The 144,179-nt window shown below is 42.1% G+C and overlaps 1 protein-coding gene across 1 annotated transcript; it reads left to right on the top strand.

The window, feature by feature from the left end:
- The first annotated feature begins 53,924 nt into the window (after positions 1–53,924).
- Positions 53,925–129,842, top strand: ST6GAL2 (ST6 beta-galactoside alpha-2,6-sialyltransferase 2). The gene is made up of 6 exons (XM_006278027.4): positions 53,925–54,124; positions 85,058–86,060; positions 90,530–90,627; positions 96,007–96,108; positions 97,283–97,457; positions 124,746–129,842. The coding sequence occupies exons 2-6, from the start codon at positions 85,115–85,117 to the stop codon at positions 125,012–125,014; spliced, it is 1,590 nt and encodes a 529-aa protein (XP_006278089.1). The 5' UTR covers positions 53,925–54,124; positions 85,058–85,114; the 3' UTR covers positions 125,015–129,842.
- The last annotated feature ends 14,337 nt before the right edge of the window (positions 129,843–144,179 follow it).

Genomic DNA, 144,179 nt, shown 5'->3' with positions numbered 1-144,179 from the left:
AATGAAGCATCTAGAAGGCACAGTTAATGTCAGAAAAATCAGGGTGTGCAAAATGTAAGGCTATAATAGAAATGTTAACACTGCTGAGCTGCATATGATGTGTGTTGTAAAGCATACATAATTCTGAAGGATTCCTAAACATTTCACCATGTTAACTCCTATTTATCCTGCCTTCCTTTCACTTACACTCATGCAACTGCATAGGATCAGGTCCCCTGTTCAACTCCAGAGTATTAATTCTTCCATAAAACACAAAGTACCATAATGCTGGCTTGACTTGGCTAGTTGAGCATTTCCTGGCATGGCAAAAATCCCTGAGCATGAGCTCGTTGCTAGCGAAGGGGTACTGCTGTGCTCCAGCAATTCCAGTTTGGTGCAAAAAATCCTTGGGGAATATGATGCTAGGCCCAAATTAAAACATCATTTAGGCTGCTCTAAATTATTCTGGGAGTGATCTCATCAAAACATGGAAGCAAAAACATGGCCTAAAACCTGACCTGCCCTTGTCCATTGAACCCTCTGTCAAACAGCTTGGCTGGATTCAAGAATGAGGAATGCTGGCTTCAATAGAGTTGTCCTGATTTACAGCAGTTCCAGAGACAGGATAATTAGTAGGGCTGTGTGAAACGACACCATTCCTTTTCGCCTTGAGTTTTGAGGTTTCCACAGAACAGTGTTCCATTTTGAATTTCATGTTGATTCAAAACAGTTGTTCCATTTTGCTTCATCGAAACAGTGAGGCTGTTTCAATGCTGCTTCGACATTTTTGCTAGATCAGGCTGGGGGCAGGGAGTTAGCCCAGCTGGGTTGACTTCTCATCCCTGGCACTAGATCGGACCAGGGGCGGGGAGTTGGCCTGATCTAGCACAGGGGATAGGGAGTCACCCCGGCTGGGCTGACTTCCCACCCCCAACCTGATCTAGCACCAGGGATGGGAAATCAGCCCAGCTAGATTGACTTCCCATCCCCAGCGTTATGGTTGAAACATTTCAACTTTCAAAATGTTTTGACTAGCCTCATTTTGTTTTGAGGCTGTTTTGGCACCCTTTGTTTTGCTTCAATTTTGCTGTTTTGACCTCGAAATGAGTCAAAACAGTGTCAAAACAAAATGGCTGGTGAAATTTCATACAACCCTAGTAGTTAGATCAAAAGCAAAGGTCCAGCTTAGAATATCAGTTCATTTGGTATACTCCTGTAATATATCTATAGAAGATGTATTACTTGGCTTGACACCATGCATGTCTGACCAATAGAAATTATTCCAATCCCACCATTGTTTAGTGAATTATAGTATGGCTATATATGCTCTGTGGGCTCCTGCTTGTGCAATATAATCACCAGGGCTGCATACAGGCAGCCAGAAAGCCTGAGGCAGAATCAATTCAGTCTTTGCAGTTTAGGCTAAACTGCAGAGATTAAATTGACTAACAAGTGTACAGACATTTACTTTTGATTCAGGCAATGCAGCCACATGCCTGCAGTGACACAGGCCAGAACCTGGGGGGGCACTAGAGCATGGCTCTCTGGCATGTAGCAAGCATGGGCTGTGTGTTCACTTCCTCTTCTTGCTGCCCATGAGGTGTCTTGGATTTGCAGTCCAGAATCACAGTAGCAGGACTCTGCAGGGTTGCTAATCACTTCATCTTCCTGCTTCCAGGTGTCTCTGGGATTTGTAGTTGACAGTCACAGCCAACACTAAGTTTAGCAGAGGAGGGCAGCTCTGTACTCAGGGGAAGTGGGGTTTAACCCCCACTCCCTAGCCACAGACCCCAGCTGGGGTTTGCCTGAGGGGGGCAGTCCCTGCCTCCCTCCCATCTCCCCCCAACCCTTCTCTGCTGGAGCAGGCAGCACAGCCCAGCCCAGGGCTGCAAAGCATTCTGGGGGCCTCTGACATACCCTGAACAAGGAAGTGACCTGGGACAGAAGTTTCATAAACCATTTTGACCCAAATCAGTTAAGTCTGATACTATATTCAACCAGGTTTATTTTAAATCAGTTTCAACCATTTTGAATCTTCTTTATGTGCACTGAGCTTTTGTTCTGTTACAGGTTTAAACCAGTGTCTGATGACTTAAACCGGTTTATGTGTAACTTCTGTCCCTAGCCCAGGTGATATAGAATTGGTGTAGCAGCTTCATCCTTTTCCTTCTTCTAGATCTCAGTGTAGCAGCCATAGTTAGTCTGAGAGGAACAGCTCCTTAGCTGCTGCAACACAATGTTAAGATGGTTCTGGGTTGGAACAATGCAATGTCACATGGTCTTCCGTTTCCTTTCTGTAATCAATCAATCTCATCTAGAGTTGTTCTTCTAATCTTAAAACTAGGAGTAATAAGTGACTGCAATTAACATTGGAAGGGGTTAAGAAAAGTGTTTATGTTTTGGGATAACATAGATTAGTTTATCCTGAAGGTGAATACAAGAAACTTTTATGCCATGTTTCCAAAAGGAAAGCCATTGGAGAATTGTAAAGGCAGGAGTGCAGAGAAAAGCTGGCACTGCCAATGAACAAGAAAGAAAAGCTCGGTAACAGTGACTTCTCAAATAGACTGGGAGGAGCAGCACAGGTAAATGCAGTCTGTGTGTAGAAACATAGGAAACATTAATCTGTGTTTTTTCCTCTGCTTCTAAATTTCTGTTCATAGGAATAAACTTGCTGCTTCTGACATGCATGTAATACTTCTGTGCTACCTCAAACATAGGCAACTTTTGTCTTTCTTTCTTTGTCATTAAAACCAACAAGTTGTGCTATTTTCTGCTGATGTACAGACAGTCACAAAGCCCAAGGCTTAATTGATTCAGCCCTTTTGGGGGTAGTTTAAATTGCAGAGCTTAAATTGAAACAGAAGTGAATAGACATTTACCTTTGATTCAGGAAATGCAGCCCCAGGCCTGCACTGGCTGAGGCCAGAAGTGGGGTGGAGGCCAGGGGGCACTAAAGCATGGTTCTCTGGCACTCAGCCAGCATGTTCTATGTGTTTACTTCCTCTTCCTGCTGGCCCTGAGGTCTCTGGGATTTGCAGTCCGCAATCACAGCAGAAGGAGTCTGCAGTGTTGCTCATCACTCTCTCTTCCTGCTTCCAGGTGTCTCTGGAATTTGTAGTCTACAGTCACAGCTAGCACTAAGTTTGAGTGGGGGAAGGGGTGTTTAACCCCCCTCCTGGCCCCAGACCCCAGCTAGGGTTTGTCTGGGGAGGCAGTTCTCCCTCCTCCCCCCTGCAGACTGGGCTGCATCCCCAGCTGGGCTTGACCCCCACACCTCCTTGTCAGCCAGCCCTCACTGCTTCAACTAAGGTTCAGAGGGGTGGTACTAGCCCTGTTTGCTGGAGCAGACAGCACATCCCAGCCCAGCTCAGGGGTGCAAAATGTTGGGTTGCTGGGGGACTGTGATTTAACTTGAACCAGGAAAGGGTCTGGGGCAGAAGTTTCAGAAAAAAGTTTGACACAAATCAGTTCAGTCTGATACTGCATTCAACCAGGATTATCTTACAACAGTTTTAGCTATTTTGAAACTGGTTTATGTGCACTGAGCTTCTGTCCTGTTACAGATTTAAACCAGTTTCTGATCACTTAAATCAGTTTGTGTGTAATTTCTGTCCCTAGCTGGGGAGAACACTGCCTCATTTAAGTAGGATCCAGAGAGTCTTTTGGAGGAAGATGGAGAATCACCATCAGTTGATGGTGCAAGTATGTCTAAAGTGATTTGCTTTCCCCTTTTCAAGTATTGTTAACCTCTACTCGCTGACAAGAAGTCTGTAGGGCTCAGCCCTGCAGATGGACATATCTTTACAAAACTCCATTGATTTTCATGGGGCTTTGAATGGGATAAAAAGGTTTGACCTGTGCTAATCTTCTCCTAGGATTCAGTCCTATGCTTCTGATAAAACCAGAAAGGAGGTGTCATTGCCCTTAGGAAGTTTGACAGCCATTGTGTATTCTGTTGCTTCATGGACACTGAAAACTGTCGCATGTTGGGAAAGCATGGAAAGAGTTAAGAAGTCTGCCTCATCTTATATATGTCCTATATACCTTCAATGGCTAAATTGTTACTTGCTTCTCTTGTTTTCCAGCCGCCTTCTAAGTTCTTTACTGGCTGACTCTAAGTACTGTAAGAAGAGGAGTATGTCAGCAACAACAATAAAATATAAATTACCTCTGCATATGTCTATTTTGGAAAACTAACAAGCAAAAATACATGGAGTTTGGGCCTGATTCTGATTTCTGTATTGCCAGTCTTTTAACACCATAACATCAATTACTTTAGTAGGCTTACTCTATGGCAAATAAAATAAAACTCAGCCCCTGTGTCACATCTCCTTCCATTTCCCTAACTCTCAGAGGTAGTATCTGGATTGCAGGATTTACTTCTAGATGAAAGGCAAAAGAATTTGCAAGTTCTCTCTAACTTGTAATAATACATGAATCTTAAGTTGGAAGAGAGAGTTCCCTTTCCACTAAGGAAAGGGATTAAGAAACTCAGATTTGGCAAAGTAATGGAAACAGATTAAAGAATTCAAATCACTGGTACTGGGGTCAGGGCTAAGCTCTTGTAGCCCATAGAAGCACTATAGAAAGGAATCAAAGGAATAAAACATTAAATTACTTTTCACCATGTTCATAGTTCCCCCTTGCTGCCACAGAAGAGCACTCTAGAGAATCATTTCCCCCTCTACTTTCAACAACATCGTTCCTGTCATTACTAAATGACCTCATAGAAGTTTATAGTGTATTGGACTTGATACTGGTCTCTTTCACATCCCTAGTGATAAATCACTGACCTCAGTGGAATTATTCTTGTGCTACATCATATGGTGTCCTACAGCAGTGTAGTGATCACATGTGTCTACACGTGATCACTAGCTATGTCAATAATTGTGTTAAGGCCACTCCACCTGTGAAATTACTCTGCACTGAGAATCAAGGGCCACATGTTTGCAAGCAAGCTTATAATGGTAACGTACTGGAGTTCTTTAATCACAAATAAAATGCTATTGACCCTTTAACACATTAGAGTCAAAAATAACATTCTTTGTACTGCTTTTAAATAATCATAATTAGTCAAGCTTAAAAAAATCCATACTAAAACACACTTGCATTGCAGTGATTTTTTTCCACCATCTTTCTGCATAAGGAGTTCTTTCTATATTTCCACACCACTCTTTACAATTACTGCAAAATGCAGTAAAATAAAATAAACTTTAATGTTTGTCTAAAGACTGAAGAAGAGCTTTTTAACAACTGCGCTGTGTGCCGTTAAATTCCACATAAATATAATTTCAGAAAATTGGTGCTATGTAAAAAGACTGCCTTCAAAGCAAACTAATTTCCACAGCCCCTAATAGCTTGCTATAATTCCCTGCTCTGTATGGGCTATGAGAATCCATGCTTGAGTCCTATTTGCAATAACACGCAAGATTTATATATACACACACACAGGCCTGATTCTTCTTTCTCACCAGCACAGCTCCTCTGAATTTTGTAAGCTCAAGAGACCATCTTGTAAGTGGGCAAAGATTCAGACTGTGGGTCGTTTAGGCCTGATGTGAAGACCATAGCAGAGGAAGCCATTTTCTGTGTGCAACAGGTTTTTATGGGTCCAACAAAAACCAAGAACAATACTAAATATTTTCTAATGTCACCTACTGGCACTAGACCTTACATAATACATTAATATAGATATTTTTCATTTTATAGAGCAAATGAAGGACTTCAAAGCCTGGATAAATCTGATCATTTGGCTGGTTAGAGATTATAACACTAATATAGCATTCTACATTTGGCTAACTCAAAGTGCTACAATATGAATTAAATTTGTGCAAATCCAGGTGAGGTGAAGGCAGTAAGTGAAGTATTTGCCTCATGTTATAGACAGGAAACTGAGGTCCAATGCAACAATATTTACCAGCTCATGCTATATGGCATGGGGTTTTTTCCCCTTTAAGTCCAAGTTCCTAGAGACAGGATATGATTCCATGAGTCTCAGCTTTCATTTTAATATAAAAAGTATACATTTCCAGATCTTGTGGTTATGAAAAGAAAAGCTAGAATATGTGACTCAAGTGAACTTTAAAAGCTCAAAAGCTAGCTGAAATAAAAAGGCAAAACTCTTTTTTTTTATTAATTTGGGTAGGAGGTGCCTAATAAAATGAGAATTCTCATGTTTGGCCATACTGCAAGGGTTAAATGACTGAACCATGATGTCACGAGAAGTTTATGGAAGACCTGGAAATACAGGCTACACATCCTGATGCTCAGCCTGTCACCTTTATGTTTTTATCACCAGAACACATCTTTTCCTAATTATATGTACTTCTTTTCATAACACTGTCACCAATCAGGAGCACAGCCTGCTTTGCGGGGATTTTTGGATCAAGGTTCTCAAATGATGTGTTGTTAACGTTGTAAGAAATCCCTTTTTGCAACTAATAGAATAGTGATTCTCAACTAGTGTGTTGCAGCACCCTTTTGAAGGGTGCCTTGAGGTGTGAGGTGATAAGGGAGGTATGAGGAGATAAGCAGAAAAAGTAGGCTCAATTTTTGTCCCTATCGGCCAATCCCCCACCATCACTGCCTAACCCTTCTGCAAGGAGGTAAGCACCAGGGCTGTGCGAAGCTTCAGTTGCTGATTCAATTCGGAGGAGATTTGGCCTGATTCAGTGGCCAACTCTCCGAATCTGAATCAAATCAGGAGATCCATTAATCTCTCCGAATCAAATCGGAAGCCTTGGAGATTCAATGATTCAGCCATAGACACAGCTTTATATGTTTTTTCTACATACCTTGAGGTACCAGGTGTGGCTTGTGAACGCTGAGATGGTGGGGTGGATGGAGTGTCCCATGGGAGCACAGGGAGGTCCCCCATGTGCTCAGCAGCAGACTCAGAAGTGGACCAGAAGTACTTCTGGTCCACTTCTGGGTCCACCGCAGAGTACGTGGGGCACCCCCATGCCCCCTGGCTTGGCAATTGGTGCCTCCTGTGTCTGGGAAGGGTACCTGGGATTCCCCTGCAGCCGATCACTGAGCTGGGGGGGGCCAGGCAGGGCCCCCCCACATGCTCGGCGACGGACCCCCCGCACTCCCATGGGACACTCCATCCACCCCACCATCTCAGCATTCATGAGCTATGCCTGGTATGTTGACATATGTAGAAAAAACATATAAAGCTGTGTCTGGCTGAACTGCTGATTCTCCAAATTAGCATCAAATCTTCAGATTCAGGTTCGGCTGAATTGAATCAGGACAGTGATCCGAATCAGCGAATCAAATCACTGTCCCCCAAATGGGGCGAATCCAAATCCACATTCGAATTGAATACTTCGCACATCCCCAGGAAGCACTATAATATATAAATTAGTTTTTGAATTTGGGTGCCACTCAATTCACAAAAGTTATGGAGTTGAATGAGGGAAGGCTCAAGTTGAATGAGGGTTGCTGCCTCAAGTCCAAAAAGGTTCAGAACCACTGCATAAGAATGAATATCCTTCTATGTAAAGCTATAGAAGCTTAGAGCTTTGGAAGCATGCCTTTTTAAATGCATAGGTCAATAATTTAATGACCTCAAGGGGCAATTTGACATAGCTTTGAATATTTACAACAAATTATTAGTGTCCTGCAGAACCTTTAGCCCAGATTTACATTGCCCACAAACTAGTTAACCCTACTACAAGGTCTTATGAAAACCATTTTAAAAAACTATAATTCTAGTGCTAAATACATGCATATGAACATGAGCAATACCATTTTCTCAAACTAAACCAAAGTTTACCAATATTGTTATGAAACAGTGGAAGCCATTCTGTGTTACATAATCCTATTTACAACCACATAGTTCAATCTGAGTTATTCTGCTTATTCAAAATGCCAGTTTTCAAAGTTTTAAAATAGCCATTTTAATACTCTCCAGGCTGAAACTTGACATTCACTGCTGAGGAGCAATTTTTCTTCTAAAATTTTGTTGAAATGAGCTCAGTCATTTTTCAAAGGAGAAAAAAAGCAGGTTTTCATTAAACTACTGGAAGACGTGTTGACCATGTCCATTCATTTTAAAAATGACTTAACTTTACAATCTAAGACTTTACACATCTAAGCCCTTAAGGTGCCTTAATTTTACAATCTAAGCCCTTAAGGTGAACTGGTTCTTTATCTATAGTATTATTGTTTATATATAAAAGGCTGAAAAACTTTGCTGTGGAAGGTAGCTACTTCACATTTATAACATGAGTAGGAACGAGTATTTTGCCAGTGGAAGAAAAAGCATTTAAATCAAAATATTTTCAAATTTTTTCACTGAAAATATAGTCATGTCCACTGAATGAAGAGTTCTGCAGAGACTGGCTCACAAGCTGTGAGGTTAGAGCAAGTGATCTTATATAGCTGAAGGCTGTGTTCAACTCTGCCTTCCACTGTTTGATCCTACCAGTTTAGTCCTATTTTGCAGAACTGAGCCTATCCATGTATGACATGTAGTTGTAATAGCTATGGCTAAAGTATCCTTTTGTCCAGGCATGGCCAGACTTTGTTAGCGTGGAAATCTGTAATCAGAGCCTTAGTTGATCAGAAGCAACCTAAAATTCTAAAGATTATGCACCTACCTTGATTTTCACAATCTGAATATCTTCAGCTATGCATATTATGACATTTCTATGCAGGCTATACAGCCAGCACAACATGGGTCTAAAGACTACTTTGGTAAACCAGAGAAGACGGGGTATACGAGCAACTTAGAGGCCTTAGAATTTCAGCTCTGAGGGAAAATTTTAAATTGTGGGAGAAAGTGCTAAATTTTCCAATGAAAAGTAAAACATTTTGACATTTTCTGAAGAAAGGGCATTCTGACAAATAGTGCTTTGAAGCAATCAAAACATTTGGCTTGGATTATATGTAAATACAACTGAGCCTAGCTCCCATATTCTGAGACTCTCCGCTCAGCCAGGCTACAAGCTCCAGAGCAGCCTGTAGCGGGCTTTAACATGATGGAAGGGAATGGTACTGCACAAAGCTACAGCAGTATTGGGTAAATGAAAAGGAAGCTTTAAATCACAGGGTGCACGTTCAGTCCTTTACAATCCCACCTAAGTGTGAAACCTGAACTCCTACCTCATCCTTTTTCATATACAATAAAAAGATCCTCTGTCATATATCAGACTCTATCCAACATTGCTAATGGGGCTATGTGGTTTGTAAGAATCGGGGATATGTGGTATGAGAAGCTGGTATGTAAAAGGAGCTGCAAAGTTGGTATCTGGGTGGCAAATGAGTTGCATGTGGATGTTAATATTCCTATAGTTGGTAACTTCTTTTTCTAATGATTGCATCCTTCTCATATAAGGAAATGATTAACAAGTAATTATTCTGACACCCAATCAAACTATGTGCAGTTGCCATGTTGTTCAATTTTGAATGCCTGGCATTTAGTTTAAATCTTTTTGCTTAAGCTGTTGAATATATATCTTTAGGAAAACACTTTGTCACCAGTAGCCTGATTCTCAGCTAGATTAAATTGACATAGCTCTGTGGAAGTCAATAGAATTGGGAATTATAATGGTTTTTACTAGGTTATAATTGGTCTGATCTCTGCCCAGGTCATCTATCACAAATGAAAGAATGAGAGACATAGCTTAAAGTCCGAAGACTTCCTGTTATTTCTTGCTTTTGTTTGCTCTATGCTACTGTAAACAAAAACAGTGAGGAGGAAGAAGGTGGTAGATCACTGGTCTGCTGCCTTAAAAATATAAAAATAAATTACTGGGCTACCTTTTCATCTGATGAGATTGGCATAAATCCATGATCTTCATTGACCTACTGTTTTGTTTCTTAATCTGGCATTAAATTCATTTTTTTAACACTTGATTTTTGAAAATATAAATTACACTTTTCTGTGCATATAAGGCTCTTTGCATCCACAGTTAAAAACATTTAACCTGAAATCTAGGTGTGAGCCCCCCAACATTTATTCTTGAAAAGACCATAACTTAGTTTCCTTTAGAAAGGAATTACATCCCAATGAAAGACATGTTAGTTGCAAATTGCAACAACTGCTTATGCCTTCTACACAAAAGCACCAGTTGCTTAGCAGCTCCTATGAGGCATAACAGTGTTTGGCATTTTTTAAGAAACTCATTACTTAACAATGCATTATTGTGTCTGAGTGACCAAGCAGGGATGCTCTTGGCAAAGCTGCAAGAAGAATCAGTATTGTTGGGCCAAATGTTTTTCAGTACGTGTGTGGTGGTGTTCAGGTCTGATAAGGTTATCCACAAAGCAGATGTTTCTTATTAGAAGGTTACGTTTTTGTGCTGCCCATATATACGTTAGGGAAGTTTCATTAGAACCTGAAAAATCCATCTTGATAACATACTATTGGAAGAGAAACTAAAGAAAGCCCTTTAATTTACAAAGTATTGGGCCATTTTCAAAGTATTGATCAAATTAATTTTTTTTTGAGTTTGGCTTTAAGTAATCCATGTCTTTTTTTCCTCACCAGAACAATCTGATTTATAGTTTTGTCATCTTCATCTCTATAGACAAGGCAGCACTGGTAGATCAGGGCCTGCCTATTGTGGTCTTTGGTTGACTGACCTAACAATGTCTATTTTTTTCATATGTCAGCAGATAAGTGCAAGTTTTCTGATTTCCTTAAGGAAAATGTAATTTTCAGCATGGTCTCTCTTCAGCATGCTTGGAACTCAAGTGATCAGCATGCCGCTATGTCTGTCAGCTGGTAGGGAAACATGACATGTAAATTTAACAAGTTAACCAGTTGTCATCTGTTCAACAGATAAGCCTGCAAAGCAGATACAGTAAGGTGTGGACATACCCATGGCAGCTTCAGATGAACTAGCTTTGACTGGTGTAACAGTGGCAGCAAAAAGCTCATCTTAGGCTGCAAAGTTTGCAGAGTAGACTAACCCGTGCTGAGCTCTGCACTGCTTCAACTAAACTGTTACCAGTATCCAAGCTGCCTAGTTTAAGCTTGAGAGAGTCCAAAGAAGAGCCACCCATATGATCAGAGTTTTCAAAGGCAAGCCATATGAGGAAAGGCTGAGGGATCTGAGACTCTTCAGCCTGAGGAAAAGAAGGCTGAGAGGGAACCTGGTAGCAGCTTACTGCTACATCAGGGGGAGAACATCAAGGGCTTGGTGAGCAAAACTGTTCACCAGAGCACCCAAGGGGAAAACCAGGAGTAATGACCACAAACTCCTGGAAGATCGATTTAGGCTCAAAATTAGGAAAAACTTCTTCACAGTCAGGGTGTCCAGACTGTGGAATAAGCTCCCTCCAGAGGTGGTGTAATCGCTTACCCTGGAAATCTTCAAGAGGAGACTAGACAGCCACCTTGCTGGGGTCACCTGACCCCAGTTATCTTTCCTGCTTGGTTCAGGGGGCAGGACCCAATGATCTTCCGAGGTCCCTTGCAGCCTTACAGTCTATAAATCTATGAAAAGCTAGCCTGGAGATGTCTACACTATTGTGACTGCAGTGCAGACATACCCATAGTGTTATGAGCTAAGCTGGAATGTAATAATAGCTAAAAACAGGTCTCTTGGAAATCCCAGCAAGGCCTTATCTAAGCAGTTACTGTCCTAGTTTAACCAGGTTGGTTAGGAATGAGGAAGTTTTTTCTTACCAAGGCAGTTATATCAACAAAACCCCTAATGTGGACACAGTTATGCTGAAATGAAGGTGCCTTTTTGTGCTTCTTTTTGTGTCTATTTGTGTAGCTTACTCCAGTATAGGAAGAGTTTAACTATTCCTATATTGGAAGAGTCCACATTAGGCTACTGTACCACTTAAACCATGCCTATATGGGTAAAGCAATGCAACACTTTTGTAGACCTCAAAGTTACAATTTCTCCAGGCCTTCCTTGCCGCTCCTCTAATGCTGTTTGTGGTACATTTCTCCAGTCTGAGCACATGCCTCTGTCCCTGCAAAGATCTCGCTGGTTGGCTAAGCAAGTGTGCTATTTGCTTTTTCTTGACCAGTGGCAAAGCATGTTCTTCTTTCTTCCTGCTTAATGGTATGGACAAACGGACAAATTACTTCAAGTTAAAAGGGCTTACCTGTGCATCAGCTGCTCCACAGTAACTACTCATATGTCTGCTCTTATCCATGGAAAGTGAAAACTAAACAGAGCAACTTAGCCCTCAATGAAACAGACCGTATTTGTTATCTCTTCTCCATTCCATTTTAATTCCTTTTAGCCCAGAAGACTTTCTGTTACCATCCAGTCTTCTGTATATGGGACTGAAAGGGGTCTCCTTTCCTTCATTTCCTTCTCCTATTTTCTGTTTCTTTTTCTCTTAGCTAGCTCCCTACAATACTGCCCTAAGTAGGAAGCCTACCAGCAGTTTTTCAAAATCTCATATCTGTTTAATATCCCCTTCCCCAAATATCTTCCCTTGACCACAATACACTTTCCCTATTGCTCTGTTTTTAATCGTCTTTCTCAACAAAGTTGTATCTTCTGATCTCCGGCAGAAAATACGGTATCACATTATCGCATATCACTTCCTACCTGGCAGGTTTTATCCACAAGTGTGAAGACTAGAAATTATTTTTTTTTAAGTCTTAAGTCCTGCAGAAAATGATTGTTAAAGAAACAGCTGGATGTTTCAGAACAGCTGCTCTTCTTATGCAATAATAGGTGTCTTCTATTGCAAGAAAACCCCTTCAGCAGAAAGTGTGGTAGTATGCTGACTCAAAAAGACAAGCACCAGTCTACTTCTTACTAGACACATCTACGTGAGATACTATGTTGTCATAACAATGAGCTACAGCAATGTATCTCATCACTATGGTGATGTAGCATCAGTGGGCACAAACCTTGATGCCAATGCTACTGCGCAGTTGGGTTGGAAACAACCTATGTGCCGCCGCAACTGTGTAGTAACGACAGTTACTAAGCAGTCATTTAGTACTTGCTCTAGCACTTTAGCAAGTGCTAAATAACTGCGCAGCTGGGCACAGTTGTATACGCACCCACTGAGTTTCAAACTCCTTATATTCAAAATGAGTTTCATTGTTGGTTATTAGCAGTTACAACAGGCCATGTAAACAGAGTAACTCCAGATCTTTGGGCTTAATGCATAAAGAGGTCACGATGCCAACCTTTGGCCATTATAAATAAACCTTAATGATCACAAAATGTCTTGAAATGTGCCTATATGCAGATCTGCTCACTGACAATCTGTTTGACCATGGAGATGATTGATTCTTGTCGAATTACCAGTGCCCCTGTAAGTGTTAGTAGCAAAAAACTGGCAACTTACAGCCAGAAGATGATTGATAGACTGAGTCTAGAACAAGTGATACAGTAGTTACTTTAATAGCCCCTGTCAGCTGGTTATCATTTTGTGTCAGGAGGGTGCCAGGAGGCTTCCTGTGTCCCTTTGTAGGGCCAGGCACAATTGTGTTCAGGCCTCCCCACTTTCACAGGTCATAAGGACTGAAAGAGGTGCTCTGTTTTCAGAGTGGATAGAGAGCAGGGCCACTACTGGGTATCATATGGAGTGTGTGCTGCATGCTATAAAAGACTATAGCAGCAATTGCAGCTTTTTGTGCTCCCACAGGCACTGTGCCTGCCATATTCAGAATGCCTGCAGGAGCTGCCACCTCCACACCTCCTCTCTACTGCTGGATGTGGCTCAAAGCCACAATCTAACCCTTAGTTGGTAAATTGCTTGGAGCGGGATTATGATTTCTTTTATCTTAAACAGTGCAACCCACACTCAGTCTGCTCATTAAAAATCAAGTTGTTCAACAGAGATCCCTTGGGCTATTGTTAGTGCTCTGCACTACCACATGAGAGAGTATACTTAGATGTTCCAGACCAGCCTCACTGCCTAAGTTAGCAACAGCTGGAAGCACTGCAGATGAGTATGCCAGGGTTGTGGTATAAGAATCAATCCCCTTCTTTGTCCCCTGCCCCCCTCCTCACTCCAACTGACCTACTGCAAGAGTGATCTAAGGAAACCCTGTTGCTTGGGTAAAGGGGCTTGAAGGGGGAAGGGAAGAACAGAGGAAACCTTCTGTAGAAGATCTCCTAAAAATTGTGACCACTAGTGAGTCTGATGGGGTTCACAGACAGCCAGACCATTTCACCCGAGTTAGAATGAGGGATGATGACTAGGGCAGAGAAAATTGAGGGATGTTTCTATATATGGAAAAATAAGGGCATCCTTAGAGTTCTAGCAGATGTTATTGACCTCTTTCCATACCAAGTGTCATGCTAATGCATGTAGGAGGACCTAAATATAAAATACTACATAGTAGGCAGTCTACACAAGATGTTTACTCAGGAGTTGCCCAATTAGCTCCACAGTAAATATTTTGGTGTCTATACATGTGGCCTTATTAGGCCACAGGAAACTAATATACTCCACAGCAGGATAGTACAAATACTATCATGCTGCTGAGTTTTTTACTCCACAGCACCACATGTGTAAATGCTGATACAGCTGGCTGTGGCACACGGGTACTTCAGTGTGTGGGCTGCCTGCCAGCTAGCCCTGCATTTGAGCACTTTATGCCCCAGCCAGCCCCTCCTCAGCATGTTGAGCTGGGTCAGAGCAGCCCTGGGCTGGTAGGCTGACCCCCACAGACCTTCTGCCAGCTGGGGCTTCTTTTACCTAACTCAGCATGCTGTGGTCCCAGGCGCACGTGTAAACGCAGCACCTGGGAACAATACACTCTTGAACAGTAGGCACTGGGGTTTATTGTGTCACATTAATACATGTGTCACATTAATAACACATGTAGACATGCCCAGTGTGTGACATTTTTCCTAGCATCTGGCACTACAGTTCCCTGCCCAGAAAGTTTGCAATGTAGACAGACAAAATGCAAAAGGAAGCAGGTAAGGGGCACAACATAAAAGCAAAAAGATGAATCAGTTCAGCCTGAAATTCAGGCTGTTTGCTTCAAGAAATATTTTTAATGATTATATTATGAGTTAATTACAGGAGGCAAGGGATCAGAGATGAATGATGATGGAGAGATTAAGGACGCAAGGGAATCCTAAAGTAAAAGATAATGTCAGTAATTTGGCTTTACATCCAAAGCAAGAGGGAAAAATGTTGAAATATCAAAAAATGGCCATGGTACGTGCAGCTGGTCCCACCATCCCTGAGCACACAGCAGAGTAGGGGTGAAACGACAGCCAGACTTCACTTTCTAGCAGTCCCCAAGTGAGCTTCTTCTGGTTGCCACTGCCAGTGTTGCCACTGCCACTGGACCTGGTCCCTCTGGCTGGGCACCCTGGCCCATCCACCCCACACCCACTGTCAAGGGTGCCAGATGGTATGGGTAGGGTCTCCATGGAGTCTGTCCTGGGACCCCTACAGGCAGGGCGTGCTTGGCTGGGTGGGTGGGATAGGGCCACAGGCAGATGAGGAGCCTTGTTTGGGAGCAGAGTGGGTGGGCGGAGGCAGGGCTGGGGCTGGGATCATGTGGCAGTGACAATGCAGGGCTGGAGCTGCACTTCGCTTCCCACATGTTCCTGCCTGTGGAAAAATCTTGCAATGGGTGTAGAGGGTCGACCTCAATCTTGCTGTTCTAGGCTCTCAAAAATTTTTGCTATTCGTTCTGAAAAGCGTAGAAACCGCAGAAAGTAAGAAAGTTTTCCAGCAGAAGGAAATTTTCACTTAATAGAAATGTTGATTAAATGAAAGTTTCCCTTTCTTCTGTGCAGACACTGCAGTCATAACACAAACAGATGTGCTGCTGACCTGTTAAACTAGCCTTGAAGAAAGCAATCTCCAACCAAACATCAACATAAGCCTTCTTCCATCCTATTAACCTCCATAATGTGTGGATCCCACAAGAAAATTGGGATTATTTAATTGCTAACACCTATTTAGAGGCACATTCTTCTTTTAAAAAAGAAGAAAATTAGCTGCAAAATGGGCTGCATTATTCCTGCACTGTTTCTGTCTCTCTTGTTAAGTGTGTAGCTTAATAATATCTGTTTAAAAGTTTAGGCCAAAAAACATACCAGAGATTCAATGCCATGTAGTTAATGCCACTCTAGGAACCTTAAAGCATGTTTCTACTCTGAAAAATTATTAAATAAAATTACTTCTTGTTGTTCAGGATATCTGTCCTTCTCCCACTCTGCCGTATGGCTACTGTGCTATTGACAAATAAGTCTCCACATCCCTGGACTGCTCTGCATTGCTTGGAGAGAGTAAATTGGATAATATTCCTTGATGTGCAATTGCATCATCCACAGAACTATTGCTATGTCTGTTGTTCTGAAACCAAACCATTAACAGGTACTGGTGTTCACACAAGGGCTTGTGATAGCAGAATCTGAACTGGTAGGGTTTCATTAGTGTCAGTCGGGGCATAATAGGTCTTGCTGAACAAACTTTACTGAACAAAGATGATGGGTTTAGTACTTCAGTCTCTCTCATCCTCTTCACCTTGGAAACCTGGCACTTTACCAACATATTACCCTGATGCCTGGACAATTTTGACAGCTGGGGCACATAAGCCATATTGTCCTTAAAAAACAGACTGTGAAAGCTAAGTGCTCACTGCCTCAGTGTCAATGATACTGTCAGTGATATGACTTTAGAAGCTGAATGTAAGACAACCTTCTCATGACCCTTAATCCACATGGAGCAAGGAGAGAGAGAGCCCCTGGGAAGCTGCAGACATATTTGAAACACTCTCTCACTTGTGACTTGGAAGATAAGCATTTGGACCTGAAAAAACACCATCAATTTGGCCTGCCATGGTTCCATATGGAGATCGTTTGTAATTACTGTAGTTCTTGTGTCTGCAGACACTCCTTCAAACAAGCTGGAGGAGTACTAGTGATAAATACCACAAAATGGCATCTTTATTTATAGCAATGCTAAGAAAGTGCTTAATTGGTTAAAATGCTGTAAAATTGCTTTTCTTAATATAGACTCTAGTTCAGCAACAAATGCATTGGAAAAAATTACACGTAATCCATTAAAAGAGATACCAGTTTATACAGCTGGATAGAAGCAAAGAATATGTTGAGCAATGAAAGCTGGGAGGGGCATAGTATCCTTTTAACTGAATTCCATTTTTAGGTGTAATTTTATGCCACAAATTATAAATGACAGTTTACTGCTGTACAATGGGAGAAAGCAAGCTTGTAGTTCAGGATATGCAGGCACAATTGAACCAGTTCCTTCCAGCTGGAACTAGGTTGTTCCTATAGCAACATCCAAATGATAGACAGATTTTTTGAATGTGCAGTGGTCTACTGTGATAACACAGCTTCCAGGATTTCTACAAAATAGCTTCAAACTTACTAGAGTGCAATGGTACCAAGTACTATATCTTAAAAAATCAGTTTTCAGGTTAAAACAAAAAGCCTCACTTCAACTGTGACATTTATGATCAAAGACAATACCTTTATGCCAATATCTGTTTAGTTCACTAACATTCCAACTGGCAGACCACACTAAGTTTGTCATTGTCTACATATAGGTCCAATCCTACAAAGAGTCTCCTACAACACTAGGTGTCAACCTTTTTTGAGAGGTATACTACAAATCAGCCTGCATCATCCCCAAGTGCCACTCTGATGCCCTTCCCCTGCCCAACCCATGCTCTGCTTTGGCTGTGCTGCCTGTCCCCTCCCTGATCTGCCATATCCCACACACAAAAACTACCTGTGCCCCCTATAGTACATAGGCCACAAGTTGGCCCTCGTGACCGTAGGATGGAAACACCTCACTGTCACTAATGTCTTCATCCTCATAACACTCTTGGAAAGTGGGGATGCTTTACTGGGGGATGCTTTACATAAAGATAACCCAACTACTTGGCAACATGGAGACTTCGGTCAAGGTCAAATAAGAAGTCTGGTAGCGGGAACTAGATCTGTTGAGTTCTGATTCTATGCCTTGACCACTTTTACTTTTCTCCAAACACTTTCCAAATAATAAAATTAAGTGATTTGCCTTGTTCCTATCTCCTAAGTTCTCATTCCCCATAAGAGGAGTTACATGTGGAAAAGAGGTACAGGACTTTCAATTTGTATGCGAGTGCCCTGCACTTCTGCTTAAGGTCTTAAGTTGGGTACACAATGGGGATGTTTACACATTGCCCTTTGGCAACATAGAGATGCGCTACATTACTGCGTGGCACGCTACGACGAAGTAGCAATCATGTGAGTCTACATCGCCGTAGTGGTGTGCTCCCCGGGTATAGTGTGCCACTACAGTGACATAGCAGCAAAATGTAACTGTGCACCGCATGCACGCTGCAGTAACCACTGGTACTGCACCGTGCTTTAGAACTTCCAAAACAAAGTACTAAAGCACAGCACTGTAGCAACATTACTATATGGCAATGTGCCCAACCAGTAATTACCTGTGAAAAGCTTGGTGTAAGTCTATGTCTTCACCAGAAAGGTTGGGGTATGAGGATAGATCTGAATGGATGAGCATGTCTATACAAGACACGTTCATGTGCATTAGTATAATTTAATGCACATGTGTGCGCCCTTAATGCACATTAAAAATGGCAAAATTAGGCTAATCATGCCTAAATTTGATGCCTGCAAATGCAGGTGTCAAAAATAGGTGTGATTACTTAAAGTGCATTGACATATGTGTAGTTGTAACCCAGCACTAATTTTAGTGCTGGCTCTGCCCAGCCACTAGCGGCGTATGGCAGGGCTGCAGGGACTTGGCACTAATGTTAATGCCAAGTCTCTGCACATGTAGACACCTGCCAAAAACTGCTTAATGCGCATTAAATTTAGTCACACTTAAATGCATGTATAGATGCAACCAATGAGGAATATAAATTCTGATTAGCTGCTATACTTGGATCATTTTAAACCAGCTAACAGATTTTTTAAATCACTATAAACCTCAACGTTTCATTTGGAGGTATTTTGTTAGTAGCTTAATAGGCTTCCACAAGTTTGAGAGCATCCTGCAGTTGGGCTAAACTGAAGTAAAAGGTGGATAGCCCTTATGATTCACAAGGCATTCTGGAAAAGAAATTACTCAACATTTATGGTCTGGCATGAGGTCATCAATTGTTCAGAACGTTCATGTTTGCAAATGTAGCCTCTGTGCCCGTCTTCTTCTGTCAGAATTTAAAGTGAATAGTGGGGATATGAGAGAGAGCTAGAAATGTTTTTCCTCACAATTTTAATGGTTGCACTCTGGTTTATTTCTTGTTTTGAAAATTAAGTGACAGATGTGACAGAATATGAGTGCTAAGAAGCAGGCAGAACTTGCAAAGTATCTTTCATGGTTTGGGGACTGACTTTTCCCCTTATTACTAGTATGTTTTGGAATCTTTATACTCTTTTTGCTTTGGTGTACGCATTCATTTGTTTTCATGGGGTGGCCCATAACTAGAGGTAATCAGGAATCAGTCAGAAGAAGGATTTAAACATGAGTTTCCCACATGCTAGATAAGTGTTCTCAATTTTTTTAGTAATTAAATTTTTAAAGGTCTTGGCCTTGTCCATATGCAGACTGGGAACATTTTTTGTTGAATTCGTCTATCCAGTACTGCAATGCTGGAATTTATTTGGTTTCTATTTTTTTTATCTCTCTCCCTCTTTTTTTAATACAAAAAAGCAATACAATAAAAATACAAATAAAATAAAATTAGCTTGTTTCTTTACAGATATGGCTGAAAACATCACCATCTATTATGTATGACCAACCCTTTCCATTAAAAGGCTGTTTTCAGTTTCCTATTACATTGCAAAATGTTAACCATTTCAGCTGTATTTTGTCTAGCTGTCTCAGACTGAACTTTCTGTAAAATTTCAATCAACAATGGTTGAGCTGTTTCTAAGCATAAAGTTAAGGAACAAGATCTTGTTTTGCTTATGTTGAAACAGAGGCAATATCCTCATATTTTGGAGCTTGTGAAATTTGACAAGAGGGACTTTTTGCCTGGAATGTGTCTTTTCCTTCCCTGTGTAATTTGCCCAAATTTGGCCAACTGCCATTGAATAATTCCAGTTTATACATGCCTAGTAGAGGCATATATATTAGCCTATATATTCCCTGTATATTCTATTTATCCAGTATATTATGCTTACTTAATGATGAACTATTTACTTTTTTTTCTCCTCCTCATTCAGTGTGTGGTGCCAAGCCTTATGTACTGCCTACTATTCAAACCTGCCTCTGAAGACAGATTATTGTGAGTTATTCTGCTGTGTTTGTCACTATAGTTTCTGGGTGTTTACAGATTATATATTTACCTCACAACACACATCTTTGAGATAAGGGAAATGGTGTCATCCCATTTTACAAGAAGGGAAATGAAGCAAAGAGAGATTCAGATCAAAAGCCGCTAATTTGATATCCAATCTGAGCAGCCTAGGCCCTGATTTTTCCAAAGAACTTAGCATTAGGTAGCACTTTATAATGTTCAAAGCACACACTGACTCCAGCAGCAGCTGTGTGCCCTGAACTTCTGCCTAAGGCTTTAAATTGGGTTCACAGCTAGTGACCACCTAAGAAAAAAAGTCTAAGGCCGTGTCTTCACTAGAAAGCTGTGCTGCTATAAACTTGGTTGGCTTACAATGGCTAATGATGCCATATTGCCAGAGCACATGTGCATCTGGGCAGGGGCAACATGTAGGGGGTGCATGCTGGTGCATGTGCACCCCCTGAACATGGCAGTGCATCCCTGCAAAAAGGTGCCGCCAACACTGTCGGCAGCACCTGTGGGCGCTTACCGCTTGCCACCCCGCCGTCAACACCCTGGTCAGCGTTTGCCACCCCTGCCCCACTGCTGACAGTGCAGGCAGTGTCTCCGGGAGCTCTGCACTTACCGCCGCCAGGCTCCCGCTGCTGCTATGCTCCCACTGCCACCAGTGCTGCCATGCCCTCACAGCCACTGGGGGCACGCACTATTCATGCATCTGGGCACTTATGCCAATGCTGTGCATCCTCTACGTAAGTTGGCTGATGCTGACATTCTCTGGAGTTAGGTGTCCTCCCAACACCATCTTTCATACAATACTGTGGGGCATTCTTTCAATGCATGGTGGGTTGTTGGTGCAGTACCAAAGTAATTACAGGTGCTCAAGGTCATTGTCTCACAATTTCCTTTTCTCCATCTAAAAAATTTTAATCATTTTTAAAATAGCCTAGTTTCTCATGTTTTCCTCTTTGCTGCAAACATGGTCATCAGAATTCTCATGTCAGTTATACAGAAAAAGCTGGTGACAATTGTGCTGTGGAACCTGCAACACCAGACAGTTATCATTCAACCGGAAATCATCTCAAGTTTGGAAAAAATACTCCCTGGGGACAGTCTGCATGGAGGGCTTCCTGCGTATCCTGCAAGATTGTGACTCTCAGCAACACAAAGGAAATAATAGTAGGGATTTGAAACAATGGGTCTCCTAGCATATGGTGGGTAATAGGGGCATATCTTCATTCTGGCTCTCCATACCTTGCCTCTGAGTGAATAAAATTTTTTTTTCTATGGTTTTTCAAGAGCTGGTGGGTCATTGGGAATGCTTCCCTCACATTAACATTAGGGAGAAGGTGTGTGGTGCCTTTTAGAACCAGAAACATTGAATTTTTCCCAAAGCTAGAAGCAGGGATGTTCCTTCTTATTTGGTACATTCATAATGATGGCACTGAAATGCCAATAAATCTGGTGGGCCTGTCCTACCTTTTTCTGCCTTGGTTCATGAAGCCAGACATCTGACACACGGATAGCAGCAAAGAAAGGTTCAATTAATATCTAAGCAGGTTGAGAATGACTTATTGAATGTATTCTGGGTCATTTGAAAAATTCTGGCAATTTCTTGTGCATAGACTGCACCTCAGCAAGTCAGATATCCTGTTGTTATTGCTACACATTGTGTATCACACAATATTTATGAAGCTAATGAGGAAACCTTAGCTCCAGCCGTGTTGGCAGATGGAAGTGAACAGACTGTCTGCACAATCTGAACAGCTTGGCACAAGGGCAGTTTTTGGAGCCCGTCATGAAGTTGTTCAGCTGAGGAAGACCTTAAGAGAACACTTTAGTGCTGGGTCTTGAAGTGTGCTCTGGTTTTACCTTCTTTGTAATGGAAGGATGGATAGTCCGTTCACAATAAATTAATTTTTTATCAACATTTTATTGCCTAAGAGGAGAAATAAAATGCATCCAGATTGGCCAGGCTTCCACCCTCCTTATTATCCTCTTATTTTCAGTGCACTTAAGAGATTGCACTTTTCAGTTCATACAAGGTGGCTGTGTCTACGTGTGTACTTAACTGTGGAGTAGACTAATTAGCTGCAGGGTAAGATGTCAACATCTACACATGAGACTCTATCAGGCCACAGTAAACTAGTTAACACCAGTGTAAGATGGTACTGTCTCTGGGTAATTACTACTGGTGTCGGGGACAGTACAATCTTATGGTGGGGTAATTCATTATGATTAAATTTAAATGTAGATGCTGACTGCAGGCATAAACTGTGCTTGGTCAGCTCAGCCAGCTGGGGGCCAGAATCCTGCCTGCCACCTAGCCACAAGGCTCTGCACTTTCAGCACCTTCATGCCCCAGCCAGTCCCTCCACCACCCAACGCTGCCACCCAGAACAGCATTGCCCCCTGCTAGCCTGGGCCAGGCAGGGCAGGAGTGGTCCTGGCATAAACTGCTCCGCTCCAGCTCAAATTACTGCTACTGGGCACATGTGTAGACACTGCAACTGGGAGTAGTTTACTCTGGCTCAAACTGCTCCAGAGTTTGCTTTGAATTATTTGCATGTGTAAATGTAAAGACAGAGATGGAGCACTCATAAAGTGCTTTTCATGCATCTTTTCTTAGAAAGTCCCTAGGGTGACTTCAGATTTTCTGTGGTATAATTGCTTTATGGTGGGCTCGCCACTGATCCATTGCCTTTGCCTGATATTGCATCCTGTCTCTATTGTAGTTCTTGGTTTTTGCCTCCTCTGCAAAGCAATCATAAACATTCCTGTTTCTGTGGCTGACCAATATCTGGGCTTTCACAGCCACTCCTGTCTCCAAAGAGATCCAGAGTTCCTCTTCTTCTCCAAGCCACAACATGCGGCTTAAGTGGTGTTCTGTCTCTTTTTGTGAAGCTGCACCTGTCCGCTCATGAACCTTAGCCAGTAGGAAAAGAGACATTACCTGGGGATTTTAGTGGGGGGGGGGGGGGGAGGGGGGGGCAGTTTTGGGTCACCCTGACTCCTGGGCAATATCGTTTGAAATTGTGACCAGAGAACTTGCTCTCATAGAAACAGGGGCATTGTACAGCTGTGCTTGGAAGGTAGTTGCCTAACCCAAGTTATGCTATGTCTTTACTGGCATTGTGCTAATGGCTGGATGTCAGCTGGAGTCTTCTTCCTTTGCGAAGTGCTGTTACTGAGCTCACAGAAAGGCTGACTTGACTAGTTTCCCATTCTCTGTGGCAGGGGATGGAGTGGAATCCAATTATCACATGCAGATTTCAACAGCCTTAACCATGACCAGACACTTCTTCCTGCTCTTCCAGACCCCTGATGCATTTAGTACCCACCTTCCAACTTTGGCAACAAATGAGGCAGGTCCTACAGACAAAACTGTACACAACCCTGTTTCATCTCCAGAGTAGGTCTGTCCTCTGCACTAAATGATAAAGGGATCCTGTGCAAAATGTTGCCTGAGGTGATGTCATTAAGAAAATGCATCATAATGCATACATATAATTCTAAGGGTCAGCTTGAAGGCAAATTCATTTCTGTCATGTTTAAACTTCTGAGCTCTTGTCTTAGCAACCTGAAGGTTCTTTCTCATTTTGTCTGTGTATATGAAACAGGGATGCAATTCATATTCATATGTGCACAGATGAATGACATCTATTTTTAAACCAGTATAGGAAAAGGTAAATCAAATGTCAGACCTAATGAATTATGATGTCTTTTTACAAGAGAATGTATTTTTGTTTTTGATATTAAGTACAAGTTACCGCAGGCTGGATATCTGATCTGCTTTAAATGCCAGCTTCCTCTATTAAGGTGCACATTCTGTTACAAGAAAAATCTCTTTACTGGGAAAAAATGTGCTAATAGTTTCCTACCTTCCTACTGTAAGTTGAAATGGTAACTACTGTAAGGAAATGGAAATTGACTGGAATCAGCCTCTCTTGAAAGGTTGATTTCAGCCTATGGGCGCAAAAATAGCTTTAGTTCCCAAAGGTCTGACAACCTTAAGTTAAAGCTCGTCATTGTGCCAAGAGATTCAATCTGCATTGTGGGTTGCTGAGCACATATCTTCAGACTTCTTCTATGGTTTGTCCTGCGGGGTTGGGAGAGAATCTGACAGAGTATGGTTAGTCCCTCAGCACTGCCAGGTGCCTACCTTCAGAAAAGGTTCATCAATGAGGTACAGGTCAATTTCACTGCATGCTGCTCAAATACCACTTGCCCCACCATTTGTGAGTGTGGGAAACCCTTCTGGAGACAGAAACATTGGCCATAAGAGCATTACCATAGGAGAGTCAGGTTATGGGGGTCCTGCAGTGGGGTTCACAGGTGTCTAAATTTGGCACATGCAGAAGTAATATGCCTGTGGGAAATATTGTGTTTTCTGAGAAACAATTATGCAGGACTGTATGGTGAGGAAAGCACTCCAATATGTTTATCAAAACTCACCTGAATTAATGTAGAAAAAATTCTGCCACTGAGCCTAAAACCATCATTGCTTTAAGCTGCACAAGTCAGGAGAAGGCTTCAGGACTGCCGGACATGTAGGCATGGTAACACATGCAGAGGAAACATTGTATAATGCCTTGTAGAGAGGAGCTTTAATCAGTCCCTCTGTTCAGAATAGTGATTGTTATACCTGGATTACCTGATGCAGATCTTGGTAATTTCTTCTGGAGTCAGATGCAATTCTTGGCAATGTGCTTTGGTAACTGAGACCTAGTTGACATAGGAAAGGCTTTTAATTATTGCTCTTCGTTGATTAGGTCTGTGTGATTTTTAATTTTGGTTGTATTTTCTTTTGTTTTCCAATACCAGTACTAGCCCTAGTTTGGACACATTTATGCCAGTAGAAATTGGTATTATATAGAGCTTATTTTGCTTCCTACTTCAAAAGAATCAATTCAAATACAAGCATTTCTAACCATTATTTCACTGGCAACAGGCTTAATGAGAGTGCCACTTTAACTACACCGGGATAATGGCAAAACTAGCTATTATTGAAAAGTCCTTGGATGCATTTTTTTTTCTTTCCTAATTTATTTCAAACCAAATATGTCTACCATCCCAACTTCCTCAGGCTGTTAGTTACAGCTGTAAACACAGTGGGAGAAACTGGGCCTAAAATCAAAGGCCCACATCTCACCTAACCTGAATTTGATTAAATCTCATTGAAATCAGAACAGCCATAACTAAATAAACTAGGTACACAGGTTCAAAATCAGAGACCAATTTGATACAAAGCTTGTCAGGAAACTTCAGCAATAGCTGCAAGACACCCTTCATTTGATTGCTCTTTGAATACCAGATTAAGAGAGTAGTTACTGTCAGGCTATTAACAATGGTCCTATTTTTGCTGCCTTGAGTATAGTGTAGTTCTGCTGAAACTGATGGGGTTATTTGTGTTCATAATTCATAACCAAGATAATCAGAATCTGGCCTTGAATAAGTTAATGTAACTTGATCCCTTCATATAATAAGAGAGGACTAAATCATGCTAGCTTTACTCAGGCTAGCACTGGCACTGAAGTCTGAGATCGCTACATATAAAGGAAACAATTTAGCATTGTTCTGAAAGATAGTATTTGGTTCTTGCCCAGCACTCCCTCTCTGAGAAAGAGGAGAATAGACAAGATGGGATTTTAATTTAAATTGAGTAAATTTAATTACACAGGCAGAAAGAGGACATTTCTAAAGAAGAGAGAAGCCTTTCTCCTGGGTTTCGTTTGTTTGTTTTGGTTTGGGGTTTTTTGGGGGGTTTTTTAATTTTTACATTCCTTCCAAGTGAATTTGTAGGAGTTGAAGAACCAGCCCTGGAAGGTCATTGTTTTTCTCAAGTACATTTTCACATTTTTTCTTATTTTGTCAAAAAACTGTAACTAGCTACAAACATCTGATGTGATGTGTAAATATTACGGTATTTAAATGAACAGTATTTTTGCAAAAGTGTGCAAGAAAAATATGCTGTAAGTTTTGACACAAACTAAATTCAAAACTGAGGTTAGCTTTACTCTGGACCCATCCCATTATTCTGAAGTATCCCTGTTTAAACAGTTCTATTTTCTGGAAGGTTGGGGCCAGGGGAAGCCCTGACAGTAGAAGTACATTGGTTTGACTCATCCAGAAAAGAGAACAGAATTTCATAAACTAATGTATATATTATAGTACTTACCTCCTTGCAAAGAGGTTGGGCAGTGGAATTGTAGGATCAGACAGGGAGAGACAAGGCTGATCCTGCATTTATCTGTTTCTCTCTTCACGCATCGCTTATCTCCACACACTTCAGGGCACCCTTCAAAGGGTATGGCAGCACCCCAGAGTGCTGTGGCACCCTGGTTGAGAATCACTGCTGTAGGGTCTGTGATGTGGGGAAAGCTTTTTGTAAGGCAGTGGGGAGGAACTTTGTAAGTTCCTCCCCACTTTATAAGGAGGGGATAACCCCTTCTGCTGGAATCACATGACTGTGTGGGATGTCATTATACAGAAATTCCCCCTCTGCTTCTCTTTTGTGGGAGGCGGGAGGAGGCTGGCACTACACTCTTGGGTTAGTCAAGTTGACTTAGGTATTATGTAGTATTCTAGACTTAGTTCAGTGTGTTGTGGGCTGCATCATCAATAGTCACACCATTCCTGAATTAAGATACATTTGTAAGTACATATTCACTGTAGGGCTGTGCAAAACAACACCGTTTCATTTTGACTTCTGTTTTGCTGTTTCAAAGGTATAGTGTTTTGTTTCATTATTTCATTTCATTTTGAAGCACTGTTCCATTTCCTTTTGTCAAAACTGTTTCATGGTTTCGACACGTTTCAATGTTTCATCCATAGGCTATAATGGGAAATCATGAAAAACTTTGTCATATGTAAAACTCTGTCATTTCTTGCCTGATTCAGATGAAAATTGCAAGGATGGTAGCCACTTCTGAGGCATGAAGCCTGCCAAGTTTCAAGGAGATAGGTTTAGAGATTTTTGGGAAACTGCACCTCAAATTGTTCAAAGCAAAACCCATGACACTTGCCGGCAGCCTCCTCTCATCTGGGTACACACACCCCTGGGAGGGCTGTTGGGCTGTGTTGGACTCCTCCCAGGGGTGCAGGCTGCTGGATCTGTGCATGGGATAAGAGGAGGCTGCCACTGCCACTTGGGACCAGCGCTGGGTGCAGCCCGCGCCCAGCACCAGGAAGATTGCTGCTGCCACTGGCCCCAAGCAGCAGTGGCAGCCTCCTCTCATCCGGTGCGCAGATCCAGGGACCTGTACCCCCCAGGAGGAGTCTGGTACAGTCCTGCAACTCTCCTGCAACTGCTACCTGGGACCGGTGTTGAAGCCAAGTAAGCCTGGCTTCAAAACTTGAAATATTTTGTAACTTTCAAAATGTTTCAAGTGCTCTCATTTTGTTTCCAAGCTGTTTTGAAGCCTTTTGTTTCTTTTCAGTTTCACTGTTTCGATCTCGAAACATGTCAAAACAACTTCAAAATGAAACACCTGGAGAAATTTTGCACAGCCTTAATATTCAGTATCTAAAATGATTAACTATTTTGTTTCTCTACGCATTAAAAATGTTAAATCTCAAAATGAAATCTATTAGATTGACTAAGCCCACAAACTGTACCATGCTAATGTTGCCTCATTCTTTCCTTACTAGCAGTTGATGCTGCAGCATGTAGCATGTGATAATTTTAAAAGGTGTTGAATATATGCAACAGCTTCAGCTGAGAAAAGTGTTCATCTGCTTGTTTGGGAGAGGTACGCAAATAAATAATCTAAAACAATGCATGCGGAACAGAAAGCAAGAACATAAGTGTAATTTGATAGCTCCTCATATGAGATCCTGTGACCATGCTCTAAATAATTTGCCTTCAAGTTTGAAACATGCTCTCTCTTTTGGAAACAAAATTACACTATTTTGATATAGGCAAAGAATAAGCTTCTTTAAAAAACAAACAAATCAAAGCACCCTTCCTACAATCTCATTTTAATTATGTTGGGGGATACAGACTAGGACTTTGATGCTCTCCCAACAAACCAGCTGCTCTGTGGTACTAAACAGCAATGGTAAATCTGATTTATACAACTAGTGTAACCTCTCTATGATGTAGGAAAGCAATCTAAATCCCTCCATGCTGTAACCAAGGGTGTGGTCTGAGTACAAATGCTCTCTAGCAATGCTTGATTACATGCATTTCCTCCTAAAGCCATAGGAAACAGCACGTAATTGAAGCTGACCTGAAACTGCTCTGTATTGTGCAGGGACCCGAATTTGTACATGATCACTCACGGGATCAGACAACTGCAGAATTGGTTTGAAGCAATCTTTTTTTTCCCTACCCCATATTCCTCTTGTAAACATTTTTCAGCCACACCAGATCACCTGGATCAAGATGTGCTTTCCTACACTGTATTCTTTTATTCCCTTTTGACACAAAGCCACTTTGGGGTATCCTTCAGCACCCTTGGTTTGCATTTTCCCTGTGAATATTGCTTTCACTATTGCATATCATTGCTTGTAATCTCACTTATTCCCGTCAGGACTCATGAATATGCATTAATTAGTAATTTGCCTGGAATTGCTTGACCATGAAAACCTGGTAGCTGCAGGAAGCCCCAGGTGGAAAGACCTCCCTATACCTTCCCACCCCAAGTTAGAGATCTCACTGCAAGAACCAAGGGAGAGTAGAATCTTCCCTAATTCTCCTGGGTATCCTCCTGAAATTAGGATGTTGACATTTTCCTAGGACTAGCAATACAAGCTGTCTTGTATTTCATTATTTAAGTCAAACAAAATGCTTTGGGCTCAACTCTGACACCATGATTACAATTGATTGTGGAGCTGACAGCAGTCTCTGTACCAAACAGGTTATTGCTCTGTGTCTGAAAAGCTGCCAATTACCATTTCTGCCAGTTCTCTGCATTTGTGCGGTGAGATCCCAAAGATGGGATGTGGAGGAGCGATTAGTGAAGCCACACATAGGCTACACCTAACAATTGTAAGCCCATCTGCATCAGAAACACTTCAGCAAACTGGAGGAATTTCAGAAAAGGGCAACAAAAATGATTAAAGGACTTGAGGAATTAATTTGTCAAAAGATTAAAAAAATAAATACGCTTAGCTCAGTTACTTTAACTGATTCAGAGGGAATAGGATAACTCTATACAAGCATTTGAAGGGTGTAGACTTCTTGAAGTGAGAGAAAAATTTAAGGTGATTTAAGGAAATAGCTAGTAGTAAAGGAATTAAACTGATCAAAGGAACATTTAGTCTGAACAGTAGGAAAATTTTCCTAGCACTGATTGTTACTAAATGGTAAAATGCTTTACTAAAGAAACTGATGGAAGCCCCATTGCTTGAGTCATTGAAATCTAGAGTGGACAAATTCTCCATAATTAGCAGGGGATACACAAACTGAATAAATAACAGTGTCACTGGGAAAATGATGCATCTTAAGCAGAACTGTACCAGGGGCAGGAGGGTGGAGGGGTACAGCTCAACTGTGAGGCAGCATTATGTCCCATGAGTCATAATGCCTTTTTAGTGCAGTCTTACCCTGGTCATAAAGGAGTTAGTCCAGGTGGAAGGTGGGCCACTTGGGTTATGGGGCTGTGTGGTCTAATCTCCTTTGTTTCCAGTAGTGATCAGATCTCCCTTAACTGTTGTGAGAAAATGAGGGAGCAGCCCTCCCAACACTGGGACTTCTAGCTAGTAGCAGCTTTTTACACTCTGTGCTGGAAATGGTCAGGGAAAATATTCCAACTTAGTGAAGTAGTTACTTGGGGTTTCTTCCGTCTTCTTCTTCCTGTATTGCTAGCAAGAGTTGGAGGTTATAAGGATCATCTTGAATATTTAGATGAAAAAATGAAGGCCCCCGCAGCAGTTGTCACTTTCATGTCAATAATGACTGAAATCCAAAGGCTCAAACAAGCAGAGATGGTCTGTTGTAAAACATTCTATAACCTTCCCCCTATGTGATATCACTGACTTCCGTCCATGATCACTTTAGCATTCAGCACAGAGCTGGCCTCAGGACTTTTGGGAAGGGTAGGAGAATGATTCTGCAGATAGGGTCCAAACTCAACTGACCTCTCTTATACATATACACGTGTACAAGGGGTCCCTTAATGCATCCTCCTGGTTCAGGTGTCAAGTCCATCTGTATATTCCTTGTTGTTAGCAGTTGGTTAATTCAAGCTTTGTTTTAAAGGCCATTTCTGGAAGGAAGAAGTGTTTGCAATTTTATTAATTTTTTTAATGGTGGTATAAGTTCATTACCTAAGATTAAAAGGTCAGCTCTCCAGTAGAAGATTCATGAGAACTCATTTGAGTTTCTTTATCTCACCTGTTTGCTTCCAGTGATGCAGTAGGCCAGCAATAGGTTTTTTTTTCCATGCTGCAAGAGTTTTGCATATTTCAAGCCTTATCCCAAATGTCAAATGTGAACATTTTCAAACCAATAATATGAAAAAGAAATCATGTCCAGTCAACCAAAATATTTTATTGTGATTTTTGACATTTTATTGTTTTACCTCATTTTATAAAGTATGGATTAACTAAGATTTCAAAACATCATTTTCAACTGAAAAGCATTTTTTATTTTGAAAATATCAAAACCAGGTGTTTAAACCATTTCAAAACATTTTTCAAACCCATTTTGAATGTGGAGACTTGACACAATTGACCTTTTCTCAGGAACTCTAGGTTTCAACAGACCTAGCCTTTTCTAATGAAGAAAAGTATTTGTTGAAAAATTCCCTACCAGTCCTACTCCTGGGCACTGATAGAGAACAAGAATTATTACTCATGTAAAAAAAGTTATAACCACTTCTCCCCTAAATGCTCTTCTCTTCCTCTACTCCCACCCCCGATCCCTCACCAGCCCCTCTTTGAGGTTGTGGATTCTTTACCCCACATTTCTGGTTGCCCGCACTTGCCATTTCTCATAGATCTGTTAGAAGAATGTATAGTCTCCTGGCAGAGAAATAAAACTGTTAGATGCAAAAAGGGCCAAGCTGAACAGTAGAGGTTAAACACTAATAAAAATTACTTTGTCAGCTCAAAAGGAGCCGAGCGGATGCTTCATCTTACTCTGTCAAGCTGGAGTTTCTATGGGCTTTTAAATTCTAACTAACTGCTGATATGAACCCTTGTAAAAGTGTTATTTCCTTTCCGAGTCCAGCCTATTTTTCAGCCCCATGACTTGCATGTTAAAGAGTTGAATGTTTTAAGAAAACCAATACATTTTAGGGGATTTCTGGATAGACCCACAGCCATAATCTGCCCTTGCTTATAAACTTCAGTGGTGGGATTACATCTTTATAAAGAAGAGCAGAATTTGGTCTGTGTTTTCTAATAACTCGTTACTCAGATGTGTTTTCAGAACATTCCATCCAGACAGTGGGAGTGATTGGTAGTACAAAAGACAACTGCAAATTATGAAGATTTTCTGAGCTGCAGACAGTCACCTCAGCTGCTGTTCACCTTGTCTAGAAAAACTGCTTCAAACATAGCAGGTTAATTGGCATTTTTTTAAAAGAAAGGACTAATGGCAATCTAAAGGAATAAATCCCCAATTTAGAAAAAATGAAAGTCATGAATCGTACGAACCCAATTTCCATAGGCTTATAAATACACAAGCATCGTTGGGATTAGTGAGAAACTTAATTGTCAGTGTACTGCCTTTGAGAGTATTGCCAGATCCCATATCTTTGATTGTTCTGATTTTGTTCTAGTTGATGTCTCTGCCTGGGTTTCTCATATAGCTAATTCCTAGGATAAATCAAAAGAAGAAAGCTTAATATTAATGCCCTAGACACCTAAAGAGTGACTTTCACACTGGAACAAACTTGAAATTATTTTAATATGGAAAGCAATTTACTTTGTCAGTAATTTTCTCATATGCATTCAACATTATTTCAGCTGTGATTTTAAATGAGTTCTCTGCACCCAGCTTCACTTTATTCTTGATTTTCCAATGAAATCTGATCTCTGTATTAGTGACATCACAGTGACTTGCTAAGGAAATAATTTGAGGTCAGACTCTGTTTCTAGCTGAACCAATTTAAGGCTGGTGGATCATGATGGAGGAGCAGTGTGCGGCTAATAAACATGCTGGCAGGCTCAATACACTGGACTCTTCCACATGACTAAGCATAACTGGGATGTTCTGAAAAAAAAATCCTTGGGTTTAAAGATACCATTTACTTTGTGCAAAATAAAGCACATGGGTCCAGTAACAAAGGACTTTATTGGGCTTTTAATCAAGTGAACTTAGTCTAGGAGTCAGCACAGAGCCAATGTTGTTATTTCAGTGGTTGTCACACCCAAAAAAGGATTCCAAACAGGGCCTAGGGCCCCATCCTCCCTCACTGTCTAGTGTCAAGCTTTCCAGGTAAGTCTGGTCTGTGTTCACAAGCCTTGTGGTAGGTCCTCAGTGCATGCACTCACTGCTAACATGTAGCAGGATTCTTTATGGGGGTTTGCAGAAAGGAAGGTGTGCAAATCCTCCAACTACAAGACTTAAAGAGTTACAGTAAAAGGTAGCAAGCAGTTCTTCACTCATATCCTAGGCACGCTTCAGTAAAGAGGGAAATTACAAAATTTTAAAAGTATGAGTCATGTCGCTGGAAAATTACAGTTGGCTTAAAAATAGAGATTTTCCCCCCAGTGTTTTGTAGGGTTTTTTTATTTGCCTTCTGCTTTTGGAGCCTTTGAGGAATGTTTGCACCATACTTCAAGTTTTTCTCTAGTGCCACCAGGGCTAGAAACATACTTTTTGAATAACAGAGATATTCCCTGGATTTCAGCAGCTGTAGCCTGAAGAAAACACAAATTGGGAAGAGACTCTCAAAATCTTGAGAGTTGGGATGCTGTACCTAGGGAAAATGCCCCATAAATACATGCTGTCCAGAGCACTGGGGCTACTCCTATAGTCTAATCTCTGCAATTAGATATTGGCCTGCAGATCCCACTGGCCAGAGTTCATTCAGTCCTTGTTCTATCTGAAGTTACTTTAGGGGCTCTATGTGTTATCATCTTGCCATCCAGCTCCAGCAAGTGGCTCTCTCTCATCCTCCTTGCCCTGCCCTAGTCTTAGCTGTTCATCATGCTTCCTCAGTCTAGCTCTGGAGCTGCTGCTGCTGCTACTTTGCTCCTCGTTCTCTTGTATAGCCCTCTACCTCTTTCCCTGGGCCTGAAGCCCTGTACCTTCTGGTTGTCACTTCTTTTTCCAGTTCACTAAGCCTCTTCAGTCACTCTACTAAGTAGAAGCTGAACGAGTCCTCTGCCTTTTCCAGAATGACCTGCAACCCATTTTCTTTCCTACCTGGGGAAGGGGATTTAAAGAAGTATTTTTGTAAACAGAGAACAGGGATATGCTTGTCTTCCTTTAATGGAGTAAGAGCTAACCAAATCAGAGGCTAGTGGTGCGGCCTAGTGGCAAAACGGTAGCCTCCCGTCTTAACAGGCTTAACCTGGGTGTGTTCAAGAGGGCTAAATATAAGTATTTGATAACGCATGCATGGAAAAGTTTTAGGATTTTTGAAGGGTGTGTTTGAAGGTGTTTGTAGACATAGAATCACAGGCTGAGCAGAGGCATAAGTGAAAATGTTACTAAAAAAATACAAGTTTAAAAAAAAAAAGAAGGAAAAATGATTGAGGCCCCAGAAGCTTCTGTCTGGGGAAAACACTGGAGGGGAAAAAAAGAGACATTTTAGAATCTAAGAAAAAAAAAGATAAGGGATAATATTTTCAAAAGCTCTGAAACTACACTTAGGTGCCCAAATGTCATAGGTTTTGTTTGCTTATTTGTTTTCCTGCTTTGGCTCTGAATCACTTAGGTTGTTAGGAGAATATTATCCATGATTAATAAATATTAGAAATGGTCAATACCAATACCCCAAAAAAAGTATTGTCTCATTGTCTGTGTGTGTTTATTTTTAGTGGTATTGAAATGTGAATATTTAAGATAGAGGTGGGCAATTACTGAATTGGAAGAATACTGAAAGTCACCATAGGTTGCTACTGTGAAAAGTATCACAAGTGCTGTTCAGCTGCTGGTGAAATGCAGATTGTTGGTTGTTGCGTTTTGAAGCAGAGCAAAGTGATACGGAAACGTTTGTTGTTTTTCTCACTGCATCATTTCTTTAAGGCATAACTGCTTCCTGCAGGATATACCCACAAAGACAAAATGGTGTTGACATATTACATTAAATTAGAGAACTGTAAGTGTGGAATACCTCAGGGCCTAGGCATACTTCAGCAGAAGAACTAGAGCACCTACAGTGCTTTTTATTAGTAACTCTCCAAGCTCTTGAACAAGGTCAGTATCCATTATCCTGTTTTACAGTGGTGGAAACTGAGGTACTGAGAGGTGAAGCAAAGTTTCTAAGGTTACACCGCAGGTACAGAAGGGTGAAACTGAGCTGGAAATAAAACCGTGTGTCCCTGATCACTAAGATACTCTGCCTTTAAAAAATCCTAAAAAGGAACACTACAAAGGAATATGGAATCTGATGCTCAGAGGAAAAAACTGTGAAGACATGAGTCTTTTGAGAAGTGGTAGGACTTCAATATGATAAGAGCTCACTTCAGGGTCCCTTAAATCTACAGATGAGGTAAAAAAAATTTATCTGCTCACCTGAGTAGGAGGAAGAGCTAGAGACATGGCTGGTGCTTGGCTAGATGTCAGCTGAGTGTATTAAAATGGGTTTTGATAAATCTGTCACACCAAAGCTAATTCACTGTTGGCGTGCTATAAATGTAATGACTCAGTACAAGGCCCAACTGAATCCAGAGAATGGCTTATGACAGATTTGTTAGTTAAAGGCTCCACATTTCCTGATAGAGATGAAAGGATTCAATACAAAATAATGTTAGAGACAAATTCAATGAAAGCTAATACAGAGGGGACCAAAGGTTGATGTCAATACAATGGGAGAGGCTAGAGCATAAAAAATTACATAAGTCCACCTAAAATCCATTTCTAATGAGGAGGCAGCGTATGGAGTAGCAAAACTCTGCATGCAGGCAGCTATAAATTTGTAAGTGAAGGGAGAGCCTGTAGCAAATGTGGGAGAATTCACAAGCCAGATGGATGTCTATCAAAAGGACATATGTTACAAGGAGAAAAAGAAATCACTTTGCAAAAATACGTTAATTCAAAAGAATGCATAGGATAGCTGAGAAGCTAGAGTGCCGCACAGATGCTGTTTTAGTGAAAGTTGTCACCATTCATTTAGGACAGGAGTAGCACCACTTACAGCCACGGTGAGTTAATGGGATTAGATATTGGCCAAGGGTACCCTTGGGGTGAAATGTCACTAAGTTCAGGTTGCATACTGGTGCCCAAATCAATGTCATATTTACAAAATTACATGTGCTGTTTCAACTTGCAGAAACCTTCATAGCACTATCCAAAGAGTGTTTGGACCTGGACATGACTGCTTATTGTACAAGGCGCATATGCATGCACAATGTATATGCAAAAATTTGAGGGCTAGATCTTCAAGCTGGATATATTCCCTTATGTTCTTTTGAGATCCCAAACATCAGCTTAGAGCAACCTCCTGCAAGTTTGACCTGTGCATCAGTTTAATTCAATGAAAATACATAGGAGGATGTTCCTCAGCTTTGGAACTTGTGTTGCCTTAAGGTCTACCAGAGCCCAAGCCTGGACATTTTCCAGAAGCATAGTAAGACCTTTCTATTTGGATAGGGAGGCTTTTAGCAGGTGGAATTAAGTTGTGAGATATTTTGGGGCACTGTCTGGACAGTTACTTTATCACATTATGTTAATATTTTATCTGTTTTTATAATTGATCTTATTTTTATTGTGAGCTGCCATGGGCCTTTATGGGGGACGGCAGCATATCAGTCAAATATATAAATGAACAAACTGAGTATAATCTATAAACCCTAAATTGGATAGTGTTTATAGATTTTCAAGTTCTTCCATGAAAGCTATGTCATGTCCTGGAGTAGGGCTCTGCAACCTATGGCTAATGGGCTGGATGTGGCCCATAGAGCCATTGGATATGACTCTTGGAGCTGGTGGATATGGCCCCTGGAGCTGGGGGTCTTTGGTGGCATTTGACAGCGGAGACCATGCCTGTGCAAGCAGGGAGCACAACACTGCCCATACTATGCTTGGGCAGTGTGAAGAGAAGACAGCAGTAGCAGCAGCTTTTGGGACATAGTGCTAGCTCACCTCAAACCCAAGTAAAGTCATTGCAAACTACCACCAGGAAACAATTGTGACTGCTGCCCTAGATACCTCAGGAAGAGGGCAAGGAATCATTAGAATAAAATATTTTGGTCACATTCCCTCTGTTTAGGATATCCAAACCAACTCTTAAAAAATAGTGGCAGCAAGTTGTGTGAGCACTGTTGAATGTTAAAGTAAAAAAGAAAAGATACCAGAGATGGCAATTTATCTTGCCAGGGTTTATGCCATCCCTATCAGAAGTCTTGGTAACACTAAGCTCTTTTGAAGATTGAATTTCACTGGGATACTATCAGGAATCAAAATAAAGTTCCTAATATAAATTCAGATGGATGCATGCAAGCTATGACTTGTGGCTCAGTTACTGCAGGTAGAGCAGTGAGCGGTTTATATATTCAGGTCTTTCACCTATGAATAGATTGGAAAAGAGATGTATGCAATTGTGTTCAGCAGTAAGGACTTCCATCAGTATGTGTGTGGGAGAAAAGTGACTGTAGAACTTGATCATATGTTACTCATGCTGGTTGTGTTATAAAACCATCTGAGAGACTGAATCTATAAATAATAGTTATGAAGTTCGTATCTAAAGAATGTAGCTTGAAATTAAATACCAATGCTTGAAAATTTATCTTCAGCAAACATGAAGTCTGTATTAATTTAATCCTTTTTTTTGCATTTTATTTCTTTCATTAAAAGGGGATCTGTAATGTTGTTAGGAGCCAGTGATGGTTCTACTTCTAATAAGGTGTGCTTTACCTCTGTTGGGCATAAAATTAGTATTGCTGGTGTCAAAATTAGTATTGCTGGTGTCAAAATTAGTATTGCTGGTGTCAGCTGCCCCTGTATAAAAAGGTAGCCTTGAAATCTCAGAGCATCCTAGGTGTTCAAAAAGGGAATATACTCTCAAAATGATATTTAACTATCTATTTGTTTTTTAGCCACAATCTGCTATCAACATAGGAAGAAAAGAAAACCACAAGTATGTGTAAAGGGGAGGAGATGTCTCCTAGGATTTGTTAATTACAGTATAACAATAATCCTCCATAAAAAGATTTCTGCCTGAGAGGTTGTTACTCTTCTCACTTCCCCCTCGTTCTCATAGACTCAGTTATCTGGTTTACTTCTAGACAGGTACAGAAGCCCACATCTTTCACAAGCGTCTTTGTGAAAAATGTTCTCGGTGGCTTAACAGACTTTCTTTTATGCTTCAGACTGATAAGAGTCCAATCACATATCTAGTGACAGCCCCAAAACTTGATGCTTAGAGTAGAAGCCAGCACTGCAACTGCTGCATTAATATATATGGCTTTTCCTCTATTACAGCAGTATAACGTTGGAGCTGATCCTATTAAAGCCGAATGATCCCTGTAGCAGGGTCCCAACCCAGGCATGGCCGGGACCCCCCTGGATCCCCCTCAGCAGTTATAAGCTTTATTTTCTTTGGGCAATATCCCCTCCAGCTCTCCTTCCACGCCTTGATGTAATTATGCTTTTGGAGAAAAGGGAGGCTGCCTAAAGGCTCCCCAAGTGAGACTGCATGTTCATGAACACAGGTGTCACTATTCATAACATTAAGAGCTAATTACATGGCCTCCTCATCTCTCTTTTTATCCACTTCCAAGCCTTGCAGATGATACTAATCACTTGCTTGTCATTGGGCATTCAGCCCTATAGTCCAGTTCGGTCGATCTCTCATTCATGGGCCTTCAGCCCCAGTGTCAACTCCAGTCAACGTGGGCCTCTAAGTCTGAAACAGTCTTTGCCACTGTTGGGGCCTCCAGCATTGGTGCCTTTAACCATCCTGGCCCTTCCCAGGCCCAGGACCCTGTGCCTCAACCAATCCTGCACCTCAACCAATTTTAACCTATCTTGGGCTTTGGCCTGCATTCTCTGCCCCTCCTGGGCTCAGGCCTCATCACCTCCAGAGCTTTCCATTTCCCCTACAGTCTCAATCTCTAAACTGCCAGTCTTGCTTATCCCAGCTCAGGTGTTAGTCAGGAGACTTGCTGCAGCCCTTCAGGTCAGAAGCTCCTCTAAGAGCTAGACTACCTGCCCAGCTCAAACCCTGGGCTTATATCCTGCAAGGCCAGCCTTTTTGGGGTTATGTGGCTCCCCAATTACCCTCTGCCTTACCTGCAGTCTATTTTTCCTGCAGCCTGCCCACTTAAAGTAGCAGGAGCACTAAGCTCCCCACTACACCTCTCATAGACTATAATCCCATTTAACTGAGGACTGATGTGTAGATGATGATGCTTTACAACATATGAGATTAATCTAATGCACAGTAAAGCACATGTATAGACACGCCATGTTTGTGACAAACATGAGATGCAGCACAAAAATAATGCAGTACATTTTGAACTTGTAGAGCTAAATTCAGACCTGATGTAGGGAGGCTGGTTCTTCCAGTCTGAACCAAGCCACAGCACTGCGGACCTATGTGCTAGCAGTGTACCTAATAGGGGGTGACTGCAGCAACAAACCTGGGCGCTGGCTTTACGCAGGCCACAAAAACAGTTGCTATCACCATCAACACCAGCACTGCCCCATAAGATGTGGCTGCCTCTGGCATGAACTTGCCATGCTCCATCTCTGCTATGGGCTTTTAGCTTGCTTTGATTTCAGTAACCTCCAGCCATGGTCTGGAACCTGTCATAGCTGAAGCAAACAGACACAGAGACTCTGTATGAGTTCCAGAAGACAATAACTCTTTACTTTACCTAGTATAAGAAATCTAGACAAAATAGTAAACATGTATATGATTTTTTCTGTCTCAGTTTTTTCATCAATCTGGAGTGGAGTCCTCTAAAAAGTACAGGATACTTTGTCTCCCATAGTTTGTTCATGGTTTCTTGTTTGGAATATGGAGTCTGTCTATGGCCTGTGTAGTCCATTTCTTTATGGACTCCTACCCAAATGGCTGGCGAGAGACCCCTTTTTTATCATCTCCAGTCTAAGCTTGACAACCTCTTCAAATGAGTGCAGTCCCTTATGGGGTGATTCATTTAAATTTAGAGTTCAGGTTTAAATAACTGGTTTGTCTTCTCCAGTAGCCACCTTTTTGTTCAATGGGACTTCCATGTATAGAAGTTAATCTACATGAATAGAGCTCAATCAGTGGTTTAACAAGACTGATGTTAACTTTGTATCACAAAGCCTTGGCTTTTGGTCCAGGTAAAGAACAACAGGGAAGACAACTAAGAATTAAATAGAAAATGGAATTTGCAGGGACAGATATATGCATATCAAAGTGAATTCACAAACTGTAAATGGAGAGTCCCCAAATTGTCACAATAGCAAAATGAAAAAAGTCGCAATTACTGTGATAAAAAAACATTTTCATGATACTTGTAAGTTGCACAATTAGAGAGAAACTCCATTTTCCCTGTGGACAAAGGGAATGTGAGGATTTCCACATTACGGTCATATGCTCAGTCTTATTAGCACAACACCTAATTTGTGTTAATCAGACAGAGGTGGGTAGAGCGCGAAATTAACTTGACTTTCATTTTGTGTTGTACAGTAAACTGACTTTGTAGAATCACTGTAGAAATCTGAGTTGTAAATGATGGATGAAATGAAAAAAAAGGAGAGTAAACAAAGTGCTGTGTAATCACCACTGTGCTAAAAGGGACACAATATTCAATTCAGCTGCTGGCAGAAAAGCTCTGTTTCCCTGACAAATCAAAGGGCAGACTCTGCTTTGACTTGTTTGTGTGTGTAACTGAGAGCAGAGACTGAACCCATTTTTTTCTCACCATCCTTTTAATTTTGTGTGGGTGTATCTACACATGCATTAGATCTGGAAGCAGTTTACAATGATCCCAGGCAGGCATCTGCACATGCAGGGAAGTGGCAGAAGATTTGCTGCTAATGGAAATAAATTGCTCCTGCTTCCTAGGACCCTGCAATGGGCCCCTGCTGCCACCAGTGGAGCTCTAGGTTCTCCCTGGGTGCTAGCCCAGGGCCTAGCAGGAAGCACTAGGCCAGGACACAGCTGACTCCTGCCTGGGGCTGTGACATTGTGCCCTGCCCCTGTGGAGGTGCCTGCTGCTGGGGCAGGGACAATGTCTCCCTGCCCTGACTCCCCAGTCAGGGGCAGAGGACTTGGAAAGAGCTGCAGGAGAGGGGCAGGTCCCAGCCCCCTACCCCAATTTGCCAGTCTAGCTCATTGCTAGCTGCCCCACTGATGGTTCCGGGCAGGCAGGGAGCTACTCCATGCCTGTAGCTCTGCCTTGGTCACCCAACTAGGGCATGGGGCTTGGACCTGTCCCTGGCCAGAACAGTTCCCAGCCTCTGTTCCATGATCACAGGGCAGGGGCTGGGAAGCCTGTTCCCCACGCAGCTCCGTAATCATAGAACTGGGTGGGGAACAGGCTTGGGAGCTTGTTCCCTAGTCCTCACCAGCAGGGAGCTCCCAGTGCCAGCTCCACAACTGCAGGGCTGGTATAAGGATCTCTCAGTCCCCCCCTCCCCAATTGCAATGGTGGACAAAGCAAGGGCTGGTAGATAAGTATTGGAGTGGGAGGCTTGGAGCTCCCTTCTGTTGCGGTAGGAGGACATAGTCCCAACCCAGGCTCTGGTGGCAGAGCCCACCCCAGCAACAGGCAGCTCCTGGGAGCAGGGAACAATTTCCCACCCCCGGTCACTGGCTGACTGGGAGCAGATTTGCCCCCAGTCAGACATCTACATGAGAGCTACCGCACAGTAAATAATCACAAGTAAATTTGCTACTTGCACTTGCAGGTATCAAATTGCATCTGCATGTGTAGATGCATATGCTTACTGCATGGTAAACTATGCTACTGCATGGTAAAGTATCTCATGTAGATACACCCTATATTATACACCTTTTAGAGCTGGTCAGGAATTTTTCAACAAAATGTTATTTCATCCAAAAATACTGAACTGATGGAACCAAAACCATTTGTGGAAAAGTATCAGTTTAAATAAAACATTCAAAATCAGACAGGGAAAGTAAATCACCCACTCAAGAACCACCTTATTGTGGTATTTGTCTGGGTCATGGAGATCCAGGCTCAAGATGCAGCTCTGAAGATGTACATCCAGCATCCCAAGCACCAGACCATGGGGTATTCCTGAGTTGGATTCTTTCTCTTTAAATATTTCCAGAGGTCTCTGTTACATCTCAAAACAGAACAAAGCCTCAACAGTTTTGCAAAATGTAGCTTTTGCTTTCTAGCCATCCCTAATATTAATCCCTTTCCCCAATTTATCTGGCACCTTATCCTGCCTAGCTACACAAGCTTTATGGAGATAGAGACTTCTACGTAGACAGAAACCACAATTGTTTCCACCTGAAAAAACATAATTTCCTTTTAAATACAGGGAAAATAAAGGTAATATGTCTCAAATAGTGGTGTCTAGTATTTTTACTAAGATCTGTTCTCTTTTTCTTCCACCCACCTTAATGGACATAAATATTTCTGTCTCACAGCCAGAAGTCACCTGAAATAACAGGGGTTGAGGAGAGTTCTGATAGTTCATAGCATGGAAAGGGCAGCTTCTGAGAGAAGAAACAGAAAGCAAAGGCATGCATTTCCCTTACACAGCAATGTAAAATTGACATAATTGAAATTCACTCAGGTGCAGAGGGCCTGTGCCAAACCTTTTTAAGTGGTGTGGCAAAAGGAGCAGGCAGAACATCTGAAAAGGGGTTCTAAAGACTACTCATGGACCTGAGAGGGCTTACATGTCAGCTCTGAAGAGGTAGAGGGCTCCTTTGGGGTTAGTACGAAAAAGAACTGTGGGAAGTGTATTTTTGCTAATCCAGTGGCTTAAAACCCCTGCTAAAGGGCAACAGCAGGAAAAGTGCTTTTAGGTGGCATCCATGTATGACACCCTGATATATGAGCAAGTTTTGCCTTCACTTATGCCACACTGCATTTTAAGTAAGTTAGAATGTGTCCTTCTGTTTCCCATGCAAAGCTGTCTTATTTAAATTTTATTCTGGGGAGAGGCAAACTTTACCAGCCAGTGAGGAACACTGCTTACTATGTACTATCTTTAAACTGTGAAATGTAGTGGAAAATAAAGACTTTAATTAAAATTGTCTCTTCAGAATCTATTCCTTTCTGAAAAGTGACATCATTTCAAAACATATCCTTTTTCTTGTCTTTATTTACTTTCCTCCTTCTCGTAAAAGGCACTGTTTAACTATCGGTGTTGCTTATGCACTGAGCTCAGTTTTTCAATATTAAATAAAGTCATGTGCTATATTTTATTACTCCAGCAATGCGGGTGCCCAATATAAGAAGGCAAACAAGTTGGAGGGGGGGAGGGGGCAAGTAACCTCTGGTTACACAAATTTTATCTTTTATTATTTAAACAAAATGTAATGTTTATACTGTAAAGTTATGATGTTAAAATAATACTAAATCGAGATAAGAACTGGTTTTACATAGTTTTCCTTTACACAGTTATGCTGCTGGAATCACAAATGCTAAACTATCTGCAGTTGGCTTAGAAATGCGCAATTGAATTAGTAGTGCCTTTTGTGTCTAATGGCAGATAATTGTATGTGCAAAGTATGACACACATATGTTACTTATAACAATAAAGATAAGTATTAATTAAAGAGTAGGTTTATGTACAACTATGTTCATACTTCACTCTTTTTCTTTAAATATTTTTGGAGACCAAGCAAGAGGAGAAGGGTGTGCTAAAGAAAACAGGTGAGTTTCAGGCTGCATTCTTCAGGCATTGCTTTGGATACCAAATCTGGGCTTCCTACTTCCAGCTAAAAAGTTACAAGAAAGAGTATCAGAGTAATTATTAACAGTTTCACTCATTGAAAAAGCTCCCCCACATTTCAAATCCAACACAAAATATTTTGGCGCATTTGCAAAGTACATGGATATTCTAATCAGAGAAAGCTTGCCCTGCAGCTCAAAAAGTGGACAGAATGAGTTGTGTGAGACCCCAAAAGACAGTAATATAATTAGGGCAGGGCAACCAAGACAGCCACCCTAGGCACCAACTTGGGGAGTCTGGTAGGACGGGCAGAAAAAAAATGCTGCTGCAGCAGCCACATAATCACATCAATAACACAGTGGCAGCTGGAAGTTGCTGCTGCCCCAGGCACCTAGCTGCATTGTTACATCGCTGCCAAAAGATTAGTCAAGTGCTGCCCTTCAAGTAGATCTCAGACTGAAAATGCATCCATGTCTTTGCTTGTGTGCCAGACTGGTGCATATGCATTTCTCATTTCCTTTACTTTGTGAAAACTGTCATTCTAAATTCAATCATTTTTTCTTTCTCATTTCTTGGTGATTCAGCAAACATGGCAAGTTTGTTCTTGAGAAACCTGTTACGTGAAAAATACGATTATTTCAGTTAACCTTTCCAACAGAAGAAACAGCCCACTGCAACTCATCAATAATGCCTCCATAACTCACAACTGCAGAGAGTGCCGAGATTATTTCTAAATAATTTTTACATAAAATTTCTTCCCAAATTCATCTCTCTCAAGACATTCATTTAAATATCCAATCTTTGAGCTCGAATGAAGTTTTGTGCTGATTGACTTTTAATAACTAACAGCTAAATGCTGCAATATGTTTGGCACCCTCAACTCCTATTGAAATCAATAGGAAAAGATGAAGAGTGCCTACCAAGTGGCACTGTGAATAGCAAAAAATGAAAAAAAGTCAGCAGCTTTTTGGGTTAGGCTCTAGAACTTAATGGAAAATGCTAACAGAATGTTGGTTGAGTTCACATAGAAGTTAGCAGTTTTTTAAAAGCTTTTACTGAACTGTCCTTGAGGAAGCTGTTCTGTTGTTATTGTAAAGAACTTGCCATCTCATTAGTATGGAGTCTGTAATCTCGTGACTGCATGACTTTAAGTGTGAGTCTGTGCCTATAAGTTTCATAGACGATAGGGGCTGGAAGGGAGGTGTAGGCTTCTTTTTTAAGGTTCAGGAGACCCAAAATTTTTCTGTTGAGCCAAGGGGGCTTCCCTGCCCTTTGACTGCATTTCCTGCAGGATGGGATGGGCTTTCCTTGCACTTGGAGGACTGAGTTCTTAGGAACAACCATTCCTCATGGACTCCCCTTCCCAGGGGCCACAGTCCCTTAGTGCCTGACTGACCAGTTTCCTGAGTTTGTGAAAGTCAGCCTTCCCAAAGTTGAGGATTTCTGTTTTACTGAGGAATTTGGCCACCCTGCGTTGGGCAGAGAAAGTAATCAGATCATGGTTGCTATCACCAAGCTTGCCCTCAATCTTCAGATCACTCATCAGATCATCCCCTTTGGCCAGAACCAAATCCAACAGTGCTTCTCCTCTAGTTGGCCCACAGACCTCTTGCGTCAGGTACAGGTTGTCAATGCAGGTGAGAAAGTTACGTGACCAGTCAGGCTTGGCTGTGTGCTCTTCCCACAAGATGTCTGGGAGGTTGAAATCTCCCATGACAATCATACATTGGGAACGTGTGGCCTCGGCCAGTTCCTTATTGAATTCAAGATCCAGTTCTTCTTCTTGGTTAGGAGGTCTGTAATAGACTCCTATGAGTATATCCCCCTCCCCATGTTCCTCCAATATTTTAACCCAGAGGGTCCCAAGACTCCCTCCATGGTTAATGACCTCAGTTTGAAGGGAAGTGTTCTGCTCCTTGACAAAGAGAATTACACCCCCACCCCTCTTCCCAACACAATCTCTCCTGTAGAGGGTATAGCCTTCTATACCTATCAGCCAGTCATAGAAGGAGTCCCACCAGGTCTCTCTTATTCCTATGAGGTCATAATCTTTATCAGTCAGGAGAAGGGCCAGCTCCTCTTGCTTGTTACCTAAGCTCCTGGCATTTGTGTACAGGCAGCTGAGTCTGCCATGGGAAGCCATAGGCTTCTTTATGTGATGGGACATGACCTTTCCTAGGGCTCTTGTCAGCGTGGGATCCCTTGGGCTACTCAAACTGAAGCTACTGTGATTGGCATGACCTGGGCTAGAACTGTTTATTGACCTCCCGTCCCTCAGTGATCTTAGTTTAAATCCCTGTCGAGTAGGTCAGCCATTCTGGCTGAGAAGAGCTTCTTCCCTTTTCAGGTGAGGTGGAGGCAGTGGCGACATGTAGGGGGTGCACAGGGGTGCACGTGCACCTCCTGAGAGAGCTGGTGTACCCCCTGTCAGCCAGCATTCCTGGGCAAGGGGGGCAGGTGAGAACACTGGTGTGCCCCCTGAAACTGCCAGCCATCGAGTGAGGGTGCCAGGACAAGCAGCTCTGTGGCCGAAAGTGCCAGCAGTGCAGCTGGAAGCACCAGTGGTGCACTGCTGCCATTTGTGGGTCAGCGGGATCGGCCACAGGGTGGGGGGGATCGGCAGCAGGGGACCCCTCCCCCCAGTCGCTGACAGTTCACTGGGGGGGGGTAAGTGTCCCCCCCCAGCTGAACTCAGGAAGCACCAGTCGCCCATGGGTGGAGGCCATCCTTTCCCAACAGTCTGCTACCTCTCCCACTGAAGTGTGGAGTGTGGTCAAAGAAGCCAAACCCCTTGCAATGGCACCATTGCCGGAGTCTTCTGTTCACCTCACTAATGCATCTATCCCTCTGGGGCCTGTGACCTGTGACTGGGAGGATTGAGGAAAAAACTACCTGAGCCCTCAGACCCTTGAGCCCAGTCCCCAGAGCCCTGTAGTCATGCATGACCTGGCCAGAATTGATCTGAGCCATGTCATTTGTGCCCATGTGGATGAGTAGCATGGGATGGTGGTCTAAGGGCCAGATGAGTTTGGGGATCCTCTCAGTCACATCACAGACACAAGCCACAGGGAGGCAGCAAACCTCACAGGCTACAGGGTCAGGGTGACAGATTGCACCCTCTGTCCCCCTCAGAAGGGAATTGTCCACCACAATTACTCTGCATCTCCTTCTGGGCAGAGTTGCTGGTGGCTCTCCTTCCTCATGTGCTGGGGCCAGGAATTTGACCAGCTCGGATAATGTGAGGGATTTGAAGTGGTTGTGCAGCTCCAGGGGAACAGTCACCCTGGTGCAGTGCCTCTTAGGGCTGGAGACTACTTCCATCCAGGCAACCCCTGGCTGGACCTCATGGGAGCTATTTATCTCTGCCAAGGCATCATCAGCTGTGAGGTGGAGTGCCTGGAAGTAGGTGTCCATTTCCTGCTCTGAACCTCTAATGGATCGCAGTCATTGCACTGTTGCCTGGAGTTCCCTAATCTGGCACTCCAGGGTCTCCACCATTGAGCACATCCCAGAAGGGGAGGTGTCAGTGCTCCCAGACCCAGCTGCCTGCATCTGTGCCAGGCAGCCTCCACAGGAAGCTGGAGCTCCATCTGTGTGGAGGCTGGGGCTGTGGGTGGGGACAGGGACCACAGGCTCCATTTGGGTAGAGGCTGGAGCCATGGGCTCCATTTGGGTGAAGACCCCGGTGCTACCAGAGCAGAGGGGTCCAGGTGCAGGGGGGAGCTTTGAGGTGCAACGCATCCCTCCCACCAAGGTCCTTGTAGTAGTCTGGGCTACTACTGTACAGACCCTTCCCTTCAAGCTCCCTGCCTAGGGCCTTGTGCCCCGCCTGCACGCCCTCCTGTGCAAACTCCTGCGCTACCTAGAGCGTGCCTGTTTGTGCATTCTGTTTGCGAGGCTCTGGTTGTGTGGCTTGCTGGGGGGCTGGGCAAAGTAGGAGCCGGGGGGGGGTGTGACTCTCCTCGACTCCTCTCAGCTGCCCTGCAGCTGTGCTACTTCCCTCCCACCATTGGGCCCCATCTACCTCCCGGCTGTGCTGGGGGTTGGGGTCTGCCACAGTCCTCTAGCGAGTCTGGGGGTCCCGGGGCTTATGGGGGTGCAACGGGCATCTGCCCATGCGTCTCGTGCCAGAGCTGGGAACAAACTTGAGCTGGGGACAAAGTTCTGGAACTGTCTATCAGTGTCATTGTAAAAAATTGATGAGACAGAAACTGGCTGAGTTTGTAGACCGAACTCATGCTCATGTTGAAATCTGTCACTGTTGACTAGTTGCTTTATCTTATTAAAATGAAGCTGAGGGTTTATTGAAGACATGACAATTAGCCCAGGAAATCTCTTTTTTTTCCCAGAATGTTTAATATTTCTTACTAGCTTAGCCGTTTACAGGGAGAGATCCTGGGGTTAGACCAGGGTGGGCAAAATGCGACCCGTGGGCTGGATGCGGCCCGCCAGGCCATTCTATCTAGCCCGTGGGGCCCCTAAAAAATTTAGAAAATTAATACTTATCTGCCACTGGCTGCCTGTCATGCGGCCCTCGATGGCTTGCCAAAACTCAGTAAGCGGCCTTCCACCCGAAATAAGTGTCCACCCCTGGGTTAGACTGTGACTTTTACTTCAGGCCTGCACAGGCTCCAGGCCCTTTCTCCAGATGCTGACAACTTAGTCTGGACACACAGCAGAAGGTGGGTCTTTATGACCAGGGATCCTGGTTTTCTCTCATAAAAAAAAAAAAAAATCCCCAATTTTCAGTTTAAAAAGAGTAACCCAAAATCCACATTTTTCCATGATAAAAATTAAACACTGCTATATATCTATTAGTGGTGTTTCATTTTAATCATGGAAAAATGTGGACTTTGGGTTACTTTTTTAAATCCAAAAATTGGGGATTTATTTTTATCAGAGAAAACCAGGATCCCTGTTTATGACTACCTCATCCTTTGAGCAGATGGGGGGTGGGGTGTAGAATGGGCAGGGTCTTGGTTCCACTTGCTGGCTGACTGCACTTGAGCCACTGCTGAGTGTGAGGCATTTAATAGTGATCAGAAACATCACTGGGCACTTTTGTGGTGATGGTGGTGGTAATGCAGAGCATAACAGGTGCACCTGGGTCAGCAGCGTGGCAGCTGCTATTTACATGCTCTGCCCCCTCAAGTTGACACCAAGGACCAGTGCCCCAATTACCCCCACTTATGCTACTGCTGCTGGTGCAGACCAGTGGTAAATTATTAGTATTCCCTACACTCCTCCAGGAGCAAAGGGGTACAGGTTAGGAAGTGCCTCTGAATTGCAGTGCAACTAGGAGCTATTTCTGTGCACTTTACATTTTATGCCAGATTCCTTACTCACATCAAAATAGCACTTACTTTCTAGTTTGTGTTTCAGTGGCTTTCAGAAACTGCCCCCTAATTAAATCGTTTTGTAGATATAGATGTGAAAGTGTTCAAAACATACAGGCTTAGAAACAATCTGTGGTCATTTGGTAAGCATTTCGCTTTGCTTTCCACCAAAAAATGTGTATTGAAATGCTTGCTGCACAAATTACTTTGAGCCAGGGTGCTGTAGACACTGTGAGCGTGACATACCACCATATCTGAATCCTGCCCTATCATTTGGCTATTGAGGATTTCATCAGGGTGCCTTTGAAGGCTAGAGAAATAGCTGCTTTAGAGATAAAGATATTTCACCAGTAGTTTTTAGAAGGTGATATGGAAAAAGAAAATCAGACCACAACCTCTCCTAAAGGCAAAATATTAATCCCTTTAGGTTCAGTTCCTAAATCCACTTCCAAATGTGAACAACTGAAAATACAATACACTTCAGAAGCCTGAGGAAGCCAAATTTATGTTATTAAAAACCCATTTCAAGATTAGAAACAAAAGCTGGGTCAGCATTTACTAGAAACACAATATGTACAGTCTTTGGGTTTTCATTTGGCTGCATTAGAGATGAGAAAGAAGAGCATGGCCAGAAAGGCAAGAGCTGAAAGCAGCACTTTGGAAGAATAGGAACTGCTGTGTTGTCCCAGAAGTGCTGAAGGGAGCAGACTCACTAACGTCCTTTATTGTACCCATATAACAGGCAGGTGTATTACACATTCTTCCCACTGTTGCTTTATATGCTTGCTAGGTTGCAGGGGTGGGGCTAATGTACTTAGACATGTGCCCACAAATTTGTGGGCGTTGCAGCTGTCTTGATGCTCAGGAAACATGCAAAAGGGAAGACAAGGGTTCCCATGTCTTTGCAGTGCCCATATATTGGGGTAGCCATAAAATAACCCTTCTTATTCAAAACTAGAAATAATACCCAAATGTGATCTTTGTGAAGTTTTTTGCCCTGATGAATTCATTGGCCAAACTCCTTTGACCTCAGCAGGATCAGGATTTTACTCTTTTTATTTGCTGTAGACCTATCCTGTAAATGCTACATCGGTTTGTGACAGAGCTTTGGAGGTTTGTGTGTTTTATCCTGACAGTTTAGATCACTACAAGGATCTGTTATAACTTTTTGAGGAGAAGCGAGCATTTCTCATGTGCATCTCAGCAGTATGTCTCTAACTAAGCCTTAATTAGGTCATTTATCCCCTTTATGTATATGTACTACTTCAACTCAGTAACAAGACAAAATGATAAATTAATTTCAGTAACAAAGCAACAGAAATAACCTATTTATATGTGTATGCACATAATCATGCACATAAAACCTTAATTGCTAACTATATACAGAGGACAAACTCTTTCATACATGAGCATGGCATGAAGGCTCTTCAGAATCTGAACCTTCCAATAATTGCCCTCTCTTCTGATTGTCAAATCCTCCTCCTCCTGGTACTCTGACATCAGGGGTCAGACTCTATTCTGCCTATTAGGTACGTAAATGGATTTATGTGCCTATGTGCTTTTTTATTTTACCCTGGTTGACCATGAAAAACAGTTAATGCAAAATGAGGATGGGTTTGACTCCTCCTCTGCTTTTTAGTCAATCATATAGGTTAGATGACAGTATGTTACCAAAACAGATACATTAATGGATTTTCAGGGTGGAACAGAATCACACTTAGATGCCTAAATCCACTCAGATGTCTAATAGGGGAAATAGAATTTGGCCCTACATCTCTCTTACCTCAGTGTAACTACATTGGTTTTTATGGAGTTGATTTTTATTTACATCACCTTAAATAAGATCAGAGTGGGGCCCATGGCAGGAACTATAGGACATATTAGGTTTAAGAGCTCCTTGTCTGAGCCAAAAGCAGCTGCACACAGATACTTATCTGGCAGGAGAGATACCATGGATGATGGTGGTTTTGCTGGCCTGGCAGGAAAGATCCCCTGCTCAGCCTTGAATGACTTGACTGGTGTAGTTGAGCGTGGAAACCTGTCCATTGCATTACAGACGGGTCCTGCTGAAAGAGTTCACTAAAGCCTCTCCCAATGGGCGGATTTCTGCTACACAATTTATAGTGATGGGGGATTGGTTTGGGGTTCCCCCTCTAGTTTTGGCCTTTTGCCTAGGGGCAAGTGAGACTAGGGGACATATGAACTGCAAGGCTTCTGGGCTTGAGCCTGGAACACAGTATGCCTGCCATGGATTTGGGGGTATTTGAAGCCCCAGTCTGAAGAGTTGGGGAGGTAAGATACTTGCCAGTGGTAGTGCCACACAGACTTGAACGGTTGAGCTCTAGTCAATCAGTAGAATTTGGAACTGATTTGGCTGATATGGCCCAAGACACAACATTTCAAAAAAAAGAAGAGAAAAGAAAGACAGGACAAAACCTTATTGGGTTGCAAACAACAGCCACCTGTCTCCCTAGAGATAAATATTATATTTGAACATGCGAGATCTATTCCCAGTAAATGCAATTAGAACTCAATAGTCAAACAGAATGCTCAAACCCAACCTCCCTTTCCATTCCAGAATTTGTTTGGTGACAGAGAAAAGCATCTACAGGGTATTTCTTTTAGCCCACCTTATTGTCACATGTGAAATATCTCGGTGATACCAGCTTTTCCAAAATGTTTACCTAGCCCATATTATTCGTTTACATTCTGTTCCCAACTGAAATTCACTTTCAGTGGAGGAATATTACAAATAGAATAATGAAAGAATGGTACCTTTTAAAATTGTTACACACGTATATATTCCTATATATATATATATTCAGATGCCTATCTTAAAATAAGAAAACTGGTTTAGGAATACATATACCTTATACCCTATTTTTTAAATAAAATACCTGCTTAAATTTAACAGTACCAGCAAGCCTCTTTATAGCTTCATGCAATGAATTGGAAAACACTAGAGTGTGTGTGTGTGTGTGTGTGTGTGTGTGTGTGCGCGTGCTAAATAAAGTTTTCCAATTCATTGCATGAAGCTACAAAGAGGCTTGCTGGGTATTGTTAAATATAAGCAGGTGTAAAATACATACACACACTATATATTGTTTAAATATATAGGCCTATTGCATAGAGAGAGAGAGAGAGAGAGAGGGGCTATTGAGCTTCCTGGAAATAGATCTTGCATGTTCAAATGTAATATTCAACTTGAAGCTAATTATATATATATATATATATATATATATATATATATATATATAGTTATTTTATATAGGTATATATAGCCAAGTTGAAAATGTATTTGCTTATGGGAATAACTTGCAAAGAACAATGTATCCTTATAATGAACATCAAATCAGTGGTCAAATTTTCATGTACATACTACACTCTGATGAGAAGACTTTTTAGCGTAAAACTCATTTGTAATACACATTAGAAGAGTCTATTTGTCACACACTTTATATCAGTATTTGTGATTTAATATTTATATAATAAGAACTTTTATTAGGGACATTTTTTAGTAACATTAATTTGCGATGCACAAGACAAATCAAACTATTTCCCTTGCACTTTATGCCTATGGTTTAAGTTGTTTTATTTTTGTAAAGTTACCATTCATATTTCTTCCTCTTTTGGAGATAATAATATGAGTAATAATTATAGTAATAAACTAAGTGGACAAACTATTTATGGATTTATGTCCACCATTTGCTTATTAATGGGTTATTTAAACAATTCAGCTATTTTTTGTTATTCTGTTTTGAATTAGCACCTTTAATTTTACCTTGATGGTTTGAACATGCTATGGCCTGCTTTTTAGTATTCAGTGCTTTAAGTTTTTGTTTGAACAGCTTTAGCAAATTACTTTTTCATTAACTTTCTGTTGGGTATTTTAGATATAAAAAATATAGTCACAATAAGGCCCCAGTCTTGCCAAAAAAATGTATGCAAGCCCTTACATTTCAGCAGGTGCATATTTCCAGTGTAAAAGGTGTGATCACAGCCCCAACCTAATTCTTACTAATGGAAAAAGTGAGAGAGGCTATCTGGAGAAGTAATTCCTGTTATGCCTAAGAGTAGCAAAGTCTGACCCAAAGACAATAAAATCAATGTGTGTCCAAACACTTCTTCTTAATGCATCTCCTCAGAGGAAGACATTGAAAGGGGGGCAAGAGGGATCAGTCTTGTTTCCTTGCTTAAAGGTGCGGGGTACAAAGCAGGATTTAGACCAGTGACTTTTAATCCCTATTTCACCTTGGTTTTGGGGTTGCAGATCTTATAATATTTTCTGCTTTGTTTCCTCCTCCTTTTCCCCCCTCCCTAGATCCTTTATACACAAGCTCATTTGTTTCTTCTCAGGCTTGAAAAAAATAGTTCCTTAATTAACCCTGCCTAGTCTGGAAAGCCCCCACCTATTTCCATTGCCCCCTGCCTGCAGGCCCCCCAGCCATCGCCAGCCCCACGGGCAGGGTCAGCTCCTTGTCTCTCTCTCTGGGCCGGCGGCCAGGACATTTCCCAGTCCAATTTCCCCCCTGTGGAAAGGGAGGCCGCTCCTCCTTCCCTCACTCCCATCTCCCCCTCCCCCCCCCCCGCCCCACTTCTCTCCTGCTTGCAAGCTGCGGGATCGCCCTCCTGGTTTGGGGTGGGGACCGCTGAGGGCTGAGGCTGCCCCGCACAGGCTCCCGCACGGCTGGAGAGGATGGGAGCAGCAGGCTGCAGCGCTGCCCGGGGCCGGGGGCAATGGGGGATGGAGATGAGTGAAGAGGAGCGGGCAGCAGGGGGCACGGAGGCGCAGCCCCCGCCCGCCTCCAGGGGCAGCCCGGCAGGGCGCGCACACGCAGGCTTCGGCATCCCTGCCGGGGGCACGCCCGTGTGTGCACATAGACGTGTGGGGCGTCTGGGCGCGCGTGTACGCCTCTATATGCGTGTGCATATGTGGCCCCCTTGCACGCGTGTGTATGTGGCACATGCGTGTGTGTGAATTGGGGCGGCACGAGCACGTGTGTGCAGGTGCGTGGCGGGCGCGCGCGTGCCTGTGGCACACGTGTGTGTGTGTGTGTGTGTGCGTGTGACACGTTTATGCGCACACGGGCGGCACGTCTGGGCGCGCTTGTAGCACGCGTGTGTATATGTGGCACATGGGTGTGCCTGTATATGCGTGTGCACATGTGGCACCCTCGCACGTGCGTGTATGTGGCACATGCGTGTGCGCGCGCGCGCGCGTGTGCAGGTGTTTGGCGGGCGCTCGCGTGCCTGTGGCACACGTGTGTGTGCCTGTGTAGCACGTGTGTGGCACATGCATGCGCGTGTGTGTGTGTGTCTGTGCGCGCGTGCGGGTCCCGCAGTTGCCAGAGCCCCCGAGCCGCCGGTGCCGGCACTGAGGGGGCGGTGGGGAGCCCGCGCCCCGCCCCCGCGCCGCCCCGCGCCGCCCCGCCCCTCCCCGAACAATGAGCCGGGGCAGCGCGGCGCCGAGCGCCCCCACCCCGGCCCGCACACGCGGCGGCGGCGGCTCCCGCGGCGGCAGCAGCAGCGGCGGCGGCGGGGCAGCCTCAGCATGTCCGCGCCCCGGGCCCAGCACCAGCGAGCGCCGCCCCCCGCTGGCCCCAGCCCCAGCTCCCGCTCGCAGCACCAGCACCAGCGGCTCCCGGCTCTCTAGGGCGGTGCGGAAGCGCCCTCCCCTCTCGCCTGGAGGTACCAGCCCTGCCCCTGCCCCGCAGGGAGCGCGGCCACAATGGCAAAGGCTTGCGGGGGTTTCAAGGGGCTCACACCCGTGGGGGGATGGAGCTGGGGCCCCGGGGTAGCAGCAGCCCCCTCCCCTCCCCTCCCCTCCCCTCCCCTCCGCGGGGCTTTGCAGGGCGCCGAGTTCGGGAGCTGCCCCCCGGGTGCGAGAGCGGAGAGGCTGCGATTGCTGCCGCCGTGTAGACTGCGCGCGCCTGGGATTGCACTGGCGGGGTCTGGGGTCTGCGCCCTTGGCCGGAATGAACCACCCTCTGCCCAGCCTTGGGGTCCTGGGATCCTTTGGTCGGGCGCTTTGTGTCCTAACAGCCTGCGAGTGCCTGAGTGTGCGAGTGAGCCCAGTGTATGCATGTGAGAGCGCATGTGAGTGAAAGTGAGCATGGGTTCAGGTGAGCGAATGAGTGGGAGCATGTGTGAGAGCATGTGCAAGTGAGCACAAACGAATGAAAGTGAGTGGGCATGCATGGCTAAGTGAGCATGGGTGTGTGCATGTGTGCACGTGTGTGTGAATGAGTGAGCATGCGCGTGCAAGTGAAGGAGTGTGTGCGTGTGTGTGTGAGCATGTGTGTGAAGGAGCGTGTGTGAATGAGTCAGTGTGAATGAATGAGTGTGTACACACATGAGAGCGTGCGTGTGTGCAGGAGTGAGCATGTGCATGTGAGTGCACACACATGAGTGAATGAGCATGTGCGTGACTGAGTGAGCATGAGTGAATGAGAGCAAGCATGTAAATGAGTCTGAGTGAGCATGTGTGTGTGTATGAGCATGCGAGTGAATTCAAGTGAGCATGGGGTGTGCATGAGTGAGCATGGTGTGTGTGTGAGTGAATGAGTCGGCATACGAGTAAGCATGAGGTGAGTGTGTGAGGATGGGTTGAGAGCATGTGAGTGAGTGTGTGAGTGAGTATGGGGGGGGTGCAAGTGTGTGTGTGTCCATGTGTGTGTGTTTAGCAGGACTTGCCCATTCTGAGAGCTGAATAGATCCGCTTGGAGCAGCAGTGCTTTCCAGGAATTTAAATGAGACCTTTTTTGCGGTTGCTTTCCAAGGCTCTTCCATTCGCCTTTATGTTTGTTTTCTCAGGTTGAACTTCAGACCGCCAGTTAGGTGGTTGGACTTTGCCTTGTAATCTTGTCAAAGGGGGACAGAAAAAGCTTCCTTGTAATAGGAAAAAGTTGATCCTTTCTGTGAAATCTGTAAAATGATTATATATTTTATCAGGAACTTGCATCTGTAATAACTTTCAACTCAGACACAGCCAGCTCCCTCTGTATCTTCTCTAGCTTATGATGATAACTAGCTTCTGTCTTATTAGGGAAAAACACTCTCAGTTGATTCCCTGTCCAAATAGTTTATTTACTTACATGGTTTAAGATGTACTAATTTAACTCTCTCACATATTGCAGGGGAGGGGCAATGTTAACTAATGGGAGGGGCAGCGGCAACCTAATGGCTTTCAATCTAATCTTCAGTTTTAAGTCACTCAACTTTCTAAACTTGGCTTGTTTTCATTCCAAAGGTCAGACTGTGTCCGAACCTAAAACACAATTTTCCCCCCCAAAGCTTGAGCAAAAAAAAGAAAAAAATACAGTTCAGCTGGTTTTGATAATAGTGTGTTCAGTGGAGGTCAATGTTTTCCTCTCTCTGAAGCTAAAATTCCTGCAGATTTTTTAGCAGCTCATTCCTGTCAGTAATTGGGGTTTGCAAACTGAAATTCAACTTTAAAACTGGCCCTCTGTCAGAAGAGGCGGCTTTTGAGTTTTCTGATAAAAAATGTATTTGACTGAAAGTCATGAGTGAGTGTGCACCCTGTTAAGTGCACCTTTTTTGCTAAGACCATAAATCGTACAGTTGTGTTGTACATGCAGGAGTAAATGGCTAGCTCATCTGTGAAATGAGAAGGCTGCGTCTTGTGGCCAATTAGGAGGGCCTTCCTTGGCAGGGGTCTGCTTCACCCACCCAGGAAGAACTCTGGTGAAGACATAAATGTTCCTGGTAAAGGTTGCTTCTGAAATGTAAATGGCAAGATAGGGATCTTAGTGAGAGCTGCTATGGGTTTTGCAAGGTTTGTAGGAAGAAGCATCCTGTGATGCACCTGTGCAGCTGGCCTGTGGTGGTAGGTCAGATGTTTTCTCTTGTGGTCCATATGTTCATAAGACAGGTTTTATAAATGCATTGCAACAGAACTGATATGTAAAATTACTTCTGGAGTGTTTTACCCTTTCCCCCTTGTTTTTTTCCCCTTGAAAAATGGAGAAAATTATGTATTGCCAGAGAATTCAATTATAAAATGTTCTTAGAGAATGTTGAGATTACACATCTAGGTGCTCAAGTAAGAAAATGTTAAAAGAAACCTTCCTTAACTAGCTTGCTGGCAGGAAAATTGTGAAAATGTTCACATGTCTTGTGTTATGCAGCATATCACATTCATTTAGGAGCAGAATAAAATCTGCATATCCATTTTTCTGACTTTTTAAAATTGTTTCTCATACATAGTTATTTTCTTTTATGCCCTACCCCCACCCCTTTACAGAATCTGACCTTTATTCTTGTTTAGTAGAAGTGAGAAATGGTGCAGTTCAATAAAATCAGAGAAACCATATGGTTATCTAGGTTAGCGTCCTGAATAGAGTTACTAAATAGTTACACCAATAGTATGCCCTGGATTTTTATCAGTGCATGCTTGCTAATAATCCAAGCTTGTCCAATTTCAAGATGTTTCTGTTAACTCCATAAGAGTCCACTCATTCTCTTACCCACTTTAAATTGTGGTGTAGGGCAGGGGTTCCCAAATTGGTACATGTACCCCTGGGGTATGCAGTTTGGGGGAGGGGGAGAATGGGGGAGAAACTGTGTAATGGATTTCATTTTCATTCTAATAAGTGGCATGTAAGGGGTTAAACTATTAAATGTATGGTGGTAGGGGTATGCAGGCAGCTGGTAAATCTGGAAGGGAGTACACAATAAGAAAAAGCTTGGGAGCATCTGGTGTAGAATTTGCAGAGCGCCTGCTAGTGATCTGTAGAGGTAGACAATACTGTCTCTGGTACTGGCTCTCTCTCCTTGTGTTACCTATTAATGGTATTATGAGAAAATAAATATTTTTTGGCATATTAAGTGTCCATATAAACAATTTTTGTAGTTGCTGTTGGGATGTATTTACAAATTATGGGGGCAGAGGGGCATGCTAATGGAGCTCAACAGAGATTGCAAATCGAGGGAAGGTTGTCAGTGAGGCAGTTGGCACTTTGAAAAAGTTGTGATGACTCTCATGCCACAATAACTGCAACATGGGCGTTAGGTTTTCATTCAGAATACAGAATGCCTGGTTTTGCTATTGCTTTTGCAGTGCAGTTACAGAGTCTATTTTGCTGAATTAGGCTGTTGAGCCTCCTCTTGAATAAAGGTATTCTCTTAAATAGCATGTCCTGATATTACTTTTTTTTGCATGTTTAATGTGTATTAAAAAATTGTGACTAATGTTGAAAGTAGTGACTGAAAAATAAACTAAAACAAGATACATTTTTCTTGAATCATTTCCTTATTGTTGTAAAATATTAGGCTGCCTATAACTTGAGTATAATTGTAGCAGTAAATGGTTTATTAGGCACCGTCTGACCTTTTGTCATGTTTAATTGCTTAGTGCAGTTGACTGTGTGCAGTATTCTGCAAAAATAATTGCTCTGACTTATCTGAACACGGTTATTTTTAGAGCAGCTGTGTACATGTTTCTACTCTGAACTTTATACCTTTAAGGGCCTGTTCTGAATTCATGCCCCTTGCATTTTGTATTTTATGTAGCTGAAAAAGTCACCTAATGTGGTTTTTGTGGGTTGTGCTAACTGAAAGCAATGTTTTGAATCCAATTACATACTATATATCTAGGGCTCTGTTAAAATTCTGCAGTTAGAAACAATCTCTATTAAAATATTGGCACAGATAATCAATTATGAAACTTAAAAGTTATGAGCTACGTGAGTTAAAGTGAGTGTTTCATTCATAGATGATGAGTATTTTGAAAGTATCTTTGAAAATGCTTTAGATAGTGCATAGAGACACAAGAGGAAGTGCTGTCTGTGTGCTAAAGAGCTTACAGTCAAAAACCCTGTAAACATATGTATAGGTATTATTTATAAAATGTATTCTGTCTCCCCACAAATAGAACTATGTTGCTGTGTTCAAAACTTAGCACATGTATAAATGTTTATATAATACAATATGAAGAAGTAAATTATATTACTATGTTAAATCTGAGTGACAATGTACAAAACGAAATTTTATTTTTTGAATCTTTGAAAACATTAACATTATAATTTGGCTCCAGCTGGAATTTATAAAAGAGAGTTTCTTTTCTGACAAATGATTAGTGGTGATTCTTTAACAAAAAATATTTTTAATTTGGAAAAATCAAATTATTTTAGTCAAATTGGATTTTTTAAAAGACTTGTAGACAAATTTAGTTATGAATTTGCAACCACTAGATTGAAGTTAAAGGGTATCATAATGCTTATGTTGCAGTGTTGTGATGGTTCAAGAAATATATGACAGTGTTTGGGTATCCAGGTTGTAGCCGTATTGGTCTAGAGGAAAAGGCAATCGGGACTCTTAGAGATGATATGTTTTATTAGACCAACAAGGTTTTTGCAAAAAAAAAATTCTTTATTAAAGAATTAAATAATTTTTTTTGCAAAAATCTTGTTGGTCTAATATAATTTCTACTGTGAGTCCTGACAGTGTTTGGGTTTTTTGTTTGTGCTTTTTAAATATGTGATATCTTTTATTGGACCAACTATATAATTGGGAGGGAAGTCATTTGTATAAACTGGCAAAGCAATTTTAATGTGTTTGGGCAGATGTATGTTTTTGGAGTTAAATGTCAGGGTGTTCTTGATGAGGGCCCTTGACCTTGGAGCTTGTTCTTTGCAGTTGCTTTGACAGTCACTGTTTACTGGCCTTGAAAGGGCTATTTAAGGCTAGTCACTTTTTAGAAGCCCAACTTGAGCAAAGCTGAAGGCCTCTAAAGAATTCCTTAAGAGCTGAGTGTGTGCAGCATTTTACCTTACAGTACCATGCTCAAGAAGATGTGGCCTTTTTTACCTTCTAGTTCCTTTAAAGATGTGTCCTTATCATCAGTGTTTTGTTACATTTTTGTAAACTTCCCTTGTGCTTCAAGGAAGGAGGTATTTAATACCTAGACAGAAAATAAATGTTTGTGTGCCTTCACAGGTGCCACCACAGTAGGATTCATAACACTTCCTATACTCCCATGTTTTAGTATATTAAATCAGTGATTCTCAACCAGGGTGATGCATGATCCTGTTAGGGCTGTTACGCTGCATGGCCCCTGTATGAGGAGGTAAATGCCCTCCTTCCCCATCTGGCACCCTGCATCTGCCCCAGCTACTTGAGCGATGTCTGAAGCTGCTTATCTGGGAACTGCTGCCTCTACTGGTTTTCCCACCTTCATACCTCCAGGCAGGCTCCTAGCAGTGTGCTCTGCTGCCAGCAGGTGGGTGGATGCATGGACCAAACTGCACTTTGCAATCCAGCCTGTGCTCTCCATTCCTTCCATGTTCCCAGGACTGGGTGGAGAGGCTGTAGGGGTGCTTGCTGTTGTATGAAACCCTGCAGGAGCAGCTTCAGTGAGTGTTGTCCTTGCCCCTTGAGGTCTGGACCAGGGATGAGGAAGGTGTGAGGTGTGAAAAGGGCAGGGCATGGCAGGGTGAGATCCGGCCTTGCTGCCCTTAAGTAGCACCAGTTAGATCACTGATTCTCAATTTTTCTAGCCTCAAGGCTCTTCATATCTCTTCTGAGTTTAGATACATATCAGTGATTTTTCAACTGCTGGGATGCTACAAAGTTCAGAAAAGTTATGGGAGGGATGTCTTGAGGCTAAAAAGGTTGAGAACCACTTTAAACACAGTAAGCACTGTTCTTCAAGGGCTTGATTCAAAGTCTGTTGAAGCAAATGGAAAGACTCTGAGCTTTAAAGATTGGGAATTGGGTGGACTGTTGTCCCTGTAATGTGGAAGTTTCTAGATGACCATGCAGAATATACATGCCATTGTTGTGCCTGCATCCATCATTTGAAGGGATCCATGAGCCACACCATGGAGGGGATTTTGGGGATTATAGCTGAAACTTTGTGAATTCAGTAGCCATCTGTGCCTGTGCAGAGGTGCAGAGACTTTGATGGTTTCTGAAACTGGTGATCAGATCAGCTTTTAGAGTTTCCTGAGCTTGCAAAGTATAGGAAGATGATTTCTGTTTCTCCAACCTCCCTTTACTAAACTTGTTTGTTGGAGCTTGGCAGAGGATTTTCCCCTTAGTAAGTCTTTTGAAAGATAATTTTTGCTTTGATTACTTTAAAACTAGGTGTAAACAAAAGCTTTGATCCCGTACAGGAAAACTTGCAGGTTATCTTGGATAGTATACTTGCAAGGTGTTTTGACCATTAGTATAGTGTTCCACAATATACTTTTAAGTGTAGAGCTCCTTTTTCTTCAGTACAATAACAACACACTTCTAAATCCATTTTTTTCAGTCCAACATCTGTTTTATTTTAATCAAGATTTAAATCCTGTGATTTTTTTTTTTTAATGCCTTAAAATAAAACTAGTTCATTTCTGTCTCTGATAGGACCCTGCTTTGCATGACCCTGAGTTATGGGATTTAATCATGATCAGTTTAGTAAAATAAGCATGGGTGCACACAACTGGATATAAAAGTAACAAGGACTTGCTTTATAAACCTTGTTAAAGAGGCCAGTATACAACTAAAGAGATGCTAGTTTTAAAAAAATGCCCAAATACAGCACAAATTCAGCAAGATAGTAGCTATCTTAGAATTCGCAACATAAAGTGGGGTTGGATAGCTCATGTGACTGGTAACAAGATATGGAGCCTTTCACCTTTACCCTGTCACTTTGAACCAGGCTTGGAAACAAATGAAAGTTGTTACCATCTGACAGCTGCTTGATGGCCTGTGAAATGTGGACTCAAGTTCCTAATAGACAGGTTTCCATATCACAGAACCTGCCGCCACTGTTGGAGTAAGCAAACCAGCCCCCCCCCTCCTTATAAGGCTCCGCAATAATTGGTCAATAATTGCATCAGCTGTCTTCGTACTGTCTAGTATTGGTCCTGCCAGTTCAGCATTTCCAATGTCTCTGGAATCTGAATTATCAGTTATCAGTAAACTCATCTAGAAGTCAATGTCAAGTTGTAATAAATCAGTTATAAACAATAAGTCCTTCATAACTACAAGAAATAGTCTGACTTTAAACTTACCTGAAATAATAAATTGATACCCAGTTATCTTGAAAACATACATACTTTGTAAAGGATATGTTTGCAAAAAAACAAATATGTGTTTAGGATAGTTGCCAAGGTTCTTTGGGTAAATCTGACATCTTTTATTAGACCATCTTTTATAGTTGGAAAATTTCTTCTTTCAGGTACAAACACTCTTTGTCAGTCTGAGGAAGCATCTCTATCTATACACCTGAAACATGTAGGATAGTTGCCATGTTTTTTCTCAAGCAGTTGTGGAATATTTACCATGCTGTATATTATGGACTGAGGAGTCTATAAGCCATGTAATACACTATCCAAAGTTTGTTGACGTTAGTGGAAGATCTTCTATTGATATGTGGGCTTTGGATCAGACTGCTTGACTTTTTTAGATGCATTTGTATTCTGCCTACAAGTTGTTGTCAGTCGCAAACAACAAACTTGGGAGGTAAGAAATAAATACCTTTAAAAACATAAATGAGTTAGGATATGTTTTGCTATATCCTTTATATTCAATGAGCTTTGTATACAAAGAGTGTTACAATGTTTAGAATGAAAATAGGTGTTTTGCAAATCGCAATAAATGTTTATGATATAATTTCTACAAAGCCATGTTTCAGTAATCATCCTTGTTCACTGATCATTCTTTTTGTTCTACAAGCTATATTTCAACTACTCGCATGAAATAGTTTACAGTAGCTAAATTTCTTAACTAGATATACATGTTTTATAATAAAAATGGATAGTGGCAAATTTGAAATTTATCTTAGTTATTTTATGGTACATAGCAGGCAGGTTTAGGGCCATACTTATGCATGTTCCTTAAATAAATTTTCTGTTAATAAAAAAGGGCTTGTTTTGTGTGGTGCTTTTTTGTTTTTACTACGTATGCCCAAATAATTTTTTATTACAATATGACCAAATAATTGGCTTAGTGTTCATGATTTGCTTGACTTTAAGTGAGTTGTCAGCTCCTTCCTTCATAATCTTCTACTTTTTAGAGTTTATAATGCACCCATGCAAATCAGTGCTTGACTGAAATCTGGTTAAAAAAAAATCTTAGATGGAAAAAATAATTCCTTGAATTGAGTTTTAGTATAGCTTAAGTATAGAGCGCTTCTCTCTCTCTCTCTCTCTCTTCCCCCTCCCCTTACACATACACATCTCTCAGCTACTTTAGACTCAAAACATTTAAAAGGCAAAGGTGCATTAAAAGGTCCTGTTTTTTCATTATTTTGACAAACCTTGAAAAGTACTTTCTGTGCTTACACAAAGATTATGTTTTCAAAATACTTCTTAAAGATTTTGTGTGCTGAAACACATATTTGCACAAATAATTGTAACCTGGTTTAGAAAGTATCCTGGAGCAACAAACCTGCCAGTGGGCCTTATGCCATGATCAATACATTTGCAGAAATAGATTCCTAGCCAAGTTTACAATCCAAGTATCAAGGAGGGCTAAAGCTGTTGGGGCCCTATGTGAGTTTGCAGCATTAAGGAGGCATAAGAGGTCTTGCCAACCCTTCAATACTGCCTGCATTTACTAACCATAGTTCTGTCCCACCATGCACCCTGAGGGTTCATGGCAGGCACATAGCATGCCATCTTTGGAAGTGTGTTAGGAAGGCATGCTGGACTCTCTGCGGATCACTGCCACATGGGTGGTTTCTCTAATAATTGACTGAGCCCTGAGTGTTGTCTTGAGACAAGTGTTTAAGTTAGTTAACTGTTGTGTTTTACCTTAAATGCTTAATATGTCTGCACCCCTGGAACAAAATGGCTGGGAATGTACAGAGTTGATTAAGAAATACAAAATGATTTTGTGCTGCTCTTGCCCCTTAGGAAAATCATATGAATTTTGTGGCTTTTATGTCTGCATCATAACTGTTAATGTTGTTTAAGTTTAGGGATTTACAATAATGTAGGGGTTTTCTGATAGTGTGGAGTCTGGCTGCCTACAACAGCCTTTTGTTTTTGAGGAGGAAGATTCAATACAAAGAATGTGTCGTTCTTAAAAGGCGCTTTTGTGCACGATCAGTGTTTGGTAAATGAAGACGCTTTGAAGTCTATTTCTTCTCGATGCACTCTCATAACTCCTATTAATGGGAGTCATGCATGTGTGCATCTCCAAAAGAATGTGTCTCTTTGTTAACTATAGTATTTTCTGTGCTAAAATGTACTTCACGGAGAAGCCTTTTTTATGCGAGAAATGTCCTAGGGTTTCCATCACCCATCAACTGAGGGGCTTTATATTTTCTAGACAACTCAGTTGGCGATCATTGCTGTCAAAGGAAGTGACAAGTATAGAAGGGAATTCTTGAACTTAGTTTTCTGTATTGGTTTTTTTGTCAACAAATGCACAAGACTAACAGTTTTTTCTTTATGAAAACCAACATTTTTTGGAAGCTGTACTAACAAGGCACTCTTTGCAAGGAATCAATTCCTGCTGTACAGGTGTTTCTTGGTTTATCCAGGCTCCATCTTCATGGAAAACTAATTGCATCTTGAGGTCTCCTTAAGTGGTTTTGCTGCATTGCAGTTTAATGAAGAGATTTGTTTTTGTTGTTATTATTGTTATTGTTATTACTTTGGTCTGGGATTTTAATATGCTTAATAACTTTATAAATCCTTGTAGAACTCCCCAGTTATGCAGGAGCTTGTGGAAAGGTTGTTATTGGGGAAGCATTTGTGTGACATGCAGAACTGGAAAATGGGAGCAGAGACTGAAGGAGAAAGGTGGAGGAAGATGCCACAAGATAAGAAAGGAGGACTTTAGCTAGAAGGTGACAGTCAGTCTGGAATTGAGGGAGTTCTTACTAAGCCAACAGTGCATGTAAGCACAACTGAAGTAGAGCTTTGTCAATCCTTGTGTGCTCTGTGAAGTGTGAAGCTCCTTTATCGTGGAGCTTTATAGGCTCCTTGGGTTGGGGACTGGGGTTATGACTATGGAGCCAGTAGCCTGAGTCAGGGAAGATCTTGAGTGCGTGGAGGTGTTTTGGTCCTGGCAAGGCTCATAATAAGCACTATAGGAACATTTGTATCTGGCTTGGGGAAAAGTTGGTTCTGTATGGAACTGGTGAAGTCTGATCCTAAACCTTTTTGTGCCTAAGGGAAGAGGACTAAGCCTTTTATTCTGCATCTCCTAAACATCATGTATATTGATGAGTTGACAAGGTGGCCTGTGTGGGTCAGATGAGCTTTCCTGCAGTAAATACAAGCCAGCATCCATTGTTACAAGCCATCACAACATCAACTGTGTGCCCAAATCCACTCTTGCTAATAAAATAGCTTAAAACCAACGAAAGGCACCAGTGTTCACCAAGCCATATTAAAAGCAAATTCAGAGTTTCTAAAGCTTAGCCATTATTAAGTTATGACGAGCCAAAAAAAATTAGGAAACTGTCCAAGAAATGAAGAACACCTCACTTTTTTTGGATCTCTCATATCTTCAGAATGCCATAATCAATTTGCCTCAAACTGTCCAGAAAAAAGCTTTTCTTGGCGCACATCTGTGAAATTTTGTGGGGCCAGGTTTCACTTTGGTGAACTTAGGAAGCTCAGAATTGGAGGTTGTAATGGAAAACTTCTGTGGGGAAGGAAGTGATTAGCATCTCTCCATAACAAATAGTTCTACCTACTGTATTCGATCCTTTTCCCTTAACAGATAGCTGTATTTTTAGAATGATTGATTACCCACTACTGTTTCTTGTTCATGTTAGTTGTGTTACTACTTTCACTACTATTTTTTTTTTAATTTAAAAAAGGGTGTAGGGATTCATGATGGTGGTGATCTGTAGTCAGATTTTGCTTGGCTATTTTACTAGCATATTGTTGTGGTGGGAAGGAACCTTCAGTTAAGCACAATTACAGTCCCTGTACTGACATATTACTGGATTCCCTTCACTCCTGCAATACTAGCCCTGGCACTGACAGAGTGTGTTTGTGGTGGTGGTTTCATTAAAAATTGGAATAGATAGCTTACTATGAATTTATGCTGCTGCTGTTTCTCCTTTCTTGTGCTTTGGTTGGGGGGCCTGGGGGAGGGAGTCATATTCTGGTCCAGTTATGCTTTTTGTCACTCCCCCAGGGGAGAGGTGTTTCATGCCTGAATATCATCTTGTCCTGCAGGGGTTCCCTAGGGGTTCACTCTTCTTGCCTCACTGGGAAGGCACAGCAGGTGGCAATAGCTCCTAGGCTTTGGAGGTTGTGCTTACCTAATATGCCCTTGGACTGCTCTTTATATTGCCTGAGATGTTTAGTTGCCATCTGCATGCTTCAGAGAAAAATAAGCCAAAGGCAAAGGAATCGTGCATGGGACACTTAGGGGTCTTTAAGTTCTCATTATTTAAAAAATAATTAATTTATCTTGACCATGTTCCTGCAAAGGTGAAAAAGGGGCTGATACAGATGGCAAGTGGGATGTCCTAAGGAACACCATAGCAAAGACCTGAGAGTCTGCTGAGTTACAGTAGGATGCCCTGGTTTAGGCCTCAAAAGGTGTGGGTGAAGTCTCTAACCAAATGAAATACATGGGTATATGCCTATGGCATGCAGGGTCTTTATTATTAGGAGTTTTAAAAAGGCCAACAGAGCCAGTAAAAAATCAATCTGCCGAATTATAGACGGCCAATGTAAAGAGTGCAGGGTGGGTGTAATGTGATCACAGTTACTGAAACCCATGAGCAAATATACCACTACATTCTGTAAAAGCCGCAGGCAATACAGAGGCTCTGCTGGAAGCTTTAGGACCAAGGAATTACAATAATTAAGCCTTGCAGTCGCTAGGGATATGTTGCTGTTGCAAGGTCGCTGTGAGATAAATAAGGGCATAGTTTGAGCAGACTGCAACTGAAAATATACTTTTGCATCCCATCTGGTACAAGCATTTTTATTTAAAAAACATTATGTTTGAAAGTGATGTGAAGGTCCTTTACTTGATGTTTGGTCCTGTTACTCTGAGTAACTCCTCTGGTAAGCAGGGACACCAAGGAAGAGGAGATTGTCTCATAATGATGAATTGTGTCATCTTAAAATCAAGGCAGAGAGAATTCTGCCACATTTAGCTGGCATACATGCATTTGTCTAGGTCTGAAACCGGTCAGACAGGGTCGACAGAACAGGAGCTCTAGATAGCTGTGAATTATTGCTGCTGACATTCTTCCTTATTTCTAAAGAAGCCTGCAAGAAGTCCTTGACTGAATAGCTGGATATGCAGCATCTATTCTGTTGCAGTTGTCTTCTGCCACTAACTGATTCCTGCTGTGTATGAAACTAAAGGAAGGCCTCACATACCAATGGCATGTTTAGTCACCAGTAGAGAACCAATTGCTAATTGGGAACTTCAGAGGGATTCTGCATGACCACAATGGCCAAGGGATTGGCTGAGATTTAAAATCGGCAAGAAAGCTAACTGTTATTCCTGCAATAATTTGTATTCATCTATTGATAGTGCCATTGTTCTCTCCATTATGCTTCTGGATTTGCTTTCTTATTTACTGCAGAATCATTAGGAGGTCTGAACTTTAAAAAAAAAAAAATCAAAGTAAACCCCATTAAAGTTGATATTTTTCTTTAATTGCTAGCTTTGATTTAATATCTTTCAAGTAAATGAGGTGTGAAGATTAACAACCGGGATGTGATTCAGCTCTGAAACAAGTACTACAGCAATTAAATGGATGCTAATCAGTTCTTCAGAAGTAGATTGCACATGTCCCTGGCATGACTTCAAAATGCACCTGGTGAAAGGATGTGAAAGGGCAAGGGGCCTTCCCTACTATATTAACATGGAGATTAAGTTAAGCATTACCCCCATATGCAGTGAGCCTTCCTCTAGGGTTCCCCAGGATCAATCATCAAACAGAGATACCATTTACTCCTGCCCCACCCCTACTTTCCCTTCTGTTTTTATTGGCAAGGTTAGCTAAGGGAAGGTTGCCCCTCTGCCATTCTAACCTCCTTCTGATGTGGTGTGATATCACATCAGCCTCAGCAGGAGCTTATGACTTCAAGGCATAAAGTAACACTGACTTCCTAATTCTGGTCTGCTAAACAAAACTGAGTTCTATTTTTCTTCTTTGAAGTGCAGTACTTTAAAAATCAAAACACTTTCCTATCTGTGGCTAAGGCTGCAGAGGAAGAAAATAGCAAGTGCGTGTGTGAAGTAGTCAAGGAAATGTCAAATGCTTTGGAAACAAACAAACTTGAATGAAAATTTCATAACAGTAAGGACAGCTGTGTCAAAGCTTATGGCTTCAGTAACTGGTTTACTGGTATTTCCATGGCAGATATGGTTAGGAATAATGCTTCTCAGGGACTTTGAAATTAAAGGAAGCCATTCTGGAAAGAAGGTTTTGGAAATAGCATGCAACTTTAAATATTGTCACTGGTGGACTTAACACAATTGAAGGGTTGTCTGCAATCAGAAAGGACTGGTCTTTAACCCTGTTGATCTCTTCCTGTGTTTCTGTGTTCCAGTGAAATGCTAGGCTGACAGTAGAAAGGGTGAGTGAAAGAAGATGATGGAATTAAGCACCATAGCGTTAGTAATGTTAGATTCATGCTTCTGTGAAACCAGTGTATCAACAGAGTCATTTTCCAAATCCTCTGATCCTCAAGTCAAGCAAAATTAACTTTGAACTAAAGACACCAACATCCGCCCTCCTTAAAACAATGTGCTTGGCAGCAAGCTGATATATTAGAACTCACATAAGCTTGGATTGTGAGACTCCTGGAAAGGAAACTGTATCTGTTACCTGCTGCTGAAAAATGCTGGCTCCTCAACAGCATGCCCTGGGGCATGTTCTATTTAAGTGTTTTGAAAATATGTGATTATGCTTCATATGCTTGTCCAGATTCTATATCCTTATGGAGACAGCGACATTTACAGTATCTGCAGGCTGGAATATTTCTTTTGCTCTTGCTTTTAATGGTTATCTCCGTTTACTGAAAACTTTAAGCAGAAACCCCAGCCTGACAATACTATGAAAGGTTTGACACACACCAGCTGTTACCTATGCATGGTAATAATGTTAGAGAAGCCTCAAAAAACCCCTAACATTTGCATTTGCTTTGACTACTGTGCAGACTACTCCTTTAATTTGTCTTTGAATGCATTATGGAACTAAGTTGGCTCACTCCATCAAAAATTATTTAGACCTGTGGGACACTTGTAATTGGGAAATAATTAGTAAATAAGTCCAATGAACATAGTCCATTGAGAATTGTAAAAGCTTATAGGGCAGGATTCATGAAACACTCTATCAAATCCTAACAATTAAACTTTCTAGAATTATCACTATTGGGTGTGATAAATCTATTTTGGTGTAAATTGGTCCCCTGTCAGTAATTTTTCTCTTTGTTTTTTAAAAGCAATCATAGAATATATTTCAAAATATCTGCAAAAATGGTTCATGCATGGGAGGAAGTGGGAAATTCTTTCAAAGACAATGGTAAATATTGACCAGACTCGGAGACTAGATTTGTAAAAGTGAAGGTGAAGGGTATGATGATTCTGCAGTCGCTTCTTGTGTGTAATAGTAACTGAAGATACTAGGAGTGCTTTGTGCAGAAAGAATATACCTTGGCTGTACAGTTGGCAGCCTGCAGGGCATGTGCCACTCTCAAAGAGTCAGTATGTGGTTTGTGGGCTTCTGCCTGGCAGTTAATCCCATTTTCCTTCCCGTCCTCAAGTTGTTCCTGTCCCAGCAGCCAGGAGGGGGCTGGAGAGTACCTGAACTGTGTGGGAGGCAAAGGAGGGAGCCAGGCTCCTTATGGTGGATTGGGTGGTGCATGCAGCCGGGAGAGCAGGGGAAGTTGTTGCACTCACAGCCTTGAGGGGGAGGGAGAGAGGGCTGCCTGAGCTGAGCAGCTGGTGCGGTTGGGGGGAAGCCAAATGGGTACCCACATGGTCTGCGGCCCTCCTGTGCAGCCCACATCTGCCTGGAATTTGGATATCCCTGGACTACAGGAATAGGCCCCAGATGGAATAGTGTGAAAAAGGAAACTAACTTTAAATTATGCTCCTTTAGGCTGTCATACAATAACACATGTAAGCATGTTCTAGTTTAGCAGAAGCTGAGCTGTATTTGTTTCCTTATATTGAAGCTAATGGGGTTACTTACTTGTGTGAGTAAGATTTGTTTAATCTGAAGTTTGTGGAACTGGGCCTTTTTATAATTATAAAAATATGGTAAACTGAACCAAAACGTAGGCAACTTCTGACTCTGCATGGTCCACAGGACAGTTGTTCAGTTCTTTATTTTCCCCCAAATACTACTTATGGTTAGAAATTACAGTATTACTATTGATTCTATCTTTATAAAATAACTAATGAGATTTTATTGTATTGCTAACCTGGAATAATTCTGAAAAGATGCTGGGGCCATGTGAACACAAGCAGATTAAATGCCTTCCCTGAGGAACTGTATGCTTTGATAATCTGAGTCTCTCTTCCTCCCTTAGCAAAGATTTATTACATTTAAAAGCAGGATTCATATTTAATGCTGTTTTGTTTATTTTTAGAATAAGCAATTCTTATATTTTATAGTGTAGCTGTAAGTAATAAATAAAATGAAGTATAAGTTGAAGTTTAACAAAGTATACATTTGTGATACGTAACTTTCACTGCATTCTCATTTCATTAATTCTAAATAGGCTTCCCAGTCATTGATTTGAACAAGCAAGATTTTGCTGAACAGCCTCACACCCAGGCATAGAGTGACACAAGAATAATGCTTATATACCTTACCTCTTCCTACATTATGTACCAGACTGTTTTACAATGCCTTGTTCCTATGTTGAAAAAGCTGAATCTTGGGCGCATCTACAAGAGACACTTTGCTTGACATTAGAACTAATTACTGTGCGGTGAACGTCACCATCTACATGTGCAGGCGCTTACTGCACAGTAATTTGCTCTAATCCCGAGTAAATTTGCGACCTGTAAATACAGGTCGCAAATTTACTCGGGAGTAATTACTATGCAGTATGGCATGTGTAGATGGCCGACGAGGAGCATTTGCATGCGTAGACATGCCCCTTGAATATGACATGTAAGACGACAGAAGATTAGAGTAAGACTCTGAGTGTCACTCAATAGCATGGGTGACTGGGTGACTGATGCCTTCTGATACTGGGGGGGGGGGGGCATCACCAGGGGATATCCAGGGTTCAAAAAAAAAACTGCAGAAAAAAATCCGAAGCAGCGCACCCTCGGGCTCTTTAGCATGTGCTGCTAAAGAGTGGAGGTGAGCTGCTTGAAGCTATGCTACAGTGCCAATCAGACTGTGCCTGGCAGGATTGCCATGGCTACAGCCCCGGAAGGCCCCCCAGGACTGCAGGTAGGGCAGCTGGGGCCAGCATAGTGCTAACTAGGGCTATGCGAAATTTCTCCGGGCGTTTCATTTCAACGCTGTTTTGACTCATTTCAAGCTCGAAACAGCAGAATTGAAACGACGTGAAAGGCTTCCAAACAGCCTCGAAATGAAACGAGGGCACTCAAAACATTTTGAAAGTTTTGAAACGTTTTGAGTTTTGAAGCTGGGCTTGCTTGCAGGGACACAGAAACTAAGGAGAGGGAGGGGGAAGAAGTGGGAAGGACTGCTCTGGTATTGACAGGTATAACTGGGCAGTGACTGTCATCCTTTCCTGAGGTTCCTTCCAATCCCAGTTCTTCTTGAAACTTGACAGACTTTGTGGCCTCAGCAGGGGCTACTCTCCCTGCTGTTTTCATTCAGATCAGGCAATAAATGACAAAATTATAGGCATTTTTGTGATTTTTCCCATTATAGCCTCTGGGTGAAATGTCGAAACAGTTTCGATGAAACAAAAAGGAACAGTGCTTCAAAATGAAACAAAAAGTTGAAATGAAACTGTCCCTTTGAAACAGCGAAATGGAAGTCGAAACCAAATGGTGCTGTTTTGCACAGCCCTAGTGCTGGCCCCAGCCGCCCCTACGCCATCCGGGGCAACTTGCTGCACATGAAAGCGCATGTGGCATGGGCATTCCCTGGGGACAAGAAGGGGTGGCCGCTACTTGTCCCCACAGAACCAAAAATTCATGCATGTCTTGATGCACCCTTGGTGTCTAAAAGTACTAAAAAATGGATTGAAAAGCTTCCCCCAAGATCTGTTTTGGATACAGATGATTCTTTGTACAAGGCAAATCGATTCATAAACATACCTTGACAAAATAACTGGCCACGGAGAAATGGAAAACTATTCCAAGCATACATGGATGCCTAAGGAATCAACCCCTCTAAAATCAAATCCCTTGGGCATTTAGTTTTCAGGTTGTATTGATAACCTTCCACTGACTGACTGACTGAAAAACTGGTTAGTTGTTTTGCTTGTTTTGGCTAATTTGTAAGGCTGGAACAACGAGGAGCTGAAGGCAGGGACTAAAACCTCGTTGTGTTAAGCACTGTAAAAACATATAACAAAAGATGGGCACTGCCTGATGCTGTTTAAGAAAAATGAGAGCATCAATAGAGGCAGGCATTGATCTACTCATATAGGGGAGGAGGACCCAGAAGAGTGGAGCCCTAGGGGAGGTATAAAATAGAACGTATAGCACCTTGTTGCCAGACCCCACAGCAGCAGTTTTTCCTTCCTGTGGAAAATGTTTTTGGCACAATTTTACTTGCCCATGGCTACTCAGAGGAGGAATAAGTGGAGGAATTTGAATGAAGGGAATAATATTCTTGTGTGTGATAATAACTGCAGATAAAGGGAGTGCTATGCTATGTACAGAAAGACTACAGCAGGACTGGTCAGCTGGTGGCCTGTAGGCTTCCAGGTGACCCCCAAAGGGTTAACATGTGGTTCACAGGCTCCCACCTAGCAGCCATACACCCCACTGCTCCTCAGTTTGCTTCTGCCCCTGTACAAATTTGCAAATTGTGCACCTAATCCCATCATCCAGGAGTAGGCTGGAATGCCCAACCTGCATGTGTGACAAAGAAGGGATCTGGTATTGCCACTTCTTGTCTGCAAAACAGAGATCCAGTGTTTCAGAGGTATACTAAAATCATTTTAGGAAGTGTGGGACAATTTTTATTATTGAATAATGAGTGTAGAGGAATATATTATATGTAAATCAATTGCTGATAGAGTTCAAAGTCAGTATTTAAATTGAGCCTTCTCTCTAGAGGGAAGGCCATGCAAACCACTTGAAAAGAAATATGTTTCCTGTTTAACAGATTTGTCTACATTTGCATGTTGCTCTAAAATTATAGCTTGGCCCTGATTCTGGTCTAAATTATGTTGGTCTAATTTGGAGGCATGAAAATTGGATAAAGCTAGTGTGAGTGCAGAATTGGATCCTTTCATTTTATAGCACAAATGATTATTTGTACTGTTCTTGCAACCCAAATATCCCTTGCAACTCCAAAATGCTCTCATTTATACCAGTGATGTTGCATCAAAACTTTTAAAGATCCAGGTTTTTTTTTACCCCACTGTCTTGTGTCTTGGACTGTCTATTTGGACTTATGCAAAATAAGTGTAAAGAGCCTAATAGATTGGAATGTAACATTGTACATCCACCATGACCAGTTGTAAATGACTGACTGCAAAAGGTACAAAGCTATAAAAATCAGATTGATAGTCTTCATTTAATTGAAAAGATTGCTCATACTGTTTGAATGTTGGTGGTTCTTAGACATCCTAGATTGCTGCAACATTTTTGAAAAGGTGGCATTAAAGGTGGATTGCAGTGATGGGCACAGGGCTATGTACAAGTGCATCCCTTAAAAGAGATCTTTATCTTGATCAAAAGTAGAAAATATCTCAGCCATCAATGGAACAATGCCAAAATGGAGAAAATGACACATTAGTGCCACTTCATTTTGTTTTGCAGAATTAAGCCAGTGGAGCAATGGTCTCAAGTTGCAGGAAGGAAAGTTTAGGTTCGATATTAGGAAAAACTTCCTCATGAGGAGGGTAGTAAAGCCCTGGAACAGGTACCCAGAGAGGTTGTGGAATCTCCATCCTTGGAAGTTTTTAAGACCTGGCTAGACAGGGTCTTGGCTGGGATCATCTAATTGGGGCTGGTCCTGCTTTGAGCAGGGGTTGGACTAAATGACCCCCTGAGGTCCCTTCCAACCCTAATTTTCTATGATTCTATGATCTTGACTAGTGTTGATGGGCTCGTCGCCATCAATATAGTCATAAATATTATAGTATATTTTTAAGTATGCAAAAGAAAAAGAGAGTGTGCCAGCACAGGAAATTTTTTCTTTTTTTTTAATACTGTGAATATAAAACCAGCCAAATGGATTTTGTCTGTTAGTTTGGCAAACTTTTTCTCAAGAGAGAACCTATTATTCTATCTGTCTAGGTAGATCAAAATAAGTTTATAGAGGAGATGTTATATGGGTGCATGTGTGATGAATATGTAAATAAAACAATAATAGTAATAAGGAGGTAGCTTCAAATGCTATTTTATAATTAAATCAATTATTGACCAATTAAAGGGTAAATCAGACTTGCTTTACATATTTTCTGAGTGTAAATGAAGAACTATCAAAAACATTACTGCCTTAAAAATGAAAAATCAAACTATTTCTTCTTGAATTTGAGATGCACATTAACTAAGTATTTGTAACATTTAAGTAACTTTTGGAACCGTGCTTTCTGTGCTCATGTGATTTTGACCATAAATATTCCATCTTTCAGGAAGCAGTTCAGATGGCTGTTCTGCACTGTGATTATACTTATGTTAAGAGAGAGTAAATAGCAGCTATGAACATTTTATAGGGTAAAAAATACTTTTCTTCTAACCTTGCCAACAGCAGAAATAAAATGAGCTATTTGATACCAAGTGTAGAATTGCATGAAGACTGTATTATATGTTGTGGCCTTAGTCTTGTGTGCAGTCACTGAGGTTTGTGTAATTTAGTGAGACTGTAATGGCTTGTGTTATCAACTTTTCTTAAAGAGGAACTTGAAGAATTTCTTTTCTCTTTCTAATTGTGTTTCTGCAAGTACAGTATCAAAAGCTGCTCCTAAAATTATTGTGATTGAAACTTTTTTTCCTTACATTTTATTAAACATTGAATGGGCCGTTCATTTCTCTGCCTCTCTCTGTCTTGTTGCAGTGCCACACAGAAGGTTCCTGCAGTCATGCTTGGTTAAACATGACGTCAGAATAGAGGCGCGTGCTGCTTTGAACTGTAGTTCTGCAGAAGAAAAGGAATTCATTCATTCTTCTAAATTGAAAGGAGTGGGCAGGGAGGAATTGGTTCCATAGAAAATCAGAGTGGGTTGAAAATAGGTAATGGTTTCCTGCTTGTTCTCTAAATTATTGGTCATACTGTGCCAATGCACTTTTATTTTAGAACTTCCTCTCTCTTCTACACTTACCGCTGGGGTCTATTAACACCCCCATAGTGGCTTATGAGAAAAATAGACATAAGCACTCTAGTTATAGGCAGACAGTCCATTGCAGAAGATTTGCTTCAGGGAGGAAACCTAGTCAACAGAACAGTAGGGATCCTGGGGGCGTACTTCTGCCACCAGGAACGCTGTTCCCTAATGGATTCCCTCTTCTCATATACATGATTTGAAGGGAGCCGAGCAGCAACTCCCTGGGGTAGTCAGCCCGTTGGAACCAGCGGGAAGAGGCCACTTAGTCCTGTAGCTCATCCAATTCTAGACTTTAACATGAAGAGTTTTGTCCTCGGGCAGAAGAATATAGGGGAGTGACTGCCTCTTCAAATAACAGAGGATGAAAGATGTAAACTAAAATTTCATAGGGTAGGGCCCAGCACTTAGGAGCAACAGGAAATTCTCTCTTCCCTTCCCACCTTATCCAACAGGTGACAATGCCTGTAGAACAGGGAAAAACTTTGAGCTCCATTATGCTTCTCCCCCATTTCCAACAGGACAGTTTCCTGATATCTGTAACACTGGCTGTACTTGTCCATGTAGAGGGAGGGAGGTGTTGTCTGGCTCTTCACCCTAATCTATGTTGTGAGCATCTTCTCGTGGTTCATTTGTCCTTTTCTCCATCCTCTACTCTCAACATGCCTCCCTCTTTCTAACTTTTATCTATGTATTCCCTTTCCCCTGCTATTCCTTTTCTTTCCACTGTGACTTTTCTTTCCACTGTGCCTCCACATTAAAAATAAATAACTTAGTAATAGGGGTATGAATTAAGAGAAGAAACTGTGTTAACAAAACACACGACCATCAGCATGATTGCTTCACTTATATCTTTGGCCTTTATCTTCACCCTTTGTTTTAGCTTGCCTTTTAGATTTATGATCTTTGTGCTTTCCTGCCTCTGTATAGCATCTGGCTCAATGGCACCCTGATGCTAATCAGGCCCTCTGGGAACTACTGCAATAAAAATAATAAACAATAATAATAATCTTAGTTTCAATTCAGAGTGAGCATGAGGGAATCACAAATGTACAAGCGCAGACTACACAAAGTTGCGAGCTCCTTCAGGGCCTGAGGTTAATGGAAGGATTTGTGTGCAAGGACTGCCCGCATGAGTAGGGGTTGCAGGTGCTGGCCACTAGGATGCACACTTGCATAGTGGATGCAATTGGCAGAATAGGGTTCACCAGGTTTAAGTTCATTTTGCAGTTTTCTTGAGATAACTGATATTTTCAGCAGCTGCATATTGCTGCTAACAGCTTCTGACTTTCTCCATTGCTTAGACAAATAACGTGCTGTGATCCAGCAACATTACTAGATATCATATATATTTTCCAGGAGATAATGGCAATAGAATGTCTAGGATGGATTCTTGGCCCTACTGTGTCTTTTTTGTGCTTCTGTGGCAGCCGAGAGGTGACAAAAAAGTTTCGAAAATAGACAGAAGGGGAATTACCTTCTGAAGGGGGGCTACAGGTGGTGTAAAGCTGCCATAACAGCCTTTGTGTCACCTGCTACAGTCCTTCCAACTGTAGAAGGCACATTTGGTAGGGTGGGGATGACAGTCAGTGTTCACTGCTGTAGCCATCCGGCTTTTGCAGAGCAACCTGTAGGACCAGCTATCAGCTGTTGTCAGCCTTCAAGGCTGCTCTCAAGTTCTGCCAGGCTCTGATCGGCTGTCTGCTACCCTTGTGTTGGCAGCATGTAAATGTAAAAACTGCTTAACAAGTACCTTTTCCCCTATCCTCAGATGAGTTGATTACAGATCTGGCATACTTGAAAATCAAGCCCTCTTTTTCTGATTTGAGAATTCAGGAGGTGATTTACAGGGAGTATTTTCTGCATTGTGTGTATAATGCTATTTACTCCATTTCTGTCATGTTCCCTCTCAAACAGAAGAGTTCCCAAAATGATAATGGGAGTATGAATATGAAAAAAAGAGATGGTTTGCCCTTTGTTGAGTTTATGGTGATGAACAGAAACTTAGGGTGAAATCCTTAGATAAAATCCTTTGCTTTAATGTCATTAGAGGGTTGCGAGTCTCTGATGCGACTGTTTTTGAGATCAGCCAGAAGGGAGCTGATAGATGCAGTCTAGAGGTGGGCCAGTTCATCTGTTCACCATAGTTTGTTCTGTCACTAGATGACATGAAGATTTTTCCATACAATCTACATGTGGCAGCAAAGCATGGGTACGGTTTTCCCAGCAGCTACTAGTCTATTGACTTGCAAGTAGAGCAGTCTCTGCTTTGGAATCTGCATTTTGAGGCTCCTGGATTAGAAATTCCTGGTAGTTTGGCTTCAACATCAAGTAGTTGGAGTGAGATGGGAGGGGAGAAGATACTGAAGGCATAGAGCTTCCATTTGGATGACACTAGCCTCCCACTGCAACCCAGAGATTTTATGCAACCAAACTCTACTGTCCTATGGAATAATATAGGGCAAGTTCCTTGGCAGAAGCCTCCTCAAGCTGGCCTCAAGCTGCAGGATTGCCAGCTCTTGGTGACTTTTACTGAGTGTCTTGTGCTGACTTTTGTAAAATCCCAGCTGCCGGAAGTGGGTTATCATTGCAACCCTTCACCCTCCATTTTTTAATTGACTGTTTAAGTTTTTAGTAGAGAAATCTAGCAAGTAAGCCCTGTAACTGTCCCACTTATATATAGTATTCTTTATACCCTCCCCATGATGGCAGATAAGAACCCCCAGACAGTTTGCTTTTAAAATGTCATGATTTAAGAGGCCTGTCTTATACTTACTGGCAATGTGAGGCTAGGCAGCATTGCCTCCTACAGTCTAGATACAAATATTGAAAAAGCTTCAGGTGCAATTGATTTAAGTTATGCAGTTTTCTGTGAGCAGCGTAGTCCCTCACTGTCTCCTCATTAACAAGCTAAGGAAATATAGGCTAGGGCTAGATACAGACGTTCAAAAAAGTCTGAGGTGGAATAGATCCAAGTTAATATGGTTTTCTGTAAGCAGCATAGTTTAGATCGGTAGCGAACACAGCATATATACACATTTTAGTGGTAGGGGAACAAATTTAGACCACGTTCCATCATTTTTAAACTAGTCTGTATGCGCCAAACTTATTTTCTGGTACAGGTATAGACTGGTTCTTTGTGCTGAACTTATGTTCTGCTATGGGTACAGACCAGTTTCTGATCACTTAACGCTAAAAGTATAAAGTCTGTGCCTGGCCACAGTGTCTGCCTGCAGGGGGCACTCTGGTCTAACGTTTGCATTATAATTTTGTAGGTCGGCTGGCACTGCATTATTAGATGTTCTTGTTTTTTAAGTGATTGCTTTACGTTGCCACAAAAACCTCCCTACTGAATACAGTTGACTTCTCTGACAGATCATGATTAAAGAAGGAGGCTAGATTTGATTGAGACTGTCCAAAAGAGGTTAGTTAATTAGGAGGCCTAATCACAGCCAGTAGACAAGTGCCTGTGCAATAAACAGACTAATGAGCATCTTCTGGCTGCCACAACTCTCCACAGGTTTGTCTTTCTGCTGCTGCTTATTCTGTATGGCTTGCATAGCAGAAGTGATGTGATATTGTAATTTGGTACCTCCCACACTAACGGAAAAACTAAAAGCGTTTCTCTCTTCCCCCCCTTCCCCCCCCCTCCGAAATGCAAACTTCAGTTGTTTTGTCTTATGCCAGAGGTTTCTTGATACCAGCACTTTAGCTGCCTAAGATAGAAACTGTCTAAAAATATTTGCTATATACTTGGGCCACATAAGCTTTCCATCAAATATGCTCTTGTCTGATTCTCAGCATCCTGGGAACGCTGCTCACAACTAGCATTCACTGCCATGAATAACCCTGAGGTGACCTTCTCACAGTGGAACTGAAACCAAGAATAACCTTATTTAACATAACAGTGCACAGCTTAGAACATCAACTTGAACCATCCTGACCTCTTCGCTCCTGGGGTCTATGCAAATTAACTTAACAATAAACCATCTTGAGGGGGGAAAAAGATTGCTCCAAAGGAACAGAAAATCTCTCCCATCTCTTCTCATTCAATAAATAGCCAGGAGGCCTTAGTTCAGAAAAATTTAAAAGTGCCTCTTGTTAAAAAACCCTGGGCTATACATCTGAGAGAACAACAGTTAGTTGAATTTTAACAGGTTATAGATCTATTTCTTGTAGGCTGATGTTTTCCTTGTGGGGGAAAAAAAAGGCTTTGTTTAATTTTGATTGAGTATTTCCTAGAAATGTCTAAAAACATTATAGAGACGGTAATATAAACTGTTTGTTTGTAGTTTTAAAGCTAAATAAATGCCACTGCCCCCATCCCCCACCCCATCTTTTGACTAGTTTCAGCAGAATTTGTAGAAAGCAACAACAACAAAAAGTCCAGATGGTAGTGGATACCAAGGTCAGCTAATCACCAGCAGGGGAGATGTGGCAAAATAAGGGGTTCAGCCACAGGAGTTAAAAAGGTCTGCTATTACCTTCACTGAACAACAGATTGGTGTATTTCTAAGTACAGGGTCAATTATGCTAATCTTACTGTAGGTAGCATGAGGGGTTTTGTTGTTGGGCTTTTTTTAACGGTGCAAGTGGTCTCATTTTGTATGAATTAAGGAATTTGCGGGTGAGGGAAGAGGTGGCACAGTTAGATGCAAAGAAAAGAAATAAGGTTATTTGGAAATGGCTATTGCCATTGGAAATAGCTTGTACAGCTTGAGAATTTTATGCAATGATACACATACATACATGAGAGAGAATTTGTTCTAGAGTAATCAAAGGATATCTAATATTTCAGTCAGTCTAACTTATTATAGTATATAAGTCTATTGTTTAGGGTTACCATATTTTCAGTTTCAAAAAGAGGACACCTGTTGGGGTGGGAGGCCAATGATATGCTGGTGCCCTGCCCATGACATTGCCCTTCGCTCTCAGGCCCCAACCCACCCAGCTCTGTTGCTGCCCCTCACTCCTGACCCACAGTACCCCTCCCTCCTGGGCCATGCTGGTGTCCCTCCCTCCCAACCCACAGCCACCTGGAGCTGCCAGTGCCCGGCACTCTCAAGCCACAGTCCCGTCTCCCCCCCCCCCCCGTGCCCTTCACTCCCAAGTCACAGCCCCCCCTGCAGTGCTGCCGATGCCCCTTGCTGCTGACCCACAGCCCCCTGCTCCCCCCAGCCCTGCAGCATCTCTTGACCACCCTACCCCTGCAAGCAGTGGCACCGGCCCTGCTGCTGCCAACCTGGCCACGCAGCTCCCCGTGGCTCCCAAAGAGCTCCTGCCCGCTTCCTCCACTGGAAGGGCCGGTGCCTTCCCCCTACCCTCCAGCCCTAGTACCTGCTGCAGCTCCAGCACCTGGACAGCTTCCCCCAGTGCCCACAGGCACCCTCCCTCCCCACAGGCATCCTCCCTCCCCACCATGCACCTATCCCCTCCACACATACACACCCCACATAGACCCCCCCCCCCATACAGTCCCCAAGCCCTGGCCCTCCAACCTCAGCTTCTCATAGACTTACCTGCTTTTGACTGCTGGGGTTGCTCCTACCACTCTGCTTGGCTGTGTGCCAGCCACGTGTGTGTGCACACACACGCATGTGGCAGCCCCTGCCTCCAGTTACCCTTCCTCTGCTCCCCACAGCCTCAAGCAGCTCCTTGCTAGGACAAGCTGGGAAGTGTCCAAAAAAACTTGAATGCTGAGCAGACCAAAATCCTGGACACTTTTTCATATTTTAAAAAAAAACCCTCCTAGATGGAGATCAGAAGACCCAAAAAGAGGACGTGTCTGAGAAAATCTGGACGTATGGTAACCCTGCTATTATTTGGGTTTTATGTTTGTTTGTTTTTTGTCTCCATTAAACATTTCTTGTGGTTAACTTGGTCTACATTACAAAATTTTGTTATGCCAGCACAACTTCTTGTCCGTGCCCAAACCACTTACACAGTGGCAGAACCTTCCTTTCTCCTAATACCATCTTTGCTAAGGGGAGTGAAGCTTCTCCTGTCAACCAGCCACTGACAGAGAAAGTGTGTAGACCAGTGATTCTTAACAAGGGTGCTGGGGTGTTGCAAGAATTTTTTTAAAGGGTGTCAGAAAAAGGTTGAGAACCTCTGGTCTCTGATAATAACATCAGTTAGGTTTTAAAATGGGGTGCTACTGAATTCACAAAATTATGGACCAGTGCCTTGAATCTAAAAAAGGTTGAGAACTACTGGTGTAGATGCTCCCACACCTTCTGCCAACATAGCTGTCCCTTCAGCAGTTAATGTAGTCCCAAGATGCGCTTTGTGCTCTGATGGCACTGTTGCTACAGGGGGGATGCATAGTTGCCAAAAGCTGATGACTGTCTGTGATCTGGTGGTTTGATGGTAGTGGCAGCTGTTGTCTCCTGGCAGAGCTTCTGTTTGGGGGAGGTTAGTATAGATGCAGCCTTAGCAGCCATGAAAGAGTGCATCCTTATTGGTGAAGAGAATTTTTCATTCCATGACCAAAAAAGATTCTGATGATAGAATATAGCAAAACTTGTAAAAATAGAGGGGAAAATGTGGGACTTCTTGATGGAATCATTTAAAATAGGTACTTGGACCTATTTCACAAATTAGTGGCAAATGATAGTGGCCTCTTCTGTAGCAAAGTATGGGATCTTGCAAACTTCACTGTTTAGGTTAGATTTTCATGCAAGAAGCATCTTCCACAGTCACTTAGTTGAAATAGATATTCAGTAGGAGGCACATCTGAGTGAGAGATGGGTAGCTTATCTTGCATGTTGGTTTTGAAGGTGGATATTGCAAAACCATGGACAATGCATCCAGGAAAATGATAAAAAGGGGTGAAAGTCATTCGGATAGGTGAAGAATGCATTTTAAAAATGTGAAATATCTGAGCACAGATGAGTGAGCAGGTTGGAATAACTTCAGGGCAAATTCAGGTTGCACCATAGTTGCCTCCCAAGGGAAATGGCCTTGACTGATTAAAAAAAAGAAACACTGGTGAATATACTACTACATTGCAGCAGGGAGGACCAGGCAAGAGATCAGTTAGCCTAATATGTTTTTCCCCATGTGGTTTATGTAAACCAGGCTGAATGTGCACAGAGCATAAGGGTTCATACTCTAAATTTTTTTGGTACGTTAGAAGTAAATGTGTCTTCAGTGAAATCTGGCTAGGCATGTGTGACACTGCAGTGTATCTCTGCTTTATCAGTTGTATGATATACAAAGGCAACTGCTTTTCTGCATCCTGGGCTCTATCTAGACTAGGCTAATGGAAATGGTTTGTAAATGTTAATTAAAGCATGTTAGCCAACATGGTTTTAGCTTTGGACCTGGAGGAGGTGCACAGTTTAACATGCTTTAAAGTTATAAGCAGGCCGTGATTGATTTGAAACCCTTGCCAAGGGTCAGGCATAACCAGCTAATAGGTTTTAAAAGGTGTTTAAGATGGATCTGTATGAGTTGTAAAATTAGATTATACACAAAGGCTATACCTACAGTGTGGGAGAGGGTGGGCAAGCTGCTGCTGTTTCATCTGAAGCAGCAGCAGCAATGTTACACGTCTCAGGTACAGGTGGTTTTGCCAGCAGAACAAGCTTTTCTACTGCCAGAGCTACACCTGCTTTCCCAAACAGAGAAACTGCAGTGGTAGAAGTCTGTTTTCACTGGCAGAGCTGCATCCACTGCAGGGGGGGGGGCGGGAATTGTAGGACCCTCTCCTCCCACAGTGGATATGCAGAGCTACATTGGCTGCAGTGTGATCTCCTCACCTCCTTCTCTGGCATAGCTGTGCTGGCAAAACTTTGTAATGCAGACAAGGGCCAAGTTAGCTGCTGCTTAACAAGACATGACCCATTTTCCAATAAAGTCAAGACCCCAGTAGACCAGTCTGCAGGCAGATGCTTACACACCTTTGAGCTTTGCAGAGGTGACCTGTGTAGCAGCTATTATCACCACAATGTGTGCCGCATACAAAGAGAAGTTGCAGGCCTGTGGAGTATCTATGGATTTACAGCCACATAAAGACCATGTGAGGTGGTGTTCCCCACTGTCACTTGTGCAGATTCACTCAGAGCCAGTCCAAGTTGTTGAAAGGTGGTGCCCCCCGCCCCCCATGTTCTCCCTTCCTTCCCCCCTGCCATTTGCACTAGCTTGTTCTGCTTCCACCAGGAGAGCAGAAGCAAGGAGCAGGAGCAAGGTGGCCTCCTTGCTGGCACAAGGAAGCCCCCAGAAACTGTATAGATGCACCCACACTTTCTTCCACAGCTTCTCAGGGTGTGGAAGAAAATGCACAAAAATGCACAAATGGTGCAGTGAGAATGCTAGCAGTCACCCAGCTGGGGGACATGCTCGGTGGGTCTTTGCGGGCAGAACTTCCAGCAGCGCACTTCTAATATAGACAAGCCCCCAGTCCCCAAAGCTTCCAAACCTGGCTCCACACGGGAGCAGCAGGAACAGTGAGTCCATCCTTCCTCTAGCTGGCTCCTAGTCCTGCTGCTGCTCATAAAGCCTGTAGTGGCAAGTCACAGCTGTGCAGGTCAGGGACAGTCAGAGACAGTTTTTTTCGCCTTGCGTGTGACTGCTCCACTAACCCGAACAACACTAAGCTGATTAACATTTGTTCAGCTTACTGCGTAAGTTCTGACAAGGCTCCTAAATGGTTTCTCAATGACTAAATTGCATGTTGAAAGGAAGGACTAAGCAAGGCCTGCTGTTTCCTTCCCCCATCCCTCCTTTGTATGATATATACTGTTCTGGAGATGGCCCGCTGAATGGTGTAGTGTAACCCCATGTGCCTAATGGGCCCTCAGTCCTGTTGTGCTCCATTGTGTTTTCACTGAAACACAGCCCTGTTACTTGGGTGATATATACTTTATATAGAGAATTTTAATAATAATAATTAATAATCTTGAATCCCAGGGTATTAGTATAGCAAAAAATTACAAATTTAGGCCAAATTTAAACAAACTTACCCTACTGCATGAGGGCAGGATACTTACAGCGGTGACTTGTTCCAACAGTTCTTTAATTTCTCCCAATTTGGAAAACAAACATCCAAAATATTTCTTCATCTATAGTGCCAGAGGATGTACTGGAGACGGCAGGAGGATTATTGGGTTTTAAGCATTAAGGCTGTATTCTCAGCCAGATGACATCAGTTTTAAATCCATTTTCAGCTGATGATGTACCCAATGGTGATGCATTAGTTTACACACCAGCTGAGAGAGATTTTCGGTGGTGTTACACCAGCATAGAACTATCACAGTTCATAATCAGACTGTTTGGTAGTGGCATAAGCAAGAGCTGACTGAGCAGAGGTAGTCATTTGACAAAATATATTCCATGTTATTTGTTGATCAAGCATGCAGAAATCATATTGCTGTATACAGCACAATTCTGTTCCTGTAGGAATAGGTCAGATTCTCCTGTCACTTACATTTGTCTTACCCCAGTGCCGTGCTGTTGACTTGAGCAAAGTTATTTCTGATTTATACAAGGGTGAGAAAAGAATTGGGTTCAGAGGCTACTTTTACATGTATTCAAAACTGCATGCTGAAGTCATGCAGCTATTCACATGCCAGCCTGGGTAAAATATGCTGCTGAATATTTTGTGGGGCAGCTTGAAGCTGATACATGAATCCACCTGCATAACAGAATCACTTTCTCCAAAAATGGAGGTGTCCCATGTTAGTGAAAGGTTGAACAACGGCACCTCCCATGTGTTTCTGTGCCTCTGCTTTTTCTCCTCCTGCCCTCCCAGCACCGCACTCCCAGCCTACACCAGTGGCTTAGGCAGATCATGCATAATGTGTATGCTCTTTGTATCCCCGCTTTGTATAGTGGATTCAGGTTAGTTTGACTGTACTGTGACCATTCATGGCTGCAGAGGGAGCAGCTGAATTTATTGCATAATGAATAATAATCTCTTTAAATTAAGGTGGGCTGCAAACAGGCAAATGACTTTCCTTTCTCTTTATAGGAGAAGCAAACAGGCAAATGACTGTTCCTCAAGGTTGGAATCCAATGTTGCTGTATGAACTGGCCATGAACTTCCTTGTTAAGCTCTGTCAGTATGTGTTTAGAGCTAGTGCATCACCACATTGGTATCCTCAAGCTCCTGTGTTTGCATCTGCCCCTCAGTCTCCCATGCGACTGTATAGGCACTTAGCCAGCTCCTTCCAGATCATGTTATTTTTATTGAGTTCTACAACCATTCTTGATTAATATCTGATATTTTTTCCAGGTTTCATTTCACTTCACCAATATTTCAAGTCACAGAGGAGTTGGTAAAGGCATTGCCATGAAACCTAACTTGAAGCAATGGAAACAACTAATGCTGTTTGGGATATTTGCATGGGGCCTCCTTTTCTTGGTGATCTTCATCTATTTTACTGATGGTAACACTGCAGAACCAGTTCCAAGTTCCTTCTCTTACATTGAGACAAAGAGACTCTTGCCCATTCAGGGCAAACAGAGAGTTATTATGGGAGCAATACATGATCCATCATTCTCTGAAACTATAGATGGAAATGAGGTGCTTCTTAATGAAGATCTTTTAGATTCATTTAGATTCAAATCAGGGCCTGGGAGCGTTAAAAAGTGGGCTGAACTAGATGATTTTAAAAATGAAAATGAGTTTTTTCCTTCTCAGATGAGAAGAAAATCAAAAAGTACTTTCTATCAAGGGGGTGGTGATTATTTATTTGCTGCTGGTCAGCCTCGTTCACACAGCAACATCCAGCAGATCATGAAATTCATCTCCACAAATGAGGGCACTCAAAAGGAAAATGTTTTACAGAATAACTGGAGCCATCAGAAAAGAAGGAAAAGGAACCCAAGATACAGGAAAAGCCAGATGTTTGATGAGTCTGATGACTGGGATGGGTTGTATTCAACAATGTCAAAATCTTTCCTTTACAAGCTTTGGAAAGGGGATGTCTCCTCCAAGATGTTAAACCCTCGGTTGCAAAAAGCCATGAAAGATTACCTGAACACCAACAAGCATGGGGTACGATTCAAAGGGAAGCGAAACTCCAGACTGACGGGAGACCAGCTCTTCTGTGAGGTCAAAGAGAGGGTGAATGTGAAAACAATAGATGGCAAGGAAGCCCCTTTTTCAACTCTTGGATGGGAAAAGCATGTTCCTCAAATTCCTCTGGACAAACTGTATGCACATGGTTTTGGAAGCTGTGCTGTAGTTATGTCTGCTGGTGCAATACTGAACTCGTCTCTAGGAGATGAAATAGGTGAGTAAAAATGCTTCTTGGGTGTGTGTGTGTGTTTATCTGTCAAAAGGATCCTTTTTTTTTTTTCAGAATAGCTCTAATAAGCTTGATTCTTCTATCACCCACATTTTATCAGGATGTCTACAGATGGACATGGAGTTACGCAAGTAGAGAACAGGGGAGTAACTGAGAGGAAGATCAGGCCAGCAGTCCCCACTTAATTTAGTGGCACACTGTTATTTAATTCCAGTTTGAATTTTTTTTTGTGGTGATGTTGGCTTTTTTTTTTTTTTTATTTCAACACAACTTTGACATTACATTGTTGTGTAAAGCATGTTTATTTCCTTCACAGAATATTTATATTATTTTTTTCCTTTAGAAAACTTAATTGAATTTTTCTGTTTGAGCATGGTGTAAGATATTTTAGAGCAAAATTCAGGGTGGTCTGTATGAGATCCTATGTCTCTCTTAGGCCATAAAATAACTTTGATGTAGTTCATAGATTCTCATGCAGCTTTTTGACTTGGAATCATTTAACCTTACCTCTGTAGGTGATATTAATTTTAAACAAGCCTAAATACTTCCATGCACTGTTTTACAGGTGTGTCACTAGAGTTTAAGCAGGACTTTCCATGGATAGACTACAACCTATTTTGCAGAGGGGACCCAGGGCACTACAGGACAGTGACTCTGAGAAATTGGAAGAGACAGTACTTTTAAAAAAGACTGTCCAGTACATGGATGAACAGGACTTACTGGGGAGAAATCAGCATGCCTTTTGTAAAGGGACATCATGCCTCATCTAGTAGAGTTCTTTGAAGCTGTTAATGAGTATGTGGATCAGGGTGATCCAATTGATGTTGTTTATCTGGACTTCCAAACAGCCTTTGTCAAAAGTCCTGCATCAGGGGCTCTAATGAAATTGGGCTGTCATGGGATTAAAGAGAAATCGGAAATCAGTGGATCAGACATTGGTCTCAAGATAGAAATCGGTGGTTATAAACCGTCGGTTTTCAGAATAGAAAGAAGTAAACAGGAAGGTCCCCCAAGAATTTGTGTTGGGACTGGTGCTGTTTAATATATTCATAAGTAATGTGGAAAGGGAGGTAGATCGCGAGATGTCCAGATTTGCAAATAGCACACAGCTATTCGGAATGGTAAAGACCAAGACAAACTGCAGAAGGATCTCAGAACATAATGCAAATGGGCAACAAAATAACAAATGAAATTCAGTGTTAAGTACAAAGTGATGCACCTGGGGGAAGAAAAAAATAACTCAAACTACGTACATGATGATGGGCTCTGCATTAATGTTTCCACATAGTAAAGAAATCTTGGAGTTATGTGGACAGTTCACTAAAAACATCAGCTCTGAGTTTAGTAGCAGTCAGAAAGACAAATAAAAGGTTAGGAATCATTGAAAAGGGAATTGTAAACAAAACAAGTATCATTATATCCTTTTATAAATCTATAGCGCTTCCATATTTTGATGACTATGCACAGTTTTGATCCCCCACTTTGAAAAGGATGTAGAACTAGAAAAAGTGCAAAGGGCAAGCAGGGTGATCAGAGATATGGAAAAAACTACCATACGAGAAGAGACTAAAGTAGGCTAGGACTTTTAGATTAGAAAAGGGACATTTGAGGGGATACATAAGACAAGTTTACAAAATATTCAATGATGCAGAGAAAGTAAATAGAGATGTATTATATATGATATCTTCCAAGTACTAGAATTAGGGATATAAACTGAAAGTGTTAGTAAGTTTAAAACTAACAAAAGAAAGTCCTGTCCCCTTCTCTTCAACATGCATACACACGCACCCTGTGTAATTAACTTGTGGAACTCATTGCTACAAGATATTGTGGATGCTGATAAGTTAATTCAGTTGACCCAGTTGTTGGAGGAAAGGTCTGTCAGTAGGTATTGAATATAGGAGATAGGGATGCAGCCTCCAGATCGGATATTATTAAACCTCTGGCTGCTGGAAGATGCAATAGGAGAGGATCAGGGCACATGCCACATTCATCTTCTCTTTCAGCATGCATTGAAACCTTCTTCTGCTGTGTGAGATGGGGTACTGGGCTTGATGGACCTAGTAAATGGCATTTTTCATGTTCTTGTAAAAGTGTCAGGAAAGGATTGTGAAGTAGAAAACTAATCAGTTCAATTTTCTTTTCACAAATGAGTGAAGCTAGCTTTATTCGGTGTTGCTTCACTGATGTGAGACAATCACAGTGTTTTAGGAGGATCCAGAGAAGGAAGAATGTTATTCCTCAAATTTCCCTCATTGGCTTTTTGAGCACTAGAACTTCCTACAAAAATCTTTTGATGTGCACTAGTTAATTCTTTCATCATCCTGGATTTCACCTGCTTAATCTTCCTTTCATCTTTTTGACACAGATGGGTTTCCCTTTAAATCTCTGAGATATATTAGAACTGCTATCATTATCAAACTGCTCTAATAGGCTTTCAGCACAGCACAAGTGCCCTGCTGGCTGGCAGCTAAACAGGGTAACCCCTCAATTTCATAAGAAGTCCCACTGACTGAGGTGAAATAGCTCCAAAAATTGCTCCCTTCTTCTGTATGCTGTCACTAGCAATGAGTCAGAATCTTCTTGTGCCAGTCTATTAAAGTGTAGGTTTTGTGTTTTGGGGTGGCACTAGGACAGTAGTTTCCAACCTTTTTAAGCAGGAGATCACCTTTGGCATTTTAAAGCAACCCAAGATCTACCGTGCCCTGCCACCACAGCCCCTCCCCCCCCCCCCATCTCACCTGGCCAGGGCCCCACTCAACTTACCCCTGCTCCTGCCTCTGTGGCACTATACCTCACCACAGGTGCCTTGATCTAGCCCCCATCCCTTCCCTCCCCCATGGACTGACCTGCTGGGCTGGGGCGGTAGGGGGTGATGTGCATGCACGTGGGCACTCAGGCCCCCACCCTAGCCTCAGATCAACTCCAGGAGGCTCCGAGATCTACCACAAGAGGCTCCAAGGTCTACCGGTGCATGCAAGCGTAGGTGGCATATTGCTCAAGGCATATTGCTGCTGCCTGTGTGCCAGTTCTCCCAGGAGTGCTGCTGAGAATTAGACTTCGCTTCTAATCTGCGTTTACCACATCCCAGAAGAGGCAATGTAGCCACTGTAGAGTGATGCTGAGCATGCGTGACAGACTTCTTGTCTTGGGTGCTGGTGCAAACTTAGTGTTGCTCTAATATTGACTTTTTTCCAAGATCAGTGGATATACAGCAGGTAGCGAGTATAGAGGGCACAGTTCTCAGTGACACTGAGGTGACATAGATGTCCTCCATCTCATAGTTTTGTTATGTGATATTGCATGTACTATGGGTTGTCACTAATTATCTTCTGACAGGAAAAAGAAATGTTTTTTTTAAAAAGTTGGATTCCAGGATCTTTTTTTATTACTAGCCCTTTAGCGCCCTCTCCTGCATTCCTATTAGAAATGCTGTCACAAATACTAATTTGCTCTTTGCTTTTTGGATTTGTATCATCACTGTTTTTAAAATAAAATGTACCTGGCAATTCCAAATGCTTTAATCACACCCTTGTAATTTAAATAAGGTGTGTGTGTGTGTGTGTGTGTGTGTGTGTGTGGTGGTGGGAGGGGAGGGGGAGAATTGTTCTGGCCACAATGAGATTTTTTCCTTGAAGTCACAAGGAGGATTTTCTTCCCATTTATGTTGGCACCTAGAAGTTATGGTCCTAAATCCAGATGTAGGCATCTCAATAGAAGAGGTCTGATTTCCAGCACTGGTCAGCAACTACAGCCCCTATGGAGTTTGGGCACATCTACATTGTAGTGGTGGCCTGCTTTAGTGGGAACAGCCATGAATGCACCACATCCACTCACTCCTATAAGCACGTTCTAATCTGCTGGTGGAAGGACTCTTCTCTGCACCCAGGCCTGGATGTACTGCTCTGGGCACATCACCACCACCTACATGCCACTCCAGGGAGTGCTACTTAGAACCAACCTGGTAAGGCTACATTGGGGTGTTCTTCAACAGCAGTTTTCAATACCTCATTCTCTGGCATGCTTGAGAGTATTCACTGAGATAATCTTGGAGCTGGCTCATGAGTGTGCCTCTGTTTTTGGCATAATTGAGTGAGGACATCATGCTTGGGAATGTCCTGGGCAGGATGCTTCTGACCGTGGGCAGATATGCCCTTTGTGCCATATGAAAATTAAAAAAAAAATAAATCAAGCAACTTAAGCACAGGCAGAAAAGGGGCTAGGAGCCCTAGGGCCAAATCACATGAGACTTGCACAGTGCCTAGGGCTGAATAAGAAAGTCTCTTTTTGTTCTTTAAGGAGAACAGAAAAGAGAGCTTCTTGTCATCCAAATGAGTTGCCTTTTCAATACCAAGATAAATAAAATTTACAACCCTCTGCTGTTCTTGAGATTTGTTTTTTTTTTTCTTTTAGTAAAAATGAAAAAAATAAATGTAGCCTCTTTATGCCCTTAGATTCGCATGATGCAGTTCTGAGATTTAATTCGGCTCCTACACATGGTTATGAAAAAGATGTTGGAAATAAAACAACCATGCGCATCATTAACTCTCAGGTAAGGTTCTTTTGCAGATCTATATGTGTGAATTTTTTTCTCTGTACAGTATAAGGTTCATCTCCCAAGAAAATCAAACATTTTTAGTCTAAGGTGGTTGGGTAATCTGGAGAGCCCTTGGTGACTTGGTAACTAGCAGTGCATGGTAGAAACATGGTAGTGCATAATCATAATTTAGAGTAAATGAAACATGTAGGTTTAATGGCTCTTGCACAAGAAAAATGCCATACCTTTCTGCATAAACCTGGATCTGTAATCAGAAGTTCCTTTATGGTTGTGCCAGGGAATTGTCTTGCAAAGTTTTGATTATGGGTGTACCAGTAGAGGTTTTTGGGGCCAACACTGATAGCTGATTTTTAAGGAGGCATATTGGCCAATACCAATCAGAATCTGATTTCTGATATGCAGCTGTTCAGCTTGAAGAGCTGCGTCCAGCTGGTAAGTCTGGTGTGGTGGAAAGGGATGTAAGGGGCAGGGAGGTGGGAATGGGACTGGAGCAAGGGCAGGCACTGACCAGCCAGGGTGGGGAGGGGCACGAGACAGAACTTCAAGTGGCTTGTCTTGGGGGGGCAGGCATGTGCCTCTTGCAGGGATCTGTGTGACATGGGGTGGGCTGCAGCTGCACCTCTGGTTTTGATCAAGGCTGTAGTTCTCAGGGAATCTACTGAAGATTAAGGTCATGAGTGCAGGGGGCATTGCAATCCTCAGTCCCCATTATCCATCTCAGAGGGACAGTGAGGGTCAATCTTTATGGTAGGTGCGCCACAAATTAGCCATGCTCATTTCTGTGTACCACTCTATTCCTCTTCTTCTCATGAGTATGCTGCTTTGCTTTCTGTTCCCTGCCCTGGGCTCTCCTTAATCTGCTGCTATGCATTTTGTTCCCTGCCCTATATCTGCCACTGTCCTGCCCATCCTTTCCCTGATCTGCAGTGTACACACAGAGGCTGCCTACGCCAGTTGTGGCACGTGTTCTCCATCCTTACCATAGTTTCATAGCCCCCAAATCTCCTTTCTCTGTTCCTCCTTTCCTGATGACCACCTCTTCTTTGGAGGAAGAGTAAGGAGAAGGGCTGGGCTGGCTTGGGGCTAAACTTTATAAGTCTGACTGAAAAGTAGAAAGAACCCAAGAGTCATGGGAGAAGAAGATGCTGCACCTGAACTGAACTCCCTTGATTATAAGGGGGAGAAAAACGTTATCTTCTGCAAGTGAATGCTTCTGAGTGATGTTTATTGAGTTGTAGTGACCTCTTGTGGTTGAAGTTTGGTTGTTTTTTTCAATTTTTGAAAAGTGCCTCCTAAAACTGGTCGATTAAACCACTGGTTCTCAACCTCGTTAGACTCGAGGCACACCTTGGAAAATGCCAACTCTTGGCTTCCACTCATTTCTTGATTAGGAAAAAAAATAGAGTAATTCTCCAATACAAAGAACTTGGAAAGACCACAACAGATCAGAATGTTTTCCACTCCATGGATTCCTGTTTGAAATGTCTGGATTTGTCTTGTGAATTGTGTTTGCACTCTTAACAATGCTAACATTGTGTGGCATCCTGCATCCCTCTTAAAGGATCTCGCAACCTCCTTTCCCCTCTCTTCCCCACCCCTGCCCATGAGTGCTTGAATGAACTATGTATCTTTCTCCTTTCAGTTTTCTCCGTCTGCTTACTGCAGCTAGTAATACCCACCTAGCTCTATAGAGGTTTTAAGAGTTAATTACCTAATGCCTAGAGGGTTTTCAACATGAAATATACTATACAAATTCTTACTATAGCATTTTCAAAACAGTTAAAGGAGAATTTGCACAGCCATTTCATATTACTTCTTTATTAAATTATTTGTTCTTTCAGGGATCATTCAAACAGATTCCACTCTGGGGGTACATGCATCCCATATGTGTGAGAACAGAGTATTTTTAATAGCATTGCCTGCTCTAGTACCCTTAAGGCCTTCCATTTCTTCTTCATGCCTTGGATGCAACACAATAACCTATCCATTTGACTTGTATCTATCCTTGTTTTGTTTTTTATTTAACCTAGTTTATTTTACCTTTTTATGCCTTATTTCACATAACATTCCACTTGGAGGGTAAGAGTAGATGTGCCACAGGCCACAGAGCCCACAGGAAAAGGAATATAGCTTTTAGTGAGGCTGGGCTCATGTTTGCTCTGGAAGAGAGAGCTTGGTACATCACAGATAGGTTGATGTACAGGAATCCCCATTTGCAAATTATATTATTGGTTTAATTGGGGCTTAAGCCATGTCATTCTATTAGCCCTATAGCATAGGCCAGACAGTTTTGGTACTCTGAGCTGAAGAGTTTTTTTCACTCAAACCATTGGTTCCTTTGGCACTTCTTCGAGAACTAGAGCCAGAGGTTGCCCTGTTCATCTGAGATGCCAAGCACTGGGCTACAAATGAATGCCATCTACCAGGCTCACCAGTGCAGTAAAATGGAAGCATCTCTCTAATCAGGTGAGTGAAAGGCACTTCCTGCTATTATGGACTTTAATTCCAACTATCTTGCGCAATCTGCTGTCCCTGAAGGAAGACAATATTTTATATATCTTTTTTAAGGCATATATGGTGGCCATTTCTGCAGATTGCCCATATTTTCAGAAACTTAGTGTATTCTAAATCATAGTTTTATGTCATAGTGCCTTAAGGATGTTCCTTGCATCTTTTCTATCTATCATTGAGTCCTTTCCTTCCTGTAATCTCAATTTGGTTTAACAGGTCACAACTTTGATTGCTTGGCAGTCTGCTCCCTTCACCATCTATTCATGCACATGGAGGTTTTAGTGGTCTTTACCTCAGGCAGAAGAGGTTAAACAGATCCTTCTTTGAGAAGGTCAGGAACAAATAAAGACCCCACTGTAGGGTTTATTTATTTATTTTTTGCCTAAGATTGTCTTGGACTTTTGCTTCAACTAATCCATACACGTTATTCTCTTCTTCCTGAAGCCTCACTCTTTCCTAGATAAATACAGACTTCACACATTGGATGTGGTGAGAGCTCAAGCCTTTCTTTTTGGACAAAAGGACATTCAAAAAGTTTCCCAAATGCTCCATAGCATTTGCAGGGAATCGACGGTCAATCTGTTTCTCCTCAGTAGGCATGTCTGCACGAGATGCTTAATGTATAGTAGTCATGGGGAAAATCTTGCTTATGCACTAATGTGTAGTAGAATTAGTCTACTGTGCATTAAGTGTCACAAAAAGACCATGTCCTGTTGCTACTGCACATTAGCACTGGCTACTGCACATTTATGTAGTACCTCATTCATGTTAGAGGTACTAAACTTAATGTGCCATAGCAATGGTGCATTAAGGTATGTGTGGACATGCCCGGTGATTATGGAAATGGGTCTAAGAGTCTATTTAGACTTCTGTCAAGGATTGAACAAAGATCCTCCCATCATGGCTCAGTTAGTTTCTGCACCTCAAGGGTATGTATACTGGCACAACCCAATATATCGCTTAGCTACAGGTCTCCCAGCCTTTCAAATCTTTCAAGAGCTCTGCTGACATATTTGCTTATCACTAGTCCATGTGGGCTTCCAGGTTAGATGCCACCATTGATAGAACTGTCCAATAGTCATTCATTAAGTGAGATTCCTTTCCTGCCTCTTGTTGAGGGTTTTCCATTTCAAACACCAGAGTGGAATCACAGAAGACAGAAGAGTTAGTTAATATATGGTCACTAGTTCTTCAGGATGTGTTCCGTATACAGATTATGTGACTCATTCTTCATTCCTGCTAAAACGATTTCTCTGTATCTTAGTCCCTTCAACAAGGCTCTGAGTGGCATTTATGACCTCCCTCTTCTTATGTTTACAGCTTAAGTAGCTGGGCAAAATCCTCTCTGCACTAGACACTGTAATTCAAAAAACAAATGCTGCGTACATGCAGTATGTGCTCACTAATTATAAAATTTGTTTGGACAACTCATTTCAAAGAACCCCATTTAAGGTAAGGCATATTCCCCTTTTGTAGTGGCAGCTGCAATGTGAGGTGTTGTGCATAAACTTTTTAAAAGTTTGTTCTGTTGATCTCGCACTTTAATGAAGAAGTTTACATTTTTAAAAGAAAACTAAAATGAAAAGAAGGAGGTTAAAGATCGTGATGGCTGGGAACAGTGTGGTTGAAAGCTGATGAAAAGTCATTAATATCAAAATTTACAGTAGGAAAAATATTACTATGGCAACAAAATTATTTCTCAAAAAATATGCATCATCAAATATGGCTCATTAGAACCTAAAGGGGAATGAAAATTAGTATGAATTAATTTGTCTGGAATGCAGATTAACATAACAGCTGGAGCCAAATTCATGCTGCTTAAACCAGTGTTGAAATCATTCTTACCAACTCTTTCTGAGGCTGGTTGAACCAGGGATCATGGAGATTTGGATAGAGGCCAGACAACAGCAATTTAGGGAGAGAATGTGTCAAGAAAAGTAGAAAGGATAATGAACAGAGGAAGAGTTAGGAGATATGCCAAGAGATTGGAGAACTGGGCTGCACATCCACATTCCCCTCCCAACACCCAGGAGGTGGACCGCTCTTTTTTAATCTAATTTGCCTTTTTTGAACTATTTTGAGTGAGGGCTATTTTTAATAAAACCAAACCACCCTCAAAAAAAATAATTGGATGGTCACAATCCTCCAATAAAAGTTGTTATTTTTCCAAAGAATGGAAAAGATCTGGGATGATGTCACTTTTTATTTTAAATTTCCAAAGTAGACATCTATATCCACACACATCTTCTGGGAGGCTCATAACATACTCTGTATTGGTGGTAGAGAGTTGCAGTCTGGTGACACAGTGCTTCAAATGTTCCTATTTGTCACACATTTTCTTAGCATATGAGTTTGATTAAAGTAACTGGAGATTCAGTTAATATGCATGACTAGAGGAACCCTTTTAGAGCCTGGCTATTTGGGTCAAGTTCTGTTTTCTGGTGCAGACAATGTTGTGGTTACCCACAAATCCACCAGATAACTAGGTGCCTCCAAAGAAGTATATGGAGATGAGAAGCCCTTGGCAAACTAGTTGTTTTTCTTGTTCTTTCTTAAGGCTTAAATTGTATTGCCTGTCTAAAGCTATCCCAAATCACTTGAATTTATCTTTATCAGTATAGTGGTTAGCATCTATCTAACATCTGTTTTTTCTTTGGTGACTATCTAAAAAAAAAAAAAAAAGCATAGATGTGTTTTCATTTGCTGGTGACCTGTAATCTTCTGCAAAGCTTTATACACACACATTGTTACTGTGCTTTACTTTGATACAGATTCCCATTTGCTAGTACTGTTTCTGTTGATGATGATTTTCATTGTTTGTGGGAGATTTCATGGTGTGCAATTTTGTGCTTGTGTTCACAGATTCTTACCAATCCAAATCATCACTTCATTGACAGCTCCTTGTATAAAGATGTCATTTTAGTGGCCTGGGATCCAGCTCCCTACTCTGCAAATCTGAATGTGGTAAGCCCTCTGTTTAGTCATTTTTCTTCAAACCAGTGTGAAGGCAACACAGTCACCTGCAGTTAATTGCTTCTTGGCCATCTAAGATCAGGTGTAGTTTAATCCCAGAGCCCTCTCTGCAGCCTCACTACCACTCCTTTCAATCAATGTCAAGATTTAAAAACTTTTAGATATGACACACCACATCTACATAAAAACATGTGTTTGTTAGGCAAAAATATTTTAATTAGACCTCACTTCTGTTTGAGTAGATGATTTTGAGGTTGATGGATTGGCAGGGAGTTGGGGCAAGATCATACTGTTAGTTAGATTATTGGTTATGTTCGCATATAAAAGCAAGATTATTGGTATGTGGCAGGTATGGAGAAGGGGGAGGGGTCTGAGGAAAGGTGGAGAAATGACATCCCTATTTCCCATCTTCCCCTAGTGCCAATCTTGAAAAAGCCAAACACCTGAAAAGTAAATAACTTTCTCAGATCCTTTCCCAATCTATCTATTCTCTAAAATGCACAACTCAGTATGTCACCTGCAGGGTTTCTGGCCTTTTAGATTTATTTGCTGGGCCCCTTTCTCCCCAAAGCTATGTGTGGTTGTAGCAAAACACAACAAAAAAATACCCTGCAATTATTCTGAGGGTCTCTGAGGGTGATGTTGCAGAACAGAGAGAGATCAATTGACTCTCCTATGGCCACTACTGGCAGTGGGATCCTAGGGAGACAACAGAGCTGAATAGACTACAACTGTAGATGAACCTGCCTGTTTCATCAGGTGAATTCTCTTAGCAGCAGCTAAAGGAAGGTGCTGCCTGCCTCTTGTTCAAGTTATCTGAGTTTACTTCTACACTGGAAGCAGTGGGAATGGAGAAGCAATGTAGAGTCAAGGTTGATGGAGTGAATTTTAGTGTGCATGTCCAGCAGTAAGGCTTTCATGCCCTATCTAATATTTAATGTGGATCTGTGAGTAGGACGTTGTGTTGCTTCTTTGTACTGGAGTGAATTTCACATAGGTAGAAGCAAAGCAGTTAAGTTAGGGACTGGCTCACTTAAGATTGTGTCCAGCAGCCCAGAGAGACTTGCTGCCTATGCATTGTACTTCAGACTCAACACAGAACTGCTGGTGCTACCTTTTGGTTGCTGTTTAGTGTGTGTTGATTCATTTCTGTTTTTCCCCTCAGTGGTACAAGAAGCCAGACTACAACCTCTTCACTCCATATGTACAGCATCGCAGGAAGAATCCAAACCAGCCATTTTACATTCTCCATCCTAAGTTCATATGGCAGCTCTGGGATATCATTCAGGAGAACACTAAAGAGAAGATACAGCCCAACCCACCATCTTCAGGTTTCATTGGTAGGTGCATTTAGCAATGCCCAACAGACATGTAAAATGGGTTTTATACAGGTACATAATGAGACCCGTTTTCATGTACCACTTGCTTTGCTAGTGCAAGGAAGATAACTGACTAGGGTATACAGAATGGGAAGCATAGTATAAAATAGACCAGTGACTTACCTTGGTGCTTTCATGAAAAACTTCCCATGTTTCTTGCTGCAGAAGTGTATTATAAATACAAATATAATGTATATATCTATATCTGTATAGATAGATAGATAGATAGATAGATAAAATTTATGGTGTGTTCTGTCTAAGTACATAGCCTTGGGACTGACAAAAGGCAGTGCACTTACCCAGAAGGTGCACTTATGATACCTCAATACAAACTGTTGATGCTCCTCAAGTATACAGTACAGTCTGTGCTTTGGTATTAGCAGTCCTGAACACGATCAACTCTTCTCAGTTGAAAGTCTTCTAATAGTCGGTTTGGTCGACTTTGTTAGAAGCCTTGAAAATAGAGGAAATAGCAGGTATGGAATTAAGTAGCTCTCACCCTCATTTTCAAGTCTTTTAATAGCAGCCTTTTGACAGCTGCCTCCCCTTCGTTGTTTCTGGTGTAGTTAAAATGAGAGTAATTCATTTACAAAGTAGGTGGCGGGGCTCAAAGATGCTATACTCTGTGGCTCAGTCACCTACTCAATATGCAGTTAAGCAGAATTTGTGATGATGTAAACAATAGTTAACGTATTGCAATGTTATTGTGCTATGCATTTATCCAGTTTGTACATACACTATAGAACATATATTGTATTTATGTAATGCACAAGAGTCTGAGCCTTTTGCATTGAGAAACTTGGGAAGTTTTTATAAACCAATGTTTTATTAATATGCTATAATTTATTATAGAAGTTGTTTGTGGTTTAGTTGTAAAGAGATGGCTCATATGATGCTATTGTACATGGTAAAGTTTTCATATGCTTGATCCATGCGGCAGTTTTACTACTCAAGTGATATGTTGCTTCCAGAAGTAGTAAGGGAGAGGGAGCACCCATGTTCTGATAGGGCTCAGAGACTACTGCTCCAGCCTCAGCGTGGCCACTGCTTTCCCATGTTCTTCCAATCATATGAGAAAATAAACTTCAACCCAATTTCTTGGTCCTTCTATGCTATATTTCTGGAAGAATGCTTTGATCCTGAGTTCATATTTCCTTTTATCTGACACACATTGCAACAAGTGCTGCCTTTTGGGTCTAGTTTTGTCTGACACTATGATTTTCCCTATCAAATGCATCTCTGTTGGTCCATGTGTTCATAATCAGAACACACTGTTAATGCCTGCTGTGCCTGGGACTGAAGATGAAGATTATTCCCTGAATACTTGAGCTTCTGCTACAAGCACATAAATATTTCTAAAGCATGCCTCCCTGGTGCTCTACATCCAGTGCGGACTTCTCATGTTGATTCCAGAGTCAATTCAAACAATGGTAAGTTTTAGGACTTCAGCAACTTGGAATCTGTCTGCACTGGATATTGCCTCTCCATTTTTAAACATAGCAGCCTGGTAGATCATCAAGAATGTTGAAGCTGCCTGATACCAAAGAGAGATTTTTGGAATGTGGGCTCAAAAAAGTCTCAATAGAGAGAGATTTTGCTGTGGAATGATGCTGGACCATTAGTTATTTCTCTCTCTATGCAATTTTTTCCCTGGGTTCTCAAAAGTTTTGATAAATTAGAAGTCACTGAACCTCAGGCCAAGAAGATAGTCCAGTTGTCAAGCTAGGGTCTGAACCTCCTTAGGGAATACAGTAAAACCTTCCTGGAAAGGCCTTTACACCCATAAGAACAAAATAAATGTAGTATCCCCTCTACCTTAAATTCCTACCAACTAACTCTCCCAGGCACCCTCCTACAAAAAAACACCTTGAAAAAAATATTCTTGAAACTGAAAGAATCAAAGCCATGCAGAGCTCTTGTTCCAGAAAAGAGAAGTGCTAAGGAGTTAAATACATTAAGTAGGTTCTTATATTTTTTTCTCAGATATTGCTGCGAAGATGCTCAGATATTGTTCAGCCTTAAGATAGGAAAATAATTAGATAAATTTATTGTTATCTCTAATTAGCATCATTTGACACCTAATCACTATTTTGATAGTTGCATTTGAAATATTTTCAATAAAGTCATGTGTCATATTTTAAGAGCCTCCTGTTTATACATCTATGCAAAGCACGTGTAAAAGTAATTTAAACTGGAAGACAGTGTTTTGTCAGAGGTAGACATAAAGGGCAGAATAATGCATAAATAGTATAATGCAGTTTGACAGAAATGTGATGGGATGTTATTTTTCAGATAGGGTATCTGTCAATAACTCATGCAGCAAATATTGGTTTAAAACTGAAGATGACAGACACAAATTAGAGGGATTATATGGTAGCAATGTAATTTAAACCTAAATTGCATGGTATTGCTTGATTATTTGCCATTCTTAAGAAATAAATAAAATCAATATACTCTTGGATAAATAATTCAGGAAGCATAATTCAAATTTAATGAAGAGAAGAGAGAAATGAGAATTGTCATAAAATATAACAACATCTTAATTTCAAGTAAACACCTAGGAAATGATTTATTAAGTGTCCATACTGTTAAAACCATTCTGTTGAAAATGTCTATATTAAGAAAGATAGCCTGCTGAAAGAGTGTGTTGCAAGCATGAATTTTCACAGGTAGGTGGACCTATTTCATTTTAATGAAAAGTTGAAGGAAGAATAAAAAATACTTTTGACTTATAAAAAGTTATTCTAATAGACTTTGCCTCTATAATTAAAACAGGTATGTAGCTTGTATCACCTAAAAATAAAATTCCATCATCTGTGCATGCATTGACTAATAAGTTACACCTCAAATAAATCTTATTGAATCACTAGAATTCTTTGTAGCATCTGAGCATGTGGTACAAAAACGTTAACACACTAAAGTTCTAATATCTGAAAGTGCTTCTTTTGTAAAAGTTCTTAATACTTGCAAACTTTTTTAGCACAGTAGGACAGATGATTAGTGATACGTACATTGAGAAAATGGCTTGCTGTATGTTCATCTGTATATTGCCAAAGGTGTATATTTTGAGATTAGTATTAAGCAAAAGTACATTAGTGCTGTAGATTCCATTAGAACTCTGCAGCCGTCTTGTACAGCAAATGTCCGGAGATGATGGTGGATATTACGGTGGTGATTTCCAGAACCCCTATCAAAATCAGACCCATTTCTTTCTTGGGTAGTGAGCTCCATTTCTGAAGAGGTGAGTCTCAAGGAGCCATCTGTGAGAAGAAAAGGATCTGGCATTATGGGTCAATTCAGAGAAGGCATTCCTTTGTGGAAAATGAAATGGAAGAACATGTAAGATGATTATGATGAATGTGGCTGTGCATTCCGGTGAAGGGAGCTCCTGCATATATTTTACTAAAACGGTTCATCTGCCATTGTCCTACATTGTGCAGCAATCTTCTAGGGTTTGCCTACACAGGATTAAGTCCTATACATTTATGGAAAAGCACATGCTTCATTGGTCAATAATTTCCTAGTATGTTTTAGTGAATTAGCATCATCAGATTGATGATAATGAATTTCATGCAGTGCACACATTTAAAATCAACTGATACAAAGATGTTCATGTCTCTAATCATGGCAATATAACAAAATCTGATTTCAGCAACACTCCAGCTGTGAGTCTTAACTTCCAACCCTCCAGTGAGACATTATACGAGGATGAAATTTGCATTAGTTGGATAATTGAACATTTAAGAACCACAAAAAACTAAAGATGTTCTGAGTAAAAAGTGAGAGTAGAGAGAGATCCAAGACAAAATATGAACTCTATGGGTTTTGGCTTGGGAAGGCAAAAACACCATGACAAAGGTGCATCACTAGAGTGAAAAACAGTATGAAGAGGAACAAGGAACGAAGCGATAAGCAACAAGATAGGGATACCGACAAAAACAGTAATTGAAATATAGGCACAGAGCATGTTTTAGAAAAAGAATGGTGTATTTAATTAACAGTGCATTTAACTGCATTTCCCTGTTAGAAAAGAGGATAGTAAAAGGTGTTTGTGGGGGATTTTTTCTGGGTTGTTATTGCCAGGGTCTTGGCACAATTTTCAGGCTGATTTCTAGTTCGGCAATGGTATATGTCCGAGGATTTTTTTTTTTTTTTTTAACTAATTCAAGCACTGCTCTGAATCACAGATCTAAATAGAGTAGCTCCATGGTTTTTATGACTTTCAGTTACCTCAGCATAATCTATATCAAAACTTTGAACCAGGTTAGGACAATCTTCTTTCACTTTTATTTAGTGGTTTGGGGTTTGTTTCTAATTTAAGCTGGTGGAATTTTTATCACTAAAAGGGAAGAAGAGGGTTCACTGTACAAGGGGCATTCTGTATTGAAGTCAAAAGCTGGCTGTTTTCTGTAACATCATATGTAGATCCCAGATGGGCATTTTGAACTTGCTTCTATAATTGCTTAATATGTAAGGGAAGAAATGACAGCTCACCATTTTTATTTTTTTTTATTTGATCCCACTTCCTTTGTGCTGATTTAGTTATGCTGGTTGGCACATCAGGGAGGTGGATGTTTGAACAGTTGCTCACCACCCAAGATTATGCTTACCATCCAGTCACTTGATCAAAGAGGAAGCATTAGGCATGCAGCCTGAACTGTTTCGCCTCTGACTCTGCTCTTAGTCCTAAAACACAGGGGCTCCCGAGCTTCTATTTCTAATTCCCTGCATAATCATCACGTTCACACTTCTATTCTCAGATGCTTGGGGCCCAGTTATTTCAGTGTGGCAATAAGGTGTTTCTTGGAGGAGGGCGACAGAATATGAGATAGGGTAATAGAACCTACTCCTAGCTGAGGATGTTCTATAGATTGCAGTCAGATGAATTGCAGAAAGGAGTAAATCTTGCTGTATTATTTACAGTGGATAACATATCTGAAAGTCAGAGCTGTTGACAAGCTGGCTGTTTCTGAGAAGTTGAGAAGATAACTAGATTAAAAAAATCTCAATTGTGCCAAAATATAAGGAGACTAGCAAGCACAAAAATTATTTGAAAGCCCATGCTAAACTTGTGCCGCCTTTGTTATTTATTGATACCAGCTGCTTTGTTGCTTTTCTAATGTTAGTACTGAGATGTGCTGTAGCAGAGATGGCTGCATATCTTCATGAATATTAGTTGTCATACTTAATTTCTGTTACAGCAGCGTGTTGTGTGGTGCATAGGCCCACACAACAATCTTTATCATTCAAAGATAAGGCGCTTGAAATTGATCTGCTTCATTCAGTGTTGCAGTTCGAACTATGCATGCCTCTGTAACATAATTTGAGCCCCAATGAATAATTCTCAACCAGGGTGCCATGGCACACCATAGAGTGCCTTGAGAGCCTTTCAGGAGTGCTGCTCAGTGTTAGCACTGTTAGGTATGCAGACATGATTTACAAGATAAACCAAGAATTTTTACATAGAAATCCATAGTATTTAAAAACATTCTGACCCATTAGAATGTTTCTGAGTTCTTTGCAATAAAAGAATTCCTCTATTATTTTTCTATAGCCAAAAGAAGTGAAAACTAGAAGTTGGCATTTTTTGAGGGCTGCCGTGCCTCTATTGAGTGGTGCCCTTAGTCTAAAAAGGTAGAGAACCACTGCTCCATATTTTCCCCAATGAAACTCTATAGTTATAACAATAAGTGTTCAAAATTAAAGTTGAGGATAATGAGCACTAGCAGTTCATAAAATATGAAATTTCAGTTATAAGCAGTCCATTAACTAATCTGACTAATTGTTCAGTTCCTCTCTGAGAAGCCTTGCACTGTGGGTCTCCTCAGAGATCAGTACTGATGTCTATTCTTAGGTTATCAAATCCCAGGCTCCACATCTCTCAATTTTCTTGGTCAAAATGTCAGATTTATATCCCTCCTTTCTGGTTGATGGTCAATGTGTAAGTTTATTGCTTCTCAGTATACATCCTTCTGGGATGACAACCATGAGGCAACCTCTTGTGATGCCATTGCAGTTTGTGATTCCCATACAGATGCACAGTGTAAAACATTCATGTTGATAAAGTGCTGATGGCACTAATGGCCCCATCCTATACTGATGTTTTTGTTTGGCCTTGGAGTGTCTCTGTACTTTTGCAACTCCCCAGCGATCAGCTCCCCTGCCATCAGTTTCAGGTTGGCTGTTTCAGATGTTTGTGTTCTTAGTTTTCTATTAAGGGGGGAGGCGGGGAGGATGGGACGGGACACGACAGCATGTCACAACTGGTGTTTCATTGGTACCATTCTGAAATTGAATGGTATTAAATATAGATCAAGAACTTACCCTGTTTCCCTTTTCAGTTGGCACTTATTTTGATACCATTGTCCAGCAACCAACTGGATTGAAGATAATGGGCACTAGCCCATTATCTTCAATCCTACAATGATCTTCAATCAGCTACAATGCTATGTCTGCACCCAGATTTCACTGAAAGTTGCTCTAACCCCTAGTCAGCAAATTGGCATACTGTCAGGCAATGCTGTGTCAAGTATATCACATCTAGCAGAAACAGGTTGGACATGCCCATTCTCCTATTTACTTGTAGTAAAGCTACTGTCAGAGAATTGAGAATAATAGTTTATAATGAATAAGAGTACCACCCCCTTTCCCCTCCCTTCCTCCTACCCCCCCCCCCCAAGATCTGACCAATATAAACAAGTCCCTGTCTACTTTGTTCAGGGTCATCTTTTTCCTGTCACCAACACATACTCTTTTGCTTGATTTGGTCTGTAACTTTGCTAAATGCAACAGGCCTTTAATAGCTTTGTTTAATGTCACTTTTCACTTGAGGCTAGTATAAATCATCTCTAGCCAATATGGTTTAAATCACTTTCAGCAGGGTCTCAGTTTGAAACAGAGTTCAGGCAATTATTGTCCACATATTGTAGGAAACTAGATTGGGTTATGTGGTTCTTTTTAAAACAGATTGATATGTCCAGCATAAGAATTTAGTATTAGATTCTGATCTACTATATTATGCTCACACAATTTTGAAACTATGTGACCTAGGCTAGGCTGCAGTTTTACAAAAAAACCCACCTGGGAGCATGTTTCACTTGCAGGTGAAAGGAAATTATTATTTTACTCTGTTCAGCATTGCTGTGACCTCACCTAGAGCACTGTCTAGTTTTGGACACTGCACTTCAAGAAGACTGTAGCTAAATTGGAAGAGGGTCTAATGGGGCGGGAGGGGTGACCAACATGATTAGAAGACTAGGAAACATGATTTATGATGAAAGATTAGAAGAATTGGGATTATTTAGTCTGGAAAGAAAAGACTGGGGGAAAATCTGATAATAGTCTTCAAATGCATGAAGAGTTATTATAAAGAAGATGGCAACAGACTATTTTCTCTGTGGCTCCTGGGGACAAGAAAAGCCTTAAATAGCAACAAGGGAGATTTAGTTTGGATAGTATGAAGAACCTTCCTACTGCAAGAGTGGTTAAGCATTGGAACAGGCTATTGAGAAGGGCTGTAGAATAAACCATCCTTGCAAGGCTGGAATGGCTGAGGCAGGGATGATTCTGCCTTGAGCAGGGGGTTGGATTAGATCGGGGCCTGTAACCTACAGCCTTTGGGCCAGATCTAGCTTGTGAAGAGGTTTGATCTGGCCTACGACGGTTTGTTCAGTCGCAGGTGATCAGTAGTATGCAGGTGCTCCATTCTTCCCATCCCATCTGCAGTGCCTCCCTCCACACCCATCTGCACTGCTCTCTCATGCTTGGGCTTGCCCTTGCTGCAGAATTTGCCCTCTCTTCCATTGCTATTAAGGTTGGGGATCAGCAACAAGGGTAAGTGCATGGGAGGTTGTTTACTCTAGTGGCATAGGCAGCAGAAGGCCGGGGTTAACGGGGATCAGCCCCCCCCCCCCCCCCCCCCAACTCAGGGCAGCAGGTAGGGCCAGAAAGCAGCCAGCCATGGCTCTATGCGGGTGCAGCAGAAGTAGAAAGGGGCATGCATGGAGCCAGGATTGCAGCTTGGCATGTAGATCACTGGATGCCCAGCATTGCAGGCAAGTATCAATCTATTCTGTGAAGGGGAAGGGGCTGGGGGGCAGATCGGGGCCCCAGTAGTGGAGGAAGGAATGGGGCGGGGACTGGGGTGGGTGAGGTCCTGGCCAGGCCAGGTGGTGGGATGGTTGGGGCTCAGGTGACTCATCCAGGGGCATGCATCCAGGGGGGATGCATGTCCCCCCATCTGTGCACGGGGCTGCCACTGTGCACTGTGCATTGCTCCCTGTGGCAGCTGCCCTGGAAACAGTGCGGTGCTCCATTCCTGCTACTGCTGGGCTGCACCACGCCCGCTGCCCACCCTGCGGTAGGATGCACGTCATCATATGTGGCTCTTGGGGCAGCGGCAGCTACAGTGGGGAGTGAGGTGCAATGCATGGTGGTGCCTGCCTCCACCACATGCACAGATGGGGGAGCACATGCTCCCTGGTCTGTTGCTGGGGTGAACGCAGCAGCGGGAGCCCTCTGCACCCTTGGACGAGCTGCCGAGACTCCAGTTGTCCTGCCTGGCTGGGGTCCCGCTTGCCCTGGCCCCTGCCCCTGCCCCACTCCCTACCAAACCACTGGGGTCTCGATCTGCCCACAGTGGCAAGAGGTTGTTGACCCTTGGACTAGATGATCTTCAGAGTTCCATTACAGTCCTATTTTTTTCTATCATTCTTTGTTCATGAAGTGCTAAAAGCAAGCTAATTAATACTACTGAGAATACTAACGTAGTTGTGTCCCATTTTGGGGATAGTGTTTGTGAAGAATCATGGCATGTTTGAGTGTGCTGCTGCCTGTCATGGTTAGTTTACAGATATCTTTGCAATGTGGCACTCAGGTGTCTTGTCTAGCCAGGTATATTAGGTACAAATTTTCCTGCAGTCTTCATTCTAAGGCTTATTTGTATCACTTGCTTGTTTGGTAGGGCAGATGTGTTGGTGATGGCCTCAGCCTTACTGTAATCTGCATAGGCATTTTAAGATTTCCTGTATACTTATATCCAGTACTCGGAGTACATTTGTTTGTTTCACTTTTATTGCAGAAGCTCTGGCTCTTTCCAAAGCCACCTGGAGCCTCTCCAAATTAAAACATCTCCAAATTAAAACATTTAAGTTGACTTCTCTAATGTTTCCACTAGAAAAATGTTCTCTATTTTTGGAGTAAACACAAGCTAAATGCATGTAATTAACTGGTGTGATCGTGACCTTTCTACATATTAAATAGCAAGACATAATGGCCACATCAAGACAAGTGAGCTTAGAACACCCTGGCACCTGCTAGAGCAGCCTGTATGGGGGAGACCAGCCTGGAAGGGAAGGGGCTTGCCCAGCCCAACCCGCTCAAGGGCTTCCCAGGAATAACGTGGGGCTTGCTGTGGCCTGCGCACAGGCATAAGGGCTGGCACAGCTCAGAACCACAAAGCAGTGGGTGGGACAGCTGCAGCTGGACTCATGTCCTGGTGCTTGGACAGAGCTGCTGCCTGGAGAGAGATAGTGGGGACAGGCAGGGGCTGCAGGTCAGGGGTGAGGGGCACTGGCATATCAATATTGCTCAGCATCTCACATCCTGGTGAGCAAAGGAGGCAGGAGCAATTCTGGGTTTGTTTGTTTGTTTTTTTAATGATAAAAAAACAACAACCCAAAGGCAAATGCCAAAGTGTATACATATTTAGAATTCATTTTATTATGATGATAGAGGCACTGGTAGGGTTCCAAATTGCTTTAAAATTTTGAATCTGCCTAACTGATCTCTCTATACATAGTGGCATTTCATTTTAATTGCAGAAGAACACAGATTTTTGGTATTTTAACAAGAGAATTTGGGGGTTTTATCAGAGAATTTTCGGTTTTAAACAGGGAACGCTAGGATCTCTGCTAGTGAGGCAAGTGGCGAGACTCAGATACAGAAACCTGCGCAGGAGCAGCACCAGAGGCTCGGTTGGAAGACAGATGAGATGGCTGATCTCCTGGTCATTTGGCACCAGGAGGGCACACTTTGACGGTTTGAAGTGAGCCACCTCAAGGAGCACATCTTCTGGGCAATAGCTGCCTAGATGGCAGAGCAGGGACACCAGAAAACATAACAGCAGTGCTGCCTAAAGGCCAGCTGTGCAGCCAAGGCCCACAGGCAGCTGGTCCAGAGGTGCAGGTGGCTTTGCTACAGTGCCCATGCCAGAGCCCAGGCGTCCATGCATCCCCCATTTGGGTCTGGCAGGCATGCAACCATGGGGCTGCAGGTCCAAGAGGGCAGATGCTGTCGCAGGTGGCAGCAGGTCACAGCCAGGCAACAGCCCCCACTTCCAGGCTGCTACAGTGGGTAAAAGGTGCAGAGGCCACTCTAGGTTACTGCTGCTTCAGCAGTCCAGCTGGCACAAGGGGTAGTGTCCCTAGATACCAACTGGCTGGGCCTCAGAAGCTCCTTTCTATTTGTAACACTTATAACATGGGCCCTAAGGCCATCCTGGCTAACTGGTAACCTCATGTGGGGCTAATGAGTGAGTGGTGCAACTAAATCCTTGGGACAACTAATGAAAAAAACAGGATAGGAGTGTTGTATGGGTCGAAGGGCCAAAATGTGAAAATAAGTGCACCTGAGGGGGACACTGAGCAGATCCCACTGGGCCACACCCACTTGTCCTCAAAGGCATCCAGGGAGCTGGTGGATGCCTCCCACTGGTACTCTGCTCGGAAATGTGCACAGACAAGTGAGAGGAAAGCAGTCCTGCAGTCTCTGGGCACCTTCCTGGCCAGATCCTCCTTCCTGGTCAAGTACAGGGCTCACTTGGCCAGGGCCAGGAGGAGGTTGATAAGGAGGTCCCAGGACTTGGTGGGGCCGCGGATGGGGTGTCGTGTGCACCAGGGTCTCCCTCTGTCTGCAGAAGGGGCAGGAGACTGCGGTGTCTGTGAAGCTTGCCACATACATGCCTGTGGTGGTGGCTCAATGGAGGAGCTGCCAGCTGAGGTCCCCAGTGGCTCATGGGATGAGGGTGGAGTACAGACTCAGCCACTGGGGTGCCCCTGCCACACCCTTGCTGAGCAGCTCCTGCCACTTGGTGTCTGGGTAGGACATGAAGGCGGCATGATGGATCACGTGGCACACGAGTATGTAGAGGTGGCTGTGATGGGCGGTGGAAAAGTAGACCAGTCTGGTGTCTTCTGTCTGGCTTAGATGGTGGAGTGGGGAGTGCCATGAGGCTGGGTGAGGCACCAGCCCCATGACAAACTCTGGTGTTCTGGAGGACACGGTGGGGCGGTGAGGGAGAGACTATCCCTGCACAGGACATGGTCAACCAGGGCAAAGGTATTGAAAGGTAGAGGAGACTTCACCACCTGGACCAGATGGCAGGTCGCACATGTTGTGGGTAGACCCATGCACTGGGCCAGTGCAGTGGGGTCCACCCACTCCTGCCTATTGTAGTCCAGGACATCTCCGATGTGGGTGACACCAGCTAGGATCAACCGTTGTCACAATCGGGGCAGCTCTACTGTCAGCACTCCAGCTGTGGGTTCCAAAGGAGAGGCTTGATGAGCAGGTTGGCGCCCTGGGCGAGTGTTGTAGGGGACCTGGAGGTGGAGACCAGCCTTCAGGCTGGAGGAAGTCCTGGTAGAACTCTGGCAGCCCTTGCAGGTCTTGTAGGGAAAAGCCCTACAGGCAGAGGAGCTGCCAGTTGTATTGGAGCCCCCAAAAGTGGTAGAGGAATGTGCGCCCCTGATGGCCCCGTGCTGTATGGCTACCAACACCATATAGCAGTCGCTGCAGTGCCTGAAGGCGGAACATCAGGACCTGGCTGTGCAGGCAAACCAGGCCATGGCCACCCTTCTGCAAGAGGAGGCTCAGGACCTCCACAGTGACCTAGTGCTGTCCTGGCCAGAAGAACTCCAGTGCCCGTCTCTGGAGCCCTTGCAGGACTTCAGGGGGCACAGGCAGGTTGTGTAAGCAGTGCCAGAGCATGGACAGGACCAGCTGGTTCAGCACTACCTCTCTCCCATGCAGGAAGAGACATCTCAGGAGCCCTGCCCATGCCCGGAGCTGCTCCAGCTGGTGCCAGTTCTCCGGAAGGGAGGGATCTGTGGAGGGCAAGTAGACCCCCAAGTAGAGCAGTGAGCCCACACTTGAGCAGATCCCGGGGAGTGTGGGTGGGAATGAGCCAACCTGTCGCCCGTCACCCACCGCCAGGCCAAAGCTCTTGACCCAGTTGAGATGGGAGGGTGGGGTTTGTGGGGGAGGATTGAGGGGGGGCAACACACTCTTTCCCCCCCACACCTCCTCATGGTGCACAGCCCCCAGCACTGGCAGCAGCAGCCAGCCAGGCCCTCGGGGGCCATGGTTCGCTGCAGGCACAACCCCGCAGCGGCACAGCACTGCCTGATCTGGGGTCTGTACATAGCAAATGGAAATGGCTCAGCCTGGCCTGCCCCACTAGCACGTGGCTTGGAACAGGACTGGGATGACTCCTGCCACCACCCTCAGCTCCAGTCTGTGCATTGGGCCTCAATCTGCTTCCAAGTGCCCCATGTGCCATTGGGCCAGGCTGGCTCCATGGAGGCAGGACCAGGTCCAACCCACTGTATGGCCCCTGTGTGCGTTGCCAGGACCCTGGGTGACAGCAAGAGTGGCCCAGTCCTGCCTGAAGGAGTATGCCCCTGGGCCGGGCCTGTGACGTGGCACAGGTGGTTCTAGGTCTGAGCTGACTGGGGCTGCACTGTGCTGCTGGAGGGCTCTGCCAGCAGCATGCCCTGAGCATCCAGTAGCTGCTGCTGCTGCAGGGAGCTGTGCACCGTGCCAGGTGCAGGTGGGGGACTCACCCCACCAGCAGTCCCCTCCACCCCCACACACACACACAAACAATCCCCCACATCCCTCCTTACTAGCGATGGCACCCGGGTCTGGGTCACACTGCTTCATAGTAGGTCAGAAAGGACCTAAGCAGTTCATCAAGTCCGACCCCCTGCCATGGGCAGGAAAGAATACTGGAGTCAACCCCAGCTAGGTGTCTTATCTAGCCATCTTTTGAAGACCCCAGGCTAGAAGCGAGCACCACTTCCCTTGGAAGTTGGTTCCAAATCCTAGCCGCCCTGACTATGAAGTAGCGCCTCCTGATATCTAGCCTGAATCTACTCGACATCAGCTTATGGCCATTATTCCTTGTTACTCCCGGTAGTGCTCGGGGGAACAGGGAATCTCCCATTGCCTGCTGGTCCCCCTTGGCCAGTTTGTAGATGGCCAGTTTGTAGATCCCCTCTTAGCCTTCTCTTGTGGAGGCTGAACAGGTTCAGGCCCCGTAGCCTCTGCTCGTAGGGCCTGCCTTGCTGAACCCTGATCATGTGAGTGGCCTTCCTCTGGACCCTCTCGATGCTGTCCACATCCCTCCTGAAGTGTGGCGCCCAGAACTGGATGCAGTACTCCAACTAGCCTGACCAGTGTTGCATAGAGGGGGAGGATCACCTCCTTGGACCTGCTCATGATGCATCTGTGGATGTATGACAAAGTGCAGTTAGCCTTCCTGACCGCACCCCCACATTGGCAGCCCATGTTCATTTTGGAATCAATAATGACACCAAGATCCTCTTCTGCCTCTGTACTGACTAGAAGGGAGTTCCCTAGCAGCCTTACTCTGTTCCTATTTGCCCCAGCATGCTAAGGCAACATGCTGGGGCAGCAGGGGAAAGGGGCAGGCATAGAGACGCTGTGGCCAGATGCCAGTGTCTCTTTGGAGGACTCAGCCTTTGGTTGCCTCAGGGCATGTTCCATTAGAGTGCCTTGCATCACTTTTTTCTGTGGGGTTTTTTTGTTGTTGTTAATATCGGGATCTCGGTAGTTTGGAAGCTCAAACCTGTCTCCAGTTTATTTCAGTGGATGCCAGTCAGTTCTTGTAGTATTGCTTCTACTAGTTTGTATATACAGTGTGCCAAATCAGTGTAAAAAAGGAAGAGAGAGAGATGAAAACATTGTATTCAAGGAAGTTTTGGTTATAAGAAAACTAACCAAACTTTAATCATCACTGTTTTATCAGCTCATGGTTTTGATTCAGAACTTGATTTTTGAAACCATTTCAAATAGTAGTTCAACTACAAGACTTCTAATTTATAAACATTTAAAAAGAATATATTTACATACCTTGAAAGAGACACTGAAAATGTAAGACACAGTAGTTGTAAAATGAGTTATCTGAATCATTGTTACTTGGGCTCAAGTAGTATTAAGGTGAAAACCAAAAGTATGTTGGCATAGTGCTTTTTTTTAGTTGAGTTTTGTTTAGCTACTAGCATGCAAAAAATGCTAATGCTTTAATCTCTTTTTTGTGAGCCGATTTTCATCGTAGTTTAAAAGGCTCTCAAGTCTCAACTGTCAGTTTTTATCATTACATTTTGTATTGGAGGTTCTTTTAAATACTCCAGCATGTCATCTAAACATGAACAACACATGATATACTGATTAGTGTATATGTATCTATGAAAATACAGAATACAACACTGTGACAAATGGCATAACTTTTTGTGTTAGACAGTAAGTGATAAATATTGATCTCCAATCACGCTGCTCTATGTAAAAGTCAACATTAAAGACAGATATTATATTACTGCTTAAGTCTAGTCACAAAAGACATTTGGAACATTTAAATTCTCTTTGCTTAGCATTGATTTTTCTATAAATATAAGTAGTCTGCTCTTGTGGTTAATGTTTATCATCTTCTATTGGCCAAATCATGCATGAAATAACCTTCTTTTGAAAAGGAATACAACATTTTCTCTAGATTCAATAGTCTTCTTAAATGAAGTACAATTGGTTACATAGCCTCTTCAATCCACTTGCATATCTGTGGCCAAATAAGTTTCAAATGAGACCAAATACACTTGTATTTTCTGACCCTAAACCAGAATACCAACAAAAATGTATACATCAGTGTGCTTTTACTGTCTCAAAGGATGCACTTCAGTGATAATTCAGTTATGTTGTCTATTATTTGTTGCTTTTTGTTTGTTAAATATGATGGACTAGGTAACATCCAGTATATCCACTCCATTACTTCTAATTATGTATAAACTTGTTTCTTAAAGTGATGATAAATACAAACTGTACATACACTAGGTCAGTGGTTGTCAACCAGGGGTACATGTACCCCTAGGGGTATTTTAAAAGGTGGTAGGAGGTACAGGGGGTTCCTGCTGCTTCGTACACCCCGGTGGAGGCTGGGGGGGGGGTGGCACATGCCTCCCGGGCCTCTGCTGGGGTGAGCGCAGCAGCAATGTCCCCTTCTCCCCCCACCTGTGCCCCTGGATGGGCTGCCCGGGCTCCCATTGTCCCACAACCTGGCCTGTGTGGGGTCTTATTTGCCCTTGCCCCTTTCTGTGCCCCACTCCCTCCCTCATAGGGGCCTCAATCTGCCTCCCCACGGCCCTTCCCTCTCCCCCCAGAATTTCCAGCTGGGGGGTGGGGGGTAGCATGCGTGTGTATGTGTGCATGCACTTAGCCCCCGCAAAAAAATTTAATATAAAGGGGTACATGAGCTGAAACTTTGAGACAGAAGGGATATATTTATTAAAAAAGATTCAAAACCCCTGCACTAGGTATTATATAAAAAAAACTTTTCTGTATGCTTTATTCATAATACCTCAAATAATGTATATTGTTAAATCTAAACCAAAATGAAACTATTTCTGGTAAAGCTCTGTGTTCTGTAACCAAGTTAGTCTGAGGTATGTGAAAACAAAAACATATAACAGGTATGAAGTAAACAGATTACAAACATGCAAATTTGTTTGGTTTCCTTTATATCTTTTAAACAGAAGATGAGATGAGGTTCTGGTTAATTTTTTAATTGTATTCCTTATTTCAGGTGCTTTTATATAATATCTGTTCTGCTCAGGTTTATTAAATTGTTTTACTTGGAAACTAGGGAATTTTAAAAAATCAGTTTACCAGTCATAAAACACAACTGTATTGTACTAATGATGCATGTTGGAAATTGAGATCTTGAGCACCAAAAATATCTACTGCCAAAAACAAATTTAAATAGTCTTTCTTTTTTATTAGAATCTATGTTCATTTATATAAACCATCGTAGGAAGTAAGCAAGGAACTTAGCCATAATTTAATTCTTTTTCAGACGACTCCATCACAGACTAAAATCCCAAAGGTTTAGCTGTGTCAATTAGATGGAATTTTAACCATATTTAAAAATTCCTAGAATCATGAATCTGCCCAAAGAAGACAGATTAATGTATCCTTTCTAACTTTTTTGAAATGTTTAAATTGTATTAGTGCCCCAAGTTGCAATATTATACAAGAGAAACAGTTGGTTTGCCAGTTTGACAAGTTTATAATTTCATTTGGCATAAAAAGGCTAAACCATTATTAAAATAAATATTCTGTAGGTTTTTGATAGTTTCTGGTTTTAGACAAGAAAATATGGTCTAATTAAGCTATTATAGGTACAGAGTTGCTGAAATGTCAAATTGGGCATATCTCAGTTGTCAAACTGGGCATGACATGGCTAATTGTCAAACTAGGAAAAGGTATGAAATGAGATTTCACAAGGGTCTTCGAGTCTGGTACTGTTCAATAGGGCTGTGCGAAGCTTCGGTCGCCGATTCGATTCGGATGAGATTCGGCCTGATTCGGCAGCCGAATCTCCAAATCTGTTTTGAATTGGGAGACCCATTAATCTCTCCAAATCGAATCAGAAGACTCCAATTTGATTCAAAGAGATTTGATGATTTGGCCATAGACACAGCTTTTATATGTTTTTTTGACATACCTCAAGGTACTAGGCATGGCTTGTGAACGCTGATATGGTGGGGTGGATGGAGCATCCTGTGGGAGGGCGGGGGGTGGTTCCCTGCATGCTCAGCAGCGGACCCGGAAGTGGACCAGAAGTACTGGTATAAAGCTGTGTCTATGGCCAAATCGCTGATTCTCTGAATCAGAATCGACTCTTCAGATTCAGCCGAATTGAATCGGGACAGTGATCTGAATCAGCAAATCAAATCACTGTCCCCCAAATTGAGGTGAATCCAAATCGAATACAGCCTGCTTCTCACACCCCTACTGTTCAATGTGTTCATTAATGACATGGCGGATGGAATTGAAAGTGTACTCAGTAAATCTCGGGATGATGGCGAGCTGGGTGGGGTAGCACAAACTGGAGAGGACAGGATTAGGATTCAAAATGACTTTGGTCAATTGGAAAAATGGTCTTAAGATAAACAGTGTGAAATGCAGTATGGTCAAATGGAAAGTGCTGTGCTTATGGAGGGAGCAATCAAATGCACAAATTACAGTACTGCATAAAAGGACTGGAAGGTTAAAGTAGGTTGCAAACTGAATATGAGATGGAAATATAATATTGTAAAAAAAAAAAATAAAAAGCTAATAGCATACTGGGAGATATATTTAATAGGAATGTCTTACACAAACTATAGGAAGTGATTCTTCCACATTATTCAGCACTGGCCACAGAGTGTAGGGGACCGCCCCCTGGCTCGGTGACTGGTGCCTTCTGGGTCTGGGGGGGCACCCGGGGTCCTGGCGCGGTCCTGTGTGGTGAACTATGTTCAGTTTTGGGCACTGCACTTCAAGAAAGGCATAGACAAATGATAGAGTTCAAAGGAGAGCAAGATAAATTATTAATGGTCTTGAAAATGTGATATATATGTAGATAGAAAAGTGATGATATTAGCATAGCTTAAATTTGCCACATAGAGACATTTTTTTCAGTTACCTTTTTGAATGTATGGTGCTAATATAACTAGATGAATTATGCTTGCCACAGTTAAGGTCATCTTAGATTTTCTCTGTACTCGCCTGATTTTCTTATTAAAAGTTATGAGACATTGACGTTCTAGAAGTTTAAAAATAGTTGTTACAGACATGAGGATTGAAAATGGCTTAAACACATTTTTTTATCATTTCTCAATTCAGGATAGATCCATGGTAACCACTTGCATATGTTATTCAGTATGTTTCTGAAACGATTTTGAGTTCTTGAGGTTACCCAACTAATTGTCTTAGAGTTATTCTTCAAATCTCTGTTAAATTATTGCTTCTGTTATATTCGTTCTTTGTTTGTATTTGTTGATGGTTTAGCACTCCACATTACTGCTAGAAGTCTTCTGTCTAAATTCTCCTTTGCTTACTCTGGGCCTGACAAATGACATTGACTTCAGTAGGTTCTGAATCTGGCCCTATCCCTCCCCCCTCATTTTTTTGCAAGATTCTAAACAATCCTTGTACCTTCTAGGTGCTTACACACTATAGACACCTGTTTCCAGTCCTTGGCTGATGTTCAGTCAAGGCTTGCATGTCTAGTTTTTCTAATATTTCCGTGTTATTGAGTGCTTCCATTCTATCATCAGTTGTATTAAAAAAAAACAAGAAAAAATGTATGTAGTTTCCCTTTCTATCCCCCCTCAAGTTTGTATTTGCATTTATTTGTTAACCTTTTAATTACATCCCATTAGCCAGTAAATTATGAGTTTTACGATGGTGCTTATATCAAATCTAATTAAATTATTTTTCAAAGCTACAAAAGCATCTGTTCTAAAACAAAAGGGAAGAATAGAATCGCTAAAATTTCCAGATTCTACCTTCAATTTCTCCTATACAATCCAAATATGTAGTATTTAGGTGTTTAAAGATGCAACTTTGTCAATGTTATGGGTCTCTGATTATTTTTATTATTCTGTGCAGGTTATTTTCCCTTTTAGGTTATTAGAGGTCCTGGAGATAGCGAACATTTTTTTTTTTTTTAAACAATAGCCTTCCTATCTTTAAAAAACACAGATTTATCAAATTAGTGGATGAAGAGAATATTGTAAATGTAACATGCTGTGTTTGATAATGTGATAAGGCACCTTTCTTACAAAATTAATTTAGATTGTTCTACATAAACTTATGTCACCTGGATTTGAAATCTTACTGGCGGACTGTAAATGAAGACTAATGGTGTATAGAGATGTATGGAATTAGAAGAACATTCCTAGTAGCACATGTTGGTTTTGGTTCACATGTAAATAAGTATTGGTCTTGAAACAGGAGTAAATAGATGCTAAACAAACTTGCAGATGATATTGAATTGGGCAGTGATGTAAAAACTGTTAAGACTAGAACAACAAGGTGATGAACCTAAGAGCAGCTGGAAATATCGGATTATAAATTCACCTGGAAAATGTCATGTTAATTCATATGGGGGATCATTTAATATATAGAGAGAACAGAAACCTGGAAACCAATAATGTTTAAATGTAGAAAGAAAGATGGTGCATAGGGAATTGAGTATGAGCTTGCAATGTGGTTTGGCAGCAAAATAGATTAAACTAAACTAGGATTGATCATGCAGTGTTATCAAGTCAGCAAGCTGGCTGGTGATATATCCTCTCTACATCTCTGAAATATAGGGATTCTTTTCCAGGATGACTTTGATACCAAAAAGCTATTGCTGAGAAGACCATCAAGAAGTGATTAAGACTGAGGAGAAATTGAATTGTGAGGAAAGATGAAAATATATGTAGCTTGGCCCTGCTAGGGGGAAAGGACATCATAAGCCTCTTATCTCAAGGTTGTAAACACCAAGGAAAAATCAGAATTATTTGCAGGGAGGGGGACAAAAAAGAATCTAATTATTACTAATGGAAAGAAAGGGAGGGTTGGACTGAGATTTACTGACTTTTAAACTCCCTTTTGAAGACAGCAAGTTGTCTTATTGCTTGGGACTTTACAAAATGAGCAGGACACCACTTTAGAAAATGCAATGTAGGGAAAATCTGAACCTGACAGAAGGTAGAACTAAATGTCCTAGTAGTTGTGATTTATTACATTTTTGCGTTGAATTCTTTAAAACTTCTTTTCTTCTGTCTGGGCGCATCTACACGAGACATTTACTGCAGTTGATTAATTAGCTCCACAGTAAAATGTCATAATCTGTACATGTGATTCTATTAGGACAGAGTAAACTAATTAACTCCAATGTAGGATAGTACTGCCAGACACAAGTACTGTGCTAGAGTGGAGTTATTTACTCTGCCGAAACACATGTGGATGCTGACAGGGCTGGCTAGGGCATAAGGGTGCTTCAGTGTGGGGGCTGCCTACCACCTAGCCCAGCCCTGAAGCACCCTCATAGTCCAGCCAGCCCCTCCACAGCACATGGAGCTGGATCACAGTATCCCTGGCTACCATCTGGGGTGTAATTGCACGTGTAGATATTCCCTGTGTGTAATTCTTTTCCAAACACAGTTTTTGGCAGTCTAGCAGGCAGCAGGATCAGTTGTTTGACTATTGAGGAGTTGTTGGAAAAATACACAAAATGGGGGGGCGGAAAGGTAATCAGCAAAAGCAACTCCCAAAAGCTGCTAAGTAAATCTAATTATGCTCACACAAAACAAGGGGGGTTGGGGGGGTTAACTTAACTATTATGCCTTTTTCAGAGCTCTGTGAAAAGGAGCGGAGTGTCATTTTTAACTTAGTATTTTATTGGCTTCTTACCAGTTTCATCACCAACTTTTAAAGAAAAGGGTTTTTTCACTGAAAGACTAGGGTATCTTGGCAAGTTTTAGATTGTCAGCTTTGTTCATGGAAGCCAAAGTTTGGTAGGAAAAAGCTATTCATTCATAATTTATGCCCTCGCTAATACAGCATTGTGTTTTGTCAGTACTGGCTGTTGGACTTAATTTTCTGACTGATTAGGGTCAATGAGACCAGTGGGGACCAACCCTTTTGGTAGGTATGCCACAAATTGGCCGTGCACCTTCCCTGGATGGTGCTTCAATCCCCTTCCCCTGCCCAATCTGATTGCCTTCAGGAATATTTACAGAAAACTACATCATGTAGCAGTTGAACACTACATAACTTGGTTATGGCTTGTGTTTATCATTAGAAAAAATCCAGTTTTGACATCCATGTTTTCTAAAGGTGATTCTGGAATCAGGAAAAATATGGCTTATTGAATCCAGAGGTACTTTCCTATTGCTTGTGTTTCCACTGACCATTTTCTGATTGAGTTGGGCAGCCGTTACCTTAGAGCAACACATCAAGTCTCCATTTGCAGCAAAAGGAAGTTGGCAACATAAAAGCTGAAAAAGCATTTGTAAAACTGTAAAATGAATAAATAAATATTAGTAGCAATAGTAGCTAGACATTTATAAAACTGAAGGCACCTCTAGGTACTATTTGGAGACGTGAACATACAAGATCTGAATTATTAGGCTCATAAATTTACCAGTTTGTAATTAAATATTTCTTATTCTAAACCCTTCTTGGTTAAGAATGAAACTGTAAAATTCACACATTTATGTACTTCTCTTTTGCTGTCACTGCTAGCCTTTTTATATCTTTAAATATAACCAGTTGTAAAAGGAAAACCTCAGTGTCATTTAAAATATAATTCTGATCCCTCTATCTAATGATAGGAGTTAATTATAAAAATAATTACTTAAAATACCTTACAAATCTATCACATTGACCATCTAATCTTTGGGACAGGGCAGAGCTAGGCATGTTTGGTCAGGTACCCCAAGCTAACCACTTTTAGTTTTGCTGCTGGCTTAAGCTAAGGACCCACTATTCAGGATCTTCACCTCTGCTGCAGCCAGGATATAGTACCACTAGGCCACCCTGGATTTGTAAGAACTGCAGAAGAAAAAAAAAAGTCCAATGAATAAGCTACCACTTAGCTTTCTGAGTGGGTCCTTGCTGGCTCGATGGATCCGTGGCTCATCAGTCAGTCCCTGGGGCTTCACTCTTTCCTCGTCCCCTATTGTCCCTCAGAGGCTTTGAAAGAAGCCTGCATGGCTTCCATGCAAACAGAATAAACAAGCAGCAGAAGAACCCTGCTCACTGTCCCTCCCACTAACTACTTGCCCCTCACTGGCCCCAGGCTCAGTATAGCAGCATTCCCTGCTGTGCTGCTGCAGGTACTTTTTATTTCCCCCCCTGGCCCACATGGGCCAGCTTCTCCTCATGCCCTACTCCTGGGCGTGGGGCCATTTGGACTCTGCCACATCCATAGTAACAGGGCCCAGCCCTGTTACACAAGGTAGGATGAAAAGAATGCATCTCAAGCAAGACCCAGGATGTCATCCTCCCAATCTACTTGGCATTGGTGAGGCCGCAGCTGGAGTACTGCATCCAGTTCTGGGCACCGCACTTCAAGAAGAATGTGGAGAAGCCTGAAAGAGTCCAAAGGAGGGCCACATGTATGATTTCATAGACATTAGGGCTGGAAGGGACCTCGGAAGATCATCAAGTCCAGCCCCCTGCCGAAAGGGCAGGAAGTCAGCTGGGGTCATAGGATCCCAGCAAGATAAGCATCCAGTTTGCTCTTGAAGGTGTTCAATGTAGGCGCTTGAACCACCTCTGCTGGCAGGTTGTTCCAGACCTTGGGGGCTCGGACAGTAAAGAAATTCTTCCTTATGTCCAGCCTGAAACGGTCTTGTAGTAGTTTATGACCATTCGACCTAGTCGTCATCCCTTGGGGCGCTCTGGTGAACAAACGTTCCCCCAGATACTGGTGGTCACCCCTGATAAACTTATAGGTGGCCATCAGATCATCCCTGAGCCTGCACTTTTCCAGGCTAAAGAGCCCCAGGGCTCTCAGCCTATCATAGTAGGGTCTGCTTCCCTGACCTCTGATCATGCACGTGGCTCTTCTCTGGACTCCCTCAAGCTTCTCCACGTCCTTTTTGAATTGTGGAGCCCAAAACTGGACACAGTACTCCAGCTGCGGCCTCACTAAGGCCGAGTACAAGGGGAGAATGACGTCCTGGGATTTGCTTGAGAAGCATCTATGGATGCAAGCCAGCGTTTTGGTCGCTTTACTAGCCACAGCATCGCACTGCAGGCTCATGTTCATCTTGTGGTCAATGATGACCCCCAAGTCTCTTTCTTCCATAGTGCTAGCCAACATAGCACTGCCGAGCCTATAAGGATGCTGCAGGTTTTTCTTCCCAAGGTGGAGAACCTTGCATTTATCGGTGTTGAACACCATCAGATTCTCGTCTGCCCACTTGCTGAGCCTGTCCAGGTCAGCCTGGATCACCCGCCTGTCTTCTGGTGTGGATGCTTTGCCCCAAAGTTTGGTGTCATCAGCGAACTTGGTCAGTCCGCTTCTGACTCCAGTGTCCACATCATTAATGAAGATGTTGAACAGTATGGGTCCAAGGACAGAGCCTTGGGGGACCCCACTGGTCACAGGACACCATGATGAGTGACTTCCATCAATTACTACCCTCTGGGTCCGACCACGGAGCCAGTTTTCCAGCTAGTGGATTGTGGAGGACCCAAGGCAACAATTGGCCAGTTTCTCCAAGAAGTGATCATGGGAAACCAGATCGAAGGCTTTTTTGAAGTCAAGATATATGACATCAATCTCTTCTCCCTTGTCCAGGTGATAGGTCACCTGGTCGTAGAAAGAAATGAGATTGGTCAAGCAAGACCTACCCGCAACAAACCCATGCTGGCTATCCCTTAAGATGTTGGCGTCAGCCAATCCGTTAAGGATGGCCTCTTTAATAAACTTTTCTAAGATCTTCCCTGGGATAGAAGTCAGGCTAATGGGCCTATAGTTAGCCAGATCCACTTTCCTCCCTTTCTTGAAGATAGGCACCACATTGGCCTTCTTCCAGTTTTCGGGCACTACACCAGGGCGCCAAGAGTTTTCAAAGATCTGTGCTAGAGGCTGGGCTATGATGCTCACCAGCTCCTTGAGTACCCTGGGGTGCCCTGGGTCTGATTAGAGGTCTGGAGGACAGGCCATACAAGGAGAGGCTGAAGGACATAGGACTGTTCACCCTAGAGAAGAGAAGACTTAGGGGGGACTTGGTGGCAGCTTATAAGTATATGGGAAGCAAACATCAGGGGCTGGGAGAGCACCTGTTCACCAAGGCACACCAGGGGAAGACAAGGAATAATGGACATAAACAGTGAAGATCGCTTCAGAGTAGACATAAAGAAAAACTTCTTTATGGTTTGCATGTCTAGAGTCTGAAACAAACTCCCCCCAGAGGTGGTACAGTCACCTACCCTGGAGATCTTCAAAAGATCACTAGACCTGCACCTTGCTGGGGTCATCCAACCCCAGGAGTCTTCTCTTTCCTGTCTAAGAGCAGGGGGGCTGGACCTGATAATCTCATGAGGTCCCTTCCAGCCCCTAACTTCTGTGAGTGTATGAATAACTAATTTCTGTGAATGTTCCCTTTTGAATTAATGAGCAATGAAAAATGGGCATTTTCAAGCTACAAATGAAATATTAAGCCATTATTTTGTATATTTAAACATTAAAATAACATTTTCTGTTTTAAGTATGGTATTATAGTTGGGGATGGTCCTGCTTTGAGCAGGCGGTTGGACTAGATCATTTCCCAACTGGTGTGCCATGGCACACTGGTGTGCCATCAGGCATGTCTAGGTGTGCCACAGCATTCTGGGCTGGAGCCACGCCCCCTGCCTGCTGCTGCTGCCAACACAGACAGGCGGGGGGCTTGACTCCAGCCCAGAATGCCAGCTGGCTGGCCACATGCTCCCCCTTCCCATCAGCATCCGGCTGGCCGTGTGCCACCCCCCAGCTCCTTAGGCAAGTGTGCCGTAGGGTGAAAAAGGTTGGGAAATGCTGGACTAGATGACCTCTTGAGGTCCCTTCCAACCCTGATTTCCTATGATTTAACTCCCTTGAGTTTCAAATTCCAAACTTTTTGATGGGAAAAGCAAAGTAAGTTCTGGCTTGCCACACTAAATAGCATTGTCTTGAATGGTGGCCTGCCATAGTGGCAGTATTCTCATAAATTAATGGAAATATGGTACATTTATTAGTTATAGCTACCTTGAATTTTTTCTAAAACTTGCTTCTTAAGAAAATGTCTTCTAAAATATTAAATAATCTTTAGACATATTTCTGTGAGTACATAAAACAGAAATATCCCTCTTCCCTTCTCTTAATCTGCTGATTTTCAATCAGGGTGCTATTGCATCCTGGGGTGCCTTAAGATTCTTTCATGGGGGCTGTCGGGTTTCACAAAATGCCAGCACTTAAGTGTGAAAACGTGATTCACAAGATAATGCCAGAGATTTCAAATAGGAGTCCAGAATGTTGTAGAGACCACAACAGGTTAAAATGTTTTTGAGTTATTTGCAACAAAAGAATTGCTCTATCAAAAATCAAGTGAAAACTAAGAGTTGATGTTTTCCAAAGGGTGTCTTGAGTCTAGAAAGGTTGAAAACCATTGCCTTAATCAGTAATGACTATCAAAGTGGTTTAGTTTAGGGTGCCCTGACAACCAAAATAAATTATATAAAATCCCTTTCTGAAGGCAAATATACCATCTTATTTTTAGAAAAGCCATTGAGGAACTGGGGCTTTCACAGGTCTGACAGAATCTGGTTTCTTCCAGATTCCTTCATAGCCAGACTTAATGCATGAACGTGGTAATATGGATGACCATGGGTAGCATGGTGCTTAGTCCTATATATAGCATGGTGTAGAGTCTCCCTATGCCTGATGAAGGGTGTTTGTGCCTGAAAGCTTGCAAAGAACTTTTTCCAACTATTTAGTTGGTTTAATAAAATATATCTTATCCACCCAAAGAACTTTGCCTGCCTACTCCTATATCTAGCTTTTAAACAAGTGGGCCTCTATACTAATACTGCTGAGTTTGTCAGTAGCCTTTGACACCATTTAATGACATGATGCCAGACACTTAGCAAGAGTAAATGGGTCTACTATATTCTGGATCTGCTCATTCCTCTCAAACAAATTGCAGAATGACTTCCACACAGACTTCCTCACTTAAAAACGTTGCTGCTACATGAAAACCCATCCTCCTCAACAGCTATGTGAATTTCTCTAAGGACATCAGAGAAGCTGTACACTGATCCATGGAAGAGAGTCAGCTACCCATATTTTCAGTCCCTGCCATCTCCAAAAATGGCTGAAGCTAAGCACAACCTTTTCAACATTTAAGCTGAAATGGCAGGCCCTTCTCTCCCAGGCAGCTTTTCCCAACACTGATTTCCTAAAGATTAAACTGAAGTCTTTGTGGGAGACACACATCTGAAACCATAAGGAAGGAAATAAAAGAGACCCTTGGAAATTTATTCAGTCAAGCTGTTGTGTTCAGAGTATTGATACAAAGGCAGAAGTTGCCGGAAGAAGTATCTTAGGTTATCTGTTATTTATAAAGTTTTGTATGAAACCTAGTGGGTGAAGTTTAGAGACAAGTGTGTAATTTGTGCTACTGAACACTGATTTCAAATCCTTCTCCCCTGGTTAGGTGTGTAACTATATTTAAGTCTTAAAAAAAAAAAAAAGCAGTAGAGGAAAAAGGAGAAGAGCTGTATAGTCTTGCACAGTGGTGCTCAACCTTTTTGACTGGCAGGCATGGGGCAGTCTCTGAAGGACCCCATCTGGCTGCATGGAGAGGGGCAGGGGCAGCCTGGCTTCAGCCTGGCCCTGGGAAGGTGGGCATGGCCTGGGGAAAGGGGCATCACCCAGCTCCAGACCGGCCCCATGGGGTAAGGGGGATTGGCCCAGATCCAACCCAGCCCTGCAAGTAGAAAGTGGGTACAACTTGGTCCCATGGGAGAAATGGTGTGTGGCCTAGACCCAACTTGGCCACATGGGGGCATGATCCAGCCCCACAGGGTGAAGTGGTTGTGACCCAGCCCCAACGTGCCCCTATGGGGGAAAGAGGGCATGACCCAGCCCCACAAGGGGGAAGCAGGTATGGCCTGGTCCCATTCAGCCCAACGGGAGGGACATGGCTCGGCCTTATCCAGCTGCAGATTTTGAGTTTGGGGAATTTGGCAGCAGTGGAGGGTGGCCATAATTATGGCCACTGCTCCTCTGCTGCCAAATTTCCTGATTTGTGAGTAGCCCTCCAAGCTGGATACCAATATCTCAGCAAGCTGCATTTGGCCCATGGACTAGAGGTTGAGCACCCCTGGTCTAGGAGTTAGGGCAGTTGATCTGGGAGTGGTAGACCTAATTTCTAGGCCACCATCAGCTAGAAGAGGTTTGAAGTTTTGTAAGACAGCACATTCTTTTTATATAATAGCATAAAACAAAAATTGCTCTATTAAATTAATTTATGCTAATGTCAGGTATTTTAAACTAAGAACAATGAAAGCAAAGATACAGTGGTAAAGGAAGTAGATCACTTGATGTGCTGGGAAAATATTCTAAGAGATTAAATATGTTCATGTTTATTTTACATTTCATTTCAGGGATCCTCATCATGATGTCCATGTGTGATGAAGTGCACGTGTATGAATACATTCCTTCAGTCCGACAGACTGACCTTTGTCACTATCACGAACTGTACTATGATGCTGCTTGTACCTTGGGGGCTTATCATCCACTACTGTATGAAAAGTTGCTGGTGCAGAGAATGAACAAAGGTTTGCAAGACGATTTGTACCGGAAAGGGAAAGTAGTTCTGCCAGGATTCAGGTCTGTAAAGTGCCCTGAACAGAACCAGTTCCCACACTTGTAGAAAAGAATCTTTCAGAAACAATGTGCAATAGGGTACTACTGTCATTCTACGAACAAGAAGAGAATACTTGAAAATGTATCTTAGACCAATTTAGTCTTGGGTCTTATAAACTGTAATTAAGTAGCAGGCATGAGAATTATTTACTTCCTAAGCCTGAGTATTTATTACTGCTTTGCAAATAGTTAGAGGGGGACAAAAAGCTTAGCGCATCAAAGATGCAATGTCACAGTTAGGCAGAGAGATAATGTATTGTTGTGGGTGTGACCTGTCAGAAAATGTCAGTGGTTTCTAGATTGCAACTTCGTAATGCATTTATTTAATAGTTAAAAGTTAATATTGTGAACCAGCTTGTATGGTTCATAAAAAGAGCTGTCAGTTGGAGAGGAGAGATTCCTCCCAGTTCTAAGGGATATTCACTTTATTTCAAGTTAAATGATCGTGGCTTTGAACTGGGCATTCAGTTGATAGAACTTGATTTAATTTACAGAATCCCATTTACATCCTTCTGGCATTTTATGGGACTTCAAAGTAGGTGTTAATGTGTGGTGTGATGAGACCCTCGCAAATGAGAATGGGACCCAAGAGCTTTCCATTTTAATCAAAGAGTTCCTGTAACCAGAATTTAGTGATTGATATTTACTCAAGTTTAAATGTATATTGCTGTACACTTAGCCAGGCTATTTAAATGGGTACCGTACTGCTGCACTTATCTTTCATGCCAGGCAGTTATGCTGACTTGGCAAAGGATGAAGACAAAAGAATCTCTTTTTTTCCTCCAGAAAGAGACGTATTCTGCATCTACTAGGGATGAAATTCACCTGTGCAGACTGCTAGCCCGTAGGCAACGACAAGCCTACCTGGTTCATGGGCCCTTTTGCACAGGAATGACTTCTGCCTTGGTATATGTGTGTAGAACATAAAGCCCTGTGAAACTAAGGGCTCCTATACACGTGCAGGGAGGCTGTAATTCCAGTGCGTCGGAGCAGATTTGATTTAATCATCTAATGAGCTTTAGTTCAAAGTATCCTGCTGCCATTTTTCAGCCTGGGGACACTGATACATGTGACACTCCAGGCGCTTTTAATTAGCGTGGCTCTAAGAGCTACACTATTAAAGCATCCCCCTGCCTCCCAGGGCATGTGTATAAACTCCATAAGAGAGCTTACCTTATGTGTATACACACAGACATTCTGCTATTAATAAGGATGTCATTCAGAAACGTAGAACCGCCTTTTGGATGATGATAAGAATTTTGAGTGGGGAGATTTCAGGATTTACAAGTGGGGTATTTTGTTGCAAATTGAGTCGTGTTCACTTATTGCTTTTGAAAAAGCAGTAAGAGATTTTTTGAGAGATTTTTTTTTCAATTTAAAGTTATGAAGACCATATCATACAGAAAAACTGTAATGCCTGCAAAAAAAAAAACTTATTGTGGCTTGTACATTCAGACAATCTGATAATTTTCCTTTTTAAAATTCAGCACAAATATTCTCTAAGGCATGTCTAAAAATCCACCTGAATGTTAATGCATTTCAAACACATTTCCCTTGGCAAGACCTCAGTTTTGGACTGAATACTGTTCTTTGCTTTTGATTTCTTAGTGACCTAAATGCAGCGAAAAATGATGATGTACAAGATAGTGTACATTTCCTAATATTCAGTCAGCAAAAGGTGACTGGCTGCTAGCAACACTATTAAAAAATAATGGGGGGAAGCATATTGCATATACTTCGGCTTTGGGCCACTTTAATAGACAGCTGGTAATGGTAAAATTTATATTATTAGTTATTTCATTTTCTGTAGTGACATCAGTATAAATTTCTGAATTCCATAATACTTTCCACACAAGCCCGACTCCTCCTTGAAGGCATGCAGTTTCCCATCCACTGTAAGTACAGAAAGAATTTATTGCAGAAACTCAGCCTTCATTCTTCTCAGCTGACAGAAGGTGCGTACAGATCTCTTCATAGTGTAATGCAGGCCCTGCATGGAGCAGATTAGTGTGTTTGTAAATAATTTTGTCATATATTCAAAAAGCAGTTTTCACTAACTTTATCCAGATACTTTACAAATTGATTTTTTTAAAATAATATCATATTTGACAGCACCTTTTAAAAACAAAAGATAAACAACAACCCATCTGTGTTTCTGGGAAACCTGAATATTAAAACAAAAACAATTTTTATTTCTCCCTTATTTTTGATTCAGCTTCTGAAAATGTACAGGCCTTTTTAGTCCAGGCAAATTGGAATTACAGCTGTTCGGATTATCAGAGAGTTTCTCCTTCGCTTATACTGGGTCCAGATTACGTTACCTACTGTACATTTGTAACAAATGGAGTCGGTGACCTTTTTGTTATATACTATTATAAATGAAGCACTACCAGCTTAAATGCAACCACACATGTGGGTATAAGTATTCAAAAAATGTATTTGTCTATTTTCAACCTAGATCAACACACACCTCTCTTCATTCTGTAGTAGCGAGCACTCCAGTGCAAATTTTCTTGTCCAAGTATATATACATGGCAAGAAATCTTCACTTTTCCCAGATAACGCATAGTTTCTTAAGCTGTGACCTATGCTTTGTCTTTCATACACCACTCTATCATACCTCATACCTTTATTCTTCAGTTCTCCTTCCAGAATTGAACTGTCTGTATGGATGGGTGCTACAGTATCCTTCCATAACAGGTACTTAAAAAGCTGACACACCAGCCTCTTCCAAAAAAAAAAAAAAAGACCCCAGCATCAGTTGTTATGCATATAGTCCTAGTCCTCCCAAGGTGGTTCTTCCTGTGATGTTTCATTATTCTGCCCAAGCCATTTTGATAATCAAAAAAGATTTTTCTCCTTGTAACCCCTATATCACACTGAAATATTCAATGCAAGTTCAGATGAACCCGATTTACTGACTGAGGGCTTGCTTCCAGCTTGCTGCTGTACAAGATATAGGGAGGGAAGCAAAGAGCAAAATTAAGAGAACTGAAGAATTACAGACCTCACATGTCTTCCCTCACTTCAAGAATGCTCTTCTTTGCTTTCAATCACACTTGTTTCATGGAAGACATGGGACATCTTTTTTAACCATGGTGACCTGTGACATATGTTGCATATATAGTGACAAATAAAGCATTTTCCCATCCAAGTCATATTTCTTAAATATTTCAAGGCAAAATCTTGTAGCCCATAACTGCTGCTTGGTGTAAGTGGGAGACCTGCTGGCCAAGACCTGCGCAAACGTGTCTCTGGAGCATAGTCTGTATAAAGTAAATACCCAAGTTAGCCTCATCCCCCTTGTTAAACTTGTTGCAAAGCCAGATCTTCTAAGTTTTGGTGCTTTTATTGCTATATAGGGAAATTGCCTTCAAAAATTATAAAAGCCTTGTTCCTGTGCACTGATGGTGTGCGACTGAGGTGAAAGAGTTGTACTTAAAAACAAACAGCATGGGTAAATGTGCCGAATTTCTTAATTTGTTTTATGTATGCTCTGTTTTCCACTGTGAATTCTGCAGTTTATTCAACATGTGGTGCTCTCTATCATTTTATGCATTCAGCCTTTAGATAGTTAAATCAAGGTATTCTTCTTTTCATCTCCGAGAAAATGCGAAAGTTGGCTCATTTTGCGCCCCATCTTTTTTGGTGGACAGATTATTTTCACTGTCCCATTCCTTATACGATTTCAAGGATTACCTGTGAGCAGTCATTCCTTTGGATTAGACTGCAGTCCTTTGTTTTCTTCCCTATTGTGCCAGTTTATACTATTATGTTCTGTTAAAGCTGATGAAGTAACACCTGTATTACAAATTTGTATGTGTTGGTAGAGACATCAACATATAATTACACTGAACTACACATTCTTGTCTGGTCTACATTCTGAGCAAAAAGTTAAACTAATGAGTGCAACCCCCTGGCATGGAAACTTCCTTTCAGACTAATAATTCCCTTTGGATTTTCTGCAAGTCCATTTCTTGCCAATTGAGCAAGACTGAAATGGTTTAGTATTAAATAATACTGGGTCTCTGCATAAAAGAGTTGCACAGATTTAGCTTAACTGGCTAAAAACAGACTATTAAATAGGAGCTCAAGCTGTTCGTAGATCCGGGCATACCTAGTTATTTTTGTTTTATTCTTCAGTGATGCTCTCAAACTGAAATGCTGTGTAGACACCAATACACACATCTGATAAAAATGTATGTTAAATGCATGATCTCTGAAAGTAAATCACTTTCACTTTCTGCTTCTTCTCTTCACGTGGTCTCCATTCATGGACATGCTATATTTGCTTTCTGAAGTGGGTATTTCTGCAGAGTGTTAAAATGTCGTTAGAAAACATATAGATATTTCCCAAGTGTTATCCTCTCTCCAGTGCAAGTGGATACCTGATTTAACTGTTTGGACTTTAAAGTAGCCCATGTCTGGGCATGCCTCTCATAGGTTTATTTAATTAAATGGATCATGACACCATGAATTTCTTCTCTTTGACTTGGTGATGAAATTCGCATTTTTGTTCTTGAAATATCAGCTTTGTGAAAGCCTTACATTTATCCTTATCATCACATTCTCTATGAAATGTAGTCCTTGAACTATTCAAATATAGAAAACTGTGTACTTTTTTAACAGCTTTGAGAATTATTTTGTATGATGATTTTTTTAAATGAATGTGTACTCTTCAACAAATTAAAGCTTGAGATTTTACAGGAGTCACATTTTTAAACAGTGTTTGTATACATTTTAACACTTTTATATTTTATATTTTGATTTTGTATATTTTTATGTATGCACAGTGTACAGATCTTTTCCTGTAAATAAAACATTTGTTTTCGGTTTTTTAGGAGTACTAGTCTTTGCTTGATCTTGATTGGATGAAGTTGCAGATGATATGGTACAGGGAAGCTACTGATTTGTTTTACCCGTTGAAGGGACAAGTATCTTAGACTGAAACAGAGGGAGAGACTTTCAGATAACCAGTAAAAATAATTAAATGCTGAAAACCTACAAAATAACTGAACTTGGATACCATGTAATAACAATAATTATGGATTAAGTGGTTACTGTACTACGCTGACCAATAAGAAGGATCTGGGCTGATTATGTATAAACTCATTATAATTGTTAGATCAGAGGCTTGTCTACACAAGGAAAATTACCAGTATAGCCATAGCAGAATAAGGTAATTATTATTCCAGAACAGACTGTCCATAGAGTTTTTGCAGCACAGATGTCACACTATAGTGGTGTTTGCTCACCTTGGCAGCGTATTGTACGTTAATTCTAGCCACTCTAGGAAATTCGGCAGTGTAATGCGCCTTAATGACTTGGGGCACAACAAACTAAAACTCCTTTGAAGTGTTTGTTTGCTGCCCCTACAGTGCTGGGCTCTGTGCAGCTCCTCAGCTCTGCAGGAAGCCCTGCAGGCATCCTGACAGCAGCCCAAGAAAGCAGATCCACCCAAGAAAAGTGGCGAGCCTGATCTCTTCTCCCCCCCTCCCCGAGCCTGCCTGCCTGTCTGAGCTGCACAGGGTCCCAGTACTTCCCTCTGCAGCTGTGATGCCCCCAGGACCACCCGAGCCAGGTGCTGCATGGGGAGGGCTGCAGCTGCTGCAGAGGAAAGCACCAACCCCTACAGCCCAGGGACCACTCCACCTGCCGGCAGCTCGCCCTCCCTTCCCTGCTGGAGAGGCAGGTAAGTCAGCAGGGTGTGTGCATGACACGGGGGTTTAACCAGCCCTAAATTGAAGCCTTGTTTTTTAAAACCCACTGCTTTAATGTAGGGCCTCTGTTTTGCCTACATGCCCCAAAAGCCTGAAACTACAGGACCACTACATATTCTTATCAGGACCTAGTTATGTGGAAATTATGCAGTAACCCGATAGGAAACTGGGGCCTATCAAGAAAGAGGGCACTCCCTGTCCCACCCTAGTGGCGATAGCTGCACAACTTGTGCCTTGAAAGGAAACTTACTAAGTTTTGTAGGGGTCCAACTCAGACTTCTTCAGTCTGACTACTGCATTCTAGAACAGCTTGATGCCTTTGAAGGAAGCAGTGATTTACCATGAAATATAGGTGTTCCTCACTAGACCAGTGCAGCCATGAGGCACATGGCAGGCAGAACTTTGATATGGGGTAGGGGCGTGTGGGGGTGTGAGACAGAGAGAGAGAGACCCCATATCAAAGTTATGTCTATATATAATGATGGGCATTGGGGCCAATCCAGGGCATTTCTGCTTGGAGCAAACTTGCCAGTTGTGATTTGGCCGATGCAGTCGTGTCTGATAGGAAGGCACTGAATATTTTATGGCTGCGGGTCTTTCAACTATTCATGAATTCTTGCTGAGCAAGTTTTATACCAGCTGTCTTATGCAAGTATTCTAAGAATCAGAATCTCTATAGCAACAAGGTATAAATTAGCTAAGGGGTATTTCATCACTAGTTTGATTCTTATAAATTGGTTCCAGTGTTATACTCTTTAATTAGCCCTTTAGTCTCTTGATTTGGGTAGTTATTTTATTCCAGGGTTTTCTGGGACCAAGATCTTCTGAGGATTAGCTAACTCACTTTGTTCACTGAAGTGGCAAAAACTGATCTCTTTACAACCCATTACATGCTGTCCATTGAAGACGCAGGTATATTTCCTTATTTTTGTATTGAAATTCTGTTTTGCAACCACAATTGTTCCCGCTAATAAGCGTACTTCAAGGCAATTATTGCACTTGGAAAATTTGAACTCAGTGGGTGAGTCTACGTGTGCCCGTACGGTGCCATTGTTCCTGCACTTTCATTTAGTACTTCCGAAAGGAACTACTAAATGGTAAAGTAACACACTGTACTGTACTGTACACCACACAGTTATTTTTGCTGCTGTGTCGCCATAGCAATGCACTATAATGCGGGTGTATGTTGCTACAGCAATGTAGCCGCAGCATCACGGTTTGTGAACACCGATGTTACATTGCCATAGGGCATTGCTACAGCAATGTAGCATTACATGTAATCGTGCCCAGTTGGTCTCTGGTTTTGTAACTTGTCACTCAAGGCAAGCTTGTAAGTGCAATGTCCCATCATTTCTTGACCCTAAAAATTTACCAGTATTCAATTAAATGATTATTAAGAAATAATCCTGTCTATAATCATGGAATTACTAATTGGGTTAATTAAAAGCACTTTGGATCCAACATTAAGTTTCAGTGCAGGTACACATTTTTTAAAGAATCAAATTTCACATTCACAAGAAAGGTCTGAGATGCAACATATTGCTGTAGAAATTGCAGCCTATCAGAAAAGCCACAATGAGATAACCAGGCCTGGTTGTCTTGGCAGCATGTAGAACCTAGGGATTATGCCCACTTTTGATAAACTGGTGTGTCCATGAAGCATGATAGTTGATAATATATACAAGGTATTTCTCCTCCACTTCCTTATAACATTGAAAGGAGAAGAACCCTGCTACTGGTGACTTGTACCCAAGCGTGTGCATATATAAATATATGAACACTTATGCACATATTGTGGAGTAATCACTGGGGTTGGAAGAAGCCCTGAGTGCTCTAGTAAGAGGACTGCAGAGGCCTAGCATGCTGGAAGGTTAGGAACTGAGCCCTGCAGTTGCTCTGATTTTATAGGAACTGTCAGAAGAAGGAACTGCCATCAATGTTGCCTGTAGAGATAACACTCAAGTCTTTTCCATTGCAGTAGCTTCTGCATAGTCCTAAATATATTATGCCCATTGGCAACACAGAGCTTCCTGACTGCTATTTAAAAACTAGAGCTGTACACACTTAACTCGTTCTTTTTTTACAACAGAATTTGCAGCTGCTGCTATGCATGCTTTCTTTATTCAATTCTGTACCTCTGCTGCAGTAAGTGGGAACATGTTGCTTCTGACAAGCTATAAATTTAGAGGCAGAAAAGACTTTGTTTTCAGTAACACTTTCATTTGATATGTAGAATGAGAACCCAATCAGGCTCTTTTTTGTATTTTAAATCTTTTCCAGTTGTTCCCAGTGGCTAAAACAAATTTCAAAGAATCACAGGCTTGGAAGGACCTCAAGGATCATCCTGGTCTAACCCCCTACACAAATATAAAAATTATATTCCTAAACTATCCCAAGCCAATATTTATCCAATGTGTTGATTAATATAGCTCAAATTAATTAAAAATAATTGTATGCTGCCCAATATTTTACAGATAAACACAAGATGATGTACTTGCCCTGGCCTGCTTATAATCTACAGTAGGTTAAGATGAAGTGTGTGAGGCTTGTTGGTACATACAAGTAAGGCAAAACCATGACATGAAGATTTGCTGAAACCTTCCAATGTGGGTCCATAATTTACAGGCTGTGGAATGTGTGCAGAGTACCAACAGTGTCCTGGAGACTTGATAAAACTGCATGTGTACCTAGGCAGCAGCTCTCTATTGGAAAATATAACCTTGCCCTTGGTAGTGACTGAATTATGGACCCCTGCCTTGACACTTGCCTAGGGCTTTTAACTGCCTCTGTCTCATAGGTACATAACACTAGAAGGCACCTGGGCCATTAAGCATCTCCTATCTGTGGCTAACATCCAAATGCTGCAGAGGAAGGTAAAAAAATAACCCAAGCAAACAAAATAGAGTATTTGGGGCGAGGGCAGGGAGGGGGACAGAAATCTAGCAAAAGCTCTGAAGCATGGGATTACCAGGCACCAAGCGCACTACGAGGGGGTAGCTTTTACCCAAATATGGTGACTGCAAGTACATGATTCCATCCGTGACACACACAGAACTACCCGTTATATCTTCCTATCTCTTCTATAAGCTTCTCCAGTTCAGTCTGAAAGTTATTCAGGTACTTGTGCTCCCTGATTTTTGGCTTGGAAAACTACTTCAAAATGTCACTCCTATAATACTTAGAAATCCTCTTCCAAATTCTAATTGCCATTAAGCTGAGAAGGCTGCAGTGGGCTCTCTGACCACTTTCAAGTCTCACTTTTTCTTACAAAAACTAACTTATAAGCAGGGACTTATCAAAATTGGGGTGGCTGTACCCCAATTTCACAGCCCAAGCATGGCACTGGTTGCCATTTTCAAAGTGGACTTCAGTGGGGCCCACCACACCTCTGGTTGGCTGAGGTGCCCCAGAAGTCCTGCTCCTCCCCAGAGATTGACAGATGGATATTTGTCAATCTCCAGGGAGGGGTGGGACTGCTGGACCTTTTGACCAATCAGAGGTGGGGGGTGCCTCTGCACTCTGCCACATAAATCTCTACTCCTTCCTCCCCCTCCTTCCACACTATGCTTCAAAACACTAGGGCTTCCTGCTGCTTTCTGTTTGCAGGCTCCCCCTCCCCCCCCCCCCACTCACTAGCTGTTTTTCTGCTTTTATGGGGTCCACATGTTTTTTTCAAGGGTACTGGGCTTTTTTGCAGGGGACCTACCAATTTCATGGTTTCTGCAAAAATCACAAAATCATTATTTCAGTAGGTCCCTACTGTTAAGCATAATCCTCCTTACAAATGTATTGAGTTGAATACAGCTATTAGGCTACCAATCTGCATAATTAATAGTTGGGTATGTAAAGAATAGAGGATAAGACAAAAATAGTTTAAACATTTTAATTAAAGGAAACATTATTAAAATATTGGAAGAATAATGGGGTGTCTATATACATGCGCGATTAATTGAGTCTGCTCTGATGCGTTCTAATTAGAATGTGTTGGAGCATGTGTATAGGCACCCATATTGACAAAGAGTTGTCAGCTAGGGAGGAGGTCATTGAGGGACCAGGAGATATGGCCTCCCTGCTCCTAAAAAAGCTGTTACATGGAAAGACTAGCCTTTGCCTTCTGGCCCAAAACTGGAGCATTCTCAGGTGCTATGTGCAGAGAGAATGGCACTCATGCAATCTAGCTATCACCAGAGATGGGTAGAGTATAGCTGGTGCTTTTGTGGGAAGGATCTATGTGCTGTCCAGTCAGCATTAGGAGCTGTAAGAAGTCTGAGCATGCTCGATGATGATGGAATTTTCAAGAGTTTTAGTTGCTAAAACTGAAGACGTCTCTACTGAGCATGTGACCTGCAACTTTTCAAAGACTCATAGCTTGCCAAATTGTGGCAGATGTTTGCAGGGATTTTTTCACAACCCTGCTGCAATGGCTACCCACTGCCAAATTCCAAACCTGTGCTCTTACTTATGCTGGCACTACAGCTGTATAAAGGGAAGACTGCCAGAATTGTTTACCATCAGCAAAAATGTTGCATTTTTCCTCCTCTCATTTACAGAAACAGTTGAGCCATTTTCAATTAATCTTTTCTTATGGTACCAAGAGTGTAACATTTCAGCTCAAATAGTTAAGATGTAGCAAAGCTGTATATAGCTGAAAACAAAGTCTTATAATGGAAAATGTCAGGCAGCCCTAGTAATAGAAGAAGCTACAAGCCCTTAGTATAACTAAAGAGCTACACCCAGCAATAAGGAGACAACTTCAAGGTATGTATTAGTTGGCTACATGTATACCTCTCAGCTGATATATATTTTTGGCTTTTTCCTTCATGTCATGCAATGTGCATAAGCATGTATCTATTGCTAACAAATTACTACTAATATCATCCTATTGTGTCTTATTAATTCAGTATTTTATTTTGTACAACAGAGCACTATTCGCCTTGATTACATTAATTGTCAGTGTTAAACAGAAAGACTAAATACCTTTCATTACTCAATATTGCATGACAGGAAACAGAAACTTCCCATTTAAGATAAACTTCAAAAGGAAGTTTTCCAGAAGCAATTTGTAGAACAAAGCCTCACAAACAAATTCTGAACTGAACAAGTCACTGCATCTATATCTCTTCCTAATTGCTAAGTCAGAATCATTTAAAACACTGAAATGTGACTGATAGATACTGGCTGACAGAGCCAGAGGAAAAGCTACCAACCATTATGTGCAACTTCTAACTTTTTGATAAAAAACAAAAGGGTTTGCTTCTTGTTTTGGGGTCTTTTTTGAAAGTCATAGGATCATAGGAAAGTGGGACTGGAAGGGACCTCGCAGGATTATCTAGTCCAGCCCCCTGCTCAAGGCAGTATCATCCTTTACTAAACCATCCCAGTCATGTGTCTGTTTAATCTGCTTTTGAAAGTTTCCAAGGATGAGGATTCCACTTGACTAAGTAGCCTGTTCCAATGCTTAGCCACCTTCATAGTCAGAAATTTCCAACCTAAATTGATCTTGCTACAGTTGGGGCTGTTGCTCCTAGTCTGTCCCGTATGGCACAGGGAAAAGCCTATTTCCATCCTCTCTATAATCATTTTTTGTGGGGCAGAACTGTACTGCTCCCCAGCACATCAACAGGTGGCAGACAGTGGAATGACCTTCAGGGAAGTTTAGCTATGAAATAAGCAGGGGTAACTCTGACGAATAATCAGTCACAGACCAAGCAGTGGCAGCACCACCGGAATGTGGTGAGGACATCAGATGGCAATGGTGTCCCTCCTGACAGATCACATATATCCTTCGGTAGTGCTGTGACATGCTGAGTATGGGTCACCACCATCCCCCAACCGTGGGTCTATATGTCCTCAATGGTGGAGCAGGTGGAAGAAGATGCTAGAGTCTCAATAGCTGCAAAGGTGGGTGAAGGTTGCAGGGGAACAAGATCCCCAGTTGTCTTGGTCTTGTCATTGGATCAAGGTCCCATTCTGTCAGGAGCCATGTGAAAGCTGATGTGCAGCTTCACAATGATATTTGAGGGTGAATTAATCCATTAGTATTTGTTAAGCATTTCACGATCTTAGAGGAAGCTACAGAATTACAAATTATTATCTATTATTTAGCAAGTGTGTCTTTTTTTCTCTCTACACATCTAATCTGAAATGTTCATTCCTTTAGATTTCAGTTGGATGTAGAACTGGAAAGATTTATATAAGTGCAGACACAGGGTAAGACTGAGAAATAATGTAGTCTGACAGGTAGAGCGTATGAAAGTGCACTCCTTTGGATACAATTTTTCTGTCATGTCATTGCCAAATCATTAGGGATTATGGATTATCTAATAGAACCGGAGCAGAAAATTAGTACCCTTATAACCTCAAGAGTTACAATTTTTCTAACATCTTGCATACTTTATCCTTTAAATTAGTTGTTTTGGATTCTTTATTTATATAATCTATGCTGCAGTGCATCAAGAAAAATTTAACTTCCCTCTTCCCCTTGTGTACACACACACTGTCCACCATGCCTCCCCAAACTATTTACATTTGTTTAGCTTTCAAGCTCTAAGATGCATCAGATGTGGCTGGAAACCTATTTGTAAAATGTGTTGAGTTAGCAGGAGCGTTAGAATTAACATTGCATTCTTTCTATGTTAACTTTGCTTTTAGGAGCGTATCTAAATGAAAGACACATTGCCAAAAAAGTGATATAAGACCTGCAGAATAGGAAAAGAGCTGGTGATTTAAATGAGTAAATACTAGTGCTGTCAATCATGATTAACACCAGGAATTAAAGCATTAATTTGATTTTGTGTTAATTTGTTTAACACATGTTGATTGCTGCTATGTGCTTGCCTGTGTGATGGGGGAAAAGCAGCCCCTACCCCCTCGTTGTTACCTGCCTGTGCTGCTGGGGAAAAAGTGGCATTTGGGGAGGGTACAGAGTTAATTTGTGGCATACCTGCCAAAAAGATAGGCATCCACTACTCCAGCTGATATCATAGGATCCTCTTGCACCAAGCATACTCCTCCCATGGGATAGGAAGAAGCAGGTGGGGGCATACAGATATCTGGGTTTGTGATGTCTGGAAGGACTACATGGTGACTTGCCTGCTGGATACAAAGGTAGTGGACCTCATGAGTCATGTAGGTAAGCTACTTGGGAGTGCCAAGGAGGAGCCAGCAGTCAAGGTCCACATGGGTACCAGCAATGAAGAAAAGTATAGGAGGCTAAATTTAAGGTCCCAGAAGTTAAATTTAAGCTATTCTGTAGAAGGCTAAAATTCAGGACCTCCATAGTAGTATTCTATGAAATGCTTCATGTTCCACATGCCCTGGGAACAATTTGGGACAAGAGAAGCCTGCATAGAAAGGATGAAACAAACTGAAACAGAACCAGACTGCTGGCCTAAAACTTAAAAAGGTTGCAGAGGAGTTTTAAAAGTAAAAACTGGAGAAAAACTAACATCTGTTGACAAGTATGTGGTTTGGACTGATGCAACCCTTAAGGGGGATGCCATAAAATTCCATACCTCCTTGGAAAGTACAGAATAGAAATAGAAAATGTAAATGCAGCTGACAGTGAGGCTAAGTCAAAAGAATCAGATTCCCAATTCAACAGCATACATAAAAACAGGAAATTGAGGAAAGACAACATTTATAGGTCACAGAATCGTAGAAAAGTAAGGATAGAAAGAAGCTCTGGAGGTCATCTAGTCCAACCCCCTGCCTGAGGGATCAGCCCTATCCAAGCTTTCTCATACAAATCCTTGTCTAACATATTACTGAAAGTACACTGTCAAACTTATCACACAACCACAAGGCATAGCACCCTATCCTGCCACATATATAACAGGGAGACAACAATGGCTAGTATCCTTCTGCTGCAAGGTTTGTTAAAATATGCTTGAGAGATTCAAGAAAGAGGACTATGCCTCCTGCCACAGAAGAAGGCAACCACCCCTCCTCTCCCACCCTCCCCTCAGTGCAAAGTCTGCACCAATCTTGATCACAATCTCAAATATGGTCTGACCTGAGCTGAGGGGCCCTCTAGCCAGGAACTTCTGGGTTTTAGTAAAGCAGGAGCACTGACACATCTCAGTTAAAAGCTCCAGCAATAAAAAGGGAAAAAATTATTTCCCAGCCCCTTGTGACAATCAGCAAAGCCCAGAGGCATGGGAAATAGCAAATACTGCACTGTTACATTATTTTAGGGACTGAGAGTTGAGAGTTCAAGAATCTCAGCCTATCTCCACTGTCAAAGTGAAACAGGAAGTGCACAAACTATAGCAGGCCTTACAAATCAACATAAGCACCTTGGCTTGTCATTGGGGTGATTCTGGTTTTCTCTGATAAAAAAAAAAAAAAATCCCCAATCTTCTGATTAAAAAAGTAACCCCAAATCCATTTTTCTGTGACTAAAATGAAACGTCACTTTAAATAAAGAAAAATGTGGATTTGGGGTTACTTTTTTTATCCAAAAATTGGGGATTTTTTTTTTAAATCAGAGAAAACCAGGATCCCCAGTCATCAGAAAGTAACTGTTTCTGAAACCTGGGTGTAATATGCCCCAGCGTGAAGCATTACTGAGCATGTTTTGCATTAGTTTATGCTTTCCAGGCCAGATGCAGCCATGTACAGGGAACTTTGGCTAACGTTATCTAGGTTTGACAAACACATAAACAACTGTAGTAACAATCACTTCCCAGAGGAAAGTTCACACTCTTTTCACTAAGTGAGCTTAGAAGAAGCACTTAGTCCTTGCTGCCAACTGGATATATAGAAGCAACAGACAAAAGAACTCCTGTAGTGTGAACATGAACCTATGTATTACAAACATCAAAGAATCATAGATACAGCTGCAAAGGGCCTCACGTATTGAAGGACCTCCTCTACATCTAAACCATCCCTTACAAGTATTGGTATAAGTTACTAAACTGCACAAACAACTCTTTTGCACAACTACCAACACAATTCCCCAAAACATGAAGAACACCTGAATGTGCCACAGGTGAAGAAGGGGGGAAATGACACTATTGATGTCCTGTTACTGCAAATACAGGAAGTAGTTTGTTATAATACACTCAAGATCCAAGGAAGAGGACCATGGCCCCTGCTACAAAGGAAGGCAAAACCCAGACAATCCATGACAGTCTGACCGTGGGTTAAAATTCCTTCCTGATCCCATATGTGGTGATTAGTCTGAACCTAAGCAGAGATGCAAGACCCTCTAAACAAGAAAGTTCCTGGTTTTTTAATCCCATCTGGAGCACTTATTTCTGAATGTTGGTGACTGGGACTGGACACAGTATCTTAGACGGAGGCTAATCGATGCTGAGTACAATAATAGTAGTAGTACCTCATTGGTTTTATGGCATACACATGGCCTAATACACCCTAAGGCCACATCCAGACAAGCACAGCCGTATCATATATGGAACCATAGACATGTCTGTGGCACCACATACCACACATTCAACTGTTCTCTGCGCTGCAAGGAAGCAGCATGGGGTTGTTTTTTATGAACCCTGGATATCCAAGGGTCAAAAAAACCCGCACAAAAATAGCAGAATGGTGCCTGTGGGGGCAGCGCACATTGCTCAAAACCAAAGCCTGGCCAGCTGGAGCCACACACTGGCTGCCAGCCAGGATCTGAGCAGCAGGAACACCTCTGGTGCAGCCCAGGAGGCCCCAGGACCTCAGGTAAGGCTGCTGGGCCCAGCCCAGTGCTGGCTGCAGCCTCCCCTACCCAACCCAGGGTAACATGCCATGAGCCAGAGGGCAAGTGACACAGGTGTTCCCTGGGGACAACTAGTGGCAGCACAAGGTGTGCCACTTATAGTCATCCCCAGGGAACCAAATGTCTATGCTCTTGTGGAAGCAGTCTCAGATTACATTAGTCTTCTTCACAGCTGTCTTGCATTGGCAGTTCAAAACTTTCATACAATTGACCAATACACCCAGATCCTTCTTTCTTAGTTGTCTCCAGTCCATAATTCCCTATTTTATAGCTGAAGTCCATTTGCTGGGTCCCTAAGTGCATAACTTAGCACTTTGTACTGTTAAACTTCATTTCACCTTTATGCTACATTCCACAGTGTTATTCAAATTGTCGTTTTCTGTTTTGACAGTATCTTCCAGCTGAGTGTCATCTGTAGATTTCATGAAGGGGCATCCAATTCCAATACCCAGGTCACCGACACAATGTTACACAAGATAGGGTCCAAAACTGATCTCTGAGGAACACCAGTGGTAAATGCTTCCAGTCAGATAAACCCTGTAACTTGCTGCTGTCTCCTCTTGATCTATCAATTTATCTACCTCACAATGGTGACACTGATGCCTTCCCTCTGAGTTTGGCCAATAATTTCCCATGAGGCATGGTATCAGAAGCTTTTCTTGGATCTAGGTAAATTAAGTGGTATTACCCGTATCCAAAAAATTTGTTATCTTGTCATAAGACGATATTAAATTAACTTGATATGATCATCCTCTGATAAACTCATGCTGTGTCCCATCAGGAGTTTCTTTCCATATCTTTGACCATTCTTTCCTATAGTATTTTTTCTAAGATCCTATCTACTACTGAAGTCAAGCCAACAAACCTGCAATTTCCTGGGCCACTTTTTCTCTCTTTTTAATAAATACTACATTTGCTCTTTCCCAGTCATGATTCCATGCAAGTCAGGGCTCAAGGAATTGCTATTTCACATGCCAGCTCTTTCATTATCCTAGGATGGAGATCATCCTTAATCCTCCTTGCAATTTTGTGTCAGCAAGCAATCTAAATTTTCCTTAGATTTGATTAGCTATCTTCTTAGATATGGCAATATCTATATTCATGTCCTTATTGTTATATGGTACCCCAGCAATGTCCTAAGTGACATCTTCACACCAGCAGAGTAGAGACATGGCCAGACACCCAGGGCAATGTGAAAGCAATGACTTTTGGTTGCTGCCATAATCACAAAAATGAATGTGTTGCTGTCTGCAGCAGCCACTTTTTTCATCTCTCCCAACAAGTTGGCACCTAGGGCAGTTTCCCTTATCACCAACCCTTGTTATGCCACTGCTTCAGTCTTACTGAAAACTGAGGCAAAGTATTTGTCCAGTTCTTGGACTATGCCTAGGTTGTCTGAGATCTTTACCCCATCTGAAGCATATAGGGTTCCCCCATCTGACAAACCAGATAAGCACCAGCAGCATTCTAATGGTAATTCAGCCCAAACCACCCATTTCCCTGTCTCCTATTGACACCTGAGATATGAACTGAACAAGAAGGGTGATAGAAGAGAGCTCCCTGGAACCCAAAATAAGAGCAAACATTTGGGGCTGAAAGGAAATCAGCTGGTTATGACTGTCACACAAGAACAGTGTAGGATTGAACAGAAAAGGGAAAGTTAGTTGTTGGGATCCCTGGAATGTGAAAAGCACTTGCTTGAAGAATTAATGTAAAGGTATGTAGCATACTATGAATTTTAAGGCTAGCTCAGATGCTCCTGTGAGAGCTGAATTGATTTACAGTAGATTGAGGACACGGCTACAGATATTACAGAATCTCCAGGGGGTGTTCTCAAATACAAAGGATAACTTGTGCACACAGAATTAAAATCAGGCCATATGTTCTGCTTGTATTTTTTGTTGTTGTCTGCACTGAATTATACCTGTGTCTTCATACATCACAGAAGATATGGCCCTAGTTGCAAATATAAACCAGGTAGGTTCTATGTTTAGAAGCACTAGTCTAATGACAACTTTAAAAACTGCTTTGGCAACTAATGTGGGGCCCTGATAAAATGAATGGTGTTCAGAAAATACCTGCTCTCCAGTTGCTAAAAATGAAGGCAGAACTTGAAAAATAACTGAGATGTGTATATTTTTGATGTGCCTGATTAGTGCATTCTTACTGTTCCTCTCCTGAAAATGAAAGTGAAGAGATGGATTTGCATTGACCTTTTTGATGGAATGTAGACATTTCAAGTAAAATGTCACTATATTTTACTTCTGACATGCCCTTGAGTGAGAGCTCGTAGAGAAAAGTCCTGCGTGATTGCAAAACAGATATTTTTGTGATATTGCTCTGAAAAGTGGTTAACAAAAATTGGATCCAAGATCTTGCTTAAAATTTCTTTCCCCACCCCACAAGCTTACAAATAAGGAAATTACTTATGAAGAAAATTAGAACCAGCCAACCAACTGTTGCCACAATAAAAAGCATAGCCAGCAAAGTATGCTGTTCCCATCATAACTATGCCACCTTTCTTCCACCTGATAGTTTTGCAAAAGGCAGTCATGCTAAGGTAGACAGTAAGGGCAGGTGGTGTAAAGCTGCCCGTGATAATACTCCAACATCCTATGTTATCAGAGAGAAATCATGGACATTTTTAGAAAGAATCAAAGACCTCTGCAATTTTTTCTAATTTCTTGATGAATCTTTACAGACTGTTGTTGAGAAACTGACTACTTTACAAATATTTCATTTATACCTATAAAGTACTGTATTATATTGTTCTCAAACTTTCTCATTCCAGGTGAATCTACATGAGAGACATACTGCAGAGCTGCCTAATTAGCTCCGCAGTAAACTCTCAACGTGTACATGTGTGGCCCTACTAGGCTTCAGGAAACTAATTAAGTCTGCTGCAGATTAGTACTTGCAAATGCAAGTACTATCCTGCAGAAGAGTTCTTTACCATGCTGCAATGCACATGTAGATGCTGAGGAGATAGCTGGGGCACAAGGGTGCTTCAGTGCAAGGTGGCTGCCTGATAACATATATAATTCAAAACGCAGTGCTTCACCATCTTACATATAACTTGCCTTCCATATAATTTGCAGTAGCTGCAAAATATGATATTTTTTGAAAATTCATGCCAGGAACATTTGAGTGTGTATACATACAGAAATAGGCAACACCTTGGTACGTAGAACTGTGAGCACACACATATAATAAGAATTTGCATGGCTTATATTCCACACACACAGATGAGATAATATGTCTCAATTATTAGTAGTTTGCACCTTCTGCTCTGATATACTGATATAGTACTGTCACTATGTGCCTTCCTGCAATCTCCAGAAGAATTTACTTAAAATCAGTGCACTTCAATGTCTTACCATGTTTTTGTTTAAAGTTTTGACTCATTACATTAATCTGAGCTGCACTTTTACTGAAATTTACATCTTCATGAATATTCAATGGTTGTCCCTTTCACTTGCACTAAAAACCTTGACACCACTCTAACAAAAAGGCCTCAATATGGGGTAGATTGGCTCTGACTGATCGGTTATTACAATCAATAACTAATACCTGCCCTTTTGAACAGTTGAACACTTGACACCCTCCACCAGCTCTATGTAGGCTGAAGACATTCCAGCATGACACATAATCTCTCTTTGCCTCACTTTCTCCATCTGTAAAACAAGATTATTAATACTCACCTTGGGCCAAATAGAAAGCCCACTGGAATC

This window comes from Alligator mississippiensis, chromosome 1 (genome assembly GCF_030867095.1).
Source record: "Alligator mississippiensis isolate rAllMis1 chromosome 1, rAllMis1, whole genome shotgun sequence".
Classification (NCBI taxonomy): Eukaryota; Metazoa; Chordata; order Crocodylia; family Alligatoridae; genus Alligator; species Alligator mississippiensis.
This window is presented reverse-complemented; position numbering and strand designations above follow the sequence as displayed.

What these genes read in the sequence shown, in the direction of transcription:
- ST6GAL2 (XM_006278027.4), top strand. Translation starts at nt 85,115, where the DNA reads ATGAAACCTAACTTGAAGCAATGGAAACAACTAATGCTGTTTGGGATA. An exon ending in TGCGCATCATTAACTCTCAG is followed by an intron (nt 90,628 to 96,006) that starts GTAAGGTTCTTT and finishes TTGTGTTCACAG; the next exon opens with ATTCTTACCAATCCAAATCA. An exon ending in ACTCTGCAAATCTGAATGTG is followed by an intron (nt 96,109 to 97,282) that starts GTAAGCCCTCTG and finishes TTTTCCCCTCAG; the next exon opens with TGGTACAAGAAGCCAGACTA.